We start from the raw sequence: 102,675 nt of genomic DNA, 5'->3' as shown, positions 1-102,675 counted from the left end.
AAATGCCAAAAATGAGTTGGGAAATGGTGGAGCATGGAATTGTCCCAGCCCCATCACTGGGAGCTGCATGTGCTCCTGTATGGCCTTGCCACAGCACCCAGCTCTCCCTTCTCCTTAGGCACTGCGGCCACTCAGCATGGTGTGGGGACAGGAGGTCAGTGCTGGTGGGTTTCGGGCTCACAACTGGGAGGTGTCTTTGCTTTGTGTCTGGGGACAAGCGCGGCTGCACCTGGGGTGGTGGGGCTGGGTGTGGAGCAGGGAGGGATGTGTGGAGAGAGGCGTGGGCAGGATCCGACTGTGACCGCAAGGTCGGATTTGCATGGAGGGGACGGGTCCTGAGCAGGCGGGGGCTTAAAAGGGAGTCAGGGTCCACAGCACAGCTCCATCATTCTGGGGACACTGCGCTGGTGGGATTGAGCCATGGCTTGGGCCCCTCTTCTCCTCGTGGTGCTCGCCCACAGCACAGGTGCCGTGGCCAGACTTGCCGTGCCTGGACGGGGCCTCTGGGCACAGGGGCCACGTCCTGCTGCCCGGGCAGGTCTGTGCCCCTGGGACACTGACTGACCCCTGTCTTCTCCCCTCTCTTCTCTCCCTCTCCAGGTTCCCTGGTCCAGGCAGCACTGACTCAGCCATCCTCGCTGTCAGCCAACGTGGGAGACACCGTCAGGATCACCTGCACTGGTAGCAGCTACAGCTATGGCTGGTACCAGCAGAAGGTCCCTGGCACTGCCCCTGTCACTGTGATCTATGCTAATGACAACAGACCCTCGGGCATCCCTTCGCGATTCTCCGGATCCAAGTCCGGCTCCACAGCCACGTTAACCATCTCTGGGGTCCAAGCCGAGGACGAGGCTGTCTATTTCTGTGGTAGCTATGACAGCAGCAGTACTGCTGCACTGTGACACACAGCAATGGGGAAGTGGTACAAAAACCTCCTGCCTCAGCTATCCCTTGGAGCCCCAAGACTGTGCCCATCCCCTGTCATTTGAGGAAGTTATGACCTCCAAGCAGTGTTGTCATGGCCCAGGGTGTCCCATGTATGAGCCCATAGGCAGATTTGTCCTTTTACTGTTCCCTTGACCAGAGAGGGCCATGCTCCAGGTCACTGGCTGACCCCCATCTTCTTTTCTCCCTCCTCTCCCTCTCCATGTTCCCTGGTCCAGGCAGTACTCTGTCAGCTCTGCTCGGTGTCAATACTATGGCACAAGCCATCAAAGTCATCTTCTGCAGGGATGGCAGCAGCTGTGACTGGTACCAGCCCAGGTTTCCTGGCTGTGCCCCTGTCACTGGGAACGACTACAATGACTTGCAAACACCAGACACCCCTTTGTGATTCTCCAGATCCCAGCCCAGCTCCATGAGCACAGTAACCATCTCTGGGGTCCAAGCCCAGGACAAGGCTGTCTGTTAATGTGGTAACTACCAAAATTGCAGTAATGATGTTACCATGGTGAAATGGAGCAATGGGGAAGGGATACAAAATCTTCCTACCATGGCAGGGGCCTGCTAGGAGTCTCTGCTTGTCCCTGTTTGGTGGGGCAGGTCCCTGGAACAACCCTGCCTTTTTCTGCCCTGTGGTGAAGGTAGCTGTTCCCGGTGACACAGCTCCATCCTTACAACCCTTTCCTTGTCATTTGTGGAAGAGAGCAGTTAGGATAGAACTGAATAGACCATTTCAGATGGAAGAGGCCTTCAATGATCACAGTCTAACTGCATGGCCACTTAAGGGACGACGAAAATGTAGGGCATTGTCCAACTGTCTGTACAACTCTTGCAGGCCTGGGATATCATCCAGCTCTCTAGGAAGCCTGTCCAGTGTTTGCCTACACTCTCAAAAGGGAAATGCTGGGGTGATTTCCTGTGCCTGCCCTGTGCTCTAGAATCAAGCTACTCCCAATTTCCCTGGCTGGGGCCCAGGGCCCTGGTGATGCCTCCCAGCCCAGCTCCCAGCCCAGCTGTGCCAGGAGCCTATGGACCATCACCACAGAGGGCACAGCCCTCTGGAAACAGAGGAATTAAAGATGGAGCTTCTCTGCCCTCCCTCTCAGGGCTGAGCAGGGCTCTGGGCTTGATGCAGCTCCATGTCCACCTCCATGACCACTGACCCTGAATGGCCTCCCTCTCGCCCCATGCTGTGCAGGAGGAGACCCTGGGGCTGTGCAGTGCCTGGCATTGCCATGTCACAGCCCCACCACCTCATTCTGCTGCCAGCCACATCCTCTAAATCAGCCACATCTCTTCATGGGGCCATGGCCTTGGGCTCAAGGCCTTGGGCTCTGTCTGAGGCAGTGATCCCTCTGTTCCACCAGGACCTTTTGGCACAGGAGCCCCATCCTGCAGGTCAGAGAGGGCTGTCCTGGGGCACAGACTGACAACCCTTTTCTCTCCTTTCCCTCTCCATATTCCCTGGTCCAGGCAGCATTTTTGAATCAGCCATCTGAGGTGTCTGCCAGTGTGGGAGAGACTTTCAAGGTCTTCTGCTCCTGTGGCAATGCCAGAAGCTACTTCAGCAACTCCCTGCTGCACTCAGCACAGCAATCCTCCTCCATGCCTCTCTCTAAGGAGAAGAGAAGGACTGAAGAGCTGAACATTGTCCCCCTCTTTTGTCCTCCTACAAAATGAAAGTGAAACCTCACTGAAGCCTGAGAAATGCTCAGAAAATGACCATCCACAATAGAGGGCACTGGCTTCAGCTAAATGTTTTGCATAGACAATTTCAGTGATTTTCTTTTTCTTTTTTGGAGTGTTTCAGGCTTTGCATGAAACCATAAACATTCCCAGAGGCAAAGCAAACCGCAGAAAGAGAAAGTGTCTCAAACCACAAAATCTTCGAAGTTTTACCTGTTTTATAGTGAACTATTTATATAGTTCCTGTGACTCAGGAAGTTCACTGACTCTGCCTCTTTCTAAAACCACTTGCACAAACCACATAATTTGAAAATCTGTGGGTTAAATATACGTTGGTGCTGTTGGCATTCAGTGGTCCAAGCTGAGCACTGGATCTGCCTATCTGTGGGACTGGCATCACGCTGGGAAAACACGTTTCAAAGAAGCAGCCAAGCCTTTACAAGGAAATATGAAGTTAATTGGTTTTATCTGAAACCCATTCTGGCTCACCCCTTCCTTGGCTGTTGCAGCTCTATGAAGGCAGCTCCACCTCTTGCTTTTCATATTTTCAGAGTAAAGATTAATAAAAATAAGTTGCCTGCAGAGACCTGCTGGTGGTGGGAGCTGGACTGAAAGACCCCAGCCAGGACCAAAACTCGACAGGTACAGCTGTGCCCACGCCTTCATCCTGCTGTGTCCATCTTGGCATCTCCATCCCATCATCTTCGTTCTGCTGCATCCATTGGGATATTTCCAGACCATCCTCTCCATCCTCCCACATCCATGAGGTCCAGGACTGCTCTGCCATGAGGCACGAGGTTTTTGTATGGCCCTGTGTCACTGTGTGGTGTATTCGGGGCCGGGACGACGCTGACGGTCCTAGGTGAGTCGCCGACTTCCCCTCGGTCTTTCCTTCCCCACCACGGAATTTTGACATTCTGTCGATTTTTGGCGATTTGGGGGTTTTTTTCTCGGACTTGGCGCCGGGCTGGGGTCTGCCGCCCGTTTGGCGTCAGGCACTACGCCCGGCGTTGGGGGCTCTGTGTCGTCCCTGAGGACTCTGACGACTCAGTGCGCACCACAGAGAATTTGGGTGTATTTTCTTAGTTGAAAAGTCTTAAAATTTGTCCAGGAAATGTGTCTAAGGTCTCAGGGGGAAAGAAAATCAGGTTTGGGTCTCTAAAAGAGGTGATTTTTGTCTTTGTCGAAGAAGTTTGTCAATTGAAAGTCTAAGTCTTCAACTCTTAGTCCTGAGGACTAAGTCTGTCACCCCCGATGAGGGGCAGGGGCTCTTCTGCGGGGTCCCACGGTCAAGGGCACAGGTGTTGTGGAAAGACAGCCTGTCCTCGGCTGTGAGCAGCCCACAGTCATCCTGACTTTGTGTTAAAACCGCATGACCCTGGAATCTTAGACAAAAGATTCCAGGGGTATCTTAAAGAGCCCATTGTCCAGGTAAGACACGTCAAAAATGGAGATTATTGTGCTGAAAATGCTGCTGGAAATGTCGTTTGTCTGTCTTTGTCTGTAATTTTTGAAGTATTTGGTGAAAAATTGCAATTTGAACCAAATTGCTCGGGGCTAAGACCAAGAAAAATGTTTTTGACCATTTCTTCATCAAAAAATATTTACTTGTAGAGTCATCCTGGTTTTCAAATGGAGGTAGAGATAGAAATAGAGGAGAAGATAGAAATAGAAACACTGCACATTGGGGGAGGCAACAGAACCACACCAAAAAGACCAAACATCTTTTTTCCATCTTCCTTTGTGTGATCTTAGTGGTAGTTTTTCAGAGACAGGAAAATTTTCTGAAAACAGAACTAGACAGAAACCAGGACAGTATGTCTGTGAATTTTTGGGGTTTTTTTTAAAAATGCCTTGTAAAAGGAAAGAAATGTCTTTATGGCAAAAAATTTAAGATTTAGTTAAATATATATATGTGTATATGTATAAATATGTATAAATATATAAATATATAAATATTTATAATTTATATATAAATATAGTTTTATATAAATACATATATTTATAGATAAATATATATATGATTTTTAATATGTGATGCAGAAATGTATAAAAATTCATGTTAAATGCATTTTATAGAATTATACATCTATTCATATTATTTGGACCACATATGTATGTATATTGTGCACTTTATATATATATAATGTTTATTAGCGGTATCTATTTATCATATATGTACGTATATGTGTATATATGTATATAAAACATATATACAAGCATATACGAGATGTATGTATATGTGTATGTGTATTACACACACATATATGCACATAGTTATATATTTTTATATATTATATATATAAAATATATATTTTATATATATATATTTATATATATGTATATGTGTGTGTGTATATATATCTCCCAAATTTAAATACATTACAATTATGAATGATAAGCTCTGGCTGTGGGGAAAGTGGGAAGTTTCTGGGTAGTGCCAGCAGGGCAGGCAGGGGCTGTGGAGGGGGACAGGGCCCCCTCTGACCTCACACCACTCTCATTCCTCACAGGCCAGCCCAAGGTCGCTCCCACCGTCCACCTCTTCGCGCCATCCGAGGAGGAGATGACGGCTCTGGGCAAGGCCACCCTGGTGTGTCTGATGGAGAACTTCTACCCGAGCCCTGTGACTGTGCAATGGGTGGCTGATGGCAACACCATCAGCTCTGGAGTGGAGACCAGCCAGTCCCAGCGGCAGAGCAACAACCAGTACATGGCCAGCAGCTACCTGTCCCTGGACGCCAGCAAGTGGCAGAGTTACAACTCTGTCTCGTGCAAGGTCAGGCACGAGGCTGGAAATGTGGAGAAGACCGTGAACAGATCTGAGTGCTACTAACCCACCCTGCCAGCCCTTTGCTGGCTCCTTCCCTCCCCCCCACTTCTGGGAACAGCGGCTCCCCCCGCTGCAGATGTCTCTGCCCATGTCCTTCCACCCCCTGCTCCTGTCCCCCCACTGTGAGTGTCACACAAATAAACACCGACACTGAACTAGCGCTGCCTCAGCATCCCTGTCTCTGTGTCCTTCCAATGCGCTCGCTTCCTGCATGCTGCCTGGTGTCAGCACAGTGGCACCGGTGTGGAGGGTGGGATGGGAACACTTATGTGTATGAACACACACACTCATATTGCAGGGGCTCTGTGGAGCCTTTGCTCAACCCTGGGGACCCCAATGAAACCCCCTGGCACTGCCAAGACCATGGAATGAGCAGCCTGGAGCACAGCCTGCATGAAGCCCCCATGCAATGATTGAAAACATGACCCTGGCTCTGCCATCCTTGACCTTTGCTCATTGGCCTCTGGGTGCCAGGTGCCTTGCAGGCACATGTGGCCTGTGGTGGAGGCATCGCCACCCATGCCCCTTTGCCACCAGGCCTGGCTCTGTCCCCCTCTCATTGTCACCCCTGTGCTTCTTGGAATGGGGTCCCAGTGTAGCTGCCAGTTAAGCACAAGCACCAGCCTGTCCATCACACGTGTGCCACAACAGCCTGGACTCCTGCATGCTGTACGCCCTGTCCCCATCCCCAGCACAGCCCTGGGGAAGTTTCCCTACAGCACTGCCCATGGAAGGATTGACATAACCATTTCCATGGTTATGATGAAAGCACCAGTGCTCTGCTGTTGTCACCCCATCAGGGCAGCCAGGAACCAGGCCAGGGACAGGGGTGGGGAGCTCCCAGCCATGCTGTGTGCAGTTCTGGAGGAGATGTCCCTCACCAGCCTCTTGAAGAAGGGGGATGGCCACACCACATCCCCCTCCCCAGTGCCAGTGGAGTGCCTTGCTCCACCAGGCTTTGGATTGCCACACGTCCCTGCAAGTGTCTTCTGGGAACACAGAATCATAGAACCCTAGAATGGGTTCTTTAAAAGTCATCCAGTCCAAGCTCCCTGAAATGCTCAGGGACATCAACCAGATCAGGTTGCTCAGAGCCCCTTTCAGCCTGACCTTGAATCTTTCCAGGAATGGGACATCTGCGGCTTCCCTCAGCTACCTGTTTCTACACCTCACCACTCTCACAGTAAAAAAAAAAAAAAAAAAAAAAAAAAAAAAGTAATTTTTTCAACCCTAAATTGACCCTTATTTAGTTAAGAAACATTATCTCTTGTCCTACTGCATCAGGGCCTGCTAAAAAGTCTGTCTTCATCTTTCCTAAAAGCCCCCTTCAAGTACTGAAAGGCTGCTATAAGGTCTTGCCAGAGCATTCTCCTCTTCAGGCTGAACAGCCCCAACTCTCCCATCTTTTCTTCATAGCAGAGGTGCTCCAGTGCTCTGAGATCTTTGTGGCCTTCTCTAGACTAACCCAAACAGGTCCATGTCCTTTTTATGTTGTGGGATCCAGAGCTGGACACAGCACTGCAGGTGGGGCCTCACCAAAGTGGAGTAGAGGGGGAAGAATCCCCTCCCTCAAATCACTGCCCTGGCTGCTTTTGATGCAGTTCAGGATATGTCTGGCTTTTTGGACTGCAGATGAACATTTCCAGGTCATTATCCACTGATTGCCTCAAATCTTTTGCAGCAGGACTGTTCTCAATTCCCTCGTGCCCAAGCCTGTACTGATATGAGAGCACAGTGCCCCTTCCCTCCTGCTTTTTGTGAGAGAGCTGGCAGCAGGACCTGACCCCACCTGAGCTGCCAAAAGGCACCTCATGCTCCAAAACAACTTCATTGGCTTTAATCCCTCTTTATCCTCTTCCTCAGCTGGGCAGAGGAGGCCTTGCCATGGAACAGCCCCATGCCAAGGGCAAACCCCCCTTACCATCACCCTGCTCAGAGGGTCAGTCACAATGTTGCTTCCCATGTAGGGGGTGACAAGCTAATGGTTTTCCCATGAAATCCCAAATCCCATTACTACAGAGCAAACCCATGAGCAGGCCAGAGGCCTGGGCTGCTGCTAGCCTAAAGGAAGGAGCCAGCAGCAGAATGCTCAGCCTGCATTGGAGCCAGGGAAAAGAAGGGAGGGCAGATGATGGAGAGATCTGTCCCACTGTGTTTGAAGTTAAGCTTCTCTAACACAGTTTCCTAAGCAGAGAGTGCTCACTGTGGCAGAGGTGCAGGGCTGGCTCCTGGGAGGCTCCTGGGCTATGGCAGGTGGTCCTGAAGGTGAGGGTCCCTGCAGCACAGCCACATCCATACATGCACCCATCCATTGCAGCTCACTGCTGGGGAATGTGAGCCCAGAGATGCCAAAAGCTCCTCCACACTGCCACTGATCCCCTTCCTTGCTCAAGCAAGGTTATTTGCTGGCAAACCCCTGCCTTTGGCATCTCATCCCCAGTCCTGTGGTGCTGCCAGGAGAGCTGCCTGAGACTCTGCCAGCCAGGAATGCCCCAATGCCCAAGACCTGCTGCCAGGAAGGATGTTCACTTCTTTTCCACTGCAAAGACAAAGCCTCAATAATTACCAGTTCCAGCAGTTATTGAATCACCTTAGCAGAGGTTGAGACTGCAGTGAATGACAGGTAACACAGGACCCCCATCCCAGCTGTGCTGCCAGGTTTTACCCTGAGAAATGCCACATTTCTGGGGAGGGGCACTGGAAGAGGGTGGTAGGGCAATGCTTTCCCCAGGTCCTGAGATTCACCTTGACATTTCCAGAGTGAAGCCCATTCCTTGGTCACAGGACACCAGCCTCAGCTTTCGTGGGCTCAATTTGGAGCATGAGCTGAGGTCTTGCTTCAGCTCAGGTCTGTGTGGGCAGAGCGCAGGCATATCTCTGACTCAGGGGCAGGAAACCTCACTAATTATTGATTAAAAGATTTTGCTAAATCTTTCCCATAAGCAATAACTGTCAAGAAAAAAAAAGCCTTATTAATTATAGATCAGTGGCCCTGGCCCCTCCAGGGCTCCCATCCTCCCCTGCTTCCTGCAACTTGGCAAACTCCCAGCCAGAGTTTTACCCTTAACAAGCCTTCAACAGGGCCAGAGAGCCTTGGCTGGGAATCACAGAGGGATGCAGGGGCTGATCCATCCCCTGGCAGGAAGAGAAGCAGTGCCTGGGAAGAGCAATCTGGATCCACTCCCGCACCACCCTCACTGGGGGTGTCTGGTGAGCAAATGTGCTGAGCAGAACCGAAATTTCCCTCCCCAGCTGCAGCTCCTCTCTCACTCTGCCGGCTCCTGCACTGCAATTTTAACAGTCATTTATTTTCTCATTTTCCCAGCTTGTCGGTAATTTTAAAATGAGGGGGATCTAATTTAGTAAATGAGATGCTTCAAGAAGGCTTTAATTAGCTGCAAAGAGAAGCAGTGGATGCCATGAAGGGTTGGGGCTTGGTGGGAACTGCTCTCCCAGGCTGAGGTTCCCAGGTGAGGGCTTAACAAGGCTTTTGGGGGCTATTTGATAAACCTTGGGGGTTTGGACACCTTGGGCTTGGAGAGGTCTCACAGCTGAGAACAGAGTGAGGGATGCAGGAATGTCAGCAAAGGAGTGTGGGACCATAGGAGCTCTTGCAACCCTCGCTCCCAAACCTCAAGCACAAAGCTCTGCTCTGGTCCCCAAACACTCCCTGGGTCCCCTCCATGACGACCACCTCTGGCCATATTTGTGCCCCAAAAAACAGCCCTGACCTGCTTCTTTTAATTGTACATCACTGGGTGATTTCCCCAGGCCAGGCAAGCCCCAACATCTCATACCAGGAGGAGGTGGGGTCTCTTTTTCTGTGGACGTGGCAGGAGCAGAGAGAGTGCACCTGGAGCTGATGAAACACCTCATCTGGAGAGGCACGGGCGGCGTGGCACAGCCGGACAGGAGGGGATGGCTCCCGCCTGCCCCCGGCGCAGCTGCAGCTGCACAAACAGCCCTGTTCCTGGAGGCAGCAGGGCTGAAACTCGAAAGCAAGAGCAGGGTCCCAGAATAGCCCCAGCCCAGGCTGGGGGAAGTGGGGCAGAGCCAGACCCACCAGGACAGCAGTGGGAGGATGGCACAAGTCCCCTCGCTTGCTGTGCCAAGCCCGGGTGACGCCCATGGCCTCTGCCCTGCCTGAGTCAGGGAGGTGCAGCCCCTGAGCACCTGGAGAGTGCTGCTGGTTCCTGCACCCCATCCTGGCATACCCTCTGCTCACACAGCCATCTTCTCTGCAGGACCTGGGGAAAGGCTGTGCAGAGCCCAGATTGTGCCACGCCAGCACTGGGGCCCTGTTTTCCCCCAGCCAGCCCCACTGTGCAGCTGTGTTGGTGGTGGGACATCCCCTGGCTAAATTTACTCCTCACCCACTACAGCCCCCAATCAGAAATTCAAAAGGGCGCCCCAAAAAAGGAAACGAAACTGTCTCCAGTGGGTGCTGACGTGTGAAGACAAGAGAGCACCACGCAGCCAAGCCTGAGTCGGCTCAGCCCTGAGATGGTGGCCAGCTCTGTGTCCCTCCCTCCCTGGGCTCTCACCTCAGGGTGTCACCACCTTGGGGGGGACATCAGCCCCTGAAATGGGGGAAAGGTCTCAGGGTGGTGTGGAAGATAAGATCATGAGAGTGCAAGACCAAGGTTTATTGCCCTGCAGTTGAAAGAGAATTAAATGAAGTAAATCAACGTTTCAGGCTGGTGTGGTCGAAAACACGATCTGAGCATTCAAGCCCATTTGTGAAGGTGAGAGCAATCATTTGCATAACTGTGTCAAAACAACTGCCAGGGCATGCAGCTGGCAGGAAGGTACCCCCTTGCTGGGGGTTGTTTGGTTGTTGTTTAGATGTGTATGAAACCACACCAGAGCCTGTGGGAGAGCCCAGTAAACAGCCCCAAAGATGAGTGCCCAGGCTTGTAATCAGATTGTAAACAAGCTGTACCGACACAAAAGTAAACACCTTTCAGCTGCTTCAAAATATTTATAATTTCAATTTTATTGTGGTAGTAACATGTAATTCCCAGGAGAGCCTCAGCCTGGTCTGGGGCCACAGCAAACCCTTGTTTTCTCTCATGTTTGAGGTAAACAGGTGCTGATGGAGAAAGATTTGATCACAGGGCTGGTGCTCCCTCTCTGGAGAAACGTGGTCATTGAATTGCAGATCTTGTTATGACTCCCTGGGTGGGACTTTTTAGTTTAATGTTAAGAAATTTCTATGTAGGGAAATAGAAATAGTTGGTGGCATAGTGACAAAAAGGCGGTGGCAGTGGTGGCTGGGGGGTGTGATGGGGGCAGCAAGGATCCTCACCAGGCCTTCGGGAGGGAGCAGAAGCAGTAGGCTAACCCAGGGATGGCTTTTATTCAAATTTGCTTTTTTCCCTCTCCACAACCAGGGTGGGAAGAGCAGACAGTGTGAGGAAGAGTGGAGGAGAACATTGGATGCACCCCAGGGCTGGACCCTACATCCATAGATGTGATGTTCAGGGACTTGGCTGGACCTGGCAGTGTCAGTCAGTCTGATCTTAGACAGCTTTTCCTTCTGTAAGGGTTCTGGGTTCCTACCCCAGCCAGTGACACCCTCATTGACATCTCCCCACCCTGTGCACATGCTGCTGGCCCCATGCCACAGCCACAGCCCTTTCCCCTTCCTCTGCAGCCACTGTGGGGGAAAAAACCATCAAGTTTAAACATTTCTGCCATGTTTTAGGCTCTTTTGGCTAGACCCTCCAGGCTGGCTGTGGGCAGGGGATGCTGATGCACATCACAGCCCCCCAGCTGAGCCAGGCACACTCACAGACAGGTGCTTCAACCACAGCTTGGAAATAGCCCTTGCTAAAATTACAGCCCGCCAAAACCAAGAGCCCGCCAAAACCAGGAGCCTGCTTCAGCCAAACACCAGCTGGGAGCCAGGAATAGCCCTGCCTTGCCATGCTCTGCTGCCTTGGCATAAACTTTCCAGAACATGGCACCCCGAGCAGCACTGCCTGGCCATGCCACGGGCAGGGCAAACGCGGGAAAAGCTGAGGTTTGGCCCCAATTCAGCAATGGCTCATGGCAGGGGGGTGCATTGCCATGTTCTGCCCCAGGCAGCCCAGCATTCCCAGCAGAGGCACAGCACCTCCCCAGATTTCAGGCCCCAGCAGGGCTGCCCAGTGTGTGCTGAGCCTCTGGGGTGGTTTTGGTGTCCAGCTGTAACAGAGGGTCTCTGCTGCCCTGCCAGACCCTGCCTGGTGCCACTGCTGTTCTCTGCTGTGGACACCACAGCCAGCCAGGATAGGTCCCCCAGGTGATGGGGACCCTGTGGAGTGCCTGCTCCCAGAGCTCCTGCCCAACATCTTGGTCTCCAATGCCTCTGGAAACACAGCCTGTGCCCTCCACGGTCTCCCTGAGCAGACACCTGGTCCCACTGCCTGGGTGCCCCTCAACCCTGGCCTGGTACTGGAGTGGACTGGGGGCTTCAGTCACTTGGGGCTCACCATGTCTGACTGGGCCCCGTTTTCACCAGCTGTGGCTGGGCCCACCCCAGGCTGGGCCGGGGCATGTCTGTAGAGCAGCTGCCTTTGGGCACAAGGGGTTGGAGCTGGGCAGTGCAGCTGGGAACGGTGGGACATGGATGGACATGAGGGAACAGACAGAATGGAGGACATGGGAACATAGAGGGGCAGGGAACACAGGGGGGACGTGATGGGACATGGGAGGAAGAGAGGGCACAGCAAGGGGGTGGTAGGGTAGGGGGACCATAGGAACACTGAGGCCAGGGCCATGAAGACACAGGGCACAATGGCATTCGGATATGGGGGACGGTGGCAAGAGGACATGGGAGCCAGTGGCACAGGGGACAGAGGGGCCAGGGGCATGGGGACACAAGGAATGGTTGTATGAAGACACGAGGGACAGCAGCAGGAGAACACAGGGCACAGAGGCATGAGGACACCGGGGACAAGAATGTATGGAACAGGGGCAGAGGGAAAAAGTGAATGAGGGGCACAGGACTCAGGGGACAGGGGCCCAAGGACACAAAGGAAAGGGCCGCGAGGACATGGGGAACAGGAACAGGAGGACACAGGTGGTGATGGCAGCACACAGGGACACAGGCACACGGACACCTTACACAGGTGGCAGTGGCACAGACGGGGACACAAGAACAAGGCACACAGGGACACGAGGCGCAGGCCCCCGGGGCAGAGGTGACGGTAACAGGGCTGGGGACAAGCACACGTGGCACAGGTGGCGGTGGCGGGGCCCGGCGGGTGCTCGTGGCCGCGCGGAGGGCGCCCCCTGGCGGCGGCCAGACCACTGCGGGCACCTCTCCGTGCGCGTGCCCGCGGCGCCCCCGCGTGTCCGGTGTGTCCCCATGTCCCCAGCCCTGAGCTCGTGGGGATCACAGAGCCACATCCCCCGGGCGTGGGCATCGGGGGCTCTGCGACGGGGCCTCTCCACCCCATGGGAGCCTCTGGCATCGAGGGCCCTGCCCCAGGAGCCGCGGGGATGCGCAGGACCCGGCGGGGCGGGGGGCTGGAGCCCGGCACTGGCGGTGCTTCCCTCCAGAAAGGGTGAAAAACCTCAGCCTGCCCCGCTCGTCTCCCACATAACGGCCTGTGCTCTTCACCTATAATTCAGGAGAAGATGGGAACATGCCTGGAGCTCCAGCACATTAATTATGAACTACCCCGCTCACACAGCCCGGCCCCGGCAGCGCCGGCAGCTGCAGTTATTCCTGCCAGCACAAAATGATCTCCGTGGAAAGATCTCTATGTCCTGAACAAGGGCACTGCAGGTTCTGTGTTCCCAGTGACTCCCCCATCCCTCCAACAGCCAGCCCTGGGGACAGCGACAGGGCAGCGTCTGCAGCGCAGGGACCGCACGGATCCTGAGCCAGGGCCGGGGCTTGGCTCCCTCCTGCCTCCTGCAGCCCCACGCAGGGGATATCCCCGAATGCCACCCGGACACCACCCCCAGCGCCCTCCCCACAGTGCCATGCCGAGCACCGGCCCCCGATGGTGAAGGGACACAGAGCCAGGAGAAAAGAGGCAGCAACCCACTGACGAGGACCTTGGCTTTATTCCAGTCAATACAGAATCCTCCTGCCAGCAGCTCCCACTGCCCATCTACAGAGGCATTCCAGGGCAACTCCAGATTCACCTCTGCAGAGATGCAGGCGCAAAAAATCTTCACCCAGCCAAGGTTCCAACGTGCTTTGTTTTCACTGTTTCCCATCTCCCATGAGCAAGATGCATCCCCTCCATCCCTGCTGCAGCCGGGCCAGACCCTAGGGGGCTGGCAAGAAGAGGCTGAGCAGGGCCAGGAGGAGCAGGGGTGAGAGGAGCTGGTGGTGGCCCCTGTGCAGGGACCCACCGCTGGCTGTGGCCCCCCGGGAGGCAAAGATCCTGCGGCTGCGGAGGGGCTGCGGCGGGCGGAAGTTGTTGATCATTTTTAGGAGCGTGGATCCCTCGAGTGGGAAGTGGAGGGTGCTGACAAATGCCTTCAGCTGTGCAGGGAGAGAGGGAGGATGGGCAGATGCATTGCCAGGCACCCCAAGCCCCTGCCCACTGTCAGCCCTCCCCATACTGCCCCACTGTGCCAATGGCACAGGACCCATGGCATGGCCCCACACCAGTGGGTGTCCTTCCACCATGCCCCGCTGCTCTCCTGGAGCCAGATCCATAGGTAAGCACAGAGACAGGTCCCTACAAGGATCAGGTCTTGAGTTTTAAAGGAGCTAATTGTGTTTTGGTGCCAACAGTGAGCACTTAGAGAGTGGATGGGCCATGGCTCCCTCAAGAAAACACATCTATTAAGATGCTTGAGCAGCAGAGAATTCCATCCATCCATCCATCCATCCATCCATCCATCCATCCATCCATCCATCCATCCATCCATCCATCTCCTTGGAGCCTCTACTGAGCTTCAACAGATTAATTCCCATTTCTCTTTCTGAATGCCAAGACCGGGCAGGAGAGCAGTATGGATGGGATTTCTCCCCGCTGGCAGGTGGCCACATCTCCATTACTTCACCTTCATAAAATTAACTAATTGCCAAATTGCCAGGAGCATTATTACAGAGCACCCCTGTGCTCTTGCTCAAGGGTCAGGAAGGACAAGAGAGAGGTCACCCTGGGGATCCAGCCTTTCGGGTGCTGGCATGTGGGGCTGTACGTGCCCGTACCTGCTCCCGGCCAATCTCCACTGGCTCCTCGAAAACAGTCCAGACGACGGCCTCGCTGCAGTCGGGGGTGGTGAGGGAGCCCTGGTAGCGGTAGTAGCCCGAGAGGCGGCCAGCACGCGGCAGCAGAGTGCTCAGGCGGAAGGTGGAGGCCAAATCCACAGAGTCCCCTGTGGGGCAAAGACAGGGGCACTCAGCCTGTCCCCTGCCAGGGGTGTGGTGGGGACAGCAGGGCCACCCCCATCGATTTCCCCTTAGCAGATGAACCCAGAGACCAGCAGGTTCCCCAACCCACTGGGGTCCATCCCTGACCTTCCAACTGCAGGGGCTCCCCTTTCCTGCCCTGCCCTGATGAGGAGGGGACTCACCAGCGTGGGAGACATTCCTCAGCCCTGCCACGATGGTGTTGTAGTTGGTGTTAGTGGTTTCAGAGACCTGTGTACGGGGAGAATAAGTGGTTGAAGTCAGGGAGAGCCTGAGCAGGGCAGAGCTGGGTCATCCTGTCCTGCCAAACAACCACAGGCAGAGTCACCCCAGCCTGATATTGTTGCAGAACAGAGGGGAAGGGTTCCCAGCCAGCCCTCCCTTGCACAGTCAGTGGGTTCCCTGGCCCTCCTGCCCCTTCCCACTCCCTCAGGACACCCGTACAATGCTTACCCAGCTGCACCACCAGCACCCAGTTCCCTGCAGACCCACCTGGAAGAAGAAGCCGAGGACAGCCAGCCCATTGGGATGCCCCTTGGCCTCTGCCAGTGTCTGGTACTTGGCATTCATGTGGACAATGTGCATCTGAGGAGAGCACAGAGGAGTCAGGCATGCACAACTGCCCCCAGCCAACACCCTGGCAGCAGGACATTCTCCTGTGGATCCTTCCAGCCAGCTTCGGATGGCCAGACTTTGAGTCAGCCTCTCCCAGTAAAGCCCTTCTGGTCCCATTGGCACTTCTGTGGGGTGGTTGCTCGGAGGATCAAAGCACCCCAACGAAGCAAGGATCCTTTGAAGGGTGTGCAAAAAGGGGCCAGTGGTCCCGGGGTGCTCACCAGACACAGAACATAAATTCTGCTTTCCTCTGGCAGATAATGAATATTTTAAAGGCACAGAACCTCTTTCATCCAGAAGTATCCCAATGTGCTTGGCACAGCATGCTCCTGCTTGCTCTCACTTGCATTCACTAGCTCAGTGCATGGTCCCAGCAGGGCACAGAGCCCCCAAACCCCACTGAGTGCCTTGGATGAAGCAGCTTGGCCCATGCAGGATAAAGAAACACCTCAAGTCAGCTGCTTTTTCACCACCCAGGTGCCTGTGCAGGAGCACAGTTGAACCCACCAGTGCAGAGTTGCAGAGCCCAGTCACCTGCTGCATGTCAGCCTTGGGGTGCCCCAGCCTCTCCCTTGCCCACCACACCAAGGGCTTGGGCAACCCAGAACATGATGGGGACTTTTTGTCACATACCTCCATGGGGAGCTGGCGCCCATCGAGGGTGTGCTCGGAGCCATTCCCGGCCAGGCTGCCCCAGTGGAAGTGGAGCTGGACCGCGTGGTACCTGCCGGGGAGGCCCCCGCCGCTGATGCTGATGTGCTCAGAGGCCGCCTCACTCGCCAGGCTCAGCATCACTGCAAGGGCAGCAGGACAGGGAGAGGGCAGGCTTAGCATGGGGAACAGCCCTGACAGAGCTCCTTCTCCCCCGGCTTCATCCCAGCACTAACATTCATCTGCATGGGATCCTGCAGCAGCTGGGAGTGGCACCAGAGCCAAGCCCCAGCCAGGATGGTGACTGAGGAACTGGGACAGGGGAAGGTGCCCAGCTGCAGCACGCACCTGTGTGCCCGTTGTTGGTCAGCCTCCACTTGCCAGGGGGCGCCTGGTCGTAACCCTCGAAGAGGATGTCCCCGAGGCCACCATCCCGCTGCAGCCGGCGCCTGTCGATGTTCACAGGGGACTGCTTGTTGCCACCGCATGTGGCTTTCAGCTCCTTCCAGTGGCTGGGCCCTGCAGAGGAGGAGCAGGGGCACAGCGGGCAGCCACCGAACCACCGCTGCCCCCAGAGGGTGGCACAAGGCCACGAGTGGCTGTGTTCCCAACCAGCCCCGCTGTCCTTGCCAGCCCGGCCATACTCTCTTGCCTCCCATGGGAACTGCTCTCCTGCCCGGCTAAGTTTCCTTCCTATTGATGAGCAGGGGCTTATTGCAGCCTCATCCATAATTCAGCAGGATTTCCTCGAGGGGCCGGGGGCTATATTTAGCCTGGCAGCAGCGCCCACACTGACACTGGTGAAGGGCAGGCTTTTCTCCCTGGCCCTTCTGCCCAGTCCCGGGTTTTAGCATGTTTAACCTACTCACACCGGTTCTGTCCAGCTGTGACAGGTGACAGTGGAACCTGGCTGCACAACCCATCCTGGGGCAAATCCTACACAGGTTCCAGAATGACCACATGATGGCCATCAACAGCTCCTGGGGTGGGGGGGTCACCATGGCAGGAGCTGGGTGAGAACATGGCAGTGCTGGCAGCCAGCTGAACCCACTGTAAACCCACAGTCCTGCCTGGGGGCTGTGAGCAGGGTCTCCACAGCTGCCACCATGGCCAGACCACACAGCCAACCCATGTATGTGGCTTGTCCCCATTGCCCCAGCATTATCTCTTCTTGCAACCACTGTTCCCCCAGCAGTGCCCCATGGTTCAGCTCTGACATTTCCCTTCCTCTTGGGCAGACAAAACCACAGACACTTGTGGGCTGTATCCCACCTCCTGCCCCCCTGGGCTCAGCCCTTTCCCCTTATGTTCTACTCTCATTACTTCAGGCAACTTTTTGCCTGGAAGGCCTGGGAGCTGCAGCCTGGCCGTGCCACTATCCCACCATTCCTGACCCAGTGTAACTGGGTGGCCCCACAGATTACCAGGTGCCTTCAATAAGGGGCCATTCCACATGGCTCTGCTGAGGGCACACAGCCGGCTCCACGCTGCTCCAGCCGCTTCCCACCGGCCCCTCTGCCCTGCCAAAACCTGCCCTCGCTGCCAGCCCGGCGACTTCAACCGGGTGAGACCGAGCCTGGCTCCGACAGGGATGAGCGGAGCCCAGCAATCCACACTCACAAGCCACAGGGCATGTAAACCCAAGAGCTATAAAACAGTTGGGCCGTAACAGCTGATTAAATGCTTGATGATCTTTAATTAACCTTTTACAAGCTATTTGTAATTTGTATTTGTATGTTTTGAGACAAAGTGCCCCCAGCCATGCTTCCCTCCCCATCCAGGCAGGGCTGCTGCCTGCTCAAAGGGAGCTGTACCTCCTCAGCAGGGCCCCTGGATCCCCAGTCCCCCTTGCTGACTGCACTGCACTGGGTTTCTAATAGAGCATTTTAAAACCTGGAGTTGATTTGTTTCAGGTGGAAGGGGGAAAGCTGGTGCTGCCCCATGAACACCCTGACCTATCTGAGGTGAGGGGTGGGGCTGACTTGCTCCAAGGGGCTCAGGTGTTTGTCAAGGGTCTATAGCAACATCCTCGAAAGTGAAGGTCCTCCAACCATTCCCACGTTTGTGTGACACAGGGGACTTTGCCCTTTTCCATGACACACTCTCCACTGGGCCTTGCTGATGCTGCCCGAGGTGCTCTCAGCTGGGCACTGTGGGGACACACGAGGGTCTGAGCCCTGCACAGCCCCAACACACCCACACTTGGCACCACTCACCGCATTGGGGGTCCTGTGAGTCATAACACCACTGCCCTGCGGGAGAAAGGAGAGCTCAGGGCAGGTGATGGAGACATGCACCCTTCCCCAAACCCACCTACAGCCGTGCCCAACCCCCCAACAATGAGGACATCCCCCAGTGCAGCCCGGGGTCCCGCCAACACTTGTGTTCATCACGGTTATTTTTGGCGCTAGTGTTTTCACACCCTCCCTGCCTCCCCCAGGCGCTTCACAGGGAAACCTCCCCCAGTATCGCTGCTCCAAGGCAGCCAAACATCACTGCTCACTGTGCTCCTTCCCCAGCGCTAGTGGGGCCATCCCTCCTCATCCTGGGCAGCCAAGGCAGCCCGTCACCCCACAGCAGGCAGGGTCCAGGGGAGCCGCCACAGCCCTGCCCACTGTCCCCGCTGTCCCCACTGTCCCCGCTGTCCCCACTGTCCCCGTGGCCGGGCTGGCAGCAGCAGGAGGGTGGTGGGCAGGCCCCAGCCCAGGCTGTGGGGATGGTGGTGGGTCCCGTCACTCAGGGCCACCTCAGCCAGAGCTGCCGAACTCCCACCAGCTCTCGGGTGGCTGTGGGTACCACGGGCTCCATGACAAGTGCCGGTGCAGCAGGTGCAGGGACACCGAGGGGGTGCCGAGAAAGCTGGCACCCTGCTCCTGCTCTGCTGGCTGCACATCCACCCAGGGCCATCAGCTCTGCAGAGGGAGCTGGGAAGTGCACCCCGTCCCTCCTCAACTCCCCGTTGTGCTCCTGGCAGGAGACACAGAACAAGCCAGTGCTGGCCGGGCCCAGCGCAGTGAACGGGGCCCGCTGATGGCCGAGGGGTCGCGCCAGCGGGGCCGGCTGCGGGAGAGCCGAGCCACGCTCCCGTGCCAGCCACAGCCGCTCGGAGCAGCAGGACACGGGCAGCCCTGCCGGCCTCCACCTGTGCTGCTCCAGCCCCAGCCTGCGGCACTGCATCCGAAGTCTTATTACAGCGGTACAGGAGACACCAGCCCCAGAGCAGAACTGGGAGCGGGACAGTGCAGGCAGGACTCCGGCGGTCCCCAGGGCAGGGATCTTGGGGTCCAGGGGCAAGCAGAACTCCTGGGAAATCCTCAGACCTGCACGCAGCAGCTCTCGAGCATCCTCCGGCAGGAGCCAAGGCAGCGCTGGGTACCCCAGGCTGGCCCGGAGGCAGGTGAGCCCCCAGCGCCTCGGCCCGGGACGGCAGCGCCCGTTCTCTCAGAGGTTTGGCCCTCACTGGTGTTTCCCGGTGGTGCAGGTCTGTGGGGTGATTGGGCTGAAGCCCAAGACCCCACTGTCCCAAGGGGGCCCTGGCCCCACCTCCTCCTGCCAGCACAGAGAGCCCCAGGAGGGCCGGGACCTCCCGAGCCCGGCGGCGCTCAGGGACATCCAGCAGCGGGGAGGGGTTGGTGGCAGGGCTGGAGCAGCTCCTGGGACAGACTAGGGCTCCTGGGACAGACCAGGTCCCCCAGTCCCTGTTGCCAACCCCTCAGCCCGCTTCAACCCCTGGACACGTGGGAAGGGAATGGAACAAGCGGCGCCCCCCGAGCCCCCAGTCCCGCCCCCCTCCTCTCCCCGGGCACAGCTCACCTCCCGCGGCCGCTCGCACGACGAGGGGCAGTGTCAGGAAAGTTATGCCGAGCCCGCTGAGGCCCATGGCGGCGGGGGGCAGCGGGGGGACCCCCGCACCTCCCCGTCCCATCCCGTCCCGTCCCGTCCCTCCGCAGTGCGCCCGGTGCTGGGCTGGGGCGGGCGGCAGCGCTGGCAGCGCCCGCAGCCCGGGAGATGCTCAGCTCCAGCCTGGGCTCTGCTCTTACATATTCATCACCCGGGCTGAGTTTTTAACTCCTCGGCTGCTAGGAGGGAGCGGGGAGAGCCCGGCCCCCGGCCAGCCCCCCGCGCCCGCCGCTCCCTGCCCGCGGTGACAGGGACAGGCGGGGAGCGGGGGCTGGCGGAGCCCACGGGGGCTGCGCTCCCCGCCCGGGACCACCCCGCTCTCCATCCCCAAGGCTGGAGGGCGGCAGCATCCCCGCTGTGCCCGTCCCGCCCCCGCACAGTGTGTGGGACTACAGATGGACTTCAGGGGCCTGCCAGGACCGGGCTGGGGACAGCAGCTTTGGCCCGTCCCCTCCCCATTCCTTGCAGACACGGGCTGTGGGACATATCCTCCCCCCAGCTCTGGGAACTCCCCGGCCAGCAGCGGGTCCTGCATCTCCCATGTCTGAGCGTCGTGGTTCCCGCCTGATGAAGGGCAGGGGGTGCCATGGGGACCCGCAGACCGAACCCAACTCATGCCTGCAGGCACAGGCCCCTCTCTGGACAAAGCCCAGCGAGCACCTCCTGCAAGCCTCACCCTGGGGGCCCGGCGGCCTTCACAGCCACGCTCTGGGGACCCTCAGTCCCTGCAGTCACCAAGGAGCCGCGCAGTGCTGGGGCAGGATCCAGCCCTTTCCTCTCCAGCGGAAAGCAGGTGGAGCTGCACAGCTCATGCTCTCACAGCCATGGGGCACTGGCTGGGCAGTGCAGGGGGGCAGTGCTGGGGCACAAGGCTTGCACACCCATGCGAGCAGCAGCAGAGCCCAGTGCAGGCATCCCGTGCTGGCGGAGGCAGCAGCACAGCTCCTCAGCACAGAGAGCATATGCCATCCCATTGCACCTGTCCAGGCAGGTCCCACAGGAGCCAAGATCTCAGCAAGTAGGTAGGCAGGTAGGAAGGGGGTGAGAACACAGGAGCACGGTGTTATCGCGTCCTCCTTAAATATCCGTGCCATCCTCACGCAGCAGAGGAAAGGAGGCCAAGGGGCCCGGCCCGCAGCTCCCCTCACCGGGACTTGGCCCTGGCCGGGAGCACCGGCGAGTCACTGCCAGGATGAACAAACCCGGCAGCAGCACACGAGCAGGGGGCGGCCGCCTCCCGCTGCCGGCTTGGCCAGGGATAGGCCCTGGCTCAGCAGAGCTGCTTGGCTGCCGTGTGCTACAACGGGCTCATCCTCAGCAGGGATTGTTTGGGGCACTTTCTTCCCCCTCCAGGCAGCACCAGCCCCAGGCAGTGGCTGGGCAGCCCTGAGCCACGTTTGGGTCTCGGAGCAGGGCACAGAGTGGGGCAGCAGCACAGGTGTCCCCCGGGCTGGGCTGGATCTGTGCCGTGGCTGACACTTGGCCCCTGCCCCAGGGATGAGGTAGTCTGCAGAGGGCTGCGGTCATCCTTCCGGAGGAGCCGCAAAGGGCGGGCAGGGGCGGCAGAGGGTCGCACCAGCCCTGCTGCCGATTGCTGCGGGAAAGAGAGGAGCTGTTCCGGCAGTCGTAGTGTCAACACCTCCCTTGGAAACACGAGCCCACCAAGCGATCCCTCTTCCTACACGTCCACAGGACAGCCCACACTGCCAGGAATGAGGGAGAAGCCCAGACTCTTGGGGGGAGAAGATGATACTCATTGCCCCATGAGCACATTTTAGGTTTTTAGGTTTCTGTAGTGGAGATTTTTAGCAAGAGGAGCAAGAGCAGGGTGTGGGGCTTAGCACAGCCCCGACAAGAGGCGGATGCAGAGTGAGGAAGCAGCGGGATGCACAAGGTGTGTGCAAAGGCAGTGGCAGCACCGCACCACTGTGCCGTACCCTGCTCCCACCCATCCCCACTGCACTGCTCCCTGGGGTGCATGACTGGCTGCTGGCACCCGTGCCAGGCAGGAGCAACCTCCAGTTTCTATAGGAACCGGAGCAAGCCTTGAAATTGCCGGCCTTGCTGACGCGGTGATGGTGGTGAGCTCGCAGCTGATCCTGCAGCTTTGTGCTGCCCTCATAGGGCGACACCACGTCCATCAGCCTGCTGCCACCCATCCTGGAGGTGGCGAGGTCCCCGCAGACACGCGTAGTCACAGCACCAAGGGCAAGAGCCACGATAATGGGAAAAATACCACTGAAAGATAAAAATAGTTACTTAAGCTGCAGCCATCGATTGGTCGTGGGCACGGTGCCACCTCGGTGGGAACCCTCACCACGTGCACTGTCAGCAAGCCCTGTGCCAGCAGCGCACACACAGCAGAGATGCCAGCAGCGCCTGGAGGTAAATCCTGCACTGACACCCTCCAGAGCCTGGCCGGGGAGCCAGGGGGACCCGGCTGACAGGGACAGTGACAAGACCAACACTCGAGCCTCCAGAGCGCGGTTCACATCACACAGGGATGGGTGCACGAAGAGAGGTGAGCATCCGGAGAGGCAAAGTTCACAGGCAGTAAATACTCTGATCTTTATTCCCGTAATAAGCTGGTGCTAGCCCAGAAAGCAAGCCGGGAGCAGGGCAGGGAGCGCAGCAGGAGCCGGCACAAAGGAGGCACTGTGGCCGGCAGATGCGCTCCGGCCACACGCCGCTGCACAGCCCCTTCATTCATCCCACGCTCCCGCCGCCGCCGGGGTCAGCGACATCTCCCTCCCCAGGGCCTGGCACCCCCGGGGGCACAGCCAGAGCACGGCCCCGGCGCGGCTCTGACACGCTCCCCAGCCCTGGCGCTCTCCCAAGGGCTGAGCGCCCCGGACACGCCGTGCTGAGCACAGCTGCTCATCACCCTCTCTGAAAAATGCGTTTTAAGCTAAGGGCTTGCAGCAGGAGACTGCCCAGCAATGCCCTGCCTCAGCACCCCAGGGTCAACACAGACAGATGCCTCTGGCCTCGTGTGTCCCCGGGTCAGCGTGGGGAGCCCCGAGAGCCGGGGCTGCGCTCCGGACAATCCCTGCTGCTCCCTACAGGAACAGTCCTGGCCCCGGGTAAGGGGCAGGAGGGCAAGTTGTGTCTGCACGGGATCTCCCAGCACCAGCAGAGCCCCACGGGGTTCCAGGCCAGACTGAGCCCCTCCAAGAGCTCCGGCAGCTGCTACGGAGAGATGCGTGTCCCCCCAGGAGCAGCAGCTGCAGGAAGGAAAGAAGGGCTCGCCTCATCGCCCTCAGCCGAGCCGGCATCACCCGGCTGGAGCAGACAGAGCTCTGGAGCTGCGCTGTTCAGGTCCACGGAGCGGCTGCGGTGGCAGCTGCCCTGTGCAGGCACAGGGACCCTCCCGGCCCCACAGCAGTGGCCGCTGGACGCCGCTCAGCAATGACCGCACCCTGTGAGCCCACTGCAAACACTGCGAGACCGGCGGCTTGTGCACAAACAGCGAGCTGGAGTCTGCACCAGCCTCTCCATCCTGCAGAACCCCCTGCCCCTGGACTCAGCAGCGTCCCATGGGTTTGAGGACGGCAGCAGGAATACGCTGCACTTCATCTTCTTGAGTGTAAACCCAAGACTTTCCTAAAATTAAATTAATACAGGTGAATCCCACTGGAATCTGTACACACAGGAACTCTCACAGACTATCTGCTCAAAGTTAAATGCATCTATTGATCTTTTTGCAAGATCACAGCTCAGAAGTGTAATTTAACAAAACCCTCCTTCACAATGCTGGGGAACCACATTGATGCAGAAATCAGGAGACATTGGAACACATTTGTCTTACAGAACACAATTTATTTGGCATTTCGATGAAACGTTTCTCACAGCATCTTGGAAAAAAAAAAGAGAGATTAGTGCCAACCCCAATGAAGTTAAAACAAAAAACAGTGTCACAGGGACTCAATTATTATAGTATCAAATTTAAATTCTACATGGTATTTCACAGAATATCAAAATCTTTTATACACTGCCACAGTTAAGTCCAGTCACAAACCAACTACACAGGAGAAGCCTGCAAGTGCAGTGCTGGCTAAAACGATTTTCCAGAGGAAGGTAAAAAGCAGTGTCTCATTCTCTCACAGCCTCCCAGGCACCCTCAGCCCAACACACAGGGATGGCACAGCCCAGCCACCTCTGCTGGCATCAACCCTGACCCACTCAACACTCGAGGGGCACAGACTAGAAAATTAAAGCTATGTGGTACCGTAGCAGGCAGGCAACATTGACTGTTGTTAGGGGGAAGCGCATCTTCATCACCGAAAGCGTCTATTCCAAGGAAACACCTACTTCACTTGGGACTGGGGAACATGAGAAGCAAACATGAACTTTGATTCACCTCCTCTACCCTCAACTGCTCTAATTTTACGGTCCAGCTCCCAACTTGCAAGGGAAATTAAAAAGAAATTTCTGCATATTACATGTTCCTTAGCTAGAGAGAAAAAAGACGTTTCAGCAACTGAAAAAAGGAGATGCACATTATGGATTGTACGAGGCAACATTAAAATATCAGTGTTTTGCCACTGAGAAGTCACATCTGAAAGATAAAAACATCTTTAAGTACCAGGTTCAAATTTATTTAACATGAGATGGGAAAAGAATGGTAATAATTACTGGTCACAAAAATAATTTTCTTCCCAAGTACTGAAACAGGCCATCACCCCATGGCACCTGTGGAGGCAGAGCACCCACCAACTGTAAGATTCAGCCCTCGGAAAAAAAGTCCACCTACTTCATTTTTCATCTAGATTAGCGTCCTGCTGTGCATGGCTAAAGGAACAGTCAGAGGCTCAAACTAAACAGGACTGAACATTACACAGACAAGCTCCTTGCACACCTGAATGATGGTGCTGATCCTGCACAACGGAACACACTGCCCCTGTAACATTTTAACTCTCAACTCACCCAGTACAGCTAGAGGCTGCTATGGGACCATGGAGGGGCATCACTGACAGACCAGAGGGTCTGGGGCTGCTCTGGGAACAGCAGAGACCTCAAAATGGCACCACAGCACAGGGGGAAGCTGAGGAGCAGCTTGGTCTGAGGCCACAGTGGGACAAGACCAGCCCAGCACAGAACCAAGTGCTGGAACTTGACAACAACTGCAGTCAAGGGAATCCCAAGAAAAACACACCCTGGGCTCACACAGGCTGCTGGAAACCATGTGGCAATGCCATCTCCCTGCTAGGACTGCAGGGACATTTAGGATGCACTAGTTGTTAAGAAAAACATCCAGAGATGGGAATGGCAGTGGGAAAAAAAATCAATGCAGAAAGTAACTCCAAAGATCTCATCAATCTAATGGCAATCAAACCAGAGAGGTTTTCCTTGGGCAAGCACCAACCCTCTGTCATCGGCACTCAGAACAAACTGCCCACCAGTCACCTTGCCATGGGCAAGGAAGGTTTGCTGAGGAGTCCACTGTTATCAAGAAAATTTAACTCTTCCCCAGTTGGTCCAGCAGTCTGAGTAGTTGGGACATTTCCTGCTACAAAGGCTCTTACTCCAAGAGAAAGTACTCAATGTGAAAAAGCTACATTAAAAGGGAAAAAAAAGAAGACAATTTTATTGCCAAATTAGAAGCTCGCTGACAGGTAAATGAGCTGTACTTAGTGAGCTGCTCCATTCAAGGCAGAATTTCCCTTGTTTACAGTTAAGATGAAGAAGGATAGGGGAAAACAGAAAATAGCAGTCTCCTGCCAATATACAAGTGGGAAAGGCTCAGAAGCAATGGGGAAAATATCACACTGAGGCTTCTACAAAGAAGCCTCCATTTGGAATAGCTACAACCAGGAGCCACAATGAAGTTGCCAGTTGTAACAGAGCTTATTTGCAAACAAAATTCACCACAGAACCAAAAGTAAAATATAAAAATATTGAACAGATTCCCGCAGTGTTAGGAGAAATGTGAGGTAAGGTATCTGTTCACCTCAGCCACAAAATACAGCTTCAGAGACTGAACCAAGCCAAAAGGCCTTTTGTTATTGCGCTAGGATATTACAAAGAACAAATATTCCATCTGGCTTCAAAAGAAATTGGAAAATTTCTATTTTGCACCGCTAACAAAGTATTTTTCAGAAACAGATTGTAGTAGCATAGACTTTGCATCCTATTTAAGTGTACACTATCACAGCCTGTCCTACAAGAGAGTGTAGCCAGCTCAAGAGAAGTATTAACCCTAGAGCCTAATTTCTATCTCAGTGCTTAGCTTCACTTAGCTGGACAAAGGTTACTGTCTACAGTATGTATAGAGATATATATATATGTGAGTGTATATATATATCACCACCCAGAAACACACACACGCACACACGCACGCATTCGTACCTATAAAACTAAAGAAAAATCAGTACATACAATGTATAAAACGTATGAATGTGCTCAAAAACGCACAAAACCCGTTTTATTCTCATACTTCAGAAATGATCAATTATTTGTATGCATGGTTCTGACTACTGCTATCCATCCACTTCATTAGACCAGGACTTGGAACTCGGAGGAGGACTCGGCCAGGGATCGCACAGGGTGGAGAACCGCTCCTCTCGTTTCGTACCACTGCTGCTGGAGCCAGGCAGGGCAGAGAGCAGGATGGGGTGGTGGAAACAGCTCCAGGTGGAGAGGCTTCCCACCAACCAGTGCTTCCTCCCACTCGTGTGCCAGCAGCGCTCCCCAGAACTGTGATTCACGCTCTCCGATGGAGTCAGGGCTGTCTGCAAGTGTCTGCACATCAAGACACCAGATACAACCTCAATAACCAAACTCACGGTTTTCTGTGCAAAACGAGTTGAATTGTCAAGACCAATCCCCAAGTACAGTATAAGCCATTAGGCAAGACAGGGAATAGAAAGTAGCAGCATATTCCATGGGGAAAGAGTCAGCTGCATTAGGAAACCACAACAGTGGGTTAGGATTTGTCATACAAGTATGATTTCTCATCATTACTAGAAAAATAGATCACATACACACCTCCATGCAGTGTTTTCTTCCTGTCCCTCTAGGCTTGTGCCCTTCATAAGGTAACAGGAGACCACTCACAAGAGGCATTCTTTACAAATTCCTTAAAATTCATCTCATCTGCTGACTGTTACAGTAAGTCAAGGAGAAGCAGAGGCAATGGGAGGATGGGAGAAAAGGGTAAATTATTTGTACACTGAAATTCAAACTTAAATTTAAAATTGCCTGTAAAGATTATTTTGTACTCATTATCAAAACCAACAGTGCTTGACTTTGGGTTTTGTGAGGACTGAATGAATCTTTGCCATCTGTAAATTAACTTAGCTTAAAGAGTTCAATACGAGGGGGAAATTTAAGATGACATATCAGACTGAAGCAAACTGCTTTATTGATTTAAGTACACTAACCTCATTATAACCCCTCGTGGGACCTGGATAAATGGTTTGGGGGGCACAAGGGAAATCTCTAGAACAGGGTTGGCTGTTTATGGGACTGAGATAAGGAACAGGTGTCCAATTAGAATTAAACATCACCTATGGTACATGTTGATAACCATATTTAAGTGGTATTTGTAGAACTGTAAAGAAGTGAAATGAAGAGGAGGGAACACACATGCTAAATATAGCATGCAATAAGAAAAGCAAGAACAGTGGTCTTTTATCCAGGCCAGTTTTGTGCAACCGTTCACCATAAAGAAGTTAAACTAGAAAGAAAATACCTCAATCTTTCTTATGGGATTAGAACAAACAGGGACTTCATACAGTGAACTCAAGCTGCATTAAAGTTAATTGCTCCCCATCTCTTCCCTAAAATACTTCCTAATGCATGTGAGGGTTCTACCAAAGGGACATCACACACACAGATCCAGTTTTCTTCATGGACCAGAAGCTTATCCAACAATATGAGGTTTTGCAGCTACTGACAACAAATAAATGTAATTGCAAATCCCAGTTTTCTCAGTACCCACTTGTCACATATTGCGTAGACCATTCCTCCTCCAGTTCCTCTGGTGTTCTGATCAAGGCAGATCAAACCCCCAAGTGTTTTACACAGTGTAACTCTTGATGGCATGTGTCCCACTCCATAAAACAGGCCCCCAGCCCCCTCCTCTGCAGCTCCATCTTCTCTGCTTGAACAGTGATTGCCCCCATCCTTCTTTTCCATTGTCTTTTTCCTGGGTCCACTGGTATCCAGCCAAATCCAAGCAGCTTTTCTCTGATGCAGATTTTGATTCCTCTCAGGTTAAGAAAAAATAAAAAAAAACCAACCCAAACTACCCATACTTCTCACCTCCTCAGAAGTCAAAGGAATTCTCTGCTCTTCTTTCCACAGTCAATGGAAAAAAAGAGCAGTTGTACAATCCGTATTTACAGGACAAACTGATTAGTGAATGAATAATGACAGCCAAAAAACGAGAGGCACAATCCTAATCTAGAACATAAAAGTAGTGTTTGAAAAACAAAGTGGAGATTCCTTCTGAAGTTCAAGCCACGGATTAGTGTTTGTGCAAACAGTTGCTAGAACTCTAAGCGGTGCTGGGCGTTTCACTCTTTTATACAATGGTGTTGAGGGAACAGTGGCTGTGGTGGCTGCCTGTCAAAGTTTCTGCTGGGGTGTTTTCATTTATGGGTGTGTCAGGAGGGACAAGAAAGGTGCTGCTATCAGCAGAGTCTTCCAGTTCCACTGGAGAAGGACCAACTGAGGGAGGAAGACATCCCTCTGTAAGCTGTGGGGATACATCACAGTTTCCTAGTGATGGAGGGCTGCTTTGCACAGCCTGAGAAAGAACTCCGTCTGCAAAGGATAAAAAACAAGCAGAATCAGAACGTGAAGTTTATCATTTCATGCTCCCAAACAGGTTTATGACCTGTATTTCTGGAAGCTCTAAGTTTTTCCTGGTTTTGCGCTAATGCACAACAAGATGAGACTGCAAACGAGGAAAATTGTGTAACAAAAATAAAACTTTGACATATAAATAAGATGCTTGCACTAATCAGGCTCACTTATCTTGTGAAATATGCTGCCATAAAATCCCAAATTGGAATGATTTCTACAGTATGTGACTGTCACAGCTGCAAAACTGAAGAGCACTGGGTGAATCATTAGAAAGTGGTATTTTTGGTCAATTTTTGGGGGGTGTGGGTGGGGGAAGCAGGGAGGAGAGAAAAGGCTGGATACATTTTATCCAAAATCTCTTGTACTTGACATTTGTTCTACTTCTTAATACCAAACTCTATCAGGCTATCTTCAAAAGGCCAAAAATGGTATCAGCATGGTAGGAAAATGGTAACCAGCCAATCCATCCAAGGTAAGGCTCAAAAATAGGTAAGATTTAAGAAGTAAACTGCTTACAGATTGGATTCCACTGCTAATTTAGGTGATTCAGAGAACCTTCAAGAAAAATCAAGCTTAATGACACATTTTAACAAAAGGCTTTTCCATCACAGAAATTGGAGATTTTTTTTGTAAACTGTCTTCTCCCATCACAATTGCTACAACACATGATTATGGGTTTAAAAAAAAAAAAAATCCTCTAGCCAAAATGAAAATGTGTGAGAAATTATTGCCTGCATACCTGGAGTGGAACAAAGGATGCTGTCTGGATTGACAGAAGCCTCATAAGGAGGAGGTGGGTCATCAGGATGTTGAATATCTGGGTGCTTGTAAGCAGTATAGGGTGGAGGAGGATCGTGAAAATGAAATGCTCCACCTTCCCCATCGTCTGAAAGATGCAGTGGAGTAAGGCCAGTTCCAAAACCATCAGGACCATAATCAAAACCAGGCATCCTGCGACCCAAGTTGAAATGGTGCACTGTTTCAAGAGAAGGAAAAGTAGTGAGTGACTTTATCTTGTGCTGTCTTCTTCAGTTTAAGTCAGATCTCAACACTTTTTTCTGCTTTTCACACCCCAGGAACTCATGTCTCCTAAAGACCTAGAAAAGTCTACATAACCCATCCAAGTCAACTTGCTGCAATTACACAATACCCAGGCCCACCTGCTCCAAGTCTGTTTGTCCTGCATCACATCTAAATTTGACTCTAACCTCTTCAAACTACTGACTATTGTTCTACACAGAAGACATTTCAGATTTGAACCACATACAAACAAAAACCTTTTTCCAGTATCCACTACAAAAGTTCAAGTTTGAAGAATCCACCAAGACACAGGCACGGCCAAGCAAGATGATGACATTTCTCCCCTTTACACACACCAGGGTGTCAATAATAAGCACAAGGTGAGAGCTGACACTCACAATTTGCTCCAATCAAGGATTCTATGCGCTCTCTCCGCCTCTGGCGCAGCCGGTGGACCATGAAGAGCAGCAGAGAGAGGATGAGGAAGGAGGAGATGCAGCTCACGATCAGGCGCATTCCACTGGCCATCGAGTCAAACAGGCTGTTGCCATCTGTTACATAAAACACAGAAAAACAGCCTGCTATTTTTGTTTGAGATTCATTTTTCTTGATGTTCTTCTGTCAGTAACGGAGACATAAATGAAGAGTGGAGATTCATTAGCCTGGTTTAACACTTCTCCATATTTCAAATATGTAAGAAAATCATGAATCATCAGGTGATTTATTGTTTTACTGCAAGAAGATCTGAAAGTTTCTAAGAATATCTTCCTCAGGAAAAGGGGCAAAACGTTGAAGGTTTCGAGCCTCCGAAAATTGGAAAAAAGAAAAGTTAATGGCATTTTGCATATCCACTTGTTTCCCTTGCATGGCTGATGATATTATACTAAAAAGGAAAAGGCTTGAGAACTGGCATATCTATACACTATATAACATCCTAACCCTTCCATTTCCACTAAAAAAATCTCTGAACACTGTCACTGTCACTCAGATGTGGCTATCTAAATTCCACAAGACACTAGTACATTGGTTAGCAGCACTACATGATAGGAACATGGTAATCATCATTCAGGAACTGAAGATATTAAGGTGAATGGGAATTAAACCTTTTCCTAGAGTCACACCAAAAGCAAGTGGCAGAACAAGAAACAGACCCAGGAGCTCAGAGTTGGAGAGCTCTATCCCATTGCTAACCAGATCCACACTGGGAAGGCTGTTGTGAACAAACTACCACTGTACTCCCAGCACCAGGCACAAGAGGCATCAATTTTTCACAATTCAACTAAGCACACTTGGTTATGCCTAAGCAGCACATGCACACACAGATACTACACAAAGTAAAAAATTACCTAAAGATGATGTACTGTGTTCTTTGCACCAACTCCCCATTAGAGTTCTGAATAAGAAATACACCCATGTTAGGGGGGGTAAGAAACAGATAAGATGGCCTCACAACATGGTCACCTGCTGCTGCAGGACACAAGCACCAGCAGGGATGGCCCCTCATCCCAGTCACTGCAGGGCCACTTCCCAGAGGACCCAGCCAGACCCTGGCCACCTCTCCTTTCCCACACCCACTCCAGTTGCAATAGCTCCCTCCATACTTTTCCTTTCACTAACAGCAACTGAAGTTTTATAAAAGATTCCTTATAAAACTAGGCTAAAAGCTTCACAAAAATTTTAAGTATTAGTTTGCCACAAGTGCTAGTAACAGAAAAATCCACCTAATTTCTATCGTTCCAGTACATGGCTAACAGGCTGGCATTTATTATGTAACGCCTTCTTGGCAACAAGAAATTCATTAAATAGTGCACTAGGCATAAAACTCGAACATTACACCCTCTCAGATCCGGCTGTGCAGCACAAAAGCCAGGCTGCTGTCAAACCTTTTAGCAACTATCACTGACAGAGCTTCCAGTTACACACCTCCCAGCCAGCACAGACTCCTGAACACCACACACCTGCCCCTGCTCCTCCTCCAGCTTGTGGTGATGCCACCATGATCACTGCAGAATAGTCAAGGCTGTCTGTCAGTAGCACTGAAGTGCCTTTAGTAAAATATACACACAGGGGCAGAGGCCCAGAGAAGCTGATTTTAGTCGTGGGATGGATTCTGGCAGTGCATCCCCCTTCTGCAGGCTGCACTATGATGAGAAATGCTCATTAGAACCCTAGCCCTCATGACCTGCACTTGGCCTAAGCCCTCTTGAGCTTATCAGAAACATTGTCTGTTCCCAGGAACTAACAGGTGTCTAATGAACATCTGTTTTTTAATGAACAGCCTTGGAAACTTATTTTTCTTCCCTGAGTAACAATCCACTTGGAATGGTATTCTTGTTATTGCACCTTCAAAGGAAGTTCCTGTCTCCAACTGTAGCCAGGATGGAAAATTACTACAACTAGAGCCCATTCTCTTGTGACCCTATAAACAGGAGTCCAAAGTGAGATCCTTTTGATCTCTAAATTCCCAGATAAGGGGCTCGTGTGTATGTCTCAAACACCAACAATGAGGTGGTGCGGAACCAACCAAGGACTGTTAGTAATAACAGATGAGAATTGTTGTTAATAACCAAGGACTGTTGGTATTAACACACCATGAGAAAGAACAAGATTTGTCTGGAGAAGGGGGGCCAGGTGGAGATAGGGCAGAACTTTTCTGTGAGAAAACCATATCACAGCACAGTGCAGGTGCAAGAATGAGTGGCAGGAAGTGGGCATGGACTTAAGGGTGGGATTGAGACCACCAAAGACACCTGAAGCCCACATAAATACCAAATTAATTATTTCAGGAAACTTGTTTTTACCCTCAGTATAGCAGTGCCCTGTAACCGCACCAGTTCAATCACTAGAAATGCTTTGGCGCATCAGTTCTTTCCAAGTATTCTATTTCTTCTACTACGTTTTCAAAGTTGCAGGTCTGTCTAAACAAGAGCCACCACAGAAAAATTATTTTCTACCACAACATGGAGCAGCAATAGATAGACTACCTTGGTTACAAAATATTCCTCTGCTTTTTATCTTTGGCTAAATAAGAAGCATCTTTTAAGTGAATATAGCTGTGATTGCTCAGCTTACTCCTACCACTGAAATATCCCCCTACTACCAAATCCTTCAGTAATATTTGTTACCACTTGTAATCATTGCTCACCCACTCACACTGCAAGAGCTGATTACCTGCCAACCCAACAGCAGGATTTATTTCCCCAGGTCTCTCCTTGGGTGATTAATTTACTTAGTGTTGATTAATAAACTGGTTTCTTTCCTTTGCAACAGAGCTTAGGGAAGATACATGAAAGAACTGGACAAAGATAAATACATGCTGATTAAAGAAAGTAATTCATTAATTTTTGTCATCTGGAATAGTCATTTATAACCACCCAGAAGGAAAACTGAAATGTTTAATTTAAATTTTTCAGTGTTTATCACTAGCTGAAGTAACTTCATGATGAAAGAAGTTGGATGACTCCTTGATTATTCCTCTCTAAAAAACTAAGTTACTTAAAAATCCAGCAGAACACTTCAAGCAAGAGTATAATGAAACAGTCTCATTTAGCATCAATACAGAAGAAGAGCTTAAGGATGAGAAAGGATGTGATAAAATACACTCTTCAAATCAGTATTCATGAAATAGTTAAGACCCAGAGCAATAAGCAAGGATTAAAGAACACAACACGAGGTTATCCCAGGTCATCTTATCCTGTCTGCTGGATGATGCTTTGCTGACACTGTTCCTGATGATAAAAAAAGTGAAGCCCAAGCCTTAAGTCAGCTGATAAGAGTGGGAGGAAGACTTCTGCTTTTCCCCCACTCTTTCACTGACAGACCTGCCACACTAGATGCAAACATCTGTTAAGCTTAACCCACAAAACAAATGAGGCACAACGTGAGCCAGTGTCTTTTAATGATTAATTTCTCTAGTTAAGACCAGTAAGACTGCAAATTTGGAAGCCAGTAAGCATCCCTTTATTTGTAACAAATTGAAATAGAAGCCTCTGATGGGAAGAGTTGACCTATGTTTTCCACAGGAGGTCAGAACAATAGTTTCTTAATGCACTCAGATAAGATTAGGTTATTTTAAATACCAAAAAACCCAGTACCATAGAATGGCTGAGGTTAAAGGGAACATCCTGAGATCACCCAGTCCAACCTCTGTTCAAGCAGCATCAGCTAGAGCAGGCTGACCAGGAGAGAGTCCAACCAGGCACTGCATATGTGCACAGAAAGCAATTCCACAAACAATCTGCTCCAGTATCTTACTACCCTTACGGAGAACTCCAAATAAGCTACACTTCCTTTCTGTACTGAAAAAATAACCTCCCCAAAACAGTGACTGACAAACAGTTCAAAGTCAACTTCATTAACTTTAATGATCCAAAACAAAAACCTCCACTGATATGCCAAATCCAAGAACTGAGGTTGGAGGTCTTGATTATTACTGAAACTCCGTATCATTTAAAAACTCTGCTTCCCACATGATCCCTGTGTGAACATTTCCACACACATAAATATGCTCATGACCAGAAAAAGATGCTTCATTAGTGCTTAAGAGAAAAGTGTTTTGTTTTCATGACAACTAAACATGACAAAGGAAATGTACCAGATGCTCTGCTAAAAACCCACAGCATTGTCCCTCTCCAAACTGAAAATAAACTACTGCTTCTCCTTTCTAAGCAGCAGCAGGGATAACTCATTTTTTACCAGACACAGCCTGAATATTTCCCATGACTTGAGACCTTTCCCCATGGGGTGGTTTTACCCAGCCATGTAGCAGCACTGCAAGGATGTGTTCTTTCCAACAAAGCCATACACAAGGATACCCAAGCTGAGCACTCAACTGATTTTTACTTACAAATCTGTAGCAACAGAGTCTTACCTGGGTCTAAACAAGTAAATTTGCAGCACTCCTTCGGGTCTTTGCGATATTGCTGACAGCCCTGGGGCCGCTCACACAGAGCAGCTACACACATCTCAGGTTCACCGTTGTGACACGTGCAGCTCAAACAGGGATCATTCCCTTTGGGAGTGAAATAGTAGCCTTCATCGACAATGTTGTCTTTGATATCAACACAAGTCTGGCCTAGAACAGAATGGCACATCAATATCCATGGAATCCAGTTTAATTTGTTGCATTAAGTGGTTTGTAAACATAAGCAGACCACCAGTTAAAATCCAGACCTTCACATTAAAGAACTTGGAAAAGGAATCTCCAGGAGTGGGAAAGATAATGGATGGTCTCCAGGGACACAGAGATGATTTTCAGCTCACTGACAAGGTGAGTTTTAGGTATTTCAATTGACACACTTCCAACCATCATCTCCAAAACAGACGACACCAAGTGCTCTGAGAAGCTTAACCTTCACTGCCAAAGCCTGCTGCAGCTCCCTTCCTTTTTCCTGGTATTAGGAAAAGCTGCATCTTTTCTAGACCAAATTTGAAGGCCTTTGAACAGGCCAGGACTTAAAAAGAGAGCCAGGAAATAGTACTTCCACTATCCTAGCAGCATCCTGACCCCTGCCCAGCAGGGGAAGTTTAGCCGCCTTTTGCCCACTGACCTAAAGGCAGGGGCCAAAACCAGAGAGAGAAAACAGTGCTGGGACCTGGCAGCTGGAATGGCTGCTCAGGGACGATGGCCTGTCCCCTCCACCCTGTGCACAGATCAGGGTCCACTGGGAAGCTAAGACTGGAAGAGAACTGAGAAGGTCTCCAGCTCAATCTCTGATCAAAGCAGAGTAAGCCATGACATACGAATGGGTTGCCCAGGGGTTTATCTAATCTGGTCATGAAAACCTCTGAGGAAGCAGCTGCCCTCTCACAGTCACTTGCACCCTTCATGACCCTCAAAGTTAAACAAGTTTTCTCCTTGCAAAGAAGCACCATCTTGATCAGGTAATGTTTAAGATTACCTGATAATAGTGCAAATACCTCTGTTGGTACCAAGGCTTTTGGAGTACAGGAATGCAAGATACAGAACAAAAACCGATTTTTTTCCACTTTTACGACAGTGAGCTCCCACTTATCTTTCCGTTCTAGTTCAAAAAATTGGCTGGAAAGAATTTAGTAGAATTTGCTATACGCAAAATAAAACAGAAATAAGTGTTTCCTCATTTTTATGTTAAATTAATTACTTAAGAACAACATTTACTAATACAGTATTAAAAAACAACACAAAACAAAAAAACAAACCCCCAAAAAACCCAAAAAAAACCCCAACCCCCCCCCCAAACAAAACAAAACAAAACAAAACCAAAAACAGAAAAACCTCACAACAAACAAACAAACAAACAAAACCCCAACAAACTTTTTTGCTCAAGTTTACTTTGGGGCTGATACTGCTGCCGAATGATTTTTTACTAAAACTCTGTACTGTGTGACAGCCACACATTATGATGCTCTAACTTATTAAAATCAAGCACAAATATGACTCCACCATTTGTTTTTTTTTTTTTCCTAATTCACTGGGTAAAAATAGAACAGGTAATGAAACAACTTCCAGCTACTTATTATATGCATATTTAAACACACAACACAGTTAACACTGAACTTACTCCTTTTGCAGAGGAATGAAGATTTCTCATAGCAGTTTTCAGCATACCAGCTGTGTAAACCTTGGTGCCGGATGGTAGGAAAAAGGAAACACTGGAGCTGGGCACAAAGAACGTTTTCCTTTTCAGACATAGCCGGACCAAAGATAGGGTCAGGGGGTAAAAACACTTCTGAAGAGCCTGCAACAAGATACGGTGGCATAAGCAGCCTGTGGGCATGGAAAGCTTTAGAGAGGCTCTGGAACATCACTCACTTCATGCACATCAACTCCAATGCAAAGAGTCCTCCAGCTTCAGCTCCCATTAGCAGCACTGCTCTGGGGGAAGGCAAACAGCTGGGAGAGAAGGGGTGACTCACACAGAAAAGAGGCTGCTGTTTTCAAAGTACTGGGTAATTCTGTCACTGAACCAGGAGAAGTGATACTCCAACATCCCCACAAATGCAGCTTCAAAGAGCCCCATGCGGTTTGCCTGACAAGAGTTATCCATCTCCTCAAACCACACTGAGTTTGGTCACATTGCTACCAGTGGAGCAAGAACCCACACAGCAATCCTGTGCCTGGCACCCCATGCACCCACCACTGCTTCTAAAGATGTGCATCCACACTGCAGCCCCCGCAGAGCCGTTCCATGTTTGGAGGGGGATGCACCAGGGCATCCACAGTTTGGTCTTTTCATCACGAAACACCATCCTGGGAGCCTCCAAACAGTACAAAAGGTGTTGAGGGCATCTTCTGGAGGGTTTATGTTCCACACGTCACAAAAATCAATTAAAATTTTCAAACTATGGAACCCTAAATCACTTTTCAAGCAGGTATTAGCAATTCAGAGTCTGCCTCAGTACAAGCCTAAGAAAACTTCCTCACAAACTACTGAATGTTACTGTCTACTTTATTTCCTAGAGGCATCTCTTTTTTAAATATAAAGCTTGAATACAGAAGATTAGATGGTATTGAGAAGGTTTAAATTCATATAACGCATCAAATTAAATAAAACTAATGATCAAGTTAGGATGAGTTTTCTGTAATTCATGCCTCCCTGTTGTGACCACTCTGTCAGCAGATGGCAGTGCAGTCATCTTCCAAAGAGCAAAGAAAGGTCCTCCTTCTAAGGAGAATCTCTGGACTCATGTGTCAAAGGAAGCATTTTTCAAGACCCAAGTGTTTGAAAATTCTGATCATGATTATGTGTCTGTACCTAAAGGAAAGTTTTCCTTCCAGATTTTCCATGGAGACTGAAAACTATGCGTGAGAAAAAAACTATTCAAATTAGTTTAAAAACGCTACACTGGAATTCACAGTGCTGATGCCTATAAAACAACACCTTGGTTCTAAGTTTTTCATTACCTAAACCAGTACAGGAATTACACAGGCAATTGTACACCTAAGAGGTCATATTATGACTTTAACAAATCTCTCAACTGAATTAGCTAATAAAAAAAACAAGGTGTAGAAACATAACTTTGCATTTTCAGCAGAGCTGCTTGTTTTGCAATTGAAAGGCTTTAGCCAATGATGCCCATCAAATTCATGTTCAGTTTTTCACATAAAATGAGACATATTTCTGTGATTATGCCAATTCTAATATGGTTTAAGTAAACTACCTGAAATACTTCAAAAAAAAAAATCTGTGTAAATTCTGAAAAATTCAAGTAGTGAACGGTTGTTTTAGTAGCTGCCTTAGTAGTATATAAAATTCTACCAATTTTTAAAAAGCTAAAACCTCCAAACATGCCACACTAGTCTGCAAATACTACAACCAGGAAATCAGCAGCTCATCTAAACATCCACCACAAAGAATAAGAAATTACAGAGTAGCTTCCTTTCTCTCATCTTAGTCAAGGGGAAAGCCCACATAAACTGACACATGTTCTTTCTATGCCAGCGTGAAAACCCATAAAAATTCTTAAACTTTAAAGCAGGATGTGTGTTGAGTATTAAACTCTCCCACTTCTACCCTGCAAAAGGAAGCAGTTCACCTGTACTATTTCAAGACTATCAGTGAAAGAAGTCATGTTGTTCTTGCAAATCATATTCATGCTTTAACACAGTTTCCATGGGCACTGAACTTAGCAGTAATTTCAGAGACTCACCTTTATAAGCTACTTCCCAGTGCCCTTCCAGAGAGTGATTTCGATTGGTGATCACATACTGATATCCCACCCAGAACCTGCAAACAAATTAAGTTACATTCTAAAGACACAGGCCAAAAACACACCAACAAATTAAATTACACAGAATTTTCTAATGTCTTCATATGTAAAAGCTAATTTTCAAAATAATCAGAAGACTTTTTCCTCATCTTTCTGGCCCATACATCAGCAATGTAGCGAGACTACAGCTGAGGAACAGAGGAAAATACTTGAGAGACTACTTAGTACTTTTCTAGGTTTACAAATTATAACTGACTTTGACCTTTATTTCTACTCAGAAGCACCACCTTCTTCTGTTGTCATGGCAGCACTTCAGTATCTCAAACCCAAAAATCAAACAGCAGCATCCAGAAGTCAACTATTTCGGAACATAAACAACTTAGGTCAGACTGTTCTCGATCAAACCATTTAACTCTCCAGAGACAGAAGTGCACCATTACTCAGCCACTCCTGGTGATCAGTCACAGCAGCCCATGAGTGACAAAAAACCCACACACAGAAAAAGAAAGAATTGTTTGTTGTCAACAGAAGGAAATATCTAAAGCTACCCAAACACGGTAATTGACACTCAAAATTATTTTTTAACTTCATTCAAATCTCAAAATTTCTCTTTGTTAGAGCTACTAGTACTTCAGGAAATCAGAATCTCGTTGAAAAATTGAAATAATTATTTCTAAACAAGGTAGTGCAGCAGCAATCATTGTTAAATCCATCCTCCCCAATGCAGTTCAAGAATACCTACCTGTACATTGCTAAGACAACCTGAAGAGAAGAAGACTCTGCTGATAAAAAGACTCTGGGGAATTGAATTATCTCTTCATTATCTGTTAATATTAATTCAAACATAAACTGCAGATGGGGCACTGCCAAACAGCCAACCAGCACATTCATCTGATGGCAATTTTACCATTACATTTTCAACCCAATCACCAGTATTTGTACCACACAGAAACCATCCTCTGCAACACCAGATCTTTGTCCTTCCTACTCACCTTTGCTGATCCTTCCTGACAAATGTATTTTCTTCCAAGTCCCACTCCTGTGCCAGGATGAACCTCAGCTCCTGGTCTGCAGTGAAGGTGGCCAGGGATCCGTTCACCCGCTGACATGTCTGCACGGCGTCCCAGTAGTTCTCCCCATTTAAATACACCCTGTAACAGCTGGCCGTGCCCTCATAGTGGTGCCATCCTGTTGGGCACTTTCCTAGGAAACATGAAGAATAGAAGGGAAACCATTCCCCCCAAATTAGGATCTTTCAGATAATGCATCTTCATCAATAATCACAACTGTCTGCACACTTCACCTCTGCAGGAGGAGGTGCACACATCACAGATCCCTGAAATCTTACTCTACTACAGTTCCTCATAAATGCTGATTTTTTTTTACATGTTTTTAAAAAGATGAAGCTTCCAGTACAATTCCACCACACTGTCACAGCCTTTAAAATCTTGAAGTAAGACTGACCATCTACTGTTGAAGACATTTCCCTGCACATCTTTATAAAACCAATACATTTGATCAATCCAAGCAAAAATAAGCAGCACAAAAACCCCAGAGGTGGCCAGTTTAATGACTGTGTCTTTCTATTAGGTGATTAGCAATACATCCAACTTGCTGTGAAGTTTTCAACCTACTCTTACAGTCTCAATAGAATTCACATAACCCTGCTCCCAGAATCAATCATTAAAGACAATAGGAGTACCAGGGAAATTCTTGGTGACTTTGGAAAAAACAGCACTGTAAAGCAGATTTTTAGGAAGTAAGAAGGTGATGGTGTCAACTGCTGCCCCTGCTTTCTCTCAATTAACTCAACTGAGGGAACCTGAAATTAAAGCCTTGAGGCTTTTCTGGATGAAACAGGCCCATGGGCTTTTGACTGACATTCTTGGAGGTGACAAGTTACCAATAAAAAGAATCACAGGACAGGAAGATGACATTTAAAACAGATGTGAAATATGATTTTAGCATCTGCACAATGCAATTTGCATTACCTAAGAAACTTTAAATTCAGAAACTCTTTTCTGTTCATTGCAATTCACACTTCTGTTCTCAAGCCTCTTTATTCGGCTTTCTATAAATGCAATGAGTTGTAACACAAAATTGCAACTCTGGTTTCACAAAAAGTGGATTAACAGGGACACAGCATTCTTCGCATGTACTGGTCTGCTGTATAAATCACACATGACAGACAGAAATGCACAAACACTTGATTGTATGTCAAAGTTGGTCAAAAAGCTATGACAGAGAAAAGACTATCAACTTTTCATTTAAAAAATGGCATAAATTTCTAAATTAATTAGCAGAAAGATGGCCCAGATTTCCCAGTCTGCAACTTACTGCTAAAGCGGACAGGCTGTGCCACGTTGACAGTGTGGAAGCGGGTGGTCTCTCCTCCTCTCCCTCGAATGTGCCTTGAGTCCACATTCTCCTTCCCATGGTAAGTTTGCTGGTCCCCTGTCAAGCCTGAGGATCAGGAGGAATAGTTAGTATTGCTGAAAGATGCAAGCAAAGGCAGATTTCATTTCATTTCATTCAACTTTCTCTGGGTTTTAATTCAAGACCTATGTGATACATCACTCAGGGAAGCAAAGATGGCAGGTCCCTGCAGGAACACCTTGGCCATTTTACTCAGCAGGTAACTGAAACACTTTCAATTGAAAAGAAACAAAGAGCCATTACATGAGTTGTGCAGGGTAAACTAAATATTTTGGCAGATTCTCAACAGCCTGCAATTGTACACAGGGCTCGCTGCTCATCATTCCAACTGCTGCAGCAAATGCATCATCCCCGGCGCATTGTATCTGTTCCTGTTTACCGAACAACCCACTCTCCAGCTGCTTTGTTCCTTAGCTGTGTGTTCAAGGACATAAGACAACTCCTCCAATACATTTTCCAACACATGCCCAGAGATGTAGGATGTAATTAAAACCAGGAAAGGAGACCCATCTTCAGCCAGAAGAACAAGGCTTTTTATCCACTCTCAAGCTTGTAAATGAAAAGTTAGTTGATGACTTATGAAATAAACCCCCACACCCCCTCATCTCAGGGTCGGGGTTAACAGGTGTACGTGACAACCAGATTCAATAACATAGGGAGAACACGGTGTAAGATGTTATGCAAGAAAAGGGACTGGAGGGCTCCATGGAATAAATAAAGAATGCCCAGTTCAGCTGGAGGCACTGCAGGGTGGGCCACGGCCAGCAAAACCAGCAGGTTCCTAAGGAGAAAGGCTGGCAAGGTGGTGGAGAGAAACCTTAGAGAAAGATGGAGATGGGCACTGAGAAAGATTAATGTAGAAACAAGGGATTAACCTTGAAAAGAGAAAAATTAAAAACCCAAGAATATAAGCATTGTTAATATCAGCTTGTATGTTACTTAATTCTTACTACTAGACGTTAGTAAAAGTAATAGGGTTTAACCAGCACAGAGCTATGCAGACACTCATTTCTATATAAAAAATCTGCTTATTTTCCTTTAAAGCTGATTAGCTCCATTTAGCCTCGCTAAACCAAACAAACTAAGTCATGAGCCCAAATAAAGAGAACCTGCACAGTCTTCTTCAACACGTTTAATCACATCTGTTTGAAATAAATACGAAACCATGTCAATAAAACTTTCTCTTTTCGTACAATCTTTGGAAAGCAAGAGGTCCACAGAAATTCCATAGTAATTTTAACCCCAGTTTCAGGCTCTTCAGTGCATTACCTGGGGGAAAGACCTCCACAAGACCCAACACCAAACAGTGTGCTCCTTGGAACAAATGTAGGCACTGATGAGCACACAAAAATCCCTAGCCAGAGCCCAGGAACAGCAGAGTCGTTTTGCATTCATCTGGCTCTAGCATACTGAGTTTGCCCCGGGTTAATGGGATAAGCAAGGGCTAGTTAATTATCATGTTATCCCAGGAATTACATGTCTACAGAGAGCACCCATTAAGAAATGGCCGTGCATAATACACTCGCAGGGCCTTACAGGAATAAAGCAGCAATTCTAGTGTTCACTATTAGAATATGCTATCTATCACAAGCAAGAACTCAGTGCCAAGAAATTCAGAATGTGTACATTTCAAAGGAAACAAAATTGTAAAAGAATTTGACAGTGAAGATTACTGATTTTTTATTACTTTAAAGGCTAATCTATTTTTAGTTGTAGAAGCTGGTTTTAATCCTAATAGTTCAGTAGAACTATTTACACTATGACTTTCAGAGTGATACTGAGACACTAAAAAGCAAATCTTCAACTATAGAAAGACTTTAAAAATAACACTAACTAATGTAGAATGCTTTATCAAATTCTACTGAGCTCGGCATGGGGAGCTCTATTTTCCCATGGCATTAAATGGTAACAGCTAAACCCAAAGAACCAGTCAGAACCAAACACATGAAGAATCAGCTCCCTTTCAGAAGTGAGAGCAGATGCAGCACCATATGGCTCTCTTGGTTTGAACTGACAGGTATTTGCCAAGGAAGATTAGAGTTTCCCTTGTAATGTAAGCCTTCTCTCCTCTTTTTTCAAATTATTATAAATTTGCAATTAAAAGGCTGTCAGGCAAAGATTTTGGGAATAGGTATAGCAGTTTTTTACTAGGGATATTAAAAATGCAAATATTGTAGTACAAAATAAGCAAATAAACAAATAAAGAATCTTAGGGAAAAAAAACTCTGACGGAGTCAGAAATACATATTGATGCCTTGTTAGTCAGGGCATTGGAAACAGTCTAAAGTAAGCTTTTTTGGAATGGCAGATATGATTCTTTTGGAAGCAGAGATGATCTTGTGAAGCCAGGGGTTTCAAAGTGGATTCGGTCCTCTTTTGGGAGTCTTGTGGGAACACCGAAGTGCATGGTGACAATTGCAGCTCTTTTTTATTTAGGTGGAAATGGTTGCTCTTCTGCTCTCTAGTAGAGCATCTCACAATAGGATGATGAAACGTGTTATGCTATTGGTGAGCTTTGATGGTGCGTTAATAAAAGATATTCTCATGGGGGAAGCGGAAGGCTGAGCAGAGATAAGAGACAATTCCTCTCTGGGTTTTTAACAGCTGGCTTGTTATCAGAGAGGGCAGTTACTTCCTTTTTTCTGGAGTTACAACAGAGAAGAAAAAAAAAAAAAACAACTTTTGGCCATCTTTTTGATTCGGTCAAGTACTCTTTAAGTATCCAACCCTTAGTTTCTTTGGTAACTTATGGGGAAAAAATTCTTTAGAGTAAAAAAGGAGCAAACCTAACCCCCAACAATGGCTGACCCTCCGCAGCTAAACACAATGCCTACGAGGACTTAACAATTTATCTCCCCCAGGAATAAAACAAAAGTTCACAGCTTTTAACATGCAAGGTTAAGGAAGGGCTACACAGGCTAACATCCTAAATCAACAGAATTTATGCCAGATGCTTTGAAAAATAGCTACACAGATCCCACACAGAGAGAGCTCCCTCAGTCAGCACCCAGGAAGTGGAACTCGCTCCTTCCTCAGCATCTGCCCTTGTCAGCACATTCACTGCTGAAACCAGCACTGAAGTGGCACAAAGCAGCCACCACTAGTCACTTCTTCAAGCACAACACTGTCAGCTGCTTAATAAACTGGTGCTCCTCAAATATTAAATCGCTTCTATTTGACCTGAAGATCTGTCTCCTAAGAAAAGCAACAACTGCAACGTTTTCCAGAGCAATAAAGAGATGCTAACAAGCCCCTCAGTCACTTGACTGCCATGAAAAGCTGCTGCATATTCTGGTGGCAAAGGTGTAATTGGACTGGATTTCTATTTTACTTTTACAAGACTCTGAGGAAGAATTTTCCATGTACTTTGCTGTTCCTATGGCCTTTTTACATGTAATTTTATCTTTAAAAAGAAATTAGAGTGCCATGGACTCATCTTCAGATAGCAACTTAATTCAGAAGGTCAGAACCTAACCATGGCTGAGTGTTTCACAAAGGAAAGGCCATCATTTTCAATGTTTGCACGCACACTTCGTATCCTGAAAGGGGTGAAATTTTACAAGATCAGTTATTTTACAAGACTTTATTCTTCTAAATACTACAACCACAGGCAATAAAAGCAACAGTGGTATTTTTACTAGCCCAGACAGATACAGATCTGTTTCCTTGACTTTATATAATTAGTCCAGAAATGTCATTTGCTGGCTAGTTGGTGCAGAAAATGAAAAAATGGGTTCAAGGAAAAACTCATGAGGCACCCTCTGAATATTAGTGTGGTGAACATAAGCAACCCCCAATCTGTTTCCCAATGGATCGAATCACAATTAGTACTCACCCACCTCCTTCCAATTCACAGCTGCCATCTAATTCACTCCAGCACAATTATAGTCTAAGTACAGGGCTAGACATCAAGAGGAAGTTGTCCAACAGTGGTGATTCTGTGACTATTTGCAGTTGTTTAAAACTTGAAGCTACCAAGTCACAATGGAAGTGTGCCGTGCTGATGGATCTTTCTATCTTTTGGAAAACTTCTGTGTCACAGATGTCAAGTCACTCAAGCAAAACCCTTCATAAGGATGGATGTACTACGTCAAATGATGCCAAAATTAAACTGCTTGTGAAGCAACCAGGTCTTGCCATATCTTATTAGTCCCAAAACTTGAGTTGCTCCTCTTTAAACACACAGATTCTCAAAATTTACATAAAAGCTGCCTTGTCCCCTAAGCTTCAAATTTTCTGACTAGCATATTACCTTCTGAAAGCTCAGAAAGCTTCTAATTCCATCTGGTAATTTGAGAGGTGAGAGAACTTCAAGATTAAGTCCCGTTCTGTGCCTCAGTGTTTGGAAATATAGTTCAGAAGCTCCTAGAGAGGAGTGATTCTTCTCAGATCAAGCAGCTCCATGCTGGGTGTTATCAGCTATGTTGTGCTGGACATCAATGCCAGGCAAGAACAGCATCCTGCTGTGCTGAGTGCAATTCAAGGAAATGGAATGGCAGAAAACAGCTTATAATTAAAACACCACAAGGTAGGGTAAAAAAAAAATAAAAAAATAGGAGTTCAGCAAGGGCTCAGGAAAGGTGTGGAAATGCTCAGACGTTTTTATCATTAATACCTAGCTTTTAAAAAGGAGATGTACTAAAATGTGCATAAATGTCAAGAGTCACTTCAACCATACAAAATATCCTTGGTGAAACAAAACACAAAGCTGTTCTTGATCACTTCAAAACATGTTGCTCCAGCTGCTGCTTCATCAGAAGGCAAAGATGTAAAACTGATATGGAGAGGATTTGTGAAGGGCACTAGAATTCAAGACATCCATTTTCATTCAGAGGCAACTGAAAAAAACATCAAGCCTGCACTTTGGGAAACACAGCCAGACTTATGCTGTTTGGGAAACACACAGTTATACTAAATCGGACCCTGCTCAGCCTCCTGAAAATGAGTTAGACCAGAAGGCCTGCAAAGAAGGTCGGATATCTGCAGAAGCTCATCTGATATTCTGCAGGAAGCAAAGCTGGAAGTCCAAGAAGCAGCAAAAGGTGAACTGTAGATCCCTTCCCTCTTATGGGTTTAAATACAGAACTTTTATAAAAGGGGAAAAAGTTACGTTTCTACTTTCATTGCTTGTGCAGAAACATGTAAGAAAGTGATCAGAAATAACAAATTCCCATATGTAAAAGTCCTTGTTTAAGATATTAGTGCCTTTCTCTACCATTTCACGGAAAACTCCACTTTGGGAGAAACTATATTTAGGATCAATTACTGTTGACATGGAAGAGTCCATCAGCTTCTTGAAGCTTCACTGCTTATGGAGAAGCAAGTCACAGGCACATGCTACATAATAAACCCTCCCAGCAATTTTTAGTATTGCTCACAAGAGCAAGCAGCCCCTGGTTTTAGTCTAGCAGAGAGATGAATTGAGGGGAATCACTGCTGCACAATCCACTGACACATGGGTGCATTGTGGGAAGGGCAGGGGGAACAATTTGCACATGGCAAATTTGGGACTGAAACAAAATCAATATTTTAAAGGAAAATGGTCACTATGATAAAAGACAGTAAGAATAAAAAAATCTATAATGACAATCTTCACAGAAATATAGCAAAAAATAGGCATCTCATACACTTATTCAGATTGTTAATTAATTAAATACCTTACTTGTGCTCTGAAAAAATGCCAGAAGAAATTCAAACAAAAAGTCTTACAATCTGGGATCTTGTTTCTACTTTAGCCAATACCTGATTACCAAACTAATTTATTAATTATGGATCTTCCTCTTTTAATAGGACCTTTGTTACTAATACAAATGAAATTAGACCTAAAAAAAAGGTGAATCAACAGTGGCAAATAACTTTCAATGGCTTTGTAATAAACCGTCTGAAACACCAACATGACTAAGTGGTCACTGAAATACACTTTTAACAGCACCACAAAAACCATAATTCACTGCCATTGACTCTTCCTAGTTGCTCATGTTGGAGAGTGCCATTAGTGGCTCAAAGGCTGAAGATTAACAAGCTTCCCAACTACATTCAGGGCCCTTTCTTGCACCCTTTCTTTTCATGCTTCACAGAGCTCCCATGCCTTTTAATTTCAAGACATTGTAATTCTCCAAGTTTCACAAGTCCAGGTGGCTTCACTAAGTAGCTCTTTTACTCTTCAGCCTGCCTTTATTCAAGGAAAGAACTTTGTAATTAAAGTATTTACATTAAGCTGAATCATCACACAACTGCTCATCTAATCCAAAGGTAGTTTCTAAATTTAAAGCTGCATCATTTCTTCTTCATTCAGTGGCCAAAGAAGAAAGTGGCCACTCCTGGGTATGACTATGTTACTATTATTAGCAGCATTAGCTCCCCAATCCATGTCCCAAGACAGTCTCTCCTGTGACTCGTCACGTATGTACAGCTTTCCTCAACACAAGCACACTGTGCTCTTCCAAACTCATTCTGTCCTCAGGTTTACTCTCATTGATGCTACTCCTCTTTATGCTCCAGCACAGCATTCCCAGGCACATCAACCTCTCCTTATTCTTCACAGCTCTGAGTAACTTCAACACCCATTGCAGGGCACGATGCAATCCCACCAACGTTTTCTTACAGGTAGAACAATTTCCACATCCTACACCAGTAGTTCTTGTTCCTCTGGTTTGCTGCCTGCACTCCTCACATTACTGTGCAAATAGCTCACTTCTTTCACAAACACCACACCTGCTTTCTGACTGTTTCACTGAGAACAGTCTTTTCACCAATTACTTATCTAATTACTCCTCTCATCAAGTGGAACACTTTCCTTCCCTCTGCTGTCCAGCTTTTTCCCTCTGCTATTTACAGATGTTATTCTTCTCTTCCTGCACACACTCACTGGTGGTCAATCAAGTCTCTCCCACATTTCATTTCTTTAACCTTCAAGCTCTTCTCATCAGGTCAGTCTAGACAGTCCAGTGAAACCTGCACCCCAAACACAACACCACAACCTAGGTATTGAGAAATGTTACTCCCATAAAATCCTCCTCCTAGCCATACACCAAACACTCTTTGGAACTCCAGACTGTAGCCAACATCAGCCTGGTGCACACTCCAGGCAACAGCTTAAGGTGCTGACTAATACATCAGGAACAGGAGAAGATAAAAATACTTTTCTACTAATGTGGAAGTTCAAATCTTCCCACAACCAAAGGCTTCAGTGCTTTTTGAGTAAATCCAAACAGGAACATCACTTTGCCTTCCCCTAGCCACATTACTATACTACATTATACCACACAATTTGATTAGGTCCATACCTTTTTCACAGTTGGACAAAGTTAGCTAAGAAGGAAGAACAACAGCACAGCTATAAAAGCAATTTTCTTTAGGACATCCACATCCTGAAGAATATCCTTAAATAGACTATCAGTGGCACAGCTTAATTTTCAGTGTCAAAACAAACTGCCAACTCTTTTTCCCCTTTGCTGCACATTCACACACACAAACTCACAAAAAGTTTCTTAAAAGAGCAGTGACATTCTTTTAATTATCTTTACATAGTACACACTGGGGAGATGGTTAACTCTAGCATAGTTTCAAAGTTTGAGTGTTAGAGAAATAAATCTAATTCCTTTAGCTAACATGAATATTTAAGAGTTTGTTGCTCTATAACATCAATGTTACTATTTTGTAGCACCTCTAAAATAGCTGAGAACTCAGAATGATGACAGACTGAATGCTGTGATGGCAATGCCACAGAGTTCACCTGATTCTCTGCCAAGAAAATGAAGTAGTTCAATGGCAAAGAACTTCTTAAAACAGTTTATAAATGTAATTTAGTCATGCTGTAAAGAAAAACCGTTTTTAATTGTGCCACAGCTGAATTCAGGCTTTCAGATACCTGTCTCATTGTTCTTAACAGAAAAAAAAATTACAGGTCACTTCACTTTTAAGAGACACAGAAAGACCTGCACTAGCCTGCTTTTCAAGAACAACTGAAAACGTTCAAAATTGTGATTGCACAGTCTCAATATTTCTTTGCTTGTTTTTAAGCACAGCTCCGTATCCAGCAGCTTTAGCAGAGATCCACTGCTGGTGAAAGGCTCCTCAAAGCATATGGTCATAGGAGCTTATGAAGTGCAAATACACCAGCTTGTCTGGCAGAACAAAGTTCTCCACTTCAGCACAAGAAGCATAATCAGAACAGGGAGCAATAAAACAAGCCCTCTACCCAAGTCCAGCAACGTCACCCAGCACTGTCTGAGTGATAAACAACCTAATCAGTAATTCAAAATTGTGATTGCACAGTCTCAATATTTCTTTGCTTATTTTTAGGCACAATCTGCTCCCATATCTTACTATCCCCACAGAGAGCCCCAAATAAGCTACATTTCCTTTCTGTACTGAAAAAATAACCTCCCCAAAATCTGCACCCCTAAACAGTGACTGACAAACAGTTCAAAGTCAACTTCATTAACTTTAATGATCCAAAACAAAAACCTCCACGGATATGCCAAATCCAAGAACTGAGGTTGGAGGTCTTGATTATTACTGAAACTCCGTATCATTTAAAAACTCTGCTTCCCACATGATCCCTGTGTGAACATTTCCACACACATAAATATGCTCATGACCAGAAAAAGATGCTTCATTAGTGCTTAAGAGAAAAGTGTTTTGTTTTCATGACAACTAAACATGACAAAGGAAATGTACCAGATGCTCTGCTAAAAACCCACAGCATTGTCCCTCTCCAAACTGAAAATAAACTACTGCTTCTCCTTTCTAAGCAGCAGCAGGGATAACTCATTTTTTACCAGACACAGCCTGAATATTTCCCATGACTTGAGACCTTTCCCCATGGGGTGGTTGTACCCAGCCATGTAGCAGCACTGCAAGGATGTGTTCTTTCCACAAAGCCATACACAAGGATACCCAAGCTGAGCACTCAACTGATTTTTACTTACAAATCTGTAGCAACAGAGTCTTACCTGGGTCTAAACAAGTAAATTTGCAGCACTCCTTGGGATCCTTGCTATACTGCTCACAGCCCTGAGGCAGCTCACACAGAGCAGCTACACACATCTCAGGTTCACCGTTGTGACACGTGCAGCTCAAACAGGGATCATTCCCTTTGGGAGTGAAATAGTAGCCTTCATCGACAATGTTGTCTTTGATATCAACACAAGTCTGGCCTAGAACAGAATGGCACATCAATATCCATGGAATCCAGTTTAATTTGTTGCATTAAGTGGTTTGTAAACATAAGCAGACCACCAGTTAAAATCCAGGCCCTCACATTAAAGAACTTGGAAAAGGCATCTCCAGGAGTGGAAAAGATAATGGATGGTCTCCAGGGACACAGAGATGATTTTCAGCTCACTGACAAGGTGAGTTTTAGGTATTTCAATTGACACACTTCCAACCATCATCTCCAAAACAGACGACACCAAGTGCTCTGAGAAGCTTAACCTTCACTGCCAAAGCCTGCTGCAGCTCCCTTCCTTTTTCCTGGTATTAGGAAAAGCTGCATCTTTTCTAGACCAAATTTGAAGGCCTTTGAACAGGCCAGAACGTAAAAACAGAGTCAAGAAATAGTACTTCCATTATCCTAGCAGCATCCTGATCCCTGCCCAGCAGGGGAAGTTTAGCCGCCTTTTGCCCACTGACCTAAAGGCAGGGGCCAAAACCAGAGAGAGAAAACAGTGCTGGGACCTGGCAGCTGGAATGGCTGCTCAGGGACGATGGCCTGTCCCCTCCACCCTGTGCACAGATCAGGGTCCACTGGGAAGCTAAGACTGGAAGAGAAGTGAGAAGGTCTTCAGCTCAATCTCTGATCAAAGCAGAGTAAGCCATGACATACGAATGGGTTGCCCAGGGGTTTACCTAATCTGGTCATGAAAACCTCTGAGGAAGCAGCTGCCCTCTCACAGTCACTTGCACCCTTCATGACCCTCAAAGTTAAACAAGTTTTCTCCTTGCAAAGAAGCACCATCTTGATCAGGTAATGTTTAAGATTACCTGATAATAGTGCAAATACCTCTGTTGGTACCAAGGCTTTTGGAGTACAGGAATGCAAGATACAGAACAAAAACCGTTTCGTTTCCCACTATTAAGTCAGTGAGCTCCACTTGTCTTTCCTTTCAAGTTCAAAAAATTGGCTGGAAAGAATTTAGTAGAATTTGCTATACGCAAAATAAAACAGAAATAAGTGTTTCCTCATTTTAATGTTAAATTAACAACTTAAGAACAGTGTTCACTAATAAGGCATTAAAAAAAACCCAACCAAACCCAACAAACATTTTGCTCAAGTTTATTTTGGGGCTGATACTGCTGCTGAATGATTTTTTACTAAAACTCTATACTGCATGACAACCACACATTATGATGCTGTTATTTATTAAAATCAAGCACAAATATGAATCCACCCTTTTTTTTCTAATTCACTGGGCAAAAATTAGAAAAGGTAATGAAACAATTTCCAGCTACTTACTATATCCATATTCAAACACAGAAGACAGTTAACACTGAACTTACTCCTTTTGCAGAGGAATGAAGATTTCTCATAGCAGTTTTCAGCATACCAGAGGTGGAAACCGTGGCGCCGGAGGGCAGGTAAAAGGAAACACTGGAGCTGGGCACAAAGAACGTTTTCCTTTTCAGACATAGCCGAACCAAAGACAGGGTCAGGGGGTAAAAACACTTCTGAAGAGCCTGCAACAAGATACGGTGGCATAAGCAGCCTGTGGGCATGGAAAGCTTTAGAGAGGCTCTGGAACATCACTCACTTCATGCACATCAACTCCAATGCAAAGAGTCCTCCAGCTTCAGCTCCCATTAGCAGCACTGCTCTGGGGGAAGGCAAACAGCTGGGAGAGAAGGGGTGACTCACACAGAAAAGAGGCTGCTGTTTTCAAAGTACTGGGTAATTCTGTCACTGAACCAGGAGAAGTGATACTCCAACATCCCCACAAACGCAGCTTCAAAGAGCCCCATGCGGTTTGCCTGACAAGAGTTATACATCTCCTCAAACCACACTGAGTTTGGTCACATTGCTACCAGTGGAGCAAGAACCCACACAGCAATCCTGTGCCTGGCACCCCATGCACCCACCACTGCTTCTAAAGATGTGCATCCACACTGCAGCCCCCGCAGAGCTGTTCCATGTTTGGAGGGGGTTGCACCAGGGCATCCACAGTTTGGTCTTTTCATCACGAAACACCATCCTGAGAGCCTCCAAACAGTACAAAAGGTGTTGAGGGCATTTTCTGGAGGGTTTATGTTCCACACGTCACAAAAATCAATTAAAATTTTCAAACTATGGAACCCTAAATCACTTTTCAAGCAGGTATTAGCAATTCAGTCTGCCTCAGTACAAGCCTAAGAAAATTTCCTCACAAACTACTGAATGTTACTGTCTACTTTATTTCCTAGAGGCATCTCTTTTTTAAATATAAAGCTTGAATACAGAAGATTAGATGGTATTGAGGAGGTTTAAATTCATATAATGCATCAAATTAAATAAAACTAATGATCAAGTTAGGATGAGTTTTCCGTAATTCATGCCTCCCTGTTGTGACCACTCTGTCAGCAGATGGCAGTGCAGTCATCTTCCAAAGAGCAAAGAAAGGTCCTCCTTCTAAGGAGAATCTCTGGACTCATGTGTCAAAGGAAGCATTTTTCAAGACCCAAGTGTTTGAAAATTCTGATCATGATTATGTCTCTGTACCTAAAGGAAAGTTTTCCTTCCAGATTTTCCATGGAGACTGAAAACTATGCATGAGAAAAAAACTATTCAAAATCGTTTTCAAACGCTACACTGGAATTCACAGTGCTGATGCCTATAAAACAACACCTTGGTTATAAGTTTTTCATTACCTAAACCAGTACAGGAATTAGACAGGCAATTGTACACCTAAGAGGTCATATTATGACTTTAACAAATCTCTCGACTGAATTAGCTAATAAAAAAACAAGGTGTAGAAACATAACTTTGCATTTTCAGCAGAGGGAGAGCTGCTTGTTTTGCAATTGAAAGGCTTTAGCCAATGATGCCCATCAAATTCATGTTCAGTTTTTCACATAAAATGAGACTTATTTCTGTGATTATGCCAATTCTAATATGGTTTAAGTAAACTACCTGAAATACTTAAAAAAAAAAAAATCTGTGTAAATTCTGAAAAATTCAAGTAGTGAATGTGTTGTTTTAGTAGCTGCCTTAGTAGTATATAAAATTCTACCAATTTTTAAAAAGCTAAAACCTCCAAACATGCCACACTAGTCTGCAAATACTACAACCAGGAAATCAGCTGCTCATCTAAACATCCACCACAAAGAATAAGAAATTACAGAGTAGCTTCCTTTCTCTCATCTTAGTCAAGGGGAAAGCCCACATAAACTGACACATGTTCTTTCTATGCCAGCGTGAAAACCCATAAAATTCTTAAACTTTAAAACAGGATGTGTGTTGAGTATTAAACTCTCCCACTTCTACCCTGCAAAAGGAAGCAGTTCACCTGTACTATTTCAAGACTATCAGTGAAAGAAGTCATGTTGTTCTTGCAAATCATATTCATGCTTTAACACAGTTTCCATGGGCACTGAACTTAGCAGTAATTTCAGAGACTCACCTTTATAAGCTACTTCCCAGTGCCCTTCCAGAGAGTGATTTCGATTGGTGATCACATACTGATATCCCACCCAGAACCTGCAAACAAATTAAGTTACATTCTAAAGACACAGGCCAAAAACACACCAACAAATTAAATTACGCAGAATTTTCTAATGTCTTCATATGCAAAAGCTAATTTTCAAAATAATCAGAAGACTTTTTCCTCATCTTTCTGGCCCATACATCAGCAATGTAGCGAGACTACAGCTGAGGAACAGAGGAAAATACTTGAGAGACTACTTAGCACTTTTCTAGGTTTACAAATTATAACTGACTTTGACCTTTATTTCTACTCAGAAGCACCACCTTCTTCTGTTGTCATGGCAGCACTTCAGTATCTCAAACCCAAAAATCAAACAGCAGCATCCAGAAGTCAACTATTTCGGAACATAAACAACTTAGGTCAGACTGTTCTCGATCAAACCATTTAACTCTCCAGAGACAGAAGTGCACCATTACTCAGACACTCCTGGTGATCAGTCACGGCAGCCCATGAGTGACAAAAAACCCACACATAGAAAAAGAAAGAATTGTTTGTTGTCAACAGAAGGAAATATCTAAAGCGACCCAAACACGGTAGTTGCAACTCAAAATTATTTTTTAACTTTATTCCTATCTCAAAGTTTCTCTTTGTTAGAGCTACTAGTACTTCAGGAAATCAAAATCTTGTTGAAAAATTTAAATAATAATTATTTCTAAACAAGGTAGTGCAGCAGCAATCCATCCTCTCCAATGCAGTTCAAGAATACCTACCTGTACATTGCTAAGACAACCTGAAGAGAAGAAGACTCTGCTGATAAAAAGACTCTGGGGAATTGAATTATCTCTTCATTATCTGTTAATATTAATTCAAACATAAACTGCAGATGGGGCACTGCCAAACAGCCAACCAGCACATTCATCTGATGGCAATTTTACCATTACATTTTCAACACAATTTGAACCAACCACCAGTATTTGTACCACACAGAAACCTTCCTCTGCAACATCCTTTTCTTCCGACTCACCTTCGATGGTCCTTCCTGACAAATGTTTTTTCTTCCAAGTCCCACTCCTGTGCCAGGATGAACCTCAGCTCCTGGTCTGCAGTGAAGGTGGCCAGGGATCCGTTCACCCGCTGACATGTCTGCACGGCGTCCCAGTAGTTCTCCCCATTTAAATACACCCTGTAACAGCTGGCCGTGCCCTCATAGTGGTGCCATCCTGTTGGGCACTTTCCTAGGAAACATGAAGAATAGAAGGGAAACCATTCCCCCCAAATTAGGATCTTTAAGATAACGCATCTTTATCAATAATCACAACTGTCTGCACACTTCACCTCTGCAGGAGGAGGTGCACACATCACAGATCCCTGAAATCTTACTCTACTACAGTTCCTGATAAATGCTGATTTTTTTTTACATGTTTTAAAAAAGACGAAGCTTCCAGTACAATTCCACCACACTGTCACAGCCTTTAAAATCTTGAAGTAAGACTGACCATCTACTGTTGAAGACATTTCCCTGCACATCTTTATAAAACCAATACATTTGATCAATCCAAGCAAAAATAAGCAGCACAAAACCCCCAGAGGTGGCCAGTTTAATGACTGTGTCTTTCTATTAGGTGATTAGCAATACATCCAACTTGCTGTGAAGTTTTCAACCTGCTCTTACAGTCTCAATAGAATTCACATAACCCTGCTCCCAGAATCAATCATTAAAGACAATAGGAGTACCGGGGAAATTCTTGGTGACTTTGGCAAAAACAGCACTGTAAAGCAGATTTTTAGGAAGTAAGAAGGTGACGGTGTCAACTGCTGCCCCTGCTTTCTCTCAATTAACTCAACTGAGGGAACCTGAAATTAAAGCCTTGAGGCTTTTCTGGATGAAACAGGCCCATGGGCTTTTGACTGACATTCTTGGAGGTGACAAGTTACCAATAAAAAGAATCACAGGACAGGAAGATGACATTTAAAATAGACGTGAAATATGATTTTAGCATCTGCACTATGCATTTTGCATTACCTAAGAAACTTTAAATTCAGAAACTCTGTTCATTGCAATTCACACTTCTGTTCTCAAGGCTCTTTATTCGGCTTTCTATAAATGCAATGAGTTGTAACACAAAATTGACTCTGGTTTCACAAAAAGTGGATTAACAGGGACACAGCATTCTTCACATGTACTGGTCTGCTGTATAAATCACGCATGACAGACAGAAACGCACAAACACTTGATTGTATGTCAAAGTTGGTCAAAAAGCTATGACAGAGAAAAGACTATTACCTTTTCATTTTAAAATGGCCTAAATTTCTAAATTAATTAGCAGAAAGATGGCCCAGATTTCCCAGTTGTGACTTACTGCTAAAGCGGACAGGCTGTGCCACGTTGACGGTGTGGAAGCGGGTGGTCTCTCCTCCTCTCCCTCGATTGTGCCTCGAGTCTGTTGGGAAAGATGGAACAGGAAGGGCTTGTGAATATTATTGCCTAGTAAGAAATACTGGAGATGTAAAACTTATGAGTGAAATAGAAATGAAGGCCAGTTTTGAGATGTAGGCATGGCTGGCAGGATGACAGTGATTAGCTGGAGTCAGGTTGAAGGACAGAAAACAAAAGGACCTAGGAATGCAGCCTCCCTCCACACTGCCAAGGCATCAGGGAAAAGGTAGATAAGAAAGTAGTCTTTAGAGTTTAGACTATAGGATGATATGGTAATGTAGTAGTTCTCATAGGCTGCATGCAAAGTTTGTAAGTTTTGTATCTTGCACCCGTTGGTCACTGTAAATTAGAATATTCAACATAAAAAGAGGTATAATGTAACAAGATCCTTGCTCTCTTATTCTCTTAGCTTTCTCTTGCCCTCACTCTTTCTTCTACCTCTACTCTTGCTCTTCTATCTCTCTCTCTCTCTTACTGCTCTGACCCCTGCACTCTTCTTACCTCTCTTACCCCTCTTAGCTTTTTTACCTCCCTTACCTCATACCCTCTCTCTCCCTCTCTTTAGGATTTTGCTTCAGCTGAGGCTGGTGGCTGAAAGCAGGCCCTCTTTACCCACAACCCTTATAATAAAACCATGTATTACTAGAATATCTCAGGTCTGCAAAGTTCCTTGTTTTTGGAGTCCAGGGCATCCCTCTGGGTGCCCTGGAAGTCACAGACCTCAGTAGAGAGGCCTGGGACCTGAAAAAGAGGGTCTGGGGTCTGTGCAGGGGGGTTTGCCTGGCACAGAGCCCAGGAAGACACAGTCTTTGATTTTGGTCCATGTGAAAAACATCCAACCCAGAGAAGAACTGCAAGTCACAGATGTGTAAAAGATAGTGGTGTAGTTTATCACCGTGTAGAAGATTTTGTAGGTTTTGGATTTTTAGAATGTAGATGCAAAGGGACAAGCTGGAGTTTTTAGGGCATTGCCCTGGGTTCTTCTCCTCCTCCCTTGGCATCCATCCTCTGCAGTGACGTGGGCACAAAGTCGTTTCAGTGGATTGGATCAAAGTAGAAATGACCCTGTTAGTGCAGGTGATAGACATTGGCACAGAATTGTAAATAATGGGTACGTAGTTATCTGTATAAGAGGTAGTGACCTCCCATCACGGGGGAAGTCACCTCGTGTCCAGGCTGCTGTGAACATCTTGGCTGGACACAGAGAATTGTAAGATAAGAAACAATAAACAATGCGAGAAACCAAGAAAACAAAGACCTTGAGATTCCTCATCCTTCTTGCACCGCACCGAGCTCAGCACAGAACACAGAGACACAGAGTCAGACAGCAGACCCTAAATCCTTCAGAGGTCGAGGAGGGAAAAAACTCCCTCGGACCCACACAAACCACCAGCCTTGGAATCTCGGGTGAGAGAAAACCATAAAAAACTTGAGACTTGACCCTACCGTCCACAGATGTTCCTACAGAGTCGACATTCTCCTTCCCATGGTAAGTTTGCTGGTCCCCTGTCAAGCCTGAGGATCAGGAGGAATAGTTAGTATTGCTGAAAGATGCAAGCAAAGGCAGATTTCATTTCATTTCATTTCATTCAACTTTCTCTGGGTTTTAATTCAAGACCTATGTGATACATCACTCAGGGAAGCAAAGATGGCAGGTCCCTGCAGGAACACCTTGGCCATTTTACTCAGCAGGTAACTGAAACACTTTCAATTGAAAAGAAACAACGAGCCATTACATGAGTTGTGCAGGGTAAACTAAATATTTTGGCAGATTCTCAACAGCCTGCAATTGTACACAGGGCTCGCTGCTCATCATTCCAACTGCTGCAGCAAATGCATCATCCCCGGCGCATTGTATCTGTTCCTGTTTACCGAACAACCCACTCTCCAGCTGCTTTGTTCCTTAGCTGTGTGTTCAAGGACATAAGACAACTCCTCCAATACATTTTCCAACACATGCCCAGAGATGTAGGATGTAATTAAAACCAGGAAAGGAGACCCATCTTCAGCCAGAAGAACGAGGCTTTTTATCCACTCTCAATCTTGTAAATGAAAAGTTAGTTGATGACTTATGAAATAAACCCCCACACCCCCTCATCTCAGGGTTGGGGTTAACAGGTACATGTGACAACCAGCTTCAATAATACAGGGAGAACACGGTATAAGATGTTATGCAAGAAAAGGGACTGGAGGGCTCCATGGAATAAATAAAGAACGCCCAGTTCAGCTGGAGGCACTGCAGGGTGGGCCATGGCCAGCATAACCAGCAGGTTCCTAAGCAGAAAGGCTGGCATGGTGGTGGAGAGAAACCTTAGAGAAAGACAGAGATGGGCACTGAGAAAGATTAATGTCGAAACAAGGGATTAACCTTGAAAAGAGAAAAAATAAAAACCCAAGAATATAAGCATTGTTAATATCAGCTTGTATGTTACTTAATTCTTACTACTAGATGTTAGTAAAAGTAATAGGGTTTAACCAGCACAGAGCTATGCAGACATTCATTTCTATATAAAAAATCTGCTTATTTTCCTTTAAAGCTGATTAGCTCCATTTAGCCTCGCTAAACCAAACAAACTAAGTCATGAGCCCAAATAAAGAGAAGCCACACAGTCTTCTTCAACAGGTTTAATCACATCTGTTTGAAATAAATACGAAACCATGTCAATAAAACTTTCTCTTTTCGTACAATCTTTGGAAAGCAAGAGGTCCACAGAAATTCCATAGTAATTTTAACCCCGGGTTCAGGCTCTTCAGTGCATTACCTGGGGAAAGACCTCCACAAGACCCAACACCAAACAGTGTGCCCCTTGGAACAAATGTAGGCACTGATGAGCACACAAAAATCCCTAGCCAGAGCCCAGGAACAGCAGAGTCGTTTTGCATTCATCTGGCTCTAGCATACTGAGTTTGCCCCGGGTTAATGGGATAAGCAAGGGCTAGTTAATTATCATGTTATCCTAGGAATTACATGTCTACAGAGAGCACCCATTAAGAAATGGCCGTGCATAATACACTCGCAGGGCCTTACAGGAATAAAGCAGCAATTCTAGTGTTCACTATTAGAATGTGCTATCTATCACAAGCAAGAACTCAGTGCCAAGAAATTCAGACAGTGTACATTTCAAAGGAAACAAAATTGTAAAATAATTTGACAGTGAGGATTACTGATCTTTTATTACTTTAAAGGCTAATCTATTTTTAGTTGTAGAATCTGGTTTTAATCCTAATAGTTCAGTAGAACTATTTACACTATGACTTTCAGAGTGATACTGAGACACTAAAAAAGCAAATCTTCAATTATAGCAAGACTTTAAAAATAACACTAACTAATGTAGAATCCTTTATCAAATTCTACTGAGCTCAGCATGGGGAACTCTCTTTTTCCATGGCATTAAATGGTAATAGCTAAACCCAAAGAACCAGTCAGAACCAAACACATGAAGAATCAACTCTCTTTTAGAAGTGAGAGCAGATGCAGCACCATATGGCTGTCCCTCCGCAGCTAAACACAACGCCTACGAGGACTTAACAATTTATCTCCCCCAGGAATAAAACAAAAGTTCACAGCTTTTAACATGCAAGGTTAAGGAAGGGCTACACAGGCTAACATCCTAAATCAACAGAATTTATGCCAGATGCTTTGAAAAATAGCTACGCAGATCTCACACAGAGAGAGCTCCATCAGTCCACACCCAGGAAGTGGAACTCGCTCCTTCCTCAGCATCTGCCCTTGTCAGCACATTCACTGCTGAAACCAGCACTGAAGTGGCACAAAGCAGCCACCACAAGTCACTTCTGCAAGCACAACACTGTCAGCTGCTTAATAAACTGGTGCTCCTCAAATATTAAATCGCTTCTATTTGACCTGAAGATCTCTCTCCTAAGAAAAGCAACAACTGCAACGTTTTCCAGGGCAATAAAGAGACGCTAACAAGCCCCTCACCTCAGTCACTTGACTGCCATGAAAAGCTGTTGCACATTCTGGTGGCAAAGGTGTAATTGGACAGGGTTTCTATTTTACTTTTACAAGACTCTGAGGAAGAATTTTCCACGTACGTTGCTGTTCCTATGTCCTTTTTACATGTAATTTTATCTTTAAAAATAAATTAGAGTGCCATGGACTCATCTTCAGATAGCAACTTAATTCAGAAGGTCAGAACCTAACCATGGTTGAGTGTTTCACAATGGAAAGGCCATCATCTTCAATGTTTGCACGCACACTTCGTATCCTGAAAGGGGTGAAATTTTACAAGATCAGTTATTTTACAAGACTTCTATTCTTCTAAATACTACAACCACAGGCAATAAAAGCAACAGTGGTATTTTTACTAGCCCAGACAGATACAGATCTGTTTCCTTGACTTTATATAATTAGTCCAGAAATGTCATTTGCTGGCTAGTTGGTGCAGAAAATGAAAAAACGGGTTCAAGGAAAAACTCATGGGGCACCCTTTGAATATTAGTGTGGTGAACATAAGCAAACCCCAATCTGTTTCCCAATGGATCGAATCACAATTAGGACTCACCCACCTCCTTCCAATTTACACAGCTGCTATCTAATTCACTCCAGCACAATTATAGTCTAAGTACAGGGCTAGACATCAAGAGGAAGTTGTCCAACAGTGGTGATTCTGTGACTATTTGCAGTTGTTTAAAACTTGAAGCTACCAAGTCACAATGGAAGTGTGCCGTGCTGATGGATCCTTCTACCTTCTAGAAAACTTCTGTGTCACAGATGTCAAGTCACTCAAGCAAAACCCTTCATAAGGATGGATGTACTATGTCAAATGATGCCAAAATTAAACTGCTTGTGAAGCAACCAGGTCTTGCCACAACTTATTAGTTCCAAAACTTGAGTTGCTCCTCTTTAAACACACAGATTCGCAAAATTTACACAAAAGCTGCCTTGTCCCCTAAGCTTCAAATTTTCTGACCAGCATATTACCTTCTGAAAGCTCAGAAAGCTTCTAATTCCATCTGGTAATTTGAGAGGTGAGAGAACTTCAAGATTAAGTCCCGTTTTGTGCCTCAGTGTTTGGAAATACAGTTCAGAAGCTCCTAGAGAGGAGTGATTCTTCTCAGATCAAGCAGCTCCATGCTGGGTGTTATCAGCTGTATTGTGTTGGACATCAATGCCAGGCAAGAACAGCATCCTGCTGTGCTGAGTGCAATTCAAGGAAATGGAATGGCAGAAAACAGCTTATAATTAAAACACCACAAGGTAGGGTAAAAAAAAAAAATAGGAGTTCAGCAAGGGCTCAGGAAAGGTGTGGAAATGCTCAGACGTTTTTATCATTAATACCTAGCTTTTAAAAAGGAGATGTACTAAAATGTGCATAAATGTCAAGAGTCACTTCAACCATACAAAATACCCTTGGTGAAACAAAACACAAAACTGTTCTTGATCACTTCAAAACATGTTACTCCAGTTGATGCTTCACCAGAAGGCAAAGATGTAAAACTGATATGGAGAGGATTTATGAAGGGCACTAGAATTCAAGACATCCATTTTCATTCAGAGGCAACTGAAAAAAACATCAAGCCTGCACTTTGGGAAACACAGCCAGAGTTATGCTAAACCCTGCTCTGCTCAGCCTCCTGAAAAGGAGTTAGACCAGAAGGCCTGCAAAGAAGGTCGGATATCTGCAGAAGCTCATCTGATATTCTGCAAGAAGCAAAGCTGGAAGTCCAAGAAGCAGCAAATGGTGAACTGTAGATCCCTTCCCTCTTATGGGTTTAAATACAGAACTTTTATAAAGGGGAAAAAGTTATGTTTCTACTTTCATTGCTTGTGCAGAAACATGTAAGAAAGTGATCAGAAATAACAAATTCCCATATGTAAAAGTCCTTGTTTAAGATATTAATGCCTTTCTCTACCATTTCACGGAAAACACCACTTTGGGAGAAACTATATTTAGGATCAATTACTGTTCACATGGAAGAGTCCACCAATTTCTTGAAGCTTCACTGCTTATGGAGAAGCAAGTCACAGGCACATGCTACATAATAAACCCTCCCAGCAATTTTTAGTATTGCTCACAAGAGCAAGCAGCCTCTGCTTTTAGTCTTGCAGAGAGATGAATTGAGGGGAATCACTGCTGCACATTCCACTGACACATGGGTGCCTCATGGGAAGGGCAGGGGGAACAATTTGCACCCTGCAAATTTGGGAATGAAACAAATTCCATATTTTAAAGGAAAATGGTCACTATGATAAAAGACAGTAAGAATAAAAAAAGCTATAATGACAATCTTCAGAGAAATACAGCAAAAAATAGGCATCTCATACACTTATTCAGATTGTTAATGAATTAAATATCTTACTTAATTGTGCTCTGAAAAAATGCCAGAAGAAATTCAAACAAAAATTCTTACAATCCGGGATCTTGTTTCTACTTCAGCCAATACCTGATTACCAAACTAATTTATTAATTATGGATCCTCTTCTTTTAATAGGACCTTTGTTACTAATACAAATGAAATTAGACCTAAAAAAAAGGTGAACCAACAGTGACAAATAACTTTCAATGGCTTTGTAATAAACCTTCTGAAACACCAACATGACTAAGTAGTCAATGAAAAATACTTTTAACAGCACCACAAAACCATAATTCACTGCCATTGACCCTTCCTAGTTGCTCATGTTGGAGGGTGCCATTAGTGGCTCAAAGGCTGAAGATTAACAAGCTTCCCAACTACATTCAGGGCCCTTTCTTGCACCCTTTCTTTTCATGCTTCACAGAGCTCCCATGCCTTTTAATTTCAAGACATTGTAATTCTCCAAGTTTCACAAGTCCAGGTGGCTTCACTAAGTAGCTCTTTTACTCTTCAGCCTGCCTTTATTCAAGGAAAGAACTTTGTAATTAAAGTATTTACATTAAGCTGAATCATCACACAACTGCTCATCTAATCCAAAGGTAGTTTCTAAATTTAAAGCTGCAACATTTCTTCTTCATTCAGTGGCCAAAGAAGAAAGTGGCCACTCCTGGGTATGACTATGTTACTATTATTAGCAGCATTAGCTCCCCAATCCATGTCCCAAGACAGTCTCTCCTGTGACTCGTCACGTATGTACAGCTTTCCTCAACACAAGCACACTGTGCTCTTCCAAACTCATTCTGTCCTCAGGTTTACTCTCATTGATGCTACTCCTCTTTATGCTCCAGCACAGCATTCCCAGGCACATCAACCTCTCCCTACTCTTCACAGCTCTGAGTAACTTCAACACCCATTGCAGGGCACAATGCAATCCCACCAACGTTTTCTTACAGGTAGAACAATTTCCACATCCTACACCAGTAGTTCTTGTTCCTCTGGTTTGCTGCCTGCACTCCTCACATTACTGTGCAAATAGCTCACTTCTTTCACAAACACCACACCTGCTTTCTGACTGTTTCACTGAGAACAGTCTTTTCACCAATTACTTATCTAATTACTCCTCTCATCAAGTGGAACACTTTCCTTCCCTCTGCTGTCCAGCTTTTTCCCTCTGCTATTTACAGATGTTCTTCTCTTCCTGCACACACACACTGGTGGTCAATCAAGTCTCTCCCACATTTCATTTCTTTAACCTTCAAGCTCTTCTCATCAGGTCACCCTAGACAGTCCAGTGAAACCTGCACCCCAAACACAACACCACAACCTAGGTATTGAGAAATGTTACTCCCATAAAATCCTCCTCCTAGCCATACACCAAACACTTTGGAACTCCAGACTGTAGCCAACATCAGCCTGGTGCACACTCCAGGCAACAGCGTAAGGTGCTGACTAATACATCAGGAACAGGAGAAGATAAAAATACTTTTCTACGAATGTGGAAGTTCAAATCTTCCCACAACCAAAGGCTTCAGTGCTTTTTGAGTAAATCCAAACAGGAACATCACTCTGCCTTCCCCTAGCCACATTACTATACTACATTATACTACACAATTTGATTAGGTCCATACCTTTTTCACAGTTGGACAAAGTTAGCTAAGAAGGAAGAACAACAGCACAGCTATAAAAGCAATTTTCTTTAGGACATCCACATCCCAAAGAATATCCTTAAATAGATTATCAATGGCACAGCTTAATTTTCAGTGTCAAAAGAAACTGCCAACTCTCTTTCCCCTTTGCTGCACATTCACACACAAACTAACAAAAAGTTTCTTAAAAGAGCAGTGACATTCTTTTAATTATCTTTACATAGTACACACTGGGGAGATGGCTAACTCTAGCACAGTTTCAAAGTTTGTGTGTTAGAGAAATAAATCTAATTCCTTTAGCTAATATGAATATTTAAGAGTAGGTTGCTCTATAACATCAATGTTACTATTTTGTAGCACCTCTAAAATAGCTGAGAACTCAGAATGATGACAGACTGAATGCTGTGATGGCAATGCCACAGAGTTCACCTGATTCTCTGCCAAGAAAATGAAGTAGTTCAATGGCAAAGAACTTCTTAAAACAGTTTATAAATGTAATTTAGTCATGCTGTAAAGAAAAACCGTTTTTAATTGTGCCACAGCTGAATTCAGGCTTTCAGATACCTGTCTCACTGTTCTTAACAGAAAAAAAAATTACAGGTCACTTCACTTTTAAGATACACAGAAAGACCTGCACTAGCCTGCTTTTCAAGAACAACTGAAAACGTTCAAAATTGTGATTGCACAGTCTCAATATTTCTTTGCTTGTTTTTAAGCACAGCTCCGTATCCAGCAGCTTTAGCAGAGATCCACTGCTGGTGACAGGCTCCTCAAAGCATATGGTCATAGGAGCTTATGAAGTGCAAATACACCAGCTTGTCTGGCAGAACAAAGTTCTCCACTTCAGCACAAGAAGCATAATCAGAACAGGGAGCAATAAAACAAGCCCTCTACCCAAGTCCAGCAACGTCACCCAGCACTGTCTGAGTGATAAACAACCTAATCAGTAATTCCAAGTTTAACAACAGGCTTATCTCATTTCAGTTTAATTGCAACATTTTCTCCTTGTCAGGAAAGTCTCTTTTTAGACCACAAACTCTCCTCGCCTTTAGGATACTTGCTCTGACCATAAAAATGGAAGGATAATTCAGACAAGCCAAAAATTGTTTGTGTGGCTGCTCAAAATGAAGAGAAGCCAACTCAGTCTTTGTTAATAATGGCTACCAAACAACCACCAACTTCAAACAAAAATAACCCAACAACCTCAAAGAGTCAAAGCACTGCTGCAAAGTAAGCTGGCACAGGGCTGAGCACTTCCTTTAGATTCACTTGCCTGGACAGTCAATTTCATCGCTCTCGTCCTCGCAGGTGGGCCATCCATCACACTGCCAGTCTGAGGGGATGCACTGAATGATACCACTCTGACACGCAAACTGCCCTGGGGGGCAGCGCAGCTCTGCGAAAGAAGAAGAAAAAAAAAAAAGTGCTTTGTTTGAAATGTTATTTCTTCTTGCAAATTTATACATATATTAATCATCTGTCATGTAACGGATCACTGAAGCGTAATGGAAAAAAAATCTCTGGTTAATTCAGCCTGTTAAAAACTCCTTCAGATCATTTCATGTCCTGAACTGCATGTTTGTGTTTTTAACAGACAGAAGGGTATGGGAAACAATTCTCTCAAGACATCCACGGTAAACCTTCCTCATAAAGATAGCCTGTGAGCAGCTATTACCACAGCATTACCCATTTCCTTCTTGTGGGACACTGAGGAGTGCTTGTCCAATTTTCTCAGAGCTGAAGTTCAACAAAAATATGTTTCAATAGCTAAGCACTACATTATGCAACATCCTCAGTCAGAATCCTATTTCCATTCTAATCACTGTGTATGCCAGAACCCACTAGACTTGCACAAATGTCCAGTCTGATTTAAAGACATTTCACAGAACTACTTGTAAAACAGTATCTATATCCATGAACCTGTTTTCACTTTCTAGTTTCAGGTCTTTTGTAGAATTTCTCCATGTGAACATATCCTTTACTAGAAACTGTCACTATCTGCAAACATGTAACTCCTGCTTCTGTGAGTTCACTGCCTACTTGCTATCATTGCACTGTCACACCTAATTAGCATTATAAAAAATACAGCTTTTTTAAAACCGTTTTTTTTTTTCAATTCCATCTATCAAATGCCAGAACCTAATAACTCAGCTTCATTTTGTCCCTCAAAACATTTTGCAGGGAAGAAAAAGGTCTGTCTACAAAATTGAACAATTCTAAGCTTGTTCACAGCCAGTCTGTCAATGCCAACACCATCCACAGGCTCACTTTTTACACTTGACCATCACTGTCCATCTTTCTCCTTGACAGTGGCTGTCAATTTTCCAACCATTTTTGAACAGTTTAACACATTTTCCTCTCAGTGACCTGCACTAATCCCAGGTAATTTATGTCTAGAAAATGAGCACTTTTTTAAACAGAAAAAAAAAAAAGTTTATATATAAAACACATTGATTTTGAATGGATCCAGTAGGCAACTGCCTTGAGAAGGAAATCACTACAAGAGAATTTAAAATACAGGTATGCATTCTCTCATCCACAGTTTAAAATGTAAAAGCAGACTGTAATTGCAGTTGTTACTTCTTGAAACACATATCTAAGCTAAATCAAGACAGAGGTCACTTTTAAGCGTTCAAACATGACTGTGCATAATAACCCCAAGTCATCAGGCACTCTCAATAAAAGCCGTACACGTACACCTAATAATTGGTATAACATATTGATAACAGGCTTCTAATTTGATGTTAGACTAAAATCCTGTCCCACTACTGGTTCCTCTATAAAGCACAGACCTGCTCTTCTAGAAAAATAAAAGCAGGCACATCCTCTTAGCAACCACCTACTCAGAGCAAACATTCAGGTCACAAGATGCTAAGAACTCAACGGACCTGCCAGACTACTGACAGCAACAACAGACCTGACAGAAAAAGAGTGTTCTCATCCATTTAGAGCTTTTCTCAGCCCAAACAGCTAAGAGAGAATGAGCACAGGGGAAATGGAAAAAAAAAATACAGCTCCCAGTCATAGTGACTTCCCCCTTCAGAATAAAATATGAAATAATTTATTTAGCCTGAAGAGGAAAAGGGGGATAAAAGGGGGAGGGAGGGTAAGAAATGGAGGAAACGTTTCACTTGCCCAATATAGCAAGAGAGAAAATTTTAAATCTATCTTTAAGCCAAATAATTTCAAATCGAATCTCTATGAGTTAATTAAATCTCCTTCTAACTTAGAGGAAAAAACCCAACAACACACAAACCACCAAATCAATCAAATACAAAACCTCAAGCTGAAATTAAAAGCATTCAGATTTCAAGTCCACAGAAAAGCACCATTTGGTAAATCATTGCAGCTTCTTTCGCCACTTTTGCACAAGGTCAGGACACAGTGGGAGGTTTCTTAGAAAGTCTTGCTACTACAGTTTCAGAATTTACACCGGGGCCTGTGGTAGATCTTTTAACACATCAAAGACTATTCTCAGCCCAGCTCCAGGTTTCCACTGCATCCACCTGTAGTTATGACAAAATTCAATACTTTAAAATAAACTTGGTTTTTTCTTTTACAGCTTGATTTCAAAGGAATTCACACACACACCCTGTGAACAGTTATCCTGCAGCCTTCTGGCTTCACAGGGAGCATCCACTAGGAATGCCAACCTGCACAAGGGAAAAAGTCAAGAATACATTTGCCTCTCTGCAATTCCATACATGCTATTGCTATTTTATGTACAATTACATATGACTGGCTCAGATAAAAGGATGACTCCATCTCAGTACTATGGGCATTACAAAAATGCCATCTACATGCTGTAATGTCATTACTTCCTGTGTATTAGAGTGTATTAGAGACACTCCTCTCTGAAGAATGTGGATACATGGAAGAGTACAAAACATTTCTATTAAAACACCTTTCAGACCAGCTGTACCATTGTTCCCAATGGAGATCATGCTGTCAGATGCACTAATTATTTCAGACCAAGGAACATGAACAGCTACACAATTCTGCTGCGGAGGGGGGAAATGTGACACAAAGAAATACTGTGAAATTAAAATCTCTGTCAATAAGCCCTCCTGAGCCATCCCAACCCAGAGCCATCAGCAATAAGACACTGACATAAAAATAGAGGGAAGTCTATAACAAAGCTGTAAGATACTTAGCCCAGGAATGGAAATATTTGGGAGAGGCAAGGACGCACAGGGTATGTACTGGTCTCCAGAACCCTGAAAAAATTTCGTATCAGTAGCCTATTTTTAAGTTAAAACACCAAATAAATGAAAACATCTCAAGCCCATCTCTATCACAGAAAAGGCAAGTCACACTGCCAGCAGTAGGACAAGAGTCAGGAAGATGTATGAGCAGCACTGAACAGTACAACATTATGTGACCATCCATCTTTCCTGGAATGCAAGTAATCACTTAACACATGGTCAGACTTTGTACTTTCCAGCAGTGTGGTAAATAAAAACTGTTTCTTCACCCATATATTTTCAGTTCTTTTGAAAAATAGCAAAGGCTTCAAAAATATCAGTCCACTTCTGTCCTTAAAGCCAGATATCCCTCACAGTTCACAGCTGTTGATGGTAACTCACAGCAAGAAAAGATGAAGACAGTACCTTAAACTATCACATCCTCACAGCACTAAAACCACACTTTCCACCAGCTGTTAAAAGCAGAAACATTTCATATTTTCAAAATCATTAGTAAATATGTAATGGCAGAAGTTCAGCTAAGAGCAAGCAGCTGTTGGAGCAGAAGCACAAGACAACATTAAGCCAAGGGCATCAACAATTGCCTCAAAGTGAAAATGTGGAAATGCAACCTCCCCCAGTGTTCACGTACGATGTGACGAGTGACATCAGCAGTATTATGATCCACATGTGTGATTCTAACATAAAAGGCTTCTTTTTCTTTTAAATGCAGTCTTTGCTATGCTACAGGATGAAATCTAGTACACTGAAATCTTATTGCAGAGTAATTATATTCATCCGGCATTTGCTGGGAAGAAAGGAGACTACTAAAACACTGAAAATAGCAGCAATTGTAGGTTTTGCACAATACAGAGTATAAACTTACAAAACATCACAAAGTTCAGGCAGTGTGAAAACATCAAAACACTTGAAGCAGTGAGGTGTCACAATAGTCTCTTCATTTCACTATCTCAAAGCACTTCTACAACATTAACCCTCAATAATCTCACCAACCAGTGCGCCTTCCTGCTACGGTTACAATGAAGCACAGAAAAATTCAAGAGTTTGCCAAAGGCTACAGACAAGATGGACCTGTAGGAAGCCAGCTGTCCTGACTGCTGGTTCTATGCTTTCATGATAACAATGTGTTTATTCCCTAGACCACAAGCAACCTGCTTGTTCACCAGCACACCTGTACCTGAACAAAAGTCTCTCAGAAATATTAAGTAACAACAGTGTGTTCTCTGGTAACACTTCACCTGTTTCTCTACTATAACTTGGGTACAGAAAACAAGAAATTCCTTAACTTGATATAAAAAGAGCAGAAAAATTGAAATCAGATACAAACCATCAATTCGACAAGCTAATTATAGAACCCAAGATAAAACTTACTGTCAAGTGAAGGCCAAATGAAAAAACAATACCAACTTGCTGGGACATGTTATTAGATAAAATAACCTGTCCACAAGTCACTCATCTGAAGTCTTACCAAGGCTAGTTGTGGACTGTAATTTGAATTTTAAAAGAAAACTTACAAAACAGTTGGAAATTTACTTCATAAAACCAGTAATGACAGGATTATAAATCAATTTAGACAGTGCCATACAAACAAGAGGCCTTCATCTGCATTAGCTGTCACATACTTTTCTAAATTAGCCAGCAGCAAAACCAACAAGATTTTTAACTTACAGGAAAAATGAGGTTTCACACAGGAAAAAATCTAATCTTTCAAGGTGGTTGCTTACACGCTCACAGAGAGCTTTTGTTCTGAAGATTTTGCCCACTGCATGTTGAATGCCAGCTGCTTCACAGAACTCATCATGTATTTCAACACAGGGGTCAACTAGCTTTTTGAATTTTCTTTACAGCAGGATAATTTCCCGATTTTCTGCTAAGTACACAAAAAACCCCACCCATTTACAAGAAGCATTATCCACAGGAAGGACTTCATGATAGATGAATAAAACACACACGCACACCTGCTCCCTCTGATTTCCAGCCAGCTTCATGTGTTTCACAAGACAAACATTTTGACCACTATAAAATGATCCAGGAAGCCCTTTCGGGTTTAACAACCTCATGTATTCCTCCTGTGTAATTGAGAACATTTTCCTCCTGGAGCCCAAGTGCTGAGAAGCTGCAGTGCATCCTTCCTGCAGCAAATGCACACTGGTCAATGACCTGCCATGAGCATTACATTCCCTGAAAACTGTATTTTCTGCATCATATTTTAAGACCTTTGATGCTCATCTGGACTAAGACACCTCCTGCTGACATCTAAACTGCAACTAATTTTTTATTAATCTTCCCTCTTTTTATCCAAGACATAAAAGATAAATGGTTATTCAAAACAATTGTTTTTTTTTATTTTAAAGAAAGGTAAGGAGGATCCATATCCAGTATGTGAAACTACTTTTTCAACACAGTACATCTCATTTTAGAGTTTCCAATACCGAAGCAAGGCTGTAACAGACACGAGACAAAGTGTTGATTCAAAACAAGTTCACCTTGCTGGTTCGGTTTCCTAAATGAATGTGATCAGTGGGCTTTGCAACAGCAAGCTTTAGATCAAATTAGCTACTGTCTTCCATATTAAGTCAGATCAGCTCTGGTTAGTCCCCTTGCAACCAGAAAGATTGCATGCTCCAGCTAATTCAGCAGAAATACGGCTGTACAAATCCAGTATCCATTAGTGTGGAATGGGGGCATCATAATAGTTGTCTGCCACCAAAGACAGAACATCTACTAATGCGTCTGCCATTTTAATTACTTGTTCTAACAGAAAACATTTAAACAGTTGGGACCTTCACCTCCACGGCAACAGAAAAGCCTCAAGTGAGGACCAGAGTGGCACAAAAGGCTGGTACCAGCTCACACACCACGGGGGGGAAAAGAGAAGGGGTGGAAGCAGCTCGTGGCAACGGGCAAAAGCCAGCAGCTGTACACATTTCCTGCAAAGATAAGCTGCTGGGTAAATGAGAAAACTTTGATACTGTTTAAGCAGGATTATCTATCCTCCTTCAATTGAAAACAGAGTTACAAAAGAAATTCAGCTGGAAGAAATGTTACATCCAATAAAAATGACTGAGGCTCTATCTCGGGCACATGTAATGAACATCTACTGTAAAGCATTAGGTGAACACATCTAAGTTCTCAAAATCTAAATTTCAACCTTATATTTTCAAGACACCAAAGATTAACAGTACAGAAACCTGTGGGAAAAGGAGCACTAGAGCCTAAAGCAGAAATGTATCCCTGACAAACAGAACATTCCCCTCACCTATGTCCCTACCTCTAACACACAAACCTCCAGCAATACAAAACCCTTGATATCACAGCAATTCACAAATTCAGAGGTACAGATGAGGAACCAGAGGCTGAAACTAAAGCCTCCAAAATATACCTCTCAATTCAACTGCTCTGATAGGGAAATTAAACTCAGTGACTACAATCACTGATTTAGAAAGTTTGGATTCTTCTGGCTGCAATTACTGAACTTTTCTTTATTAAAGGATTCACTGTTAGTACAGTCTGATACACTGAGATAGTCTTTTAGTAGCTAAGACTACAGATGTGCTAGATGTTAATGTTTACACAGCAAGTATAAATTTGAATCTATTTCAGATTTTAATACAAAGAAATGTCGTTTTTTATTTGCTACACTAATTGTTCTTGTCTGCTGAGCTTCATTTGTATGGAAATTGAGATTTGATTAAATGTACACCCAGCATTTAATGTTATTTCAATTGTAAGCTATTACTCTGAAATTAGTGTACTGGAAGAGATAAGCTTGTACTGTACTTGAAGTACATGGTTTTGTTCTATACGTAGCTTTTAATGAACAGTGGAAGGTTTGTGTGTACATCAAATTTACTTTGCTTATTTTGATCACATTTCTCAAGGTTGGACACGGTAGATCCTCTGGCATCATTTTTATTTACAGACCAAAGGAAAACAAAAGACAAAAACACTTCCTCCTTTCTCAGTGTAAATCACTCATTGTCCCAGACTGGATGAACCAACCTGTAAGCGAATATTCTGTTCGGATTTCAGGAGGCAATTACAGTCATCAAAAGCTGATTAAGCATTAACGAAAACTAACTACAAGTGCTTAGACCAGTAACTCTTCTTATTCAGATTTTAACTTGTCCAACAGGTCTTTCTTATGTTTTATAATACTCAACCTACATACTTAAGACCTGTACCTACATGTTGCACTATCCTTTCATATTTTAACACATTTAGAAACAAGTTTACTAAAATTAAAAATTATTTTTTCTTAAATCACAGTTTCTATATAACCTGAGCCATCTACACTGCATGAGCATGATCAGATCCCAGTCCTTGCCAGCAAGAAGCCCAACTCCCTAAATTCATCCTGGAGATTCTGCTGAACACTAGTGTTCACCAATTGCCTGCAAACAAGCACCAGAAACAAAACCACAGAAGGAACACCACCCCCACCCCACAAACACACAGAGCTCTATATCTAGTATTTATGCTCAAGAGGAAGCATAACACAATCAATATTGCTCTAGACTGGTATTTACTGCAGTAACATAAACTTTACTCTTAATACTTCCAACAGAACAACATCATGATGGTTATCATAACGTAGTCCTCCAGAGATACATGAAAAAACTGTCCTTAAGGTAATCCTCTGTACTTAAAAAGCAGTTTCCCTAACTTGGATGTCTCCCAAGTGCACAAGTGAAGTTTACTGGAGCAGGGACAGTGTATCTCTCACAAAATTCCTGACAACCCGCCAGGCTGTAAGCAGCAGGGCGGTCCTGCCCTGCCTCTGCTGGCAGTGGCCAACGCCAGTTGCTGAACACTTCTCAGGGACAGAGGAGCTCACTACAAACTGCACCTGAACATGTTCTGACTCAGTCTTCAGACAGGTTTTCTTGTTTTTAACCTGTCTCTGAGGTACCCCCAATGCCATACAAGGGCTCTGCTCTCAGGGGAGAGAAGCCATAGGTAAATGGTATTTCCCCCAGCTTTAGCTCTCAGAGAAGTTTTCACTAACCATTCATTTCCCAGCAGGTCTTTGTGTCACTTGGTGAATCTGACATTCATTACGTATTTTTGAGTTTATCATTATACCACCCACTGCTGCATTCAGTGTAGCAGAATAAATACATACAGTACTTTATAACTAAGTCATGATAGGAAGAAAGCAGACTATAACACCAACTTTTTCCAGAGAAGAAAGCTATTTGTCAAGCTCATGTGTCACCATCAGTTATCCATTTCATAGATAGTTTATTAAAGTTTCTCAATAAAACTGGTTCTATTTACTGTTCTTCAAATTAAATGCCTGTAGAATAATTTAAAAAACCTTCAGAAGAAATAAAAGCTAGAGAAAAACAGAGCATTCCATTTTCATGTCCTATTTCACAGAAGATAAAATGCTCGGCCGTTCACCCATGATACTGAAAACATGCTTAGAAACTACCCTTAGACCCTGGAGCTTTTGTTCACCATGGCCTAAGTATGTGCAGGAGAGTATAAAAGCACAACAGAACCTAATAACTCAGAGTCTGGGGGGGGAAAAAGCCACATAATATGCTCATAACCAAAACACACCCTACACCTATTCTCAAACCTAATTTCAGCTCCTGAAAATTAGAGAATTTGAAATTATAATCCCATTTAATAGGAACGTATCAGTTCCAAAAATAAATATACAATACGTGTTAGAGGCATTGGCATTTTCTGCATGATCTCAGCATGCTGTTCCATGAAGTAATTAAAACTGTGACAGCATTCCAGCTGAAAACTGTAAATCCTTAATGAATAACACTCATCAACATTCAGTATTACTCAGTGTTCTGTCACAGTAAGTTATGCTAGATCACCTCAACATCCATCAAGAGATTTTACAGCACAGTAAGGAATGGCAGCACGCTCCTTCCCCTCACTGTATCATACTTGCTCCCCAGGTACCCACTCTCCAAAGCTGGAAGACAGGGACAGGGAGCAGAATGAAGGCCCCATAATCCAAGGGGAGATGTTAAGTGACCTGCTATGGCCACTTAGACACACACAAGTCTATGGGGCTTGACAGGATCCACTCAAGGACACTGAGGGAGCTGGTGGAAGTGCTCACTGAGCCCCCTTCTATAATTTACCAGCAGTCCTGGCTAAGTCAGTTGGCCCCAGCTGACTGGAAATCGGCAAGTATGACAGCCAGCTGCTCTAAGAAGGGCCATAAGGTGGATCTGGGGAGCTGCAGGCTGGTCAGTGTGACCTCAGTGCCAGGGGAGGTTATGGAGCAGATCATCCTTCACCAATGGCACGCACAGGACAAGCAGGTGATCAGGCCCAGCCAGAGTGGGTTTATGAAAGGCAGGTCCAGCTTGACTAACCTGATCTCCTCCTAGGACAAGTGACCCACTTAGTGATCCAGGGAAAAGCTGTGGATGTCATTTACCTGGTAGATTTTAGTAAATCTTTGACTCCACTTGCCACAGCATTCTCCTGGATAAACTGGCTGCTCATGGTTCAGAGGGTATACTCTGCACTCAGTAAAAAACTTCCCAGACAGCAGAGCCCAGGGGAGACCTTACCACCCTCTACAACTATCGGGAATCAGGGGGTAACAAGGTGGGGATCAGCCTCTTCTGCCAAGTAACAAGCAACAGGACAAGCGGAATTTGCCTTAAATTGCATCAGAGGAGGTTTAGATTGGACATTAGGAAAAATTTCTTCACCAAGAGCGTTGTCAAGCACTGGAAGAGGCTGCCCAGAGAAATGGAGTCACAATCCCTAGAGGTATGTAAAAGACGTACAGATGTGGCACTTTGGGACATGTTTTACGGGTGGACTTGGCAGTGCTGGGTTAATGCTTGGACTAGATAGTCTCAAGGGTCTTTTCCAGCTGAAATGATCCTGAGATTCTATATTTATTATACCTACACCCTGCACGAGCTTGGAACTGACCCAGTTTTCCCTTGCTCACAAGTGTCATTCACTGCAATTTGTTGTCTGCTCTTTGTCTGGAGGGCAAACTCAAGGCCAGGAAGGATGGAAAAGAGAAAGAGAAATCAAAATAACTACAAAAAAAAATAAAAAAGCAAAGGCAGGCAAGAGACACGGCATTCAGCCAAAGCAACAATATCAGAGCTTCTTGAATGGGAATCCAGGCTATAATTTTTTAAGACTTAGAAAATATAGACTTTGAGCTTCACAAAAGTGGGCACTTATTCCTAAGACTAAAACAGAAAGAATGTATTTCCCAATTCTCCAGCACTGCTAAAACCAAAGAGAAAACAAAACTTGAACTAAGCTGAAAGAACACTGTGGATTAGGCAATGCAGCATTCCAGACTGAAAACCAGTTTATTTTCATCGTGAGAATACCAAGCTAAGCAACAGTCTTGCGCTTCTCCCCCCCTAAGAAACTGTTATTTTATGATAATAAGTAAAGAGGCAGAAGGGAAAAGCAAAACACAGCACAGGCACAAAGAGCAGTCAGTACAAACAAAACCAAAGCCACTGCTACTTGAGAAGCCTCTAATGTGGCTCAAAATTAAAGCCTACTGTTCCTCCATACTAACAACCTTGTTCAGGACTTTGAGTGTTCTGTACAGCCTTAGGCGGGATTTCAGTGTTTTAGTACAACAGTGACAAGTGACTCAAACCTGTGCAGCACAGAATTTTTAACCCTTTCTCTAAAGAAAGCTCATCAGTGAAAGTGACAATCACACCTCACAAATTCACTAAAGAATTTCAAGCAAGCTTGAGAGAAGTCAAGACCAGGAACAGACCATGTATATCTTTCCACAGCTTGCACAAGGGAGGGAAATTATTCTTGAGCTTGAGAGGGCAGGAAACCCCTAGATGGCTTGCACTGTTGAGCAGGTGCCAGCCCACCAGCACGCCTGGGTGTCACTGTCACCACTGGGGGTGGTTTCCCAGCTGGCAGCGGAGGGAAGTGGTAAGCTGGGCTAACTGGACCTTTGCAGAGACCCTGAAGGACTCCCAGCTTTTTCATGCCAGAGGATGTATTGTGAATAGGCAGAGGGACACAGGCAAGATATGGCCTTATTAGATCAGTGTCAGGCAAGGGTAATACAGCAGAGGAGGTACAGGGACACACACAAGCCCACTGGAGTCCAGGTTTCATTAAACCTCACTGCTTATGAAACGTGTTCACAGGGAATAGTGCTAAGTAAACAGCACTATTCCTCACACAGAATTTAAATATGGCCACACACACCCCATACTAACTCTCCCAAGAAATGAAGCAACAGAGAAAAAAATCCATTAAGAACAACATCAGCAGTGATATACTCAGCAAGTCATCAACTGTGTCCAGAAAAGGGCACCATCAACAAGAGTGCTTTCTCCCTACAATCCATATACCAGGTCAGGGCAGATGGATTATCCCACACACACCTCAAATCCTTCAACTCCCTGGGTACCACAGCTCAAAGTATTTCTATATCTAAAGCTATTACCTGGCAGCTGCCCACCCAGAACTAGTTCCAAAAAAATCCAGGCATGTGAGATGGTTCCTGTCCTCTTCCTGTATTCTCAAGATTAATACATCCTACCAAGTCAGTTTGGATCACTATTTATCCATATACAAAACAGTTTCACAAAGAATCAGCAGAGGAAGAGGCTGTATTCCGTTTGACCAAATAAACTATAGGTGTACAAACAAACAAAAACCCCAAACAAATAAACAAAACCAACACAAACCCCAAGCCCACAAAAAAAAAAACCCTAACCACACAACAAAAAGCTAACAAATACTCTACAGAAACTCATTTTCCTCAGAGGAAAAATTCAAATCCAAAATTTTACATGAACTGAATTAGTATTTTCTTTAGATCACTTTTCAACAAGAAGAGAACACAGATGAAACACGATAACAGCAATTCAAGAACTGTCAGAGCAATCAAGGCTAATTTGTAGCCACCATTAAATTGAAAGTAGGAATTGCCAGATTTCAGCAGTATTACTTAGCAAGCCCATTTACTTTCAGCAAGACAACACATGTTCCTTCTTTGCGGGAAAAACAAAAAAAGTTCCTATCTCATCTTTTTTTTTTTTTTTTTTAGTACACGATTCAGCAGTATTTAAGCATATAAACTTTCAGCACATCAGCAATCCTTACAAATCTAATGAAAATATACAATTTTAAGCTAAGTATGTACTTTTAAAACTTTGCTGAACTAAACCATGAGGAATTGCAGTAGTCTTTAAAGCAAATAGGTGACAAAGTTCTACCTGTGAAATCAGGTACTTTTTAACTACACCATTCTCCAAAAATTAATATCATTTTTTTAATTTTAAAACCAAATAAACATGGAAGAGGTTCTCTTCAGGGCCCTAAGAAAGTTCAAGGTCTTAAACAAGAATCTAACAATTCAGGGAGACAGGAAAGCTGTGCCTGAGCACTGTTCAAATGCAGGTCACACTAAAAAAAGCTTTTGCTCCTGTTTCACTTTTCTTCTTCACATCTTGTACAAGACTCGATGAGCAAGCACCTAGAACACTTAAAAGCATAAATTCAACACAGAGAAATATTATGACCTCAAATACGGAAACCCAGTTTTACCCTTTGCACAGGAGCTGGTGCAGTGGCTGTGGTGCACTGGAGCAAATGGCTCATGCTTTGAATAGCATTCCCCTGCTCCACTGAGGCTGAACACAGCAGCAATGTGGCCAATGTCAGCCACAGCTACCTCTGTCCACACTGGATGAGATACTGTGCTTCCCTCTCCCCCAGCAAAACAAACACCTGAGGAGAAAGTCCTCATATTGAACTCCTAATTTTAATAGTTCTACCATAAGTCAGCAAATACAGATCCAACCCAATTGCAAAAAGCCACATAATCCTCTGAGTGCAGTTTTCTCATCTCCCACACCTTCTAACAAGCCAACTACTGCCAGCACTCTTCAACATCTATTATGCTCATGTGTCAGGTACTATGGCACAAAACTTGATCTTTGCCATCAATAGAAAAACGACATTCAATTCCATTACTGCTCAGAAAGACAAAGATGGGCCCTACAGCATTCTTGAATCATTTGCTCCAACCTGCTTACTGCCACAACTGAGGTGGCATGATGCTTCTACTTAAGTCTCTGATCTCCCTCCTGCAAGATTCCTAACATTTCATGAAGATTTTCCCAGATCTCATTAACACACTACTCTTACATCCCTGATTTTAATCAGTGAAGAGTAATTTAAGTGTATCAAATAATTCCACAAATTCAATGGAGAAAAAACACAAACGCAGTTTTGACCATCCCTAAATTAAAACAAGCTGCAATAAGTTTTAGAGGCTTAACATATACAAGGCAAAATGCTACTTGTGCACAAACTCAAACCCAGCAGGTGTTAGAAGCAGGGTTTTCTTTTAAAGTGTATAAAAGATGACAAGTTACTTTTAAGTCAGAAGAAATCTTTTTATTTACATTGCAAAAGACACATTAACACAGACTAAACATAGAAATACTAAGGGACAACACTTGGTTTTGCAGTCAGCCTAGAACACCCACCATCATTCTACTAGAAATGGCACTTAATCCCATTTTTCTACCCACTTTGACTTTCAAATAATTCCACTGGGCACCCCAAGTAACTGGTCCTATAGTGGGAAAGGTACGAGGAAGCACAACAGAGGCAGTGTATGAAAGAGAAGGCAACACAGAAAAAAAGAGTTACACAAATGAAAATGTGGCAAAGAAAAATCAGTTAAAGGACAAAAGAGCAGGGAATATCTCAAGAGCAGGCACCAAAAGCTGCTTCTATATTTCCACCCCCTGAGATGGCTGACAATTCTCAAGCACAATAATCAATAAACAGAACAGAAGCTAAATATAATGTTAGACCAACCAATTTTAATTTTAATTAAGTAGGAGGTTGAATGTTATTTAGTTTAGCTATAGATAATGAAGTAACTATCAATTGCCATTAAACTTAAAACCGTATTACTAAATCATCTGAATGGCAGGTAAACACTACTAATCACTTTCTTAGGAATTCCATATAGCAAATACCATCAAAATGCTGTTCATGAAACACAGAATTAGCAGGCTGACCCTTTAAAACAAGGAAAAATGTAAAGCTTCACAGGAAACCACAAGATGCCAGAGGATTTCACAGTTCAGGGAATATGGATTAAAGGTTAATCCCAAACTCATGTTTTTAAGCAACTAAATTGCTCAAGTCCTGCTACAGCAAATCAGTGACTTCACCAACTGAGCCATGATTCCTCCTGGACTCAGGATCCTCTACAAAACCACTGAATTGCAGTGAGAACATGTGAGCCTGCCATGCAAGGATCCAGCATGAAACAAAAACCCTTCCACAGAGTGGAAAGCCAGGACTGAGCACTGGCACACATCCACCACACTCAAGGCTACAGAAAAACTGCCACCTGAACTGTCCTGGAAAACTGTGAATCTATTCTTTAAAGCTGCAGCTTATGAGGGACCCGTGCATTAGACTGCATTTATAAAAATAATAAGCTATAACTGCAGAACAGACTGGCAACCAGAGTTACCAAAAGAATCTGGTATTTGGAGTCTATTATTTGGAGGAAATCATTAACAATGTGCTTGACAAACACCTTCAGGAGCTGCCTGGGTTTGCCAGATTTTCTTTTGGGACAGGAAGATGGACAACACCATCTCTTATACTCCTTCCAGCCATAACTTTCTATCAGCCTACACAGAATAAAAGATTAGCAAGGCTCTTCATATCACAGATTAACCCTTCAGATCATACAGGTAAAGATCAGCAGAGCCTCCCACTGAGCCTGCCAGAGCTGTGCTCTGTTGCCTTTTTATCTAAGCTCTTCCTTGTCCACTGCAAGAACACAATGCACATGTCCACTTCAAAATACAAAACCCTGAGCATACAAATCAAGCCCTGAAGGGCTGTGATTCCACTCAGATCCTTCTAGGTTCTGCTCCAGACAGAACCTTGAGGTATCAGAAGCTCCACTCAGGGTACACAGGTCTGCACTGCACAATGGCAAGTTCTGCTAATCATAGAAGTAGTTATTTATGTGCACCTCACAGAATCAAACAAGAACTTATAAAAGTTGCAAGAAATCACCGCACAAAAACCCAGAGACCCAGGCATTACTCAAAGATGGACCACAGAGGCAGCTACTACACTTGCATTACTATTCAACATCAACACCAGCCTTAACAAAGGTAATGCCAGGGGACAGAATGATTCATTGAAGACTTGACTGGTTTTCTGATATTCACCAGGGGATTTTACATCTTTCATACTTAGTATCTAAAATTCCTCTCTCTTCAGTCTAGCTGTGCCTTCCCCCTCATACACCAAGAAAGAAGCACAGCTGCCTCCTCCTGCTGCAGAGAGAGGCTGGGGCAGTGCTCTATTCTCCATCACTTCTGCTGTTCTGGACCAACCTTCCCCTGTCCTAAACCAACTGTAGGGACACAGAAGTTTGGGTTTGCAAACCCTCAAGGTGCCCCTCTGGTTTATTACTTCTCAGAGCCAAAGCAATGCAAACAGCCCTGCCTACTGACTCCTTTTTTCTCCTTTACTTTGTAGCCACAGCTAGCAGCAAATCCACTTGCACCTCAAAATTTTTGCTTTATAATTAACATCAAGAATTACCAGTCTTAAAGTATCAGACCTGCTAATAAGGTCTGATACCTTCTGCTTTGTCTCTCTGCTATGCTGAGACCAGCCACAAAAAAGCTTTTTCACAACCATCAGCCTCGCTTTGCAGCTGTAAAAACAGCAAATAGCAGAGCAAGGAACATCAGGATGAGAACTCAATAATAGGTAACAGTAGGAAGAAAAATAAAACTTAAAACCAGTAGATTAAGAAGCAAAGGGATGAGGAGGAAAAACACCAGACTGGAAGACAGGCCAAGCCCTACTTTCAGCAAAATTAACTGAGGAGGTGTGATAAAAACCCTTCTACCCCTCACTCCGAGAACCTTCCACTTGGGAATTCACCTAAATACACAGACAGGAACTGCAGCTAGCAATGACATGAACCTGAATAAATATCACTCACCACAGCTCTCACTAAGGTGGAGACAGTGAGCAAAGAGCAAAATAAGGGTTGGCATTTGCCTACCAACAAAGTCTCTCCAGAGCAGAGGAACACAGGTCACAGCAAATTTTATGACCGATATATTTGGGTCTCCATTTGAATTAATCAATACATTTCAACTGGACAAAACCAGACTCATCCATCCACAGCACACCAGTGGATCACCTTGAAACTGTGCTGATCATGGGTTTGCTTAGACCTCTACTCTGATGAGTTCTGCCTTGCACATAAGACCAGTACCTCTCAACTGAATGACAAGAAAGAGTTAGCAACTTGAATACACTTGTGAGTTGTATTGTGTCAAAACACCAAGACCCCACCTGTAAGGGCATAACCACAGCTGCCAGCAAGCTCCAAAGCATATGGGAATTCCAACTGTGAGCTGCAGTGTGGGGTTTTAACCAGACCACTTGCACTGGCAAGTCTTTCTAAGCATTGCAGATTAAGTATGTTGTGCAATGGTTTTTTTTGAAACAGAACTTGGGTAATAAAATTACTTCCTCTAGCTGGCTTTGAAGTGGAAAAAAAACGCTGCAAGAACAAGAACTCAATTGGCTTTTAGCTGCCTGGCAAGTGCTCTAATAAGAAAGCCCGATGACCTACATTCACAAGGCTCTGTACTAAACCATTATTACAAAATCCAATATAAAGCCTGACCATGTTTAAGTGTTTTTCATTAGTAAGCAGCAGTATCTTGTTAGAGAAATATGAAAACATGTTATTGTCTTTAGTGATGATGATCTTAATTAATCCTCTAAATACTATTCTGAAACATGTCAGCGTGGTCATTCCACACTGCTCAAGCTCCCAATGCTACACAAAGACACCAAAACCTCTGCTTCTCAGTGGGATGCATTGGGATGTTAACAGAAAAAAAAAAAACTTCTTAAATATTCTCAAACTGCGAAAAACCGAATTCATAACAATTTATATCTCTGATGCTCTTCCAACAACTGACAGAAATGCACTGGTTCAGAAACTCAGGCAAAATCTAAGCTAGCACCAGAACAGCTTATTGCAACTCAGTTAACATGCCACTGAAACATTTCCTCACACAAAGACAGCAGGTCTCTCAGCCAGCTACTCAGATAACCTGAAGCAGATGGGTTTGAGTTGTCCTGGAAAAGATTTTATTAAATTAAACTCTACTGTGGTATATATCCCCAAAAAGCTACAGATAGAGTAAAATCAGCAAGTGTTTAAAGGAAGTATTAAGTTTTTCCATTACTCTACACCCATATAGCTGGAAGAGTTTGATACATTCAGTTTAAATTCACATTAGCAGATTCCAAAAGCAACTCAAGAAGAAATGTCCTACTTTGAAAGAAAAGAACGCTTTCAAAAATGCACTATAAAGCAGGCAACTAGTCAAAACAAGAAGGATATGGTCAAAACAGTACAGGAAAGATAGAAACATTGTGATTAAAAAAAAATCCAAGTGGCAATTCTCAAAGGCTCAAAATTACCATTACAAGCCCACAAGTTCAGAAAAATCCAACTGCCCACGGTGCCTTCAGGAACCCAAGTCTGCACAGGTGGGGCCAATGTCATGGTATGTGGAAAGTACCTTGTGCTGTTAGTGATGGCAGTAGCACAAAACAGACTCATGTAATCAAGAGAGAAAAAAATGAGGAAGAAAAAAAAGAAGAAATTTTAATTATTTTCTCCCTAATTTACCAAAGCCCACCTCACCCTAAATGCAGAAAAAAATAGGCCCATGTAAAATCACTGCCTTTCAGATGGCATGAAAAGATACTACAGTTGAGGAGGCTTAAAAGAAGGTTTTATTTGTCTGAAGAGCACAGCAAGAACATGGATACAAAGCTAGTGTCAAATTAACGTGGAAATACAAAGAGATGCCTGATCCGCCGGGACTGAATTGTGAAGGGACTACACATTCATCTCTGAGTACATAAAACCTCCCAGGGCTCTGCAGCACTCATCTGATAGCTCCAAGTACAGATTTAAGCTAAGCAAGCTGCAGGCGTCCTTCCTAAACCAAAAAGACAGTTGCTACAACACACAGGTTTGAAGAAGTAAAAAGTAAAGCAAACACCACCTGGGAAATAAATTCCAAGTCCAAGTACTCCTCTCTTTCTGCTGTCTCTTCCCAGAGAAGACTAGGGAGACTTCTTCACACTGATCAAAGTGGTAAATTTGATTCTGTATGGCCTCTGTACTTGCATGAGCCAGGTTTTCCCTCCTTGCACCTCATGTTTCAGGATCAAACCATGTGCTATTAATCTATCAAATGAGTGATCTGTTTGAGACAGCACATTCAAGATACTAACTGAAGCAAAACAAAGAAAAGCAGATGACATCGGCAAAGAGCTGTGAGGCCACCCAGAAGTGATGGGCTCTCCTCTGAGGAGGAGGCAGAGGCATCACCATGGACAGCTCAGCCACCGCGCTCACCACGTAAACAGGATGGATGAGCACATCCCAAATGGAACTCACAAACTCCTCACACACCGAGGAATTCCACCTGCAACACTATATCCAGTTGCATTACTTCCCCTCAGGTTCAGGAATACATATGGTTTGAGCAGAATTCACGGAATGCTTCTGGAGTTGCCACAGGGGAATTCTAACACTGCAAGTTTCAAAGCCAGTGGAGTAGAACCAGAGTAGATGAGTTAAGGTTTGCTCACAAGGACACTTCTGCCAGCGAGGCTACAGCACCACAAATCTCTAAAGCAGGTACATTAGAGAACCAGTGGAAAAATATCATTCATCTTAACGAAGCAAATCTTAGTGAAAAACTGGTGTTCATCCATCAAGCATCAGCTGCTGACAGAGGTACAATATCAAACTGGAGTGACAAATGTGACACAATATGAAAAATGCCATTTTTGAATTTCTAGGAGGCTACAATGCTCAACACCAATAGAGTTCAGGGTCAAGCCTGCCCACTTGTAAAAGCACAGAGACAGCTCTGAATAAGCTGAACTTTTTCATCCAGCAATCCAGCAGCTTGTAGCACTTAGTGCCAGCAAAAAGGAGCTGCTTGAAGTCAGTTTTATATAGTACCTTCTCAGCCATAAAAGCCTCTAGCTGTAATAATACCAGGCTACCAACACAACAGGAGTTTTTTGGCTACTTAAGTGCATATCATAAGCCCTGGTATATACACTGCACTGCCAAAAAAACAAGCTAAAACAAAACAAGGCAGACACAGAGACGTTTCAACACTCAAGTTAGTTATTTCAATAACTCTGCCTACACTGACCCAATTGTGTTTCAGCTCTGCTAGGAACTCACTTAGACGCAGTTCATTAATACTGTTATGTTTTATTAGTCTGGGTCATAAAAGTTATTTGGAGGAGAAAGAACAAGGGGGTTTCAAAGCACACCACGGGTCTTACTCTCCTATTTACTAGGAGCAGTATCACCCAGGAACGGTGGCTCGGTGCGATTTCCAAACCTGCAAAGCCACCCCAGGCAGCCTCACGCTTTGGCCACTGATGCTTTTTGGCAAGAGCTGCCCACGATACCGAGGGCTTTGCCAAGCTCCAAGAGAGCTCGACACCTAAAAAGAAACCCCAGCTGAGAGATATATATCTAGAAAAACTGTAGTTTTCTACCGCCGAACACCAACCATTTCTCCTAAGTTAATCATCTTAAGATTTTAAGCACCATGCCCAGCAGCTAGCAAACAAACTCCGTCGCTGGATTATTTCGCTAAAAGAAGCACAAACAGGACCAGAAAGGCGAACCAGGTGCAGCAGGTTTTTGTTTTTTTTTTTCTATTTCTGGCAGGATTAAATGGCACTCCTAAGGCAAGCATTTAGTCTGGCTGTGTGGGCACCCAAGGCCCACAACATAAAAGCAGGTAAGTAAGAAGCACCTGAAAAACTTAGTCACCACATTTTCTGCGCTCATTACCCGTAGGGCTATGCAGATTTCTAGCCAAAGCTTTCACAGTTTGACACGAAGGTTTTCCCCTGACTCGCAGGGTAAATCCAGGCTCTCTGGGATGAGGCAGCCGGCACAGGGGGCCCGATGCTGGGCCGCGTCCCGGCCGTGTTTAAACCCCCAGACCCCGCGGAGGGGCCGCTTTGGGCCGCTCCGGCCCCGGCCCGGGCTGTCCCCGGGGCTCACCCGGCACCCCCGGCCCCGCCGCCGCCCCTACCTGACCGCAGCGGCTCGGTGATGCTCAGCACCAGGAGGAAGAGGAGGAGGAAGGTGCCGCTGTCCGCCTTGGGCACCATTTATCCTCCGTTCATCCTCCCCCGGCACAGCGCCACAAACCCGCGGGGAGGGACGCGCGGAGCGGCGGGAGGAGGGGCCGCCTCCAGGCCCGCGGGGGGGCCCCGGTGCGTAGGGAGCTTTTCCCCTGCCCTCCCTCCGCCGTTCAGCCGCCGCCCCGGGCGGAGCGGGCGGCCCTGGCTGCGGCGGGAGCGGCGCGGGTCGGGCGGCCGCGCTGGGGCGGCTCGCAGGGCTCCGCCGGCGCACAAGATGGCGGCCGCGCCTCCCCGCCGCCGTGCCCGCGCCGCCACGCCCCCTCCCGCCGCGCGCCGCCCGCCCAATCGGCGCTCAGGGGGCGGGGCCGAGAGCACGGATCAGCGCACGCCCCGCCCACTTACGGCGCTCAGGGGGCCGGGCCGGGCCGGGCCGGGCGGGGCCGGCAGGGGGCGGTGGCGGGGCCGGGGCTGCCGGCAGGGGGCGACCCCCGGGACTGCGCCCCGGGCCCTCGGTCCCCGCGGGATGGCCAGGGATGGCCTCCATCAGCCCCCTCAGCCCAAGGGAAGCCCTATGCCCCCCAGGACAGTCTTGCTCAGTTCGCTCCACCTCCCCAGGACAGCCTCTATCGCTCCCCTCTTCCCCCCAGAACAGCATTTCCCCAGCTGGAGTGTCCTTTCCTGCTCACCTCCATCACTCCCTGTCAGCCTTTCCCATGCCCTCTGGGGCAGCCCCAGCCAGCTTCCTTGTACCCCGGGACAGCTTTCCCACGTCCCCTCCATCTCTGCTGCGATGGCCTTTCCCTGCCTCTGCAGGGACTTCCCACTGCCACCACCTTGCTCGTCCCACAGCAAAGGCACAAAGCTCTGGACTTTCCCAGCCCCAGCAGGCTGCCAGGTTCACTATCCTTTGTTTTTGCATTACTCTGGTCCCCTCTGCCCCCAGCGGGATGAGACAGTCCCTGTTATCACGTCTGCAGGGTGGCAGGGACAAGCAGCAGCCGCGGCTGGGACATTCCCACAGCCAGCCAGGTGTTCCCATGGCTCCTGGAAACATGCCCTTCCCACTTCCCAGGCCCAGACAGAGAGGAAATGCATAAAGAAAGCGGATTGTATGGCTCAGGTCACTGTTAGTGGCCGTGCAAGTGACAGGTGCCTGTAGGAATTTGACCCGGGGTGTTGCTGCAGTCAGAGGGGCAGGTGGTGGCTGTCCCTGGCTGCAGACAGCGATGCAGTGGCACAGCTCTCCTGCTGCTGGCTGGAGGTCAGCTCAGCTGACATTTGGGATCAAAAGGCAGTTTTAGCATCAATACCCACTTTCCAACTTCATCTGGAGTTTCCACTCACAAGGGCAGCACCAGGACAAAGGCTCAGCCAGGGGCCAGACACAATGGTTGACCCACCATCAGCAGGGAGCTGTCACTTTCCTCTGCAGGGAATTCCAGCTTTTTACTATAACCTATTCAAAGTCAAAGCCTGGGAAGCTGCCTTGGAAATGTTTGTATATTTTTAATATCAACAATGAGGTGTTTTCTACTCTCTTGCTACAACTTGTAGTTCTCAAACAAAACATCACAATTCCAATAAGGACCATTTTGACCCAATTTTACCCACTCCTTGTTTCCAAGTTAATACCAATCACTCAGCAGCAAACTTTTCTCCAGGGGTTTCCTGATGGATGTGCAGCTACTTCTGCTCTCTCGTGGCTCCTGCTCCCCCCTCAGTCACTGACTGCCCCAGGGGCCAGCTGCCAACCTGCAGGCAGGGAACAGGGACTTCTGTGGGGTTTCTTGAGCACTCACTGCCTCTGCCCCGCCAGGAGCTGTTGCTGTGCTCAGGTCAGTAGCTCCAGGGAGGGGCTTCTTTCAAACCTAAACGTGCATTTTAACATGGGAGGGGAAATCGGTGCCTGTCAAGAGCTCCCCAAGCTGGGGTAGGTAGCAGCAAGTGTGAGCTGGGAGCTGTGAGCCCTGGAGGCCTCAGGAGCTGCCTCAGGAGCCCTGTGTGGCCAGGAACATTCTTGGGGACCCGCTGGAGTGCGTCACAAGCAGCGGGACACTGCCTGAAGATTTAGGCCAAAACCCACTTTCCTAGTCTCATGTGCTGCCAAATACTGTCACGATCCAAGAGCCTCAAGTATGAGAACATCCTCCAGCACAAAGTGTGAGCATCAAACTCCCCAGCTTTGCTCCTCCCGTGGGATGCTGTGGGGACAGGCTGTTCTGAGCCTGGCTTGCTGCAGGACAGCCTCATAGGCCAATCCCAAATTGATCCAGAGTATCCTTGTTCACCCCAGGGCCTGGGCATTACACCATACAGGGTGATGCATAAATAAATATCTTATGATGCCTCCACCACGAGAGGTGGTAACAGGGGTGGTAACAGGTGGTAACAGGTAAACAGCACAGGCTGTTTACCCCTGGCTTTTGTCCCCAGGCAGGGCAGACCTCGTTTCCCCCATACCACATCCCACAGCACCCTCAGCTCTGCAGAGAGGGGGGTCTGGAGCACAGCCGTGTGCCTGGCAGCCCCTCAGCAAAGGGGCAACAAATGGCCCAGCAGCACCAAAGGGAAGGGTGAGAGGTGCCCCTTGCCCCAGATTGTGCCAGGTCAAGCAGTGGGGGGAAGGAGCTCATGGTGAGGGTGGTTGGACCCATCTCTGGCCCTGGCCTGGCTCTGAGCTGGGGCTTGTAACCAGCTGCTGTTAGACCAGCAGCTGTGAGCTGGGAGTGGGGCAACACGTGCAAATATGAGGAACTGGGAATTGCTCAATTTTCCTCTCCCCTGAGAGAGTGCACCCATTTCCTTTATTTTTGCAGAGAAATAGCCCAATCCTTGAAAACGACAAAGTAACTCAAACCACAGCTTCCCTTTTGACCTAAATAATCAGTTCCCTTCCTGGAACCTGCTTTTGGATGGGTGAAAAACTGCAGGCCCTGCACCATGGCAGAGATGGTTACCCCGGGCCAGGGAGAGCCTCCTGGCCTTGAGGGTGAAGAGCTCAGAGAACCAGCTTGGGGCTCAGTGATTTGAGTTATAAGAATCTCCTGTGGTCTCCCATTTTCTTTCCTGCCTGGGAGAGGGAGCCAAAGCCCAGGCTGCATACAGCAAGCCCCTACAGCCTCTGGATGTGATGGTGTTCACACCAAGTGGACACAGGTCCACCATGACTCCCATGACACTGTGGTGTGTTACTCCCATCCAGTAACACAGCACAGCCAGCCTGGCCACCCAGGAGAGGCCTAGGGCCACCACTGCTCACTGCCAGCCACCTCTGCAGCATCAGGAGAGCTCCAGGTGCTATCATGGCTGAGGGAGCAAGTGTGCTTGGGCCTCGCACATAGGAAAATGCAGAGATATTGCAACAGCTAAAGAAAAATAACCTGCTGAAAATGCGAGGGAAAAAAAATCACCAGTCATCAAGAACCAAGATGTTTTTTCACACTGGATTTGGCCCTGTAAAGCACATTATCTGCCACTGCTACAGCAGCAAAAATATCTGGCAATGAAGAATTTACTGATTCACTAATTACAGATAGCAGGGGCTGAACTGCAGCAGGAAGCAGAAAACAGACATTACAGCAGGCATTACAGGAACAGCCAATCTGAAGAGCCCTTTCAACAGATCCAGCTTTATAGCACGTAACTGAAAATAAGTTCCATTTCCAACAAACACATGAAGGCCCATCAGTGTGGCAGAATCAAGACTGTGATTCTAGTGTGGCTGTCTAGGTTAATTCACTTGAGAGCAAACACAAAACCAACACCATCCACAGGATATTTAATGCAGTCTGCTTTTAAGCATGAATTGCACAATGTGGAACTAACCACCCTCAGATATCACATTCCCCTCTTATTCCAGCTACACCTTGGTATGAGCACAGCCAGTTTGAAATGCTGTGGCAGAGAGATGCCACATCTCACTCCTGATCCATGTGTACCCCCATCTACAGTCCCTCGAGTGCTGCTCAGCTTCTCTGTCCATCCCACACCCAGAGGAGCTTCTGCACCTACAAATGGGCAGGAATCCACTCCTTGCTCCTGGTCTCCTCAGTGACCCAAACTACAGGTCAGGGTCTGATCATCTGCCTGCGCACCTAACAGAGAGGTTCTGTGCTTAATGGAGACAAGCATTTCATTATGAAATAAATAATTAGTATTTGAAATTATCTAAGAACTTGGCTCATATTTAGTCAGTTCAGTCCTTACTGGACAATTCTGAAAGCAAGAAAATTTTACTAAATGCACTCCTTTTATATTAATTCATAAGCACCTGAGAATAATTTTTTTGATTAAAGAAAAAACACAACCTTCAAGTATTTCTGGACCAAAAAGGTAAAAATTACTAATTTTTGAGTCATGATTCCTAGCAATGCCACGTTGACCAATTTATTTTTACAAGGTGCACTATAAAACCTCAGTCCCTAGGAAGGGTTTTTACAGTCAGAGACACAAGTTTTGGAAGTGGCAGAGGAAACCACACAAAAGGAAGCTCTCCACCAAAACAAACACAGCACCCAATGCCACAGACCTCAGAGAAGGCTGCAGACACTCCCTCAAGTTGCTGGGTAAGACTTTCCATGGATGTTCCCTCAGTAAAACATCACCTGACTATGGCAAATGCCAACACTGCCAAGTGTTACACACACTGTCTTGTACTCAGGTGTGGTGCAAGAAGCGCACCACGTCTGGCTACTCCTGCTTCCTTCTAAAGGGTGCACGGTGCTTGCCTAGGCTGGATCACACCCCATGAGGGCTCATCCCACACACAAAGGGCAGATCATATGCAGCAACCACAGCACTGAGTGTAGGTTATATATGGTTAAAATTGCTTTTCCTTTCTTGGCCAATTATAAAAACTAAAGCCGAAAGTTTCAAAGAATGGGAGGAAAATACCAAGCAAAAGCCCTGGTGTGGCTATCAGAAGTACCACTTCTGTCCTTCAGGATGGCACTGTCATCCTAGTGGATGACACAGGACTGTCTCTGGCCCCTGCATCATGATCATCAGCTCTCTGGAGTCACAGGTCACACACAGAGCAGCTATAAAACAAATCTCATCCCTTCCCTCTGCCAGCTGCAGAACAGGGCAAGCCCAAAACCTGCAGAAGAGAAGCCTGAGCAAAAGCAGCAAGGCAAATACCATTCTGCAAAGTCTACGGAGTGAAGGAGGAAATGGGGTCCTCTTAAGGAACGCTGGTTTTAACAAGATCACAAAGTTAGTCAAACTTGTGCATCAGTTTAAATTAAAGAGAACCTCTCTAAAATTCTGTGCCATGCCTCAGAGTATACACATGGTTGTGTCCCCTCTTCTGCAAACTACAAACTCAAACACATTTGACAAGCTGGAGCCAAGTCCAGTTCAGCCTTTTAGAAAGGCTTACCCCACTTAAGAAACAAACATAGATGTACAGAAACAAATTTAAACGCACATTTCTCTTAAAACCAGAAATATATCTTGAAGAAATTATCTCCATTTTCCCAGTTTCTAGTAACCAGTCCACAGCTCACTGAGCAGAGATCACTATCACCTTGGTGGTGATTGGAATGTTCAGAGTGAATCAGACACCTTTCTTCTTTTGGGAAGCTGCAGTAAATTGTCCGTGATGGATGTAGTATCCTGAGATACTGGTGTCTGAGATACTGTCCTGGACTGTGGGGTGCTCTGGGGGGTTTGAGGCCCAGTGGCTGGGGTCTTGTAACCAGGAGTTCCTGTGTGGGCTGGGGAGGGAGTGTAGCTGGCTCGCAGGGCTTTGTCGGTGTATTTACTTGCAGTCCTGTTTACAAGTCTTTGCAAAGCTGGTGACATTGCTGGGCTTAGTCCTTTTGGAGTAAGGCTGAAATAGAATAAACAGTTTTAAGAGATTTTACAGTAAATAATCTGCCTTTATCAGGAAAAGCAATATTGCCTCCCTACATGAGTTTCCCTCACAGAGCAGACCCACTGCCTGCAGAAGTCATTCTGCCTGCAGGTAAATGCAGCCTGTCTCTCCAGAGAAACAAGTGACAGGAAAACTTCCTACATCCGTCCCAAACCTGAGTGGCACTGCCTGACATTTCCTCTGAGCCCATTCTGTCCTTCCTGTGACCCCCCCAAGCAACTCTTATCATGTCTCCTCTTTGCAATGAGGCAAGACACTGATCCAGAGGCATCACTAGGTGGCTGTAGGGCAGAGCAGTAATGCTGACAAAGAGTGTCAGGGACAGCCACCAGCCACTTTCCCTCAGGAATTAAGTTTTATAAATTCTAATTTTTTTCATTTCTAAAAACTTTCAGTCCAAATGTACCTCTTTCTGCTTCCAGTATCCTTCCTTACCATCACTCCTTCCTTTCTATATGTGCTGATTTACATCTCATCAGACAATAACCACCCCTAGTTCTGCTGTCAAAACAGAAGTCTCACCTGGCCAAGTTTTCTGTCACTTTTCGAAGTGCCTCCTGCTTCTTTGCTCGGTTTTTAGCTGCCACTTCATTGGCCATCTTGAGTCCCAACCTCTCACGGCGCCCGGGCTCCAGGATCTATAAATGCATCACACAGTTCACTTGCCAAGGCACTCAAGAGTGCTGAAAAAAATGAGCCAAAGCACCTTCAAAGCTGGATTCCAACGTACGGGGGTCTAAAGCAGGGAGAAGTGAGGTCAGCTTGCACCTCTCTGCTGCTGCATAAAACCCAGAGAGGACACGGAGACCTTCAGCCTGCCTTAGCAAGTAACAAAAATGGTAAAACCAGTCCAGTCAAGGAAGCAGCCATTACCTCTGGCATTTCCTCCTGCTGTTTCTCCTAGACAAACAATGTCACCTGTGTCTTGCCTGGCCTGTAGCCAGCCAGCTCTCAGGCATACACAGACATTGCTAAACAGCAGGAGAACCAGTCAGGGCCTTTGCAGTCTGACAAAACAAGGCACATACATCAAATTACACCTTTCTTAAACTAAGAGTCTCAGGCAGCTCACATTCAAAGACACCAGCAGGAGACAAATAGCATGCAGGGTTAGGTGCCATTAGCAAAGCCAGAATGTCTTTTCTACTCTCAACTGATATACCCGCCTCAGGTTGCAACAGCCAGAAGATAAAGACAGAGGGAAATGCTAAAATTTCCACCTATTCACACATTAAAATCAGAAAAATTGAGCATGTCTTCAGCTTCCTCTGAAAGCCCCTCTGTCTGAGCCCACCACCAAATGCAGAATCTCATTCTCCTGCCAGCAGTATATTCCACCTCAGGTAGCTCCACCAAGAAGATTTCACGTGGATCTGTGCTCACCTCCACCCTCCAAGCACAAACTAGATGATTAGTGTCAAGGTCTGGGAACACCACCCAGGGATGTGTCACACTCCATGTTAATCTATCACTTACCCACCTGCTTTTCCCTTCTTAGTTCTTTCTCCCCCAGAAAAGAATGTCATGCTGACATGAAATACCTTGAAAGCTGGTCCAGGTGTTCTGTCCACATATGGTCTTTCTGACCCTTCCAGACGCAGAGGGGTGCTTTCAATTTCACCCCATGTCATAAAAGGTGACTCATTCACACCTAAAAACCAATTCAACAGGTTATGCCCATGCAAGACGTTTGACTAATGTGACTATTTATTCACAACCAAATTAAAAAAAAAAAAAAAAAAAAAGAGAGAGAGAGAGAGGCAAATGAGGAAATGCAGCAAATTCATCAACAAAGGAGCCCCACCACTGCAAAGGAAATCACAGCCAATGTGAATAGTAATATGTGGCTCCCATTAAAAGGGATTGCCTGTAGCTGTGTCACCCTCTCGGTTACAACAATCAAGCACCACCCTTTCCATGTCTTTATTTTTCCATTTGCTAAGCTTTTGATTAGTGATGCTTTCATTTTTCCCTCTACAGTACTAGTCCTCCCCTCTGCTGCTGTATGAAAACTCCTTCAACACAGAAAACTCTTTAAAAGTAAGAAAACAAGCAAAGGACTTAAGGAACATGTAATAACCAACTGTACCCTCTAATCACCTCAGGGGCAGCCTGTACCAAACAGTGACTGCACCTTATCTAACAGGTGTAGAAAGGATTCTAAGAGCCCCATTTTAAGTCTCTGGCTGGAAAACCCCACTGTCCAGGGTTTGGAAAAGGCATTTACAGTGGAGAAAGGAGGTGCTGCAAACGCCACCTACAGGTTTTCCAGAGGGAAAGCCCCAGTATGTTCAGCCGTTGGCAAAACCACATAAAGCACAGGGAAACAGCATGGCTGGTGCAGAACAGCTACAAATTCAGATACCATGTTTCAACTCGAAGAAAAACAATCAGTTTGTTCGAACCGAAAGTACCCCATAACTGGATGATTCCTGAGCAATGGCACAGCAACTTGCTCAGAGCCTCTTGGTGCAGTGTGACTTCTCTTACCAGTGTACTGGACTAGGATTTAAGCCCTGCATCCAGCTGGCATGAGGTTTTACCTCCTCATCTAACCCTGTAATGACATCCTAGTGTTGAACAGAGCACCAAAGTAAGTTCAGTAATAGTCCTCTTAAAGCAGAAGAAATAAGGAAACCCTCTTACCTGGGGCAGGAGAGGGGGTGGCCACAAACCCATATCCGTTGACTTTTGGAGAATCCTGGGGTATCAGTTCTTTCCCATCAGGTCCCACTTTGCCCTGTTTGTACTGAAATTAAAAAAAAAAAAAGTGGAAAAAGGTGAGAGTCAGCTGTATCCAGCACACACACAGAGTTCTCCTGGGGGATGAACCACACCAGAGGGCAAAGCCTAACCAGGTTTGAGTAAGAAGTAAAATTATCCAACCTGAGCATTGAGGGCTGCAGCTTGCTGGAGCTGTGATTTGCTCACAGCTTGGCTAAACGGGTCCTTCACAAAACGGGTGTTTCGATGCACAACTTCCCTGGGCTTCTTAAAGACATCACTCTCATCAGGTACACCTTGTAAAAACAAAGTATCTTTTTAAAAAGGGCTCATTTCTCTACTACATTGGTTCACAGAAATTATAAATTGTACATTTATAGCCAAAAAAGAAAATTACATTTACAAAAATATATTTTTTCCTATAGCAACAAACAGATTAACTAGTCCAAGGAGGATTATTTGATAATGAATGAAGATGACAAGTGCTCATAAAGAAGACAGACCAGGAAAAAGCTCTGGCTGCTGAAAACAGGTACTTCTATAATAGATGAGCTTTTCAAAGGCAAATAGAACATGATCAAACTTTGGAGTCAGAGGCCAAGGGAAAAAAGGAAAAAAAACCCACTTCTTAAAAACAACTTTAGAGAAGAAAAAGCACAGCACTACCTGTAAAAGCTGCTCAGTCTCATACAGAAATGCTGTAAGCACTGTTTGGAGCCAGTCCACACAGAAGCAATGCCTCACCTGTTGGATAATACATGAGGGTGTTCCGAGCTGTGTATTCCCAGGTATCCAGTCCAGCCTTCACGTTCTCCAGAGCTTGCTGCTCGGCTGAAGGAAGTGCCAGGTTTTCATTCTGTCGCTGAAAGGGCAATAGAAAGAAAAAATTAAAAGGTGAAAATCAAAAAAAGTCTGAAGCAGCCTCCTGCAATCTTTTATTCAGGCAGACACAACTCGAAGAGCTCAATCACAAACTCAGCCACCTGCCCTAGAACAATTTGCATAAGGTAACAGACTCTGAAGGATAGCTGGGATAAAATAATAACACTCCCTCAAAACAACAGCAGCAAACACCCATATGTCAGTGCCAAACTTCATCACAAGGCACTGCATCCCACATCCATCAATGACATATCTGTGCCAGCTGCTCACTGCTGATGGCTAAAGGCTGACAAGGCAGGCCCAGAACAGCTCTTGGAGCTCCCCTGCAGGTAGCTGAGGAAGGCAGCACAGCCAGCCATGCTCGTGCAGTTCTGTGCTTCAGCAGCTGAGTGGGTTATTACTGATAACAGAAACTGGAAACTGAAATAAACAATAAACTGAAATAAACCATCAAACTGCAAATAATGAAGGGCTGATGGACAAACAAGAGGAACTGTGCTCAGCTGCTCTCCCTAGGGTTGCTGCTCACAGAAGAGGCTGCCAAGGACAGCAGTACCTGCACTCTGCACAGTGATTTGCAGTCTCAAAGCTTTCAGAAGAGACAAAGCCTCAGCAACTAAGTCAGCACTGTTCTTGTGTGACAGAAAGGGAAAAAACAGGACTGCACAAGGAAGCAAAGAACAGTCACAGGACTCAGGAAACTGAGCCTTAGCAGAAACACAGTGAAATGGTATTCCCTGCAGTGTCCCTCTGGAAGAGCAGGGACAGAGCTGGGGCAGTTCCCTACCCGGGTGTACTCCTCCTCTGCGCTGTACAGCCAGGCGTGCTTGACCTTCTCCTTCTCTTTGGCCACTTCCATGATCTGCTCAAAGGAAGCATTATCCTCACTCGTGTGCTTCGCCAAGAAGGTGTCCAGGCTGGGAAGAGCATCTTTATCATCTTTTTCTGCTTCTCCTAACAAGAGAAGGGAAGAAGCCTGAGGAAGGTTAATGCTTTTCTATGAGAGCATTGTATCTACCTCTCAACCCTCCTGGAAGCAAGCCTTCCACAGACACACAATAACTAACACCAAGCTTGCTCAAAGAAAGACATCCACACAGAGTGGTGCAGTAATAAATCAGATTTGGAACACATGCAACCAACTTGCAATAAACCATTTTATGGCATTTACAGCAATTTATTTTAAAGGTGAAACGTAGAAGTGGCCAGCTGCTGGCAGACAATTTATTTTCAGAAGAATTCAGCTAGAGGAACATAATTCTCCTACCTTCCTCTGCAGTCTTGAGGCCAGCTTTAGGTTTATTTCCTGCTGCAAGACCACCTGGGTGCACTTCTGGGGTTTCAAACGTGGCTGGGGTAACATCTGCCACACACAAAAAAAAAAAGTTCACCTGGTTACTGGAGCACACAACAGGATTTGCTGTAAAGACCATGTACCAAACAAGTCACAGAAGCCATATCAACAGAACAACAATTAAAAACTTGTGAAAGAAACTCCAAATGTTCCGTTCAAGTCTGTTTCAACCTCCAAACAAGATTTTGGCCTCATCTAAGATGCTTTTCCCCTGCTGAAAGAAATTCCCAGGAGAGCCACAGCCTAGTATATTGGTCACCCTACACCCTGCTTCTGCCAACAAAAGCAGCAGCAGATCAAACTGAGCCCAGGCCAGGGCCAGCCCCTGCAGTAGGGGAAAAAGGGAAAAAGGTGACAGATTCCCTTTGGCACAAGAAAGCCACCTACCCAAACCTCACTGCAGGGGTTGGGCTTAAAGAAACACCTGAACTGGAGGTGAAAGCAAACATGAAACAGAACACTGGATACCTGCTGTGGGAACCTCTGATAACCATGAGCTTCCCACACCTCCTGTCCCCAATAAATGAACACCTCAAATGTCTGTAGATGCAACAAGAACCTCTAAAACTACTAACTAAAATCAGGATTCAAAACAAAAAGCTTAGAATTTCTCATGGTAGAGAACAGGTAACATTCCTTAAGGAGCAGTCACTTGGCAAAAGATGCCTCTAGGGAACAGTTATTAAAAGGCTGCTTTTTCCAAAGACACCATCAAAGAGAAATTCAGCATGAGTCACTGGCCACTGCTCAAACTGGTACACTCAGCTCTCATGCAACATCAGCCTTGAATCTTTAACACAAGCATTGCCTGCACGAAGTTAGATAGAGCAGCAATATCAGATACAAAGCCCCACAGAGCCAGTTCTTACAAGGTGCAGGTGTGTCCCTCAACGATTTGCTCAAGGAAGAGCCAAACTTGATAGCAATTTGTCTCATTTTCTCCAAGTCGCCGTTTTCCTCAGCCTCCAGGTAGTCCTTCTGTGCTCGCAACTTCTCCACATCGGGAAAGAAGTCTCGCTGGATGATTTTCTCCAAGCTCTACAAAGAGAGAGACAACTGCAATGCCCCGCTGGGACGCCTGGAGGGGCGGCTCCGCTCGGGGCCAGCAGGGGAAAGCCACGGGCAGGCCGGGCAGCCGCCGGGCCCAGGGCCGGGGGCAGAGCGCTGACAGCTGTCGCCGCAGGAGGGGCGGGAGTCCGAGGGGCCGCCCCAGCACTACTCAGACCGCAGCCGGGCGGACCCCCGCCGAGCCCCGCCGCGCTGGGAGCGCTCGGCTCAAGCACCGGCGGAGCGGAACCTCCCGGGCTTAGGCCCGGCCCCGCCGCCTTACCTCGATATAGGCCTCCTCATCCAGGATCTTCTTCGGCTGCCGCGGGGCCGGCGACACCACCTCCTTCCCCGTCACGGCGACGGGGCCCGCGGCGGTAGCCGGCACCAGTGCGGCGGGAGAGGCCGGGGGCACCGGTATCGCCTCCATCGCGTCACAACAGCTCCGCTCCTTCACCTCCACCAGCGCGACGGGCCCCGACGTCACATTTCCGCGCCGCGGGGAGCGGAGTGCCCGCCCCGGGAGACGCGCCGGTCCGCGCGCGCCCCCTGCCGGCCCGGAGGACCCGGCTGGGCCCGCGCAGTGTCAGCGGCGGCGCCTCGGCCTAAGGGTCGGGATGGGCCGGGAACGGAGATGGGAACCGGGATACACACGGGATGGGCGCCGCGATGGGAACCGGGATACACACGGGATGGGAGCCGCGATGGGAGCCGGGATGGGCGCCCCGCGGATCCTCCCAAGGCCCCCACCGTCCCTTCAGACCGCCTCAGAAACACCCTGGGCTGCCCGGGGAGCCGGAGCCCCGCTGCTGCTCGGGTGACGGGGCACTTTTATTGATGTCGCTGCTTTCCAGCTCGGGGGTTCCCCTTGGCCCCGCCAGGAGCAGGGCACGGTTCGCTGTGACAGGGGCTGGCCCTGACAGGGCCTGGCTGGCACCAGGGGTGAGGGCGAACGCTGCCCGGGCCTACCCTCTCGCCACAGCAGGTTCATCACCTCTCCTCAGGGCTGTGGGGAGTAATATCTCATTTCTTTGTTATGAAACACATCGCTTGTCCAGCAAGTTCAACCCCAAAAGCAACTCTAGATGCCACCGAGGTGCTGCAAACAGGAAACATTCATTTGCAGGATATTTTGCAAATCTACATCAATGAAACAAGCACAAATACTACGTGCACAGAGCAAAGACAAGAAGGGGAGTCTCCCGTTCTCTTAAAGCACACACATTTACACCAGTACAGCTCTGTCCCCTGCACATCTTCCTGCCGAGTTCCTTGCCACGTGAATTAGGTGTGTGAAAGTGTCATGTCTGCTTTTATCTGTCCTCCTCCTGTGTGAATCACAGATTCCCTTTTGCTGCATTTGCCCCCTCGGGTTACCTGCCCTGAGCCTGTCAGCTACGGGCAGTGGGTGCTCCTGGTGTTCCCCTGCAGCCTGTGAGCACTAACAGCTCTCCTTGGGGGGCTGCTTGGGCTGCAGGATCAGTGCTGAGGCAGTCACCCTCTTCTGATGCCGCCACTTTGCCCGACGATTTTTGAACCAAACCTAGAAAGTACAAGATAAGAAAGGGGCTTTTACATGTTACTAGGAGGGGGACAGCCCTCCTGGGCTGTACTGTGTGGGCTGTAAGACACTGTAATATAAAGGCTTGATGCAAAATGTAATCAGTCCCTCCACTGCAATTTTGCTCAGATACATGTGAGGGGTGTGAGGGGGGAGTTGGGACCCCCCCCCCATGACAAATTCAGAAGTCACACAGATCACTTGTGAGGAATACACATTTGAGTGCAGGGGATGAGCAACAGAGCTGGGCATGTCTGTGTGTGACAGGTGATTCTGGAGAGAGGGATGATGTGAGTCTGTGAGATTGGATGCCAGAACAAATTAGCCCAGCTGAAATGGTTTATATTCTTCCACTGCTCGCCAAACTTAAACTCTTTTGTCAAATGCACAAGGACAGATTTTAAAATGAGGCCGTGGGTCTGCAGCTCCCCCAAAAAAGACAGCACAACGCCCCAGTCTGTGTTCCCGGGGGACTGCAGCCCCTCACCAAGTGGCAGAATCTCACCTCCACCCTCTCCTCCTTCAGGTGGATGCGGTTTGCCAGGTGCTCGCGGGTGACCACGTCCGGGTACTGGTTCTGGTGGAACAGCGTCTCCAGGGCCTGCAGCTGCTCCTCGGTGAAGATGGTGCGGTGCCGGCGGGTGCGGCGCTGGATCTGCTGGAAGGTCTGCAGCTCGCCTGGCTTCTCCTGGGAGGTCTTACAGACCCTGACTGCGGGGCGGAAGAGCCGCAGGGGCCAGGGGAGCCGGGTATCTGTGAGGGGACAGGGACAGTAGCAGCGTTAGAGGCGTGGGGCTGAAACACTCGTCATGCTCAAGGCAGCTCAGGCACGAGTTGCATCCCTGCTACTGTTTGGAAGGAGGCAGCCAGTCACCTGGAGTGGGTGGCAAGCTGAGTGGTCACTGTGCAAGTGAGAAAAGAGTTTAGGCATGACTCTGGGAGAAGGATGCAGGTGGTGAGCACTGGCTGGGTTTTCTTCATTCACTTACCAGTTGCACTACAGCAAGCTCCAGAAAATAACTGCAAACTCACAGTCCAGCAAAGATCTGTGTTTCATCCCTGACACAAGGGAATTCTGAACTTTCAGGATGCTCTTGAACTGCATTTTTAAGGGTTTGTTACTTTTTTTTTTTTTTCTTCCCACAGTAATTTTGCTAGTCCTAGCCAAAACTCTTTTCCTTAAAGGATAAGTGACATTCCCCAGTGATGGTGTTGTCAGGAAGCACAGGCACAGCTCTGTACATGGGCAGCGTGGCCATGGGGCCCCACACTCCACGGAGGGCTTGCACCCCTAGAAGCATCATTCTCTAAGAGTTTCCCACTAAACCAGTAAAATCCAATAATAGTTAGCACCTTCTGTTTTTCAAACCCTGGTAGCATTGCAGGTGGAAGTGCCCACTCTTAGGAGCCCTGCTGAGAGCAGAGCTCAGTTTGGTGGGCCTGGGGCCCAAGACCACCGTGGCCAGATTCCATATTGTCACTTAACACCCAGGTTTTCCCCTGCCCACAGCACTGGCACCAGCCCCTCTGCTGGATCAAGCCCAATCAAACCCAAACCCTCTCCCAGCCCAACGCTCACCCAGCCAAGCCGGCAGGTCCTGCAGGGAACGGGCGCTCACGTGAGAACAGCAGCAGCAGTTGCAGCCTGCCCCTTCCAGCTCTTCCTCCTCTTCCTCCTCCTCCTCCTGCAGGGAGCTGGCTGGGATGGTCTCCAGCTCACAGAGCTGCTTGGGTGTGCAGTCCAAGATGTTCCGTAGGCACAGTGGCACCAGGACCTGGGGGCTCTTCTCCTGGGGGCTGGAGAGGATGTCCTCGATGCTGAATGGACGTGGCTTCTTCAGGCCTCTCCTGCCAGCCTCAGCACCTGACACTGGCTCTGAAGACATCCTGTGCCAGCAGCAGCAAAGGCTGGGGAAACAGGCAGCCCAACTGAGGGGTTTTGCTAGGGAAAGGACAGCTTATGTGGCTTTTAAAATGGACTGGCAAAGCCATTCAGAACCACGGCTTTGTCTTGATGTTTCAAGTAACTGTCATTCTTGCAGCTGAGTTTTTATTTTATACACACACACACACTCTTTTCCTCCCTCTGCCCTAGCTGTGTTATGACTGAAGCCACTCTAAATATATATATATAGAGAGATATAATCCCTTTGGAAAGAAAATCGTAAACCCCCCTGCAAATAAAATAAATTCTAACTAATCTTGGCAGCTTTGTGAAGGGTTAGTGTGGATCTAAGATTTAGTTAATCCCACAAAAATGACTGGAGAAGGAAATCTGATTTCTCCATCTCGGGTGTAGATTTGAGGTGGTTATGATCTCCATTGTGCTGCAGCCTCCTATCCAAGGAAGGGGGAGGATAGCTGTTCCCAGCCCGGAAATGGACCAGAGGATTAACTCCTTAAAAGAAGCAAATTATCCCTTTCTCTGGCCAAATGAAAGCTTTCCCATCAAAAGAGAGCTGTCATATCCTACAATATGAGAGAAGAGAGAGTTCAGCTTAATAAAAAATCATTTTTAATGACAGCACAGCCTTTGGCTTTGCCAGAATTCTCTGTGAAAGTTGATTTATTTTCTGCTGAAAGCAGAGAAATTGTATTTTCCCTCCATCCCCTTTCCCCCATCTTTGCTGCCCTAATCACTGTAATAATGCAGATGCTTTGCATGTATCCAACATACTCTTTGTAAGGATTCAAAGCCCTTACTAAATTAGATTACTGGCTGCTTGCAGCAGCTCTGCACCACAGCTTAGTGGCATGTAACCACCTCCAGTGCAGCTGAGCCGTGCTCTGTGTGGGGAAGGGAAGGATGCTGCTGCTGTCTCTATGTGCTCTCAGTGAGGTCTCACAGCCATCCAGACAGGAGTGTGGACTTAGTGCCACAGCCAGGCTTTCCCAAAGCCAGTTCAATTCCCAACTCCTGCCCAGCCAGAGAAACTGGGGAAAGGCCATGGCCAAGATTTGGGACAGGAAGGGAAGCCTGGCTCTGTCCCTCCCAAGGGCAGACAGCAAGGCCTGGCAGCTGCAATCCACAGGAGGAGAGAGAACATCTTGTGTTTTTAACTGACATGAGTAGCTGGGAATAAACTAGAGAAGGTGTGGTTGAGATCAGGTTGCTTAGCAAAGTTTAAACCCAAGTCCTCTTGCCCTCAGTGTGATTTAAGCCAAGGTGAGTGGCAAGGCCTCAGGAGCTCATGTGGGGAACACTCTCGCACCTGGTGTTCTCTTGCAGGGGAGTGAAGATACCAATCCCACTCATGGTACAGCCAGGAGACACACAGGTGAGTGTTGTGAAACCACGGCACACCAAAGATCCTCACACTGGACAGCCCAGCAATGCCTCCAACATCCTGCAAAACTTACAGCCAGTCCCCAGGAGAGCCTCTCTCAGCTCCCTTTTCTCGTCACCCCTGTTCACTGCCTGCCCTTCCTCATTTGTGGGTCCCTCAGTGCTGGGAAGTGATTCCCCACTGCCATTCTACTTGTGACTCACTTAAAACCAAACTGCTGGTTTTCCTTCCATCCCTTTATTTGCCTCTCCTTCAGCTGCTCCAGTGGTGTAACATGGATAATAACTGAGCTCTGCGAACATTTACCTTTTGAGACAAAGACACCTTTGTAGCTATTCAGTCTGGGCATGTTCACTGCTGCCCTGCCAAGGTGTCAGTGCTCCAGAGAGGCACTGGGGATTCCCTAATTCCAGAGATCACTGAAAACTGCTTCCAGCTTTTGTGCATATACCCAAACACTGACACAAGAGGTGTATGTGGGCCAGGTTCTGCTCCCCACACTGTGCTGCTCCAGAGGGACCGTAGGGCCTCTGAG

General features: G+C 46.3%; 5 protein-coding genes across 6 annotated transcripts; 1 reads left to right on the top strand and 4 right to left on the bottom strand.

The window, feature by feature from the left end:
- Positions 1–381: 381 nt before the first annotated feature.
- On the top strand, positions 382–5,631 carry LOC310916530 (immunoglobulin lambda-1 light chain-like). The gene is made up of 4 exons (XM_083874129.1): positions 382–466; positions 601–885; positions 3,449–3,490; positions 5,142–5,631. Exons 1-4 carry the CDS (start codon positions 421–423, stop codon positions 5,462–5,464), a joined length of 696 nt encoding a protein of 231 aa, XP_083730255.1. The 5' UTR covers positions 382–420; the 3' UTR covers positions 5,465–5,631.
- A 7,872-nt stretch (positions 5,632–13,503) lies between these two features.
- Positions 13,504–20,074, bottom strand: LOC310916419 (carbonic anhydrase 15-like). Its single transcript, XM_083873950.1, has 8 exons — positions 19,908–20,074; positions 18,311–18,346; positions 16,443–16,613; positions 16,077–16,237; positions 15,321–15,413; positions 14,993–15,059; positions 14,628–14,794; positions 13,504–13,949 (listed from the first exon to the last, which is right to left on the bottom strand). Exons 1-8 carry the CDS (start codon positions 20,017–20,019, stop codon positions 13,731–13,733), a joined length of 1,026 nt encoding a protein of 341 aa, XP_083730076.1. The 5' UTR covers positions 20,020–20,074; the 3' UTR covers positions 13,504–13,730.
- Positions 20,075–26,378: 6,304 nt separating this feature from the next.
- Positions 26,379–85,515, bottom strand: DGCR2 (DiGeorge syndrome critical region gene 2). Of its 2 annotated transcripts, XM_083873915.1 has the most exons (16): positions 85,356–85,515; positions 65,247–65,369; positions 57,456–57,524; positions 55,933–56,013; positions 54,597–54,807; positions 53,549–53,625; positions 51,456–51,632; positions 49,910–50,113; positions 40,854–40,979; positions 39,509–39,719; positions 38,457–38,533; positions 36,368–36,544; positions 34,696–34,899; positions 30,224–30,376; positions 29,545–29,781; positions 26,379–28,763 (listed from the first exon to the last, which is right to left on the bottom strand). In XM_083873915.1, the coding sequence occupies exons 1-16, from the start codon at positions 85,432–85,434 to the stop codon at positions 28,522–28,524; spliced, it is 2,448 nt and encodes an 815-aa protein (XP_083730041.1). In that variant the 5' UTR covers positions 85,435–85,515; the 3' UTR covers positions 26,379–28,521. The 2 variants fall into 2 exon arrangements, with proteins under 2 accessions (XP_083730041.1, XP_083730042.1); XM_083873916.1 differs by lacking the exon at positions 49,910–50,113.
- Positions 85,516–89,767: 4,252 nt separating this feature from the next.
- On the bottom strand, positions 89,768–97,744 carry ESS2 (ess-2 splicing factor homolog). Its single transcript, XM_083873738.1, has 10 exons — positions 97,576–97,744; positions 97,115–97,283; positions 96,159–96,254; positions 95,679–95,845; positions 94,754–94,871; positions 94,172–94,305; positions 93,932–94,034; positions 92,827–92,936; positions 91,808–91,923; positions 89,768–91,240 (listed from the first exon to the last, which is right to left on the bottom strand). Exons 1-10 carry the CDS (start codon positions 97,720–97,722, stop codon positions 90,955–90,957), a joined length of 1,446 nt encoding a protein of 481 aa, XP_083729864.1. The 5' UTR covers positions 97,723–97,744; the 3' UTR covers positions 89,768–90,954.
- Positions 97,745–98,733: 989 nt separating this feature from the next.
- Positions 98,734–100,739, bottom strand: GSC2 (goosecoid homeobox 2; the record flags this gene model as incomplete). The annotated part of the gene is made up of 3 exons (XM_083874060.1): positions 98,734–98,835; positions 99,359–99,606; positions 100,433–100,739. The coding sequence occupies 3 exons, from the start codon at positions 100,737–100,739 to the stop codon at positions 98,734–98,736; spliced, it is 657 nt and encodes a 218-aa protein (XP_083730186.1).
- Between the last annotated feature and the right edge of the window lie 1,936 nt (positions 100,740–102,675).

This window comes from Zosterops lateralis, assembly GCF_965231275.1.
Source record: "Zosterops lateralis genome assembly, chromosome: 17".
NCBI lineage: Eukaryota > Metazoa > Chordata > Aves > Passeriformes > Zosteropidae > Zosterops > Zosterops lateralis.
Note: the sequence above shows the minus strand (reverse complement) of the source record. Positions and strands in the feature narration are given on the sequence as shown.

What these genes read in the sequence shown, in the direction of transcription:
- DGCR2 (XM_083873915.1), bottom strand. Translation starts at nt 85,434, where the DNA reads ATGGTGCCCAAGGCGGACAGCGGCACCTTCCTCCTCCTCTTCCTCCTG. An exon ending in TGTAGGAACATCTGTGGACG is followed by an intron (nt 56,014 to 57,455) that starts GTAGGGTCAAGT and finishes CTTTCCCAACAG; the next exon opens with ACTCGAGGCACAATCGAGGG. An exon ending in TTCATTCCTCTGCAAAAGGA is followed by an intron (nt 34,900 to 36,367) that starts GTAAGTTCAGTG and finishes ATTCTGTTCTAG; the next exon opens with GCCAGACTTGTGTTGATATC.
- ESS2 (XM_083873738.1), bottom strand. Translation starts at nt 97,722, where the DNA reads ATGGAGGCGATACCGGTGCCCCCGGCCTCTCCCGCCGCACTGGTGCCG. An exon ending in ATGAGGAGGCCTATATCGAG is followed by an intron (nt 97,284 to 97,575) that starts GTAAGGCGGCGG and finishes CTCTCTTTGTAG; the next exon opens with AGCTTGGAGAAAATCATCCA. An exon ending in CAGAGGAGGAGTACACCCGG is followed by an intron (nt 94,872 to 95,678) that starts GTAGGGAACTGC and finishes TTGCCCTTTCAG; the next exon opens with CGACAGAATGAAAACCTGGC.
- LOC310916419 (XM_083873950.1), bottom strand. Translation starts at nt 20,019, where the DNA reads ATGGGACGGGGAGGTGCGGGGGTCCCCCCGCTGCCCCCCGCCGCCATG. An exon ending in CTCACAGGACCCCCAATGCG is followed by an intron (nt 16,614 to 18,310) that starts GTGAGTGGTGCC and finishes CCTCCTCTGCAG; the next exon opens with GGCCCAGCCACTGGAAGGAG. An exon ending in GACCAACAACGGGCACACAG is followed by an intron (nt 16,238 to 16,442) that starts GTGCGTGCTGCA and finishes CTGCCCTTGCAG; the next exon opens with TGATGCTGAGCCTGGCGAGT.
- LOC310916530 (XM_083874129.1), top strand. Translation starts at nt 421, where the DNA reads ATGGCTTGGGCCCCTCTTCTCCTCGTGGTGCTCGCCCACAGCACAG. An exon ending in GGTGCTCGCCCACAGCACAG is followed by an intron (nt 467 to 600) that starts GTGCCGTGGCCA and finishes CTCCCTCTCCAG; the next exon opens with GTTCCCTGGTCCAGGCAGCA. An exon ending in TGGTAGCTATGACAGCAGCA is followed by an intron (nt 886 to 3,448) that starts GTACTGCTGCAC and finishes GCCCTGTGTCAC; the next exon opens with TGTGTGGTGTATTCGGGGCC.